Below are 144,179 nucleotides of genomic sequence, written 5' to 3'. Positions count from 1 at the left end.
ACTTTGACTTGTTCTCTACTGACAACCCAACACCGCCCGCCTCCTTTTATAGTGGCGGGTCAGCGTCTCGTGACATCTAGCGGTCAGTTCCGCATTACATACAGATGTCCGGATATTTTTGAACTGGGAAAGACTATTTTGGTTTACTGATCCCACGATATTCACGAAGGGCTTGTTTCTGTTTACTTTGTAATTTTAGTTCTCTTTGGAATTTGCTCAGCTGCCGTTTCAGTGATTTCGGGTGGCATCGGTATTCGTTGTAAATTGTAATGAGGTTCTCGCCTAATGCTGGTCATTACTTATGACACAAACACGGCTAGCCCATCAGGAAAGCGCTTGTCTCGTGGCGCGGATTTCAGTGTCTCGTTCAATTCATCGCTAAAAAATTTGGCGATGAGGTCACTATTTTGTTGCTTTGATATTGTCCTCGTAACATCTATAGTTGCGAGCTGTTCTTCAGTGTTCACTTTGTAATGTCGACAATTCTAGACAATTAGAGAGAGAGAGAGAGAGAGAGAGAGAGAGAGAGACAGAGAGAGAGAAAATAAGAAAGAGGCAAATATAGTAGTAACCAAAAATGGATAACTTCGCTTTACGGAAGTAAGAAAGGAACATTTTGGCTTAATAACTTTCGACAATGAGCTTCATTTCCTCTGTTTTACGATGCCATTCTTCGAAACTTTTGACCTATAGAGCTAATGTGAAAACGTGCCATTCTTCTTTCTATGTTAAGAATTAGTTTTCGGCGAACTCCCTTCTGAGGAAAATGCACTTTGTAAAAGTTATTGCAAGGAATAGATTCGTCTTTGACGCGCGATTTTGGAATGTTGTCAAAACAGATATCTATGGTTGCCACAATCCCTTCAGTGGGTTCAAAACACATTCCCGCCACAGATAGTTTTATTTGTGGCAAAGGGTGGCAGTTAGAGCTGAAATGGTGACTAGCGTGGCTGTTACTTTTTTTGTCTGCCCTACAATACTGCCTATTTCTTCACATTTCAAAAAATTAGAAGAGACACGCACATAGTTAAGGCTGATAACAGCGAAGCAGCTAGGTCATCATCGGTAATAAATTAGAAAGTTCAAAAATCGCTTCAAATCACGTATGCGAACGTAGCACTGAGGCGCGTAGCGCCAGAAGGAGCTATCTGACACACAGGGAAAAAGTGAGTTTATGGGGCGTTTGGACACCTCGTCCCTTGTGTTAATATGTATTAAAATCCCTGTTAAGTGATATAAGTATATACTACGTGCCATCTTCAGACATTTATATAAAACTACTCACTTTCAGTTGTTAAGACTTTTAATTCCAGATGGAGTTATCTCATATCTGAAGCTATTGTGTTGTAAACTTCGTATCCGCCAACATAACAACATTTAGAACTACTACTTATTTTCATTCTGCAAGATTTGAGTGTACTATCTTAAGCGCCGTAGCTAGAGATGAATTTTAGGTACGGCAGCGATGGTTCCAGGTAGCACGTAAGGAAAAATTTCACTTGACGTGATCTGGTCAATCGATTTTCGTTGTACTTGACTTACGAGTGTGAGTGAGTAAGGTAGTACTCGATTGTTGGAAGGGGGTGATTGATAGATAAGAGCAAAAACTTCATTTATTCAGGTTTATATTATTTCTCCAAACATATTATTTTCAATGTAATAATAAAAAATACTTCCTTGAAACAGCTGATTCTTCGATTATCCATATCATTAAAAATGCGAAGGACTTCATTCGGATCAACTGACTTCGTTCTTTCCTTTTAGAACGCCTGTAATACTGTGACTGAGATTCTTTCGTGATCCACTGACAGCCACTGAGGCCTATTGATTGCGGTCAAAGTTGAAAACGTAGATTCACACGCAGCAGTGCTACATCCTATGGCCGCTATAGATGCAAAACGTTCATATTTACCTTTAAACGTCTCATGCTGCTTGTACAAAACTCGCATTGTGTTTTCAATTTTGTATTCGCGACTACTCAGATAAGCCTTGACCAGAGTAGTCTCTTCCCTTGATAGAATTGTTAGACCTGAAAAATCAGTTTAAATTGTGAATCGGACATGATTAAATAGCATTAATATTTTACAAACAATAACATAGTTTTGTTTAATTTTCTGACACTTACCTAAATTTTTAAACAGTTCCATTTTGTCTACATCCAAGTCATGGAGAAGAGCTAATGAATTTAGTGTATCGTCGTTGTCCGAAAATCTTCTTTTTAATTCAGCAATTAGTATGTACAACGTTTTGCAATACTCAGATTTAAATGTCTGAGCATACTGGTCGTCTATATTTGGTCTCGCATACATCAGGCAATCCATCCGATTTGATTTATGACTTGCCTGTTTTGGGTCTGGGGCCTATTTTCGGAATCTCCGCTTGTCATAGACTTAGCTTTTTCCAAAATTTGCTGGTACAGATCATCTGACCTCAGTTCAGTCATTTCATTTTGGATCCATTTCATGACTGTTATAGCGTCTTTCAATCACGTGCTTCGGGCTTGTAAAGCTGCGTCTGCAGGCTGAAGCGTGGACAAGTACAGTTAGCCTTCTGCCGCTGAGCAGTGTGTCAGCAGTGCGCAAGTAGCAGCAAGTGGCTTATTTAGCATTCATATAAGTGTAGCAGTCAAGTTGAAAATTTGTTTGAGTGTTCTTAGCGCACTTGTTTAGTTAAATCCGTCAAATCATTGTGTAGTTTCGTATTTAGCAGGGGCAGATTTGCATTTAAATATCTGTGACGTGCGAAGTCGCTTAGTCGTCTGCCATTTGTTTATTTCTTTCAAATAGTCTTTGTACGTTACTGACAGTACAGTTAGCCTTCTGCCGCCGAGCGGTGTGTCAGCAGTGCGCAAGTAGCAGCATTACTGCATTTACTAGGCAGTCTTGTATTTTAATAACCATTTTAATTTTGTGTCGAATTGTTTGTGCTATCTGTAGATTAGTTCAGACGTTCTTTGCACAACAGTATTTAGCCCATAGGGACTGCGACTGCTGTGCTCGGATGCAGGCTGAATTGGCATCCTTTCGCTCCCAGCTTCAGGCAGTGTTGGCTTCGGTCACACAGCTCGAGGCTGTTGCCAATGGGCATCACTGTGTGGGTCCGGACGGGTGTTTGTCGGGGACGGCCAGTTCGTCCCACGCATCCCCCGATCGGACTACGGCTGTGGCTGCCTGGGATACTGCCCATATTGAGGCTGACCCCTCACCTGTGGTAGAGTGGGAGGTCGTCTCGATGTGCGGCAGGGGGCGAAAGACATTCCGGAGGGCTGAATGGAAGCCCCCTCCAGTTTGTCTGACGAACCGGTTTCAGGCTCTGTCTCTGGCTGATACTGATTTTCGGCCACACATGGCTGCTTGTCCTGTTCCAGAGGTTGCCCCTCAGTCTGCAAGATCCGGGCGGTCGCAGAGGGCGTGCTTTCTGGTAGTTGGGAGCTCCAACGTCAGGCGCGTAATGGGGCCCCTTAGGGATATGGCTGCAAGGGAGCGGAAGAAAACCAATGTGCACTCCATGTGCATACCGGGGGGAGTCATTCCAGACGTGGAAAGGGTCCTTCCGGATGCCATGAAGGCTACAGGGTGCACCCATCTCCAGGTGGTCGCTCATGTCGGCACCAATGATGTGTGTCACTATGGATCGGAGGAAATCCTCCTTGGCTTCCGGCGGCTATCTGATTTGGGGAAGACTGCCAGTCTCGCTAGCGGTATGAAAGCAAAGCTCACCATCTGCAGCATCGTCGATAGGACTGACTGCGGACCTTTGGTACAGAGCCGAGTGGAGGGTCTGAATCAGAGGCTGAGACGGTTCTGCGACCGTGTGGGCTGCAGATTCCTCGACTTGTGCCATAGGGTGATGGGGTTTCGGGTTCCGCTGGATAGGTCAGGAGTTCACTACACACAGCAGGCGGCTACACGGGTAGCAGGGGTTCTGTGGCGTGGACTGGACGGTTTTTTATGTTAGCTGGCTTCGTACAGAAATGGCAACAGCCTCAAAGGGTGCGGGGCAAAGTCAGGACATGCGGGGCCTAAGCACCAATCAGTATTGTAATTGTAAACTGTCGAAGCTACGTTGGTAAAGTACCGGAACTTAAAGCGCTGATAGAAAGCACCGAAGCTGAAATCGTTATAGGTACGGAAAGCTGGCTGAAGCCAGAGATAAATTCTGCCGAAATTTTTTCTAAGACACAGACGGTGTTTAGAAAGGATAGATTGCATGCGACTGGTGGTGGCGTGTTTGTCGCTGTTAGTAGTAGTTTATGCTGTAGTGAAATAGAATAGTTCCTGTGAATTATTATGGGTGGAGGTTATACTCAACAACCGAGCTAGGTTAATAATTGGCTCCTTTTACCGACCTCCCGACTTAGCAGCATTAGTGGCAGAACAACTGAGAGAGAATCTGGAATACATTTCACATAAATTTCGTCATGTTGTAGTCTTAGGTGGAGATATCCATTTACGAGATACAGACTGGAACACTCAGATGTTGAGGACGGGTTGTAGGGACAGAGCATCGAGTGACATTATACTGAGTGCACTATCCGAAAATTACCTCGAGCAATTAAACGGAGAATCGACTCGTGGAGACAACATCTTGGACCTACTGATGACAAACACACCCGAATTTTCGACTCTGTAAGCGCAGAACAGGGAATCCATAAGGCCGTTGCAGCATCCCTGAATATGGAAGTAAATAGGAATATTAAAAAAGGGAGGAGGGTTTATCTGTTTAGAAAGGGTAATAGGAGGCAGATTTCAGACTACCCAACAGATCAAAACGAAAGTTCAAGGCAATCGTAAAATGCATTTTAGACAGGTACTTGCCGAGTAAAACTGTGAGGGACGGGAAAAACCCATCGTGGTTCAACAACAAAGTCAGGAAACTAGTGTGAAAGCAAAGAGAGCTTCACTGCAAATTTAAACGCAGCCAAAACCTCTCAGACAAACAGAAGCTAAACGATGTCAAAGTTAGCGTAAGGAGGGCTATGCGCGAAGCGTTCAGTGAATTCGGAAGTAAAATTCTATGTACCGACTTGACAGAAAATTCTAGGAAGTTCTGGTCTTACGTTAAATCAGTAAGTGGATCGAAACAGCATATCCAGACACTCTGGGATGATAATGGCATTGAAATAGAGGATGACACTCGTAACGCTGAAATACTAAACACCTTTTTCCAAAGATGTTTCACAGAGGAAGACCGCATTGCAGTTCCTTCTCTAAATCCTCGCACGAACGAAAAAAATGGCTGACATCGAAATAAGTGTCCAAGGAATAGAAAAGCAACTGCCCACTGGACCTGGCGGGATACCAGTTCGATTCTACACAGAGTACGCGAAAGGACATGCCCCCTTCTAACAGCCGTGCGCCGCAAGTCTCTAGAGGAACGGAAGGTTCCAAACGATTGGAAAAGAGTACAGGTAGTTCCAGTTTCCAAGAAGGGTCATCGAGCAGATGCCTAAAAATATAGGCCTATATCTCTGACATCGATCTGTTGTAGAATTTTAGAACATGTGTTTTGCTCGCGTATCATGTCATTTCTGGAACCCAGAATCTACTTTGTAGGAATCAACAAGGATTCCAGAAACAGCGATCGTGTGAGACCCAACTCGCTTTATTTGTTCATAAGACCCAGAAAATATTGGATACAGGTTCCCAGATAGATGCCATTTTTCTTGTCTTCCGGAAGGCGTTCGATACAGTTCCGCACTGTCGCCTGATAAACAAAGTAAGAGCCTACGGAGTATCAGACCAGTTGTGTGGCTGGATTGAAGGGTTTTTAGCAAACAGAACACAGCATATTGTTCTCAATGGAGATACGTCTACAGATGTTAAAGTAACCTCTGGCGTGCCACAGGGGAGTGTTATGGGACCATTTCTTTTCACAATATATACAGGGTGTTACAAAAAGGTACGGGCAAACCTTCAGGAAACATTCCTCACACACAAAGAAAGAAAATATGTTATGTGGACATGTGTCCGGAAACGCTTACTTTCCATGTTAGAGCTCATTTTATTACTTCTCTTCAAATCACATTAATCATGGAATGGAAACACACAGCAACAAACAGAACGTACCAGCGTGACTTCAAACACTTTGTTACAGGAAATGTTCAAAATGTCCTCCGTTAGCAAGGATACATGCATCCACCCTCCGTCGCATGGAATCCCTGATGTGCTGATGCAGGCCTGGAGAATGGCGTATTGTATCACAGCCGTCCACAATACGAGCACGGGGGTTGCGTAGACAAGAGCTTTCAAATGCCCCCATATATGAAAGAGGGTTGGGGTCAGGAGACCGTGGAGGCCATGGAATTGGTCTGCCTCTACCAATCCATCGGTAACCGAATCTGTTGTTGAGAAGCGTACGAACACTTCGACTGAAATGTGCAGGAGCTCCATCGTGCATGAACCACATGTTGTGTCGTACTTGTAAAGGCACATGTTCTAGCAGCACAGGTAGAGTAACCCGTATGAAATCATGATGACGTGCTCCATTGAGCGTAGGCGGAATAACATGGGGCCCAATCAAGACATCACCAACAATGCCTGCCCAAACGTTCACAGAAAATTTGTGTTGACGTGATTGCACAATTGCGTGCGGATTCTCGTGAGCCCACACATGTTGATTGTGAAAATTTACAATTTGATCATCGGAATCGAGGTTGTACAGTACATACTGACGAAACTAAAATGAAAGTTTGGCCGTACCTTTTTGTAACATCCTGTATAAATGACCTAGTAGATAGTGTCGTAAGTTCCATGCGGCTTTTCACGGATGATGCTGTAGTATACAGAGAAGTTGCAGCATTAGAAAATTGCAGCGAAATGCAGAAAGGTCTGCAGGGAGTGGCAAGTGACAAATGTAATGTATTGCGAATACATAGAAAGAAGATCCTTTATTGTATGATTATATGATAGCAGAACAAACATTGGTAGCAGTTACTTCTGTAAAATATCTGGGATTAAGCGTACGGAACGATTTGAAGTGGAATGATCATATAAAATTTATTATTGGTAAGGCGGGTGCCAGGTTGAGATTCATTAGGAGAGTCCTTAGAAAACGTAGTCCATCAACGAAGAAGGTGCCTTACAAAACACTCGTTCGACCTATACTTGAGTATTGCTCATCAGTGTGGGATCCGTACCAGGTCGGGTTGACAGAGGAGATAGAGAAGATCCAAAGAAGAGCGGCGCGTTTCGTCACGGGGTTATTTGGTAAGCGTGCTGGCGTTACGGAGATGTTTAGCAAACTCAAGTGGCAGACTCTACAAGAGAGGCGCTCTGCATCGCGGTGTAGCTTGCTGTCCAGGTTTCGAGAGGGTGCATTTCTGGATGAGGTATCGGATATATTGCTTCCCCCTACTTATACCTCCCGAGGAGATCATGAATGTAAAATTAGAGAGATTCGAGCGCGCACGGCGGCTTTCCGGCAGTCGTTCTTCCCGCGAACCATACGGACTGGAACAGGAAAGGGAGGTAAAGACAGTGGCACGTAAAGTGCCCTCCGCCACACACCGTTGGGTGGTTTGCGGAGTATAAATGTAGATGTAGATGTAGACAAGATTTTTTTGGCCGCAACTATGACCATTCGAAATGTCAAATTGAGCACGACTTTTTTAATGCCAATACTCTTGGCAAAGTCGTCACCGTTGAATCTGTCATTTTTAATTTCGTGTAAAGTCTTCAAGATCGATGAATAATTATCGTTTACAACTTTTGTAACCGCAAAGTTTCCAGTCCTACGCTGTTCGAGGAGCCGACCAATTCTTTTTCCACCATTCAAGCCAGGTATTTTGTCATGGTGAAAGATTTCATGTAACGTGATCCACTGATAAAAAAATAAACGAATGAAAGTAATTTCCGAGATAGTACTGGTGAGTATCAAATGCATGTGATTGTTATAGCAGTGGACGTAAGAAATTTTTCGGCCACGTTTGTTTTGTATTCTGGTCACTTCTCTCGAAACTTTCCCGCTCATTAAACTTGCGCCATCACAGCATTTGCTTAGCATATCAGAGAGGTCATTGTTATTTTCCGTAAGATTATTTAATTTTAATTCCATAAAAATGGCTGCATCAAGATTTTCAGTAGTTGCAATAGTCAACACCGATACATTCAAGTTCCATCCTTAATGTGACAAGTTACTATTGCAATATTTTCGCGGTTATTTTTATCTCTCGTCCCATCTTCCAATAGAGTAATATCTTTTACAATGGAACCTCGTACTGCTTGAATTATTTGATCTTGTATTTCAAGCTAACGATTTCTTGTATTTTGTGTTATATGAGTGAGAGCCTCCTTCAAGTTCAGGTCGTTCAGGCACTTGTATTCAAAAAAATTCTGAAATAATCCTTGTTTTTTTTCTTCCTCCGAAATGTAATTTCCACGCAAAGCTACTTCGTTTACAACTAGAAATTGTATTACTTCAGTAATGAATTTCGCTTAATATCTATTTTTTTTCTAATGCTCTTTGTTATATCAGCGTTTCAACACTGTTAGTTGTAGATATTCTATGTAATTTGTACTCCCACATCGGTGTGGTTTATGTATGAGTAATGATTTTCGTGTTTTAAAAAACCAGTTTTTGAACTAGTGGTATTTTTCCTGTTTCTGAAAGTTATGGAAGTATACGAAGTCTGTTAGCTTGCATGAAATAAAAATTACTCACAAAGTTAGCAAAAAGCAGTATCTTTCTCGACAGTATACTGCAGTCATTTACATCGCCTGAACCACTCCGCTACAAAGACGCTGATACTTTTTATGGTAGATGTTTAAAATAATTTGCTTTATCGGTCCTCCGATTTCTGCAGTATCAGACGGAATGCCGTAGCTAACATCACCAACATGTTTCACGGAACACGTTTCTATAAGGACTAAAAGTAGCAATTGTATCTTGCGCTTCCATCAGTTTTGAGGAATAAGGTTTTTAGTGGTCAATTTCCTCTTAAACTCTTCGTTTTCTGCTGAAGAAAGCCCGTATATTCACCGCGGAATCGATCAGTCATCAGTTCACGGCAATAAATGAACTATTGTGTGGCTAACTGACCGAAACACTGTCCTACACTGCACCAACACCGCAGACAAATATCCTCTGATTTTCTTGTTTTAGTCTAAAAGGGGAATCCCTGCACCATACGTTTGCAATAAGGGCACAGCGCCCAAAAATATTTCAGATGTCATCTATGGGCAGAATAAAGAAATATTATATATGATACTGATAAACCGTAGTTAGTTCGAAATTGTTTAGATGTCGCAATGCTGGTAGTAAATTATTATTTTGTTCATTGTATCATTCTATGAATAAACAACTTACTTTGCATATTTTCGTAGCTGATGGTATTTTTTAAGGTAGAGCATTGCCCCACAATGTCTCTCTACCTCAGTCCGTGATTATCGTACGCTTTTCGATTTCAGTATTATTTTAGAGCCGTACAATGTAATCTCGTTGTTAATCAATAACAGAATATTGAGACGTTACAAAGAATGAATGTGATTATGAGGTGAATATGATTATAAGGTAAATGTTTCAACTACTGTGGGAAGAATAGAAATAATAAAGGGTAAATATGATGATATCGCTGGGCTACTATCGGTGTTTCCAGAAGACACTAACTGCTTCACAGAAATTATGATGATCTCCCATCCCATGAAATTACCATTAGTTTATTTTGGTTTCATGGTATCCAATGAAAGTGCTGAAGAAATTTAATACTCCATGTGTTATTTGTGTTTTCAAAACCTTTCAAATCCTTTAATGATTCTGGTTCGATATTCTTCATTCGTAGCCCTTATTTACTTTCTTAAAAATCAAATTTGTGTTAGAAACATTAGAACAGAAAAATGATTTTTTCAATGTCTTATATTTTACAGTTATATGCAATATACAGGGGACATATTGAACTCAAAAATTTAACAATATAACTTTTTTCTACTAAATATCTTGCTTTTCTCTGATTACTGCAATGTGCGGAATGTCTTTGCTTTACAAGTGGCAAGACCCTTATCGACTATACACGCGCTCTACGCGCCTCTTCCGTGTCTTTCTGTTGTGTGCACTGTTCGTCCACTCCGTGTTAATGCTCTTCTTAGCTGAGTCCTTCCAGATTTTATCTCGGCGCCTGAGTCTGGGTCTTCTTCTTCCTCTCATTTCATCTGTTGACCTGTAGAATGCTATTCTGTCTCGTTTTTTGTTTTGTTTGAGGCATCAGTCTCCTGACTGATTTGATGTGGCCTTTCATCAGTTCCTCTCCTGTGCCAACCTTTTCGTCTCAAAGTAGCACTTGCAGCTTACATCCTCAATTATTTGCTGGATGTATTTCAGTCTCTGCCTACTGTTGTGTCTAGACAAGACAGCCTAGACACAATGAGAGGAAGCCGAAAGGCACGCGCTTTAACTCACGCAGGCTGGCGTGAGGTCTGAAACAGGATACGTAATGAATGCTATAAAGAAAAGTACGTAGCTTCTGGAATACTTAACTTTAATCCACATTTGCAGAACATCGCTCTTGATGATATTTTAATAGAATCTCAATATCAATTGAATACGGCGCCTTGCTAGGTCGTAGCAAATGTAGCTGAAGGCTATGCTAACTATCGTCTCGGCAAATGAGAGCGTAGTTGCCAGTGAACCATTGCTATGAACGTCGGCTGTACGACTGGGGCGAGTGCTAGTACGTCTCTCTAGACCTGCCGTGTGGTGGCGCTCGGTCTGCTTCCACTGACAGTGGCGACACGCGGGTCCGGCGTATACTAATGGACCGCGGCCGATTTAAAGGCTACCACCTAGCAAGTGTGGTGTCTGGCGGTGACACCATATTCCTCCCCCGCAAATCGGCGTACGGTTGTGTTATAAGGCTTTCGCCCGCCGTGGGGAGGACCCCATGTTGACGTATGCGACGAGGTGGGGAGCCTAACAACAGGCGAGAATGTGCCACCCGCACCCGGCCATTCGGTCCGAGGGGAGCTAGGAAACGCCTCAAAACCTAGTCCAGGGTGCACGCCAACATGCGGTGTATGCGCCCGTAAAGAGACAGGAGGGGCCGAAGGGTCGACCTCCATCAGAACGGGGCACCCGACGGGCGAAGACGACATCTGGTCCGGAGCTGGCAATAGTTCCATGTCGGAGGACAGCTGGTCACGGGAAGCGATCGGCAGCGCGTGACCCAGGGAGGCGCCTGGCGGCTGCAGCGAAGCGTCCACTGCGGGCGGCGGCGGCGGGAGAACAGGTGGCGGCGGCGGCGGCGGCGGCGGCGGCGGCGCGGCGCCATGGGGCAAAATGGAAGGCAGCGTCGGTAACACCTGGGGGTGAGGCGAGCCAGTAGATGGGTCCCCAGGGCGCTGACCGGACGGCACTGTCGCTGAAAGCAGACGGGGAGCGGCAGAACCCGTGCGACGACAGAGGCGCAGCTGATTGAGATGCCGACGCACCTCACCAGAGGCCCCCAAAACCAGATACATAGCGCGGCCGAGGCAGCGAAGAATGCGCCCTGCGAGCCAACGCCGTGAATCGCGATAGTTGCGATAGTATACAACGTCGCCGGGAGCAAAAGCAGGCGTCTGCCGCAGCACAGGAACCTGATGCGGCGGATGCAGCAACGACATCAAGGTTCGATGAGGACGACCGTGGAGCAACTCAGCCGGCGAGCGACCATCTCGGGGCTGAGAGCGATACGATGACAAAAAGAGCAACAACGCGTCCTCCCGAGAATGCGACTCTTTCAACTTCAACATCTGTGACTTGAAAGTCCGGACCAAACGTTCAGCGGCACCGTTTGAGGGAGGCGAAAACGGCGCGGATGTCAGATGTTGAATACCATTGGCCTTGCAGACTGACTGAAATTCTGCGGACATGAATTGTGGGCCATCGTCGGAAACAATAGTCTGCGGAAGACCTTCAATGCAAAAGATAGCGGATAACGCTTGGATGGTGGCAGATGACGTCGTGGAAGACATCCGGACAACAAAAGGAAAATTACTGAAGGAATCAACAACAACCAACCATCGAGCATTCCAGAATGGACTAGCAAAATCGATGTGTAAGCGTTGCCAAGGGGAAGTGGCTTTCGGCCATGCAAAGAACTTCCGCGGTGGTATGGATTGTTGTTTGGCACACGCCATGCAAGAAGAGCACATATTCGTAATCGCAGCATCGATTCCGAACCAAGTACAGTGCTGACGAGCAAGTTGTTTCGTGCGCACTATACCCCAATGTCCTTGGTGGAGAAGCCGTAAAACAGAGGACTGTAACGAACGTGGGACCACGACCCGGGACTGATCACTATCAGAACGCAACAGCAAAACACCACGTCGTACAAAAAGTATCTTCTTGTGAGCAAAAAATCGGCGAAGCAACGGATCCTCGATCCGTGACTTTGACAACGGCCAATGCGTAACAACAAAACGCAAAACTGTAGCAAGGACAGGGTCAGCAGCTGTGGCTGTAGCTACACGACGAAAATCAATCGGAAACGATTCGACCACGTCATCGGTTTCCGAATCAATGAACATGCAAGCAAGTTCGGAAGAATCGAATGCTCTATCCTCAGCAACAGGCAAACGGGACAACGCATCGGCGTTTCCGTGCTTAGCAGTGGACCGATACAAGATATCGTAGCGGTACTGCACGAGGAAAATAGACCAGCGAATGAATTTCTGCGCTGTACGTGGAGGTACAGGCTTGGTCGGATGAAAAAGCGATGTCAAAGGTTTGTGGTCTGTGATGATGGTAAAGAGACGACCATACAAGAAATCATGAAACTGAGTAACACCAAATACGAGAGCCAAGGCTTCTTTCTCTATCTGTGAATAATTTCTTTGCGCAGACGAGAGCAATTTGGACGCAAAGGCAATAGGAAGATCATGCGATCCATCTTTGTGCGCAAGTACAGCACCGATCCCGAAATCCGATGCATCTACCATCAACAAAAGGGGTTTCTGGGGATCGAATGGCGTAAGGCAAGTATTTGAAAGCAACGCCGATTTCAACTGGCGAAAGACGCGTTCGCATTCCGTCGGCCAGATGAACGGAACACCTTTACGGCGTAAGCGATGAAGCGGAGCTGAAATGGAAGAGGCATGGGGAATATATTGGTTGTAATAGTTACTTTTGCCCAGCACACACTGTAGCTGCTTCAAATTCTGTGGCGAAGGCAAGTCTTGTATGGCACGGAGGTGCTCAGGACTGGGATGTATGCCTTGGGCATTGATTACATGTCCCAAATATGGTAAGTCACGAGTAAAAAACACACATTTGTCCTTCCGCAAGCGAAGACCATTTTGGCGCAAGACCTGAAATAATTTTCGGAGATTGGCTAAATGTTCTTCTTCCATCTTTCCGGAGATCACAATATCGTCCAGATAGTTTGCTGCAGTAGGGACCGACGCACAAACAGTTTGCAGATATTGCTGAAACAATGCAGGGGCGGATGCACACCCGAATGGCAGTCTTTTGAAGCGATACAAACCAAGATGCGTGTTAACCACCAAAACTCGCTGGGATTCTTCGTCCACCGGTATTTGCAAGTACGCATCTGCGAGGTCCAACGTCGAAAAATATTTACCCAGGCACAGTTTGTCAAAAAGATCTTCCGGGTGGGGTAAAGGAAAAGTGGCAATCACTAGTTGTGGATTCAATGTTGCCTTGAAGTCCACACAAAGTCTCAATTTTCCGGAAGGCTTTTGCAAAATTACTAAGGGTGATGCCCAGAGAGAAGCCTGCACACGTTCAATCACACCTTGTGATTCCAAATCGTGTAAGGTTCTTGCGACCTCATCACGCAATGCGTGGGGAACATTGGGCGCTCTGAAAAATTTCGGTTGCGCGTTGACTTTCAGTTCCAAATGGGTTTATAGTTCTTAGCGCAACCTAGGCCCGGTGCAAAAATGTCTGCAAATTCTTCACATAGACTAGAAACACAGGCTGAAGGCACAGTCTGGTTCACTGATAGGACCTGAGTTACTATAAACAAATTAAACAACTGAAATAAATCTAAACCAAACAAGTTCACTGCAGAAGAAGAATGAAGGACGTAAAATGACACAAGTTTTGTTTGTCCCTTGTATGTTGCAAGAAGGCTGCACTGTCCTAACACAGGGATATTCTGTCCGGAATAACTATTTAACTTAACATCTGTGGCACGCAACGGAGGTGTGCCCAGTTGTTTGTACGTGTCTTTATTGATCAGAGAAACTGCAGCTCCGGTATCGAGCTGGAATGGGATCACGTTGCCATTAATTTCCAAGTCTACAAAAAGTTTATTGTCCTGCTGACGACAAGAGCGACTGTCTCGTGCAATTTGAACAGACACTGGTACAGAATCACTTGCTAATTGACGTGATTTCCGGCGACGTCTACGCACACTATTTGTGGGACAAACACAGTCACTGTTAGAGAGAGTGGCACTGGGCGGAGTGGTATTAACTACATGAATGTCCATGGGCGAAGGTTCACGAGCCTGAGTATTCTTGATTCGATTCCGGCGCGAAGCAAAGGGCCTGCAGTGGTTGTGAATGTCCGATCTGAGCTTTTTCTGGCAAACACTCTGAACATGTCCTTCTTTATTACAGAGAAAGCAAATAGCTTGGCATGACGGGCAATTCTCACGCGAATGTCTAGTAGCACACCGCGGCCATGATTTCACTGCATTTGCTTGCTGCTGCGGGACACGTGGTTGAGATCGTGGCGGCAGCTGCGCGGACGAGCGCGAGGGCTGTTTACAGTTCCGTGCAGCTTGCCCGGCAGGCCGGTTAATGTGACACACGGCTGGCGAAGTTGCAAATGATTCCTGAGCAAAGTCAAGTGTGTCTTGCCTATCCAATACGTCCATCACTTGTTGAAGGGAGGGATTGACTAGTTTCAAAATTTTAATAGAATCTCAATATCAATTGAATACGGCGCCTTGCTAGGTCGTAGCAAATGTAGCTGAAGGCTATGCCAACTATCGTCTCGGCAAATGAGAGCGTAGTTGTCAGTGAACCATTGCTATGAACGTCGGCTGTACAACTGGGGCGAGTGCTAGTACGTCTCTCTAGACCTGCCGTGTGGTGGCGCTCGGTCTGCTTCCACTGACAGTGGCGACACGCGGGTCCGGCGTATACTAATGGACCGCGGCCGATTTAAAGGCTACCACCTAGCAAGTGTGGTGTCTGGCGGTGACACCACACCTACCTTACAGTTTTTCCCTCTACAGCTCTTTCTAGTAGCATAGAGGTAATACCAAGATGTCTTAACAGTTGCCCTACCATCCTGCCTTTCTTCTTCGCAGTGTTTTCCGTATATTCCTTTCTTTGCCGATTCTGTGGAGACCTTTCTCACTCATTATCTTATCAGTCCACCTAATTTTCAACATTCCCTTGCAGCACCACATGTCAAACGATTCGATTCTGCTCTGTTGTGATTTTCCAATTGCCCATGATTTACTACCATACAATTCTGTGTTCTAAAAGTACTTATCAGAAATTTGTTCCTTACATTAAGGCCTATGTTTCATACTAGTAGACTGCGTTAGGTCTTGAATACCCTCTTTGCCATTGCTAGTCTGCTTTCTATGTCCTCCTGGGTGCGTCCGTCATGGGTTATTTTGCTTCTAAGGCATCAAAATTCCTTAATTTCGTCTTCTTCGTGATCACTAGTTTCACGATAAGTTTCTTGCTACTCCCATTTCCGCTTAATCTCATTACTTTTGTCTTTTTGTGGTTTACTCTCGATTCATATTCTGTATTCATCAGACTGCTCATCCCATTCAATGGATCCTGCAAATCTTATTCACTTTCACTGAGCATAGCTATGTAAGCAGCGAATCTCATCATGATATCTTTTCACCCTGAATTTTAATCCCATCATTAAACTATTTTCTTATTGTCGCCATTGCTTCTTTGCTGCACAGATTGAAAAGTAGGGGCGAAAGACTGCATCCATGTCTGCGTTTTTAATCCGTGCAATTCGTTCTTGGCTTCCCAGCCTTCTTGTCTCTCTTTGTTTCTTCACATACTGCTTATTACCTGTCTTTCCCTATAACTTACTGCTATTTCTCTCAGAACTGCGAACATCTTGCACAGTTTTACGTCCCGCACGCTTTTTCTAAGTTAACACATAGCATGGACATGTCATGATTTTTCTTGAGTCTTGCTTCCATTATTAAAGAAGACGTTAGACCCACGTCTCGGGTGCACTTACGTTTCCTAAAGCCAAGGTGGTCGCTACCTGAAAGGTTCTCAACTGTCTTCTCCAGTTTTCTGTACATTATTCTTGTCAGCAGCTTGGATGAATGGATTATTAATCTGATTCTGCTACAGCTCTCGCACTTTTCGGCCCTTGCTGTCTTCGGAATTGTGTGGATAATATTTTTGGTTGGTGCTTGATTTGTGGAAGGGGAACAAACGGGAACGTGGTCGGTCTCATTGTATTAGGGAAGGGTGGGGAAGCAAGTCAGCCGTGCCTTTTCGAAGGAACCATCCCGACATTTGCCTGAAGCGATTTAGGGAAATCGTGAAAAACCTAAAGTGGGATTGCCGGATGCGGGTGATGATATTTTTGCGAAAGGCTGATGCTACGTCGCCGGTCTCATCGATTCTACAAACCAATAGTCAGTTGGTTGTCACTTCCACCAAAGATTTAAGGAATTCCGCGGAGTATTAACTATCCCTTCCGCTTTATTTGATCTCAAGTCTTCCAAAGCTCTTATAAATTCTGATTCCAATACTGGATCCGCTATGTTTTCTATACCGACTTTAGGGTTCAAATGGCTCTGAGCACTATGGGACTTAACATCTTAGGTCATCAGTCCCCTAGAACTTAGAACTACTTAAACCTAACTAACCTAAGGACATCACACAACACCCAGCCATCACGAGGCAGAGAAAATCCCTGACCCCGCCGGGAATCGAACCCGGGAACCCGGACGTGGGAAGCGAGAACGCTACCGCACGACCACGAGAGGCCCGACTTTAGGGGCCTAGTTTATTTTCGGTCATTATGAGTATGCGACAGGACCAATTTAGCTTTCTCTTGTTTAGCATTTAGGTGATATTATAGTGTTTGTTCAGCTCTCGTAGTTCTTCATTTTTTCTTATCCTTCATTCCATGTTATTTTCGTCAAATGCATGTCCAAAAAATTCCGCCAAGCATTTTCCTTTCGAGTTTTAACAGTATTTCTTTATCTTTCTAAATGTTAACGCTTCACATCTGTATAATGTTAACAGTATAATAGTTGTTTGATAAAACCGAATTTTGAAGATAGTACTGTGTGATATTTTCCTAACTGCAATTACACGGTTAGGAAGTGTTTTGTTTGCTGCTGCTCGATGGGTATCTATTTCTATATCCGATCTTCGTACGTACTTGAAGCGGTCAACTGTCTTGAAAGTGAATCCGTCCAGTCAAAGATTCATAACATCGTATTGTCATAATCACGATCGGATGTTCTGACATCATTCACACCTAATCATGCTTTCTCAGCTATTTTGTAATAATCTTGCACTATTCTGATTCTTTTTCTGTTTTGGAACTATTTATTAGTGCTACATCATCTTCTTAGGCAGTTCAGGTAATGTTCACCTCCTGCAGTTGGAGCCCTCAGTTGGAGCCCTTGTTGGTTAGTTTTAATAAATTCGCTACCTATCTTCTCAAAGGTGAGATGAAGTAAAATATATGAAATGGCATCTGTCTCAGACCAGTGTACTCATTAAAATTTTCAGTTTCTCCTCCAGGTATCCTTATATGACATAAATTTTCGTCTATACACATTTTAACTGTGCCAATGTGATTGACTTTGAGGGGGCTTCAAATTCCCTCATTACATTTAGGAGTGTTTCCAGGTGTATACCGTCACAGTTTTGAAATCTACGCGATCTAGCCACATTAAGATGACCACCGACTGTGTTCAACGTCAACGTGCAATAACCACCCTAAGACTACAGGTGGCAGCACTAGCAGTGGAGGGTATATAAAACGTGTCAGGGGGACGCCGACAGCAGTGTCATAGTGCACAAACGGAGCGGTTTATTTGATGCAGAAAAGGGCACGATCATTGGCTTTCGGGCCAAGGATGGAAGCATTTCCAAACTGTTCGCATGGCGGCGTGCTTAAAGCACGCCATGCACGGCAAAATGATGCTATCCAAAACCGGCGCCGAGGCAACTACGGTGCGCAACGTGTCATAGATGACAGGGTTGGATAAAGGCTGCAGAGATGCGTACGGGCGAATACACGTGCAACTGCTAAGCGATAGACCTCTTAGAGAAGCCGAGCGGCAAGCGTGAAACCTCATGTAATACAGAGGAATTGCGTTACTGGATGTCACTTATTGGTGCCGACTTACCATCAGGCTTTGGGAAAAATGTCATCCACACAGTTCCCAAGATAGCAAGGGCCAATAAGTGAGAGAAATATCACAGAATCACCTCATATATCCAAGATGCTGAAAAGAATAATATACGGAAGAATGGAAAAGAAAGTTGAGGATGACGTCAACATATTGCTATCTGACAACTATTCAGCCACCTTCAGGTGAGTCTAAAACTCACTTGTGACCGACTAACAGTTTTCCAATCTGCGAACATGGCTTCTATCTTTCAAATTGTTTCCATTGAAGACTGTAGCTCTAATTCCGGTTTTGACCCACCCTCTTATAATCCCTATGCACAAGGCGCCTGAATTATCTTATAGAGCGCAGCTATCAGTGGAAGCACTAGCAAGTCCGTAATGAATAGCACACCATATATTCCAGTCCTGGTACAGATGGAGGTAGCGCAGGAAGAGATTGCCCTCACACAGTGACGGCGTATTTACACTTCAGCACAGCTCGCGGGATTCGCCACGTAGCTCTCTGTCGTGGCGTGACCATACAGGTAGCGCCGTCTACAAGGATTTTGTCTCCATACATCTTCAGGAACTATCCGAACTGCTTTCAAACTAAGAAAATACTTTTCCCCGAATTTTTTTCCATTTTGATCCTCAGTGTTTTTTGAGTCATCAATTTTCTGACTGATTTGATGCGGTCCGCCACGAATTTCTCTCCTGTGCCATCCTTTTCATCCCGGAGCAGGACTTGCAATTTACGTCATCAGTTATTTTCTGGATGTATTCGAATCTCTGTCTTCCTCTACTTTTGTTACCCTCTACAGCTCCATGATAATTATTCTGTGATGTCTTTACAGACGTCCTACCGTCTTATCCCTTCTTCTTGTCGGTGTTTTTCATCTATTCCTCTCCTTGCAGATTCTCTGGAAAACCTTCTCGTTTCTTACTTTACCAGTCAAACAAATTTTCAACATTCTTCTGTAGTACCACATCTCAAATGCTTCGATTCTCTTCTTTTCCGGTTTTGCCACAGTCCATGTTTCACTACCATACAATGGTGTGAACCAAAAATACATTCTCAGAAATTTATTCCTTAAACTGTGTCCTATGTTTGATACTAGTAGACTTCTGTTGGCCAGGAATGCCCTCTTTGCCACTGCTAATCTGCTTTTTATATCGTACTTGCTTCTTCCGTCATGGGTTACCTTGCTGCCAAGGTGGCAGAATTCCTTATCTGCTTCGTGATCACCAGTCCCGAAGATAATTTCTCGCTGTTCTCATTCCTGCTAGTCCTCATTACTTGTCCTCGCTGAACGAGATGGGAAAGGTACTGGTATAAAGGCACCTGTGTCTTGTGCTTGACTGCGCCCTGGGAATAGAACAGCATTTCGACCTATATTGCGGGTCACAGCGGCAACGACGGGCCCAACAATCTAAGGACGGGGAATTGAATAACTAATCTAGAATGAGATTTTCACTCTGCAGCCGAGAGTCCATGCCGTTTCCACATTACTTTGATTAGATTTTTTATAGAAATTCTCGAATTTTAACACATTAACTGTATATTGTACATCACGGCAAATATTAGTAGCTCTGTGTTGATCCTTTGATGGAGTATATATTACTAACGTCAGAAGCACATACTTTTACAACAGATAATGTGTTTATGGAGGAAAAGAGAGGTTATGGTCAAAGACCATAGATCTAAGAAGTTCAAAAACATTACACACACATAAATATAACAGGTATTACAGATTATGAAAATGAAATTGTTGCACTATTATGGAACCACATTTTCATTTATAATATGTAAAATGGTTGCCGGCGAACTATATAATGTTGCAATCATTGTCAATGTTTTAACTAGTTGCGAAGGAGCAACAACTTTAGTTTTTAAAAATTTTGTTAAAGATGTACAGAAATGACTTGTTTGACAGCTCTACTTCTTCACTGAAAATGAGATGTGGTGATCGGAGCTGTGGGTGTAAATTCCAGGCTCTTTAAGAATATACTTTTCCGTTTCTTTGCCGAGAGAGTGTAGTATCTACAGGTTATATATAATGGTTGTGGCTGAGTGGTCATGTTCTTCCACGTGTGCTGATCTGCTGCAAAAAGTGGATTTATTAAAGTTATTTAGCCAGGAGACATCCACTTGTTCCCAGTACCTTATAGTGAAACTCCTTCCTGTCTGGCTTATGTAGAATAGGGGCATAACATGGAAGTACCAATATTTACCATGTATTTACCATGATGAGGAAAAGGCACATATGCTCCAGCTGTATGTAAATACTATAATACTTTAAAACACATGTCGCTTAACAACTTCCAGTTGTTTCAGTTGGGTCTATTTAAAGATCATCACATTATCTGTTTTTTTATTTAAACAGTAATGCCCAGTACTGAGCACTAAACATGTAATTGAATGTAAAACCACCAGAACATGGGTACAAACCCTTCTACATCCTATTGTTGATAACTTAGATTTCTCACCAATTCTCGACAGCGTTCAACAAATGAGGCACCTATTTAGTGCAACATTGTTCCATAGTTAATTTCTCATTCTTATATTCATCTTGTACCCTTTAATATGCCTATGAGACTAATTATTCCATTTTCCCCAATGACGAGTCGTACTACGATCTTTGGAGAAGCTTCCATTTGTGGTAGTTTTGGGACTCCCACCCCGTGGGTAACTCTAAAGAGTTCTTGTCTCAGTTGATGAGGATACTGACACACAGTTATGTGTTGGTGCACGTCTGGAGGATAGCAGATCCGAATATTGGTGGTGGAAGAAATTATCGCTAGCAGTATTTGACTGCAAAGGCGGAGAGATGACGGCATACAGTTCGCAATTACTATAATTTGAGCCAATTTCCTGCGTAAAATTACAAAATTATAAACAGCATATCATGGGATGAAGGCATGTGAAAATTTTTATGGTGACTTCGGTAGCCCCATTGGCACTACATAAGAGGTGTACGCTAAGTGTTTAAGTTTCATTGTCTGCCTACCCGGAGCTTCGTTCAACATACAAAGATCATAGTCATCTAGATTAAAAAGTCACATATAAGGGGTAAAACGCTTCAAAGAGGAAAGGTACCAATGGGCATAAAGTGCAAACAGAGAAAGCGTTTCTGATTTACCTGACTATACGTTTAGAGGATATCCCAGTCAATAGTACCACAGTTTTGGGGCAAACTGTGTTCTGAGCCACTCTGCATTGTTGCCAGATGCATCCAAGATGGCGGGGATGACGTCATCCAAGATGGCGGACTGTAGACTTGACAGCTGCACATGATGTGCTCCAAGATGGCGGCTGTGACGTCATTCAACATGGCGGATTTTGGTGGGAAGTTTCAATTTTGGCTGGAAAATAGGTCAATTGGGCTACCTCCACTACTCTAAACTCCCTGCCCACCCCTCCCCCAGAAAATGGCGTAAAGTTCAAATTCCATAATGATAGTGCAACACACCTCTACGAACCTAAGAAAACTGCAGGAAGATAGGTCAATCGGACTACCTCCACTAACCTAAGTCACCCGATTGCCACCTCGTCCTAAGAAACTGGGGCCAGGTTTGAATTTTGGTGGTAAAGAAAGGTCACTTGGGCTATCTCTACTAACCTAAGAAAATGGTTGGAAAGAAACGGTAATAGGGTCATCTACACTAACATAAATCACCGACCGCCACCTCTTCCTAGGGATAGGTGGGGAGAGGACCTGTGCTTAAGTCTTTATTACTCTGCATGCACTATTTTATTTAAACAATTAGAAGCACTATCACCATCCAGCGTGGTCGCCAAGGGGTCCAGAATCCAACTGAATTAGTACATAGTACAACTACCTGAGGTTGCTGTCATCCCTCCTGATGGTGAGGGGAAATGGTGGGAAACAGTGTGGTCGCCATGTGGGGTCTAGACTCCAATTACCCTAGTACACAGTACTACTGCCGGAGGGCGCTTTCATCTGTGATGTAATCCAAGATGGCTGCTATGATGTCAGCTGATGACACAAGTACTGTTACCCAAGATGGCAGGAAACAGTGCATTCACCACGAGGTCTGGGTCTAGCACGCAGTACCACCACCAGAGAGCACTGTCATCTGTTTTATGAAATAATCCAAGACGATGGTCTGGGGTGGGAGAAATGGTGGGAAAAGGACTCTAGCTGTGCTGGACGTAAGTCTTTATTCTGCAGGCAGTGTCTCCACCACGAGACCTAGAGTCCAACTGACATAGTACACAGTACTGCCACCTGAGGGTGCTGTCATCCCTTCTGTGACATAATCCAAGATGGTGGGGGCAAATGGCGGGTAATTGACTTAGCTTGTGCTGGGCTTCTGGAGAGAGTAAGGAAGGAGTCTATTTATTTTGGAACAGTTTATTTAGGGATGGAGTATATTTATTACACTGACACAAAACACTCACCCTGATGTGCTTGGGGTCACAATACACAGTCTGCAGACCTGTAATCTACTCGTAAATAATGCAACAGACACGCTTGCTAATTGTAGACTGTCGCAATAATGCATTCCACAGCCTACACACATGCAAACTACTACACCGAAATAATTTCAGGACAGAGCACACAGACCTGCAATCTGCTCCTAAATAATGCAGCACACTGATGTCTAGACACGCCCAGTACTCGTAAACTGTACAAATAACGCATAGTGCAGCCTACAGATCTGCTCCCAAAACAATGCAACAGACGCGCACGGGCACCGCCCGCCGCCCCTTGTCCACCGGACTGCACACGCTCCCAGAAGTCGACATGCGCCAGCACCGCCAGTGAAATGATGCACGGGCCCCGCAAGCATGTGGCGGTGACACCCTTTTCATACTCAACACCTGAGAAATTCCTCTCGAAATACGTGATCACCTAAGCACCGTTGCTGACGCGACCTTAAGTGAGCGAAGACCGATTTGTATAGTACAGACGCTCCAAGGACGCTCTCGCACCGACTCCATCTAGAAGACTCCCCAAACAAGCTTGCTAATCGTCAACTTTCGAAATCATGCACTGCACACCCATTCACAAAATAATTCAACAAACACAAAAACAACTGCTAAATCCTCAAACCATATTGCATGTCTAACGCTCTCAGTGCTTAAACAGCGCGGAAAAAATTCAATGCACAAACACTCAGGCATGTAGAAAACAATTCGAAACTATGATCAACCGCAGCTATCAGGGTCAGCCAGCGCGAGCCAGCACAGAAGTGTGTGTTGTACTGGGGTCACATGTCTGTCTGTTTAAATATGCACCAAGACATCCTCAGGACCGCGCATGTGTGTGAACTCTCTCTCTACCTGCGGTCCAGCGAAGACCTAACTGCCTAGCAACTCACCCTCGCAGACATTACAGAGAGCGTTACCAGGCTATCACAGCGTCCTTTGTTCCTCACGTTCCTAATGGAACATGTGAGCTGTGTCTAGCCGTGCCTGCGTACCCAGAGTGGCTCACGCTTCACGGTGGAATGTTCTTCCTGCTGTCAGTATACCTCTCAGAAACTTTAAACGTTCACACAGCTAAAAGCCTGTGCGCGTTTGCGAAAACACCCTTAATCATAAAAGCATTCTCCTTCCTTGGAAATAGATCACTGTCTAAGCACAGACGGGCGAGATTCAGAATTTGAAGCAATGTCATACAGAAGACAAGAAAATATAATGAATTTTAAGTATGCTATACCTACAGGTCTGGAGATGTCCTAATGCCACAATGGCGGATGAGTGACAGCGTTCCCACCAGAGATGGATAGTATGCTTCAACTTGTCTTTGAACAGTTGCTTTCTTAGAACTTTCTGTACATACTTTGCCTCCATCTTGTTCGAATCAGTTTGTAGACCAATTCCGCATTCGTACGTATGTGTACGTAAGCTATTCCTGTTATCGTCCTCACGGTCATTCTGCTACGAAGATCTCAGAATGTTCCGTGCAAAGATCATTCTGTGTGTAAATAATTTAATTATCAGATAAGACACTAAATCATTTTAGAAAAGACACTAAATCATGTTAGAAAACAAATACTCGTTAATATCAGATGCGCCAACATGCAAAATGTACGTTTGAGAACTAAAACAGTGTCGTATTGTTATTGTGACACGTACTATGTACCACCCCTTACACGAGGCGCACCTTCTGCGAGGAATAACCTGAAGACATCTTGTGGTAGTGCAGATCGTAAGTTTTTAAGCAGATGAAGGTAGGGCACAATTTAGATGGGAGTCTCTCACTTCCTGGTTGAATAGTAAGCACACGAGGAACTTAAGACAGATAGGTCGATCTGACTGCAGTCCCTTTCCGTCAGACGCTTTTGTTGCATTTGAGTAGAAAAGTCATCAGAGATTTTGCGAGATTACGTGTTATTCAGAGGGATTGCAGAAGAAGTAAAAAAAAAATCTGTTATCTTTTGATTAAATTGGAACAGAAGTCCAATTTAGTAATGCTCAATTTTGTTCATAACTTCTCAGACGGTCATTCTAAAAGTTTAAAAGTTACGATTAAATTTTAAATATACTCTAAAGCTCATTCAGAGCAAACAACATCTGGCAAATATACATTGCCTGGCAAAAAAGTGAAGCACCCAGATAGGGAGGAGACTACGAAATGAAACTCACCAGGTTGAGAGGGTATCTTATGTTACTTCAGTAACTAGAATGGTTTCACACGGACCATGTATTCTGTCCTGAAGCAAACGGCCCAGAACGGTTGAAAGTGGTCCTTGACATCCCAGATACTGGTATTAGGACGGAGTTGACGTCCGAACTGGTCCCACACATCAAAAGGTGTGCGTCTTTTCGTCCTCTATCATAATTTAAGATTTCATGGATTATTAAAAACATAAGTTTTTGTTGCCTCTGCTGTCTAGTTGTGGTTGTACCGACATTTGGTAAAAGGATACAGTGGATCGCTTCTATTTCATTTCTTTTAAGAAGAGCAACTCCTTTCATTAACCCTTACCATGCCCGGAATTTCTACGATATGGCTGTGTGGGTGAGTGCGGTATGTACCAGAAAAGTTCTCTTGATTCGGAATTTAGCAATATCAATCTTAAAATTTCCGTTCCACAGATTTTTCTCTAACACAGCATGCTGGGAATCCGGAGTATTTTCACTTTTTCGTGTCTACTTTGTTGACTAGTTGAATGGCGCCATACCCCTTCTTGCAAAGAATGAGGCCCCTTCATCAACAGACGCCTGCAGGCTGGTCGTTTGTCAGTCTTCCGCCCGTCGTTCTTGTGTGAGTATGCCTGTTCCTCTGGAACGTGACTTGGACTAAGTCAGGTTGCTTCGTGCAAGCTTAAGTGTCGATGTTGTTGTTGTTGTGGTCTTCAGTCCTGAGACTGGTTTGATGCAGCTCTCCATGCTACTTTATCCTGTGCAAGCTTCTTCATCTCCCAGTACCTACTGCAACCTACATCCTTCTGAATCTGCAATTTTTACCCTCCATGCTGCCCTCCAATACTAAATTGGTGATCCCTTTATGCCTCAGAACTGTCCTACCAACTGATCCCTTCTTCTAGTCAAGTTGTGCCACAAACTTCTCTTCTCCCCAATCCTATTCAATACCTCCTCATTAGTTATATGATCTATCCATCTAATCTTCAGCATTCTTCTGTAGCACCACTTTTCGAAAGCTTCTATTCTCTTCTTGTCCAAACTAGTTATCGTCCATGTTTCACTTCCATACATGGCTACACTCCATACAAATACTTTCAGAAACGACTTCCTGACACTTAAATCTATACTCGATGTTAACAAATTTCTCTTCTTCAGAAACGCTTTCCTTGCCATTGCCAGTCTACATTTTATATCCTCTCTACTTCGACCATCATCAGTTATTTTGCTCCCCAAATAGCAAAACTCCTTTACTACTTTAAGTGTCTCATTTCCTAATCTGATTCCCTCAGCATCACCCGACTTAATTCGACTACATTCCATTATCCTCGATTTGCTTTTGTTGATGTTCATCTTATACCCTCCTTTCAAGACACTGTCCATTCCGTTCAACTGCTCTTCCAAGTCCTTTGTCACTGACAGAATTACGATGTCATCGGCGAACCTCAAAGTTTTTATTTTTTCAGAAGTGTCGATAAACGTGAGTAAATCAACGCTTTCTTGTCGAGCTAGTAACAGGTAACGATTCAAGTGAGGCTTGCGCTTTCAGTGTAACTAAATGCTCTTATTACATTTGATCTTTCAGATACTCTGTGTCTTTAGTCCGTTGCCAACCACGTGGGCTTAGTATGTTTATTTATTTATTCGTGTCAGAAGCGTAAGCAAGTTACATACACTATGTGATCTAAAGTATCCAGACACCTGGATGAAAATAACTTAGAAGTTCGTGGCGCCATCTATCGCTAATGCAGGAATTCATCAGCTTCCACTCTCGCAGGCATATGTTCAATCAGGTGCTGGAAGGTTTCTTGGGGAATGGCAGCCCATTCTTCACGAAGTGCTGCACTGAGGAAAGGTATCGATGTCGGTCGATGAGGCCTGGCACGGAGTCGGCGTTTCAAAACATCCCAATGGTGCTCTATAGGATTCAGGTCAGGACTCTGTGCAGGCCAGTCCATTACAGGGATGTTACTGTCGTGTAACCATTCCGCCACAAGCCGTGCATTATGAACACGTGTTCGATCGTGTTGAAAGATGCAGTCGCCATCCCCGGATTGCTCTTCAACAGTGGCAAGCAAGAAGGTGCTTAAAACATTAATGTAGGCCAGAGCTGTGATAGTGCCACGCAAATCAACAAGGGGTGCAAGCCCCCTCCGTAAAAACACGACCACACCATGACGCCACCGCCATAGAATTTTACTGTTGGCACAACACACGCTGGCAGATGACGTTAACCGGGCATTCACCATACGCACACCTTGCCATCGGATCGCCACATTGTGTACCGTGATTCGTCACTACACACAACGTTTTTCCACTGTTCAGTCGTCCAATGTTTACGCTCCTTACACCAACCGAGCCGCCGTTTGGCATTTACCGGCGTGATGTGTGGCTTATGAGCAGCCGCTTTCACCTCCCGCCTAACTGTCATAGTACTTGTAGAGGATCCTGATGCAGTTTGGAATTCCTGTATGATGGTCTGGCTAGATGTCTGGCTATTGCGCATTACGGCTCTCTTCAACTGTCGGCGGTCTGTATCAGTTAACAGACGACGTCGGCCTGTACGCTTTTGTGCTGTACGTGTCCTTTCACGTTTCCACTTCACTATCACATCGGAAACAGTGGACCTAGGGATGTTTAGGAGTGGGGAATTCTCGCGTACAGACGTATGACACAAGAGACACCCAATCACCTGACCTGTCCGTGAGTTCCGCGGAGCGCCCCATTCTGTTCTCTTAACGATATGTAATGACAACTGAGGTCGTTGATGTGGAGTACCCGGCAGTAGGTGGCAGCACAATGCACCCAATACGAAAAACGTATGGTTTTGGGGGTGTCCGGATACTTTTGAGCACATAGTGTACTATAGTCTGTAGAACATTCACACATTATATATATATATATATATATATATATATATATATATATATATATATATACAAAGAACTACAACATAGATCTGCAGATATAAAAACATTTAACGATTACAGTAAATCAAATATAAAAATAGAAAATACATCTCGTGATTTTAAGTTCGAGCTATTATTCATTGCCCAGAAGCGGGCGATACCAGCTGCATTTGGCTCTGTTGCCATAAGATCCTGTACAGTGCAGTTGTCGAGGTACAGTGGACAGGTGTACATATGAAGCACCTTTTGTAGTATCCCACATTCGCAGAGGTTAGAGACTACGGGGTAGCCCCATTTATTAAGAGTACCTCTCGATTATGTGGTGCCCGTATGCAGTCTCTTTAGTGCCTTCTAGGCTCTTTCGTTGCATCTTGGTGCCAGTTCTTCTTCTGGCTCCATCCAGTGTTCATTTGAGATCCTCCTCTAAAGGTCCACATCGGGTTTAGATTCTTCATAATTTTCCGTCGGTTTCAGGAAACTTCGTCTTCATTTTTGTCGCTGGTGAGCTGGTTGGAGACCGTAGAGGAGGTGGCGTTTCGATCCTACTGATTCAAATCGTTCTTTAAGTTCTAATGCCGCTCTACAGATGGCTGGAGGGGCGATGTCACCAACAGAGAGACAGGCAAAATCGTCACCGGTTGTCTGAAGCCGCCGGCCGCTGTGGTCGAGCGGTTCTAGGCGCTCGGATGTGTGGGATGTCCTTAGTTTAGTTAGGTTTAGGTAGTTCAAAGTCAAGGGGACTGATGACCTCAGATGTTAAGTTCCATAGTGCTTAGAGCCATTTGAACCATTTTTGTCTGAAGCCCACACCTCTTGACAACATCTACCACCTAGCCGGCTTAATATGTTGCTAAGTTATAACGTTTCGTATTTTGGTAGGATCATTCAGTGTCAGTGTCTTTGCAGAGTGTTAAGTTGACGTGGCGTGCTTCGTGAATGAATTCGTTCCGATGTAGCGGAATTTTTTTGTGTGCATGGTTTACCCTGCTGTCTCCATGCAGTCCTAATTTCCACGTATTATTCTTTCATGTAAACGCCTTCAGTGATCTACCCTTGTTATATTTAAGCGCGGTCCTTTCGGTGTTTTGTTTCCGTATTATACGTCTGATAGTTTGTACCGAGCTTTGATGTGGTACTGTCCACCATGTGGTTTTGAATCGAAATTTTGCAATGAAAGATCCTTTCTACTAGAGAGCGCGTTAGTCTAGATACAATTCAAATAATAACTGAACAGATATCATTAGCAAATTACTTCATTTCCTTCATCGGCGCTCCTTGGCTGGCGGCGCTTTATAGTCCCGCTGTCGCAGCGCGCGCTGCCGACCGCCAGCTACTGTCTAACCGGCGGCTGCATCGAGCACACCGTGGCTCGTACCAGTGAAACACTTCTGAACACTTCCTCCAGTATCATCACATATAAAACTCCCCCGTCATGTAGGCCGTCAGGTCTCCGAACGGTAATGTTTATTCCTCCTCCAGTGGGCGCGTCTTTTTTCATAACAAGAACTGTCGCGCAGCGTACTTCGTACACATGTAAAATGCAGCTGTCTTTATTTTACCGCGGTAAGAATGTATCACAAAAATCACAATTTAGTCTTAGTTTAATTTGAAAATGATAAAACCTACATTATATCAGTTAAAACACTACTTAATCAAACGATAATGGAGCAGGCTTTCATTATATCGGTCTACTGGCACGTAGAAATGCTACCCCAGAGTAATGAGCCACTCGAAGCATTAAACAGCGCAGTTGCATCAGATCTCTGCCAACCGCTTATTCGATTACTAATTAACTTGTAGTCAAATGCCTCATTGTGCGATTGTGCTGCTAGCTCGTAATCTGGTTCATTTCCTTGCACAGATCATAATTCTTTTCACACGTAGCTCACTGTTCGTTTTGTATTACTGCTGATCATTCGGACCCATGGCGACACCACTTAGCACTGCCTTAGCTGAAGCAACAATGAAGGAATATGTATGGGCTCAAAATTGTGAAACGGAAATGGAACGGTACAAGACAATCTTATTTGTAGTTGGCGCACGTTATACACAGGTGCGCCAGCTCTATGGTTAAAATTATCCTAATCTAGCCACGTACATAGGAATTGAAACGAAGTCTTAACTGGCGCAATAAACGATCTGTTACAATGTTCCCATGCATTCCTACATGGGCCCACTGTCACATCCGAATGCCCAACAAACCTGGGTATTGTTCGCTTCGATAATCTGGCGAAACAGAGGCCTGCAAAGAAGCTCATCTGCCACACGAGTAAGCGACTTCCCCATACCTGAGTTATCAGTCAACGTCTGACACTTTTCACGCCTATTATATACGCTACCAGTCGTGGTAGCACCAAGAGGCACGAAAACACCAACGCGCTCTGTTGGTCAATCGATCTGTCACATAGAACTGCAAGTCCTAATCATTTGTACTGACTGATCGGAAATTCCCGTTACAAATTTCAAGGACGTGTAGAGTGAAGTGAGTACATAACCCATGTCCGGAAACGTACCTTTTCCGTTCAGATGTTTCACTCATGCACTTCTGCTTGAAGAATTAGACGTGACGCAGTAGAGTTATTAGGTAACAAATCGTTAGGGAACATATTGAAACATCTACGATTATTTATCACTTAAGTACATTTGTTTGTATTGATACTTAAGCGTTACATGTTTACATTATTCCAAAACAAAAAAGAACCCAGTATTCTATACGTACAGAACGTAATGTTTAAGTGTTAATACAAACAAATATCCTCAAGTGGTAAATAAATGTTTTGTTATGTTTCCTTTACTTATTGATTGTACTGGGTCACGCGTAACTCAATGCCTCAAGCAGAAGTGGATGAGTCAAACATCTGAATTGAACCCGTTGGGTTCGTAGTCAAAATATTACGTACTCACTCCGCTGTACAAGTCCTATAAGTTTGTAAACGGAATTTCCGAACACCCTTTATACCCGCCGATGTAGTGTACGTGACCGAAGTTTCACTGACATCCGATAGTGACTTCTGGACGATTCACTTTTTTGTCAGGAAGTGTATAAATCCTTCTTTTATTCAATTCATACTGTTACATCGTTTCCTCTGCATGTCGAGAGGGAGGAACAGCATATCGTTCCAATAACTGAAAAAATTATTAGTATTTCTAAATAAGCTGCAATCCTTTTAACTAAGTGGAAACTTCAAAATTAATTGAAAAAATACCCGAACAGGAAAACTGGAAAAAATAGTGATGACACCAAGTGATAATATGGCGTCCAACGCTAAATTACTGAATACAGGATTCATTAAACAGAAATCAATCCTGTGTTCAGTAATTAATTTAACACGATGCTTCTTTTTTTATCGTTAGCACTATGGCGTATTACATTTTCAAATCTTCTCATTGGTATTAGCTGCCCAATAGTTGCAAAATTAGCCCTCTTCTGGATTTTTATTTTGCATGTTTATTTCTATGTTTGATACAAAAGCTATACAGTTGTCCAGTCTTTCATCCTTTTCTTCAGGAATTTTTTCTTTGATTTTTTTTCTCTACATTACTACGCCTACCCCCATGAACCATGGACGTTGCCGTTGGTGGGGAGGCTTGCGTGCCTGAGCGATACAGATGGCCGTACCGTAGGTGCAACCACAGCGGAGGGGTATCTGTTGAGAGGCCAGACAAACATGTGGTTCCGGAAGAGGGGCAGCAGCCTTTTCAGTAGTTGCAGGGGCAACAGTCTGGATGATTGACTGATCTGGCCTAGCAACACTAACCAAAACGACCTTGCTGTGCTGGTACTGCGAACGGCTGAAAGCAAGGGGAAACTATACCCGTAATTTTTCCCGAGGGCATGCAGCTTTACTGTATGGTTACATGATGATGGCGTCCTCTTCGGTAAAATATACCGGAGGTAAAATAGTCCCCCATTCGGATCTCCTGGCGGGGACGTCGTTATCAGGAGAAAGAAAACTGGAGTTCTACGAATCGGAGCGTGGAATGTCAGATCCCTTAATCGGGCAGGTAGGTTAGAAAATTTAAAAAGGGCAATGGATTGGTTGAAGTTAGATATAGTGGGAATTAGTGAAGTTCGGTGGCAGGATGAACAAGACTTTTGGTCAGGTGAATACAGGGTGATAAATACAAATTAAATAGGGGTAATGCAGCAGTAGGTTTAATAATAAATAAAAAAATAGCGAGTGCGGGTAAGGTACTACCAGCAGCATAGTGAACGCAATGTTGCGGCCAAGATAGACACGAAGCCCATGCCTACTACAGTAGTACAAGTTTATATGCCAACTAGCTCTGCAGATGATGAAGAAATTGATGAAATGTATGATGAGATAAAAGAAATTATTCAGGTAGTGAAGGGAGACGAAAATTTAATATTCATTGGTGACTGGAATTCGAGAGTAGGAAAAGAGAGAGAAGGAAACATAGTGGGTGAATATGGATTGGGGCAGAGAAATGAAAGAGGAAGCAGTCTGTTAGAATTTTGCACAGAGCATAACTTAATCATAGCTGACACTTTGTTCAAGAATCATAAAAGAAGGTTGTATACATGGAAGAAACCTGGAGATACTAGAAGATATCAGATAGATTATATAATGGTAAGACAGAGATTTAGGAACCAGGTTTTCAATTGTAAGACATTTCCAGGGGCAGGTGTGGACTCTGACCACAATCTATTGGTTATGAACTGTAGATTAATACTGAAGAAACTGCAAAAAGGTTGGAATTTAAGGAGATGGGACCTGGATAAACTGACTAAACCAGAGGATGTACAGAGTTTCAAGGAGAGCATAAGGGAACAATTGACAGGAATGAGGGAAAGAAATACAGTAGAAGAAGAACGGATAGCTCTGAGGGATGAAGTAGTGAAGGCAGCAGAGGATCAAGTAGGTAACAAGACGAGGGCCAGTAGAAATCCTTGGGTAACAGAAGAAATATTGCATTTAATTGATGAAAGGAGAAAATACAAAAACACAGTAAATGATGCAGGCAAAAAGGAATACAAACGTCTCAAAAATCGACAGGAAGTGCAAAATGGCTAAACAGGGATGGCTAGAGGACAAATGTAAGGATGTAGAGGCTTATCTCACTAGGGGTAAGATAGATACTGCCTACAGGAAAATTAAAGAGACCTTTGGAGAAAAGAGAACCACTTGTATGAATGTCAAGAGCTCAGATGGAAACCCAGTTCTAAGCAAAGAAGGGAAAGCAAAAAGGTGGAAGGAGTATATAGAGGGTCTATACAAGGGATATGTACTTGAGGACAATATTATGGAAATGGAAGAGGATGTAGATGAAGATGAAATGGGAGATACGATACTGCGTGATGAGTTTGACAGAGCACTGAAAGACCTGAGTCGAAACAAGGCTCCGGGAGTAGACAACATTCCATTGGAACTACTGACTGCCTTGGGAGAGCCAGTCCTGACAAAACTCTACCATCTGGTGAGCAAGATGTATGAGACAGACGAAATACCCTCAGACTTCAAGAAGAATATAATAATACCAATCCCAAAGAATGCAGGTGTTGACAGACGTGAAAATTACCGAACTATCAGTTTAATAAGTCACAGCTGCAAAATACTAACGCGTATTCTTTACAGACGAATGGAAAAACTGGTAGAAGCCAACCTCGGCGAAGATCAGTTTGGATTCCGCAGAAATGTTGGAACACGTGAGGCAATACTGACCCTACGACTTATCTCAGAAAGTAGATTAAGGAAAGGCAAACCTACATTTCTAGCATTTGTAGACTTAGAGAAAGCTTTTGACAATGTTGACTGGAATACTCTCTTTCAAATTCTGAAGGTGGCAGGGGTAAAATACAGGGAGCGAAAGGCTATTTACAATTTGTACAGAAACCAGATGGCAGTTATAAGAGTTGAGGGGCATGAAAGGGAAGCAGTGGTTTGGAAGGGAGTGAGACAGGGTTGTAGCCTCTCCCCGATGTTATTCAATCTGTATATTGAGCAAGCAGTAAAGGAAACAAAAGAAAAATTCGGAGTAGGTATTAAAGTCCATGAAGAAGAAATAAAAACGTTGAGGTTCGCCGATGACATTGTAATTCTGTCAGAGACAGCAAAGGACTTGGAAGAGCAGTTGAACGGAATGGACAGTGTCTTGAAAGGAGGATATAAGATGAACATCAACAAAAGCAAAACGAGGATAATGGAATTTAGTCGAATTAGGTTGGATGATGCTGAGGGAATTAGATTAGGAAATGAGACACTTAAAGTAGTAAAGAAGTTTTGCTATTTGAGGAGGAAAATAACTGACGATGGCCGAAGTAGAGAGGATATAAAATGTAGACTGGCAATGGCAAGGAAAGCGTTTCTGGAGAAGAGAAATTTGTTTACATCGAGTATAGATTTCAGTGTCAGAAAGTAGTTTCTGAAAGTATTTGTATGGAGTGTGGCCATGTATGGAAGTGAAACATGGACGATAAATAGTTTGGACAAGAAGAGAACAGAAGCTTTCGAAATGTGGTGCTACAGAAGAATGCTAAAGATTAGATGGGTAGATCACATAACTAATGAGGAGGTATTGAATAGAATTGGGGAGAAGGGGAGTTTGTGGCACAACTTGACAAGAAGAAGGGACCGGTTGGTAGGACATGTTCTGAGGCATGAAGGGATCACAAATTTAGCATTGGAGAGCAGCGTGGAGGGTAAAAATCGTAGAGGGAGACCAAGAGGTGAATACACTAAGCAGATTCAGAAGGATGTAGGTTGCAGTAAGTACTGGGAGATGAAGAAGCTTGCACAGAATAGAGTAACAAGGAGAGCTGCATCAAGCCAGTCTCAGGTCTGAAGACAACAACAACAACATTACTACGAACCTTCCTCATTGCAATGGAAGGCTTCGGTAAGTCCCGTGCGTTTAGTTTCTCTACACAGAACAGTAATTTGCCTCAAAGGATTCCGGCCGCTGTGGCCGAGCGGTTCTAGGCGCTTCAGTCCGGAACCGCGTGACCGCAACGGTCGCAGGTTCGATGCCTGTCTCAGGCATGGATGTGTGTGATGTCCTTAGGTTAGTTGGGTTTAAGTAGTTCTAAGTTCTAGGGGACTGATGACCTCAGATGTTAAGTACCGTAGTGTTCAGAGTCATTTGAACCATTTGAGCCTCAATGGATGTTCTCGGCAATAATTACACCCAGCTGTCAAGTGTCAGTCACTCCAGTCGCTATCTACTCTTCTACGAAATAGCCTTGGGGAATCCGTTACCGAGATATCTCCCGAATTTTCAGACTTTGAACAGATCCAGTTAAGATCTGGATGAAAGCAGTTATCACCTTTCATATCCGAACGCTTGTGTTAACCAAAATCAAGGACACCAGATGTTACTCGGAAAATACAAATGCAAGCGATTATTCCGCACTGTTCTGCTCGAAGATTTCGATGAAACGTATTTCCGATTTTTTGTTAGAAAACCGTTGACTGATTGAACGATGAAAGGAAAGATATCGTACGAAACTGTCAAAAACGTTTCCACTGCTGCCGAACAATTATTTTGTCGAGGCTGCTTTATTCTCACTGGATACACAGGGTAAACCAGAACGCCACCAACAAACTTTCAGAAGTTGGTCAGGGATACCTTCTGCGTATTTTTGGTATAAGTGGTCTCCCCGCCGTTTGGTTTGATTTATTGCTCCATTTAGCATTTCATCTGAATTGCAGTGGAAGTAGTGCACAACAGTGCAAATGTCGATGGTATGCGCCGTATGTCTTGTTTCCATTCATTCACGACACTTGCTGCCGAGGACAGTAATGCCGTCTTCAACTAGTTGTCCTCAAGTTTGCATTCAGTACTGCTCGGCTCCGTGTAGTGTTTTGTTTACCGGCAGTGTATGCTGTGCGACAACAGTGGTAACAGAGCAGTATTATGGATAGGTTTATTGATGGAGATTTCGCCAAAATGCACGTTGTGTATGAGTTCACTGAATGCTGTGGAAGAAAGCACAACAACGCAAAGTCGATCTGTTCCCGCAGCGACACGAAGCACGTAAACTGTACGCAGTCGCCTACGACAAACCAAATCCTGTGGTTCTTGTTGTATGTTTTGGCAATTACGTACAGTATTACACGCTTTTTCACGTTGACAAAAGTCATTTCTCAGGGACAAAAGTAACTGGAGTAACAAACGGAATAAATCATAACATTCATATCCCTGAACAACATCTGAAAGTGTGTAGGTGCGCTTTTGATTCACCCCGTGTATTTCCATCCCGACAGTGTAGTTGTTTTCTAGGAGTATTTCTTATAAACATTTCTGCTGAGAATAGATCGCGTCTAAAATATCTCATTGGTCGAAGGTATCCAAGCATAGAAGGAAAGACGAACGTTTGGAACTTCCCGTAAATAATGACGTCATTAGAGACGAGGCGTTAGTTGAGTTACATGAAATTAAACAGAACCGGCATCACTGTAAGATCCGTCCACCATACGCCTGATGTGTTTCAGAGAAACAACGGAAAAAGCCGCGCGGGATTAGCCGCGCGGTCTAGGGCGCTGCAGTCATGGACTGTGCGGCTGGTCCCGGCGGAGGTTCAAGTCCTCCCTCGGGCATGGGTGTGTGTGTTTGTCCTTAGGATAATTTAGGTTAAGTAGTGTGTAAGCTTAGGGACTGATGACCTTAGCAGTTAAGTCCCATAGGATTTCACACACACACACAGTGGAAAGAATAACTCAGGATCTTTGATATTTGCAAGCAGTTTCAAATCACTGAGTCACTGCGATCTACGTACCTAAAATTATCTGGAAATTGAAAACAGTAAAAATTGAAGCCACTCTTTTCAAAGTTACCATAACCGCTATTGTCTCTAAGACGTGCCACAAGTCACTAAAGCACAGGTGGCAAAGCTTCGCTTGTGGTCGCCGCCTAAATTCGTAGTGTGAAGTTTCTACTGGCGAAACGCGACCAAATCGTGGGAAAAAGTTATGTTCATAATGGAAGAAGAAGTGGCGTACAACCAGTAGTCATCTGTGTAACTGAAAAAAGGCCCTGAGCCAATATGCGTTTAGTGAGCAATTAAAGTGTACATGAAGCTTAAAACTGGCGGAAGATGTCCTTCACAAGCCGGTTAGATGCAGACTGTATTCCAAGTTATGCACGGGATAGGTGCCAAAACTGTGTGCGAAGACCAAAAATTGCAACAGCCATCCTATACCCTGAGCTCTCTCTTTATGTTTTTACCTTAGTTCTAACATTTAAAAACTACCACCTGGAAACACTATTGCATAGGACAGGGACGTCTAAGGGTGGTAATAAATTGCAATTCGTTGCCCAGTTCTGAAGTGAAAAGTTGAAAGTTTGTGGCTGTACACTCTGTATTATTTTCTAAATAAACGCTACTATGAGATGTTATAATTACCTTTCCAAATACGTTTCGAAGAAGAACAGTTTTCTCTTCAGGGATGATTACCTGGTGCTTGGAGCTTTGATAGACTACAGAGTTATTTTCATGTTTTAGCAAAATATTACACCGCTTTTTTCCTTTAGTGCTACTCGCATGATCTGCTCTTTTTCCTTATTTTAATTTGGTATCTGATGCCTGTGACATGAATAAAAAGGTAGCACGGGAGGATATGTACTTTTGTAATACCTTTGTTTTTAAAGGAATGTCTGAGGAATAACACAGATATTCGCATTTCGTGAGATTTTTATGGTTTTTTGGTAATGCAGAAAAATTTCCAAGTTTTTCCGTGAATTAAGTTTTCATCTTTTTCGATATTATGTAGAATTTTAAGTCGTTTTTTTTTCATCAGTAAATTAACGCCGCTTCTCGTGTGCAGCTTATTACAGCTGAATATCAGTTCCTGCCATATACCTCTACCTGTTCATGTTATTTCCTCTAGAGTTACTTTCCACGTAGTGCACAGCACACTGAGAATACTTTTTTCTTTTCTTTTTTTTAAAAAAAAGAAACACATCGTAATGTACGAAGCTGACTACTATTTTCTGCGTATATTGTATTTCAGTTTCTGAACATGATAGTTTTCATCTTACTATGTGAGTAAGTTTGCTTCTTTTTGTCATATTTTTGCTAGATATCGTGTGGAAGCTTCTGTGTTGGAAAATTAGTCTGTATGCGGAACGTTTTGGGTGTTTTGGTTTAGTTCCCTTTTTATTTTATTATATTTTTCACATGTTTCCTATTACGCGTAGTAGTATTTTAACAATATCAAATTATTTCTTTTGTTCTAGGTCTGTCAGCGGAATGTTTTGTGTTCTATGCATCATAGCCTTATAACTGCTTGTCTGTGGAAATTTGGTTGACGTTGCGTTAATGAAATTGTCACATTTCTCGTTTAGTTTTGTAAAGCTGCGTCTCTGAAAAACACTATATTTTTCCTTTTTTCCTTGTCATTTACCCAAGTATGTCTTGATACCAGTGAGTCATCTTCTCTTACTCTCGCTTCTGTTTCTGAAACTGCGTTAATTTAAAGGTAGGGTAGCAGAGAGTAGCCTAGTGTTTTATATTTTAATCTAGGTCTATAGCATGTCATTTTTTCTCATACTGTCGATCCATAGCGTGTTTCAAGGAATGTGATTATACGCACTGTAAACCGGCAAATAAATTTCTTTTATACAGCTGGTTGCTTATTATTTCGTTACATACAACTACAGTCCCTGAGGATACATAAAATACCACACTGTTCTTCACATCCTTCGGGACTTCACTGTTCACTGGTATCACAAATTTTCATTAGCAGAGCGAACTGAAAAGGGATGCAAAAATTCGAAAAAAACATGATGTGCTGTTGAGTCACAAAGGGTTAAGAGCAGTCCACATTCTGCAAACCAAGCTTTAAATTAATGCTGCTTGAAAAATACATGTGTACATAAAAAAAAGAAAATCGTTGCGTTTTTGCAGAAGGTGACTTTCGATTCCCAAACTATAAGAAACAACAACTGGAGCTTATAATCACAGCAAGATTGTTAAATATGAGGCTGCAAGTTCACGAAACATTTTTAATTAAAGGCTGTCATTTCAGTTAATGTTGTTTAGATTTAATAACTTCATGGATTTATTTTTTGCATGCTGCAGCGTCAGTCCTCGTCTCTTATTTAGTTTGGCTGAGAGAGCAGTCGTAATACTTCTACTATGCATGATTAAAGAAACTCCCATCCACAGCCTCATTGTGTATCGATGTTGTGGTAAGTATATGGAAAAATAACTACGAATATTTCCTTATCATACATGAAGTTAATACAAACATACAGCGCTGCAAAATGTTTTGAGTGGGATAAATTTCTATTTTCCGGACAGGCATCGTAAAATGTGAGTTTCGGCAACAGTGTGGCAAGTTTCAGCCGAAAGTGATAGGTCATGACTTGTCAGGCCATCGTTCACGCGGTACACTCAAGATTTAAAAAAATCGATTGTATCTGTAGCCTGTTTAATAATGATAACGTAACAAGTGTCACTCCGACATTTATCTTACCTGCAGAGCTATGCGCGAGCTAACTGTTGATGTCCTCGACGCGATGAGAGGGTTATGTGGCTTCTACAAGGTCACCTTCTCGTGAAAAGGCCTCAGGTGGAAGAAAGAGGCTTCACTCTATCGACAAATGTTTATACTTCCGTCCCATTTTGGATCTGCTATGGCGTACTCTACTTGGAGAAATGTCACCCTTTTTAACGCGAGGAAGAAATAAATTATTTAATGCAGAACAAAGGATTTCTTCTACCAACTTTTTTCCACCCAGCTGTGTGCGAATTTTTGTTTATTTGATATAAATTTCAAAGCAACTTCGACTTCATCTTCGACTACCGCAATAGACGATGAGATATGCCACCGCAAGTATATCCGGTTGACGGACACAGCGTCCTGGGTGTGGAAACCGTAAGACCCAAGTCGTAGTTGCTTTCAAACTGATAGTGAATAAATAAAAAATAATAAACACAGCTATGTGGAGGAAGCTAGTAAAAATGGCTCTGAGCACTATGGGACTCAACTGCTGTGGTCATAAGTCCCCTAGAACTTACAACTACTTAAACCTAACTAACCTAAGGACATCACACACATCCTTGCCCGAGGCAGGATTCGAACCTGCGACCGTAGTGGGCGTGCGGTTGCAGACTGTAGCGCATTTAACCGCTCGGCCACTCTGGCCGGCGAGGAAGCTAGTAAGAGAATAGTTTTTGTTCTCCATAGTAATATATTATACAGCTGACTTCCCCATTTTCCAGCACTCTAAAAGCAACAAGTTAATAACAGCACCAACGTCTGCTTCCCTTGCCGCAGAAAGTTCTCTGAAATATGCTTGAACTGTCAGTACTTAGTTTCCTTTTATTGCCTCCCTAAAATTTAGTAACTTTGCTGTATGAAATGTAGATTCATTGGTTCAAATGGCTCTGAGCACTATGCGTCTTAACTGCTGAGGTCATCAGTCGCCTAGAACTTAGAACTAATTAAACCTAACTGACCTAAGGACATCACACACATCCATGCCCGAGACAGGATTCGAACCTGCGACCGTAGCGGTCGCTCGGCTCCAGACTGCAGCGCCTAGAACCGCACGGCCACCACGGCCGGCTGTAGATTCATTGTTTCATATTATATGCAGAGTGCGAAAATTGCAAGTTAAACAAAATTTCCATTTGGACAGCTGTGAGAAGATAACTTACAGTAGTTGACATACCTTGGAAAGCGTAAATTGGTTGTTATAGTATGAGAAATTTGAACTAACGAATTAAGAAAGGGATTTATTAGCCACCTGATGCACATACGTTGTCTGACTTCGAAAACATATACACTGGTTAGCCAGAACGTGGTGTCCACCTGCCTGATAGCCGGTATGTATACCTTTGGCACGGATAACAGCGGCGGCGCGTCGTGGCATCGAAGTAATGAGGCCTAGGTAGGTCGCTCGAGAGAGTTGGTACCAAATCTTCATACAGAAGTCTCTTAATTCCCATCAATTCCGGGGAGGAGGGCGATGAGCTCTGATGTCACTTTCTACATCTACATCTACATCCATACTCCGCAAGCCACCTCACGGCGTGTGGCACAGAGTTTCTTTGAGTACCTCTATCGGTTCTCCCTTCTATTCCAGTCACGTATTGTTCGTGGAAAGAAAGATTGTCGGTATGGCTCTGTGTGGACTCTAATCTCTCTGATTTTATCCTCGTGGTCTCTTCGTGAGATATACGTAGGAGGGAGCAATATACTGCTTGACTCGTCGGTGAAGGTATGTTCTCGAAACTTCAACAACAGCCCGTACCGAGCTACTGAGCGTCTCTCTTGCAGAGTCTTCCACTGGCGTTTATCTATCATCTCCGTAACGCTTTCGCGATTACTAAATGATCATGTAAGGAAGCGTGCTGCTCTCCGTTGGATCTTCTCTATCTCTTCTATCAACCATGTCTGAGTACATCCCACACCGCTGAGCAGTATTCAAGCAGTAGACCAACAAGTGTACTGTAACCTACTTCCTTTGTTTTCGGACTGCATTTCCTTAGGATTCTTCCAATGAATCTCAGATAATTTATGGAATAATAGGTAATTTATGGAATTAATTGCTTCCAGTTGCTGACCTGCTGTATTGTAGCTAAATGATAAAGGATCTTTCTTTCTATGTATTCGCAGCACATTACATTTGTCTACATTGAGATTCAATTGCCATTCGCTGCACCATGCGTCAATTCGTTGCAGATCACCCTGCAATTCGGTACAATTTTTCATTATTACAACCTCTCTATATACTACAGCATCATCCGCAAAAAACCTAAGTGAACTTCCGATGTTATCCACAAGGTCATTTATATATATTTTGAATAGCAACGCACCTACGACACTCCCCTGCGGCACACCTGAAATCACTCTTACTTCTGAAGACTTCTCTCTATTGAGAATGACATGCTGCTTTCTGTTATCTAGGAAGAATTTATAAGCGAGACGGAACAGTTCAAGTTCCTAGGCGTACGGATAGATAGTAAGCTGTTGTGGAAAGCCCATCTTCAGGATCTTGTTCAGAAACTAAATGCCGCTTTATTTACCATTAGAACAGTATCTGAAATAAGTGACACTTCAACACGAAAAGTAGTCTACTTCGCATATTTTCATACGCTTATGTCATATGGTATTATTTTTTGGGGTAATTCTTCTGATTCAGAAAGGGTATTTTTGGCTCAAAAACGGGCTGTTCGAGCTATGTGTGGTGTAAGTTCGAAAACCTCTTGTCGAACCCTATTCAATAGTCTGGGAATTTTGACATTGCCCTCACAGTATATATTTTCTTAAATGTCGTTTGTTGTTAGCAATATTAGCTTATTTCCAAGAGTTAGCAGCTTTCACTCCGTTAATACTACGCAGAAATCAAATCTGCATGTGGAATGCACTTCCTTGACTCTTGTGCAGAAAGGAGTGCAGTATGCTGCTGCATCCATTTTCAATAAGCTACCACAAGAACTCAAAAATCTTAGCAGTAGCCCAAACGCTTTTAAGTCTAAACTGAAGAGTTTCCTCATGGCTCACTCCTTCTATTCTGTCGAGGAGCTCCTGGAAGAGCTAAAAAATTAAGCAAATTCCAGTGTTACATTCTTGATTTTCTTTATTTAAACTAACGAGGTGTCGCCTGAATATGTTTCTTATATTTCATTTTATCTGTTTGTACAATCTGCAACTGAATATGTTTCTTATGTTTCATTTTATCTGTTACTACAATCGTGTTATAATTTCATGTATTGACTCGTTCCATGACCATGGAGACTTCTCCTTAATGTGGTCCCACGGAACAATAAATAAATAAATAAAAATAAAATAAACTCTTCATTCCAGTCACACAATTTGGTCTGACAGTCCATATGCTCTTACTTTGTTCATTAAACGACTGTGGGGAACTGTATCAAACACCTTGCGGAAGTCCAAAAATGTTGAAATGTGTGTGAAATCTTATGGGACTTAACTGCTAAGGTCATCAGTCCCTAAGCTTACACACTACTTAACTTAAATTATCCTAAGGACAAACACACACACCCATGCCGGACGGAGGACTCGAACCTCCGCCGGGACCAGCCGCACAGTCCATGACTGCAGAGCCCTAGACCGCTCGGCTAATCCCGCGAGGCCCTTGCGGAAGTCAAGAAACACGGCATATACCTGGGAACCCGTATCTATGGCCCTCTGAGTCTCGTGGACGACTTTCAGTCACATCCCAGATGTGTTCGATCGTGTTCAGATGTGGCGAGTTGGGGAGCCATTTGAACATCAATCGGAACTCACCATTGTGTTCCTCGAACCAGTCCACCACAGTCCTGGCCTTGTGGCATGATGCATTATCTCGTTGAAAAATGGCACTGCCGTCAAAGATGATAACCATGAAGGGATGTACGTGGTCTGCAACCAGTGTACGATGCTCCTTGGCCGTCGTGATGCCTTGCGCGAACTCCACTGCACGGAAAGAGGATCCCGTCCTGTAGTATAGGTGTCAAGTAGCTATTCTCCTGGAAGGCTACAGATTCGCGCCGTCCCATTGGCATGCTGAAGAAGGTATGAGGAGTCATCAGACCGTGCAACGTTATGCCACTGCCCCAATGTCCATTACTGATAGTCACGAGCCCATTTCAGTCATAGTTGCCGATGTCGTGGTGATGCATGGGTCAACGGCTGCGAAGGACCATCGTTAGTAGTGTTCGGTGCAGTGTATTTTCATACATAATTTTACTCTACCCAGTATTAAAGTCTTGTATTAGTTCGGCCTCATTTTGCCGTCTGTCCTGATTTGTCAGTCTGCCAAGCATACGACGCCCGACATCTTTAAATGAGGCATGGTCACCCAACCCCACGACATCTGGACGTGGTTTCATTTTGTTTTCGCCACGTGTTGAAGACACTCATCACAGCAGTCATTCAAGACCCGACAAGTCGTACAGTTTCCGAAATGCTAGTGCCGAGCCTCAGGGCCGTCACAATATGCCCTCGGTCAAACTCAGATCTCGCGCCTTCCCCTTTCTACACAGGGACAGCATGCTCATTGATACTGTATTCACCATGAGTGTGTCTGACTACCAATCACTCCTCGCCAGGTGACGCTGCCGATGCCTGGACGGGTTTATATTGATAGTAAGTCGGTGGTCATAATGTTCTGGCTGACCAGTTTGTATTGGGCGTGATATGTAAAAAATAAGGGATAACCCGTGGTCTAGGGGTAGCGTCTTTGATTCATAATCAAAAAGTCTTCGGTCCCGGGTTCGATCCCCGCCACTGCCTAAATTTTGATATATAATCGGCACTGGTGGCCGAAGACTTCCGCCATAAGAAGTCAGCCTCATTCTGCCAACGGCCTTGTCAAAGAGGGCGGAGGAGCGGATAGAGGTTCAGGGCACTCTCTTGTCCTAGCGGTGGGAAATTGCCCCTAAAGGCGGAAGAATCAGCAATTATCAACGACATGAGGATGCAGAAGGCAATGGAAACCACTGCATTAAAGACATGTAACGTGTATCCACAGGACATGTGGCCTGTATTTGAAGAAGTGTCATGATTATCTCTCCATTGGCAAAAGATTCCGGAATAGTCCCCCATTCGGATCTCCGGGAGGGGACTGCCAAGGGGGAGGTTACCATGAGTAAAAGATTGAATAATCAACGAAAGGATAACGTTCTACGAGTCGGGGCGTGGAATATCAGAAGCTTGAACGTGGTAGGGAAACTAGAAAATCTGAAAAGGGAAATGCAAAGGCTCAATCTAGATATATTAGGGGTCAGTGAAGTGAAGCGGAAGGAAGGCAAGGATTTCTGGTCAGATGAGTATCGGGTAATATCAACAGCAGCAGAAAATGGTATAACAGGCGTAGGATTCGTTATGAATAGGAAGGTAGGGCAGAGGGTGTGTTACTGTGAACAGTTCAGTGACCGAGTTGTTCTAATCAGAATCGACAGCAGACCAGCACCGACAACGATAGTTCAGGTATACATGGCGACGTCGCAAGCTGAAGATGAACTGATAGAGAAAGTGTATGAGGATATTGATAGGGTAATGCAGTATGTAAAGGGGGACGAAAATGTAATAGTCATGGGCGACTGGAATGCAGTTGTAGGGGAAGGAGTAGAAGAAAAGGTTACAGGAGAATATGGGCTTGGGACAAGGAATGAAAGAGGAGAAAGACTAATTGAGTTCTGTAACAAGTTTCAGCTAGTAATAGCGAATACCCTGTTCAAGAATCACCAGGGGAGGAGGTATACTTGGAAAAGGCCGGGAGATACGGGAAGATTTCAATTAGATTACATCATGGTCAGACAGAGATTCCGAAATCAGATACTGGACTCTAAGGCGTACCCAGGAGCAGATATAGACTCAGATCACAATATAGTAGTGATGAAGAGTAGGCTGAAGTTCAAGACACTAGTCAGGAAGAATCAATACGCAAAGAAGTGGGATACGGAAGTACTAAGGAATGACGAGATACGTTTGAAGTTCTCTAACGCTATAGATACAGCAATAAGGAATATCGCAGTAGGCAGTACAGTTGAAGAGGAATGGACATCTCTAAAAAGGGCCATCAGAGAAGTTGGGAAGGAAAACATAGGTACAAAGAAGGTAGCTGCGAAGAAACCATGGGTAACAGAAGAAATACTTCAGTTGATTGATGAAAGGAGGAAGTACAAACATGTTCCGGGAAAATCAGGAATACAAATGGCTCAAATAGCTCTGAGCACTATGGGACTTAACATCTGTGGTCATCAGTCCCCTAGAACTTAGAACTACTTAAACCTAACTAACCTAAGGACATCACACCCATCCATGCCCGATGCAGGATTCGAACCTGCGACCGTAGCAGTCGCGCGGTTCCAGACTGCGCGCCGAGAACCGCTAGACCACCGCGGCCGGCTCAGGAATACAGAAATACACGTCGCTGAGGAATGAAATAAATAGGAAGTGCAGGGAAGCTAAGATGAAATGGCTGCAGGAAAAATGAGAAGACATCGAAAAAGATATGATTGTCGGAAGGACAGACTCAGCATACAGGAAAGTCAAAACAACCTTTGGTGACATTAAAAGCAACGGTGGTAACATAAAGAGTGCAACGGGAATTCCACTGTTAAATGCAAAGGAGAGAGCAGATAGGTGGAAATAATACATTGAAAGCCTCTATGAGGGTGAAGATTTGTCTGATGTGATAGAAGAAGAAACAGGAGTCGATTTAGAAGAGATAGGGGATCCAGTATTAGAATCGGAATTTAAAAGAGCTTTGGAGGACTTACGGTCAAATAAGGCAGAAGGGATGGATAACATTCCATCAGAATTTCTAAAATCGTTGGGGGAAGTGGCAAAAAAAAGACTATTCATGTTGGTGTGTACAATATATGAGTATGGCGATATACCATCTGACTTTCGGAAAAGCATCATCCACACAATTCGAAGACGGCAAGAGTTGACAAGTGCGAGAATTATCGCACAATCAGCTTAACAGCTCATGCATCGAAGCTGCTTACAAGAATAATATACAGAAGAATGGAAAAGAAAATTGAGAATGCGCTAGGTGACGATCAGTTTGGCTTTAGGAAAAGTAAAGGGACGAGAGAGGCAATTCTGACGTTACGGCTAATAATGGAAGCAAGGCTAAAGAAAAATCAATACACTTTCATAGGATTTGTCGACCTGGAAAAAGCGTTCGACAATATAAAATGGTGCAAGCAGTTCGAGATTCTGAAAAAAGTAGGGGTAAGCTATAGGGAGAGACGGGTCATATACAATATGTACAACAACCAAGAGAGAATAATAAGAGTGGACGATCAAGAACGAAGTGCTCGTATTAAGAAGAGTGTAAGACAAGGCTGTAGCCTTTCGCCCCTGCTCTTTAATCTGTACATCGAGGAAGCAATGATGGAAATAAAAGAAAGGTTCAGGAGTGGAATTAAAATACAAGGTGAAAGGATATCAATGATACGATTCGCTGATGGCATTGCAATCCTGAGTGAAAGTGAAGAAGATGAAATGATCTGCTGAACGGAATGAACAGTCTAATGAGTACACAGTATGGTTTGAGAGTAAATCGGAGAAAGACGAAGGTAATGAGAAGTAGTAGAAATGAGAACAGCGAGAAACTTAACATCAGGAGTGATGGTCACGAAGTCAATGAAGTTAAGGAATTCTGCTACCTAGGCAGTAAAATAACCAATGACGGACGGAGCAAAGAGGACATCAAAAGCAGACTCGCTATGGCAAAAAGGCATTTCTGACCAAGGGAAGTCTACTAATATCAAATACCGGCCTTAATTTGAGGAAGAAATTTCTGAGGATGTACGTCTGGAGTACAGCATTGTATGGTAGTGAAACATGGACTGTGGGAAAACCGGAACAGAAGAGAATCGAAGCATTTGAGATTTGGTGCTATAGACGAATGTTGAAAATTAGGTGGACTGATAAGGTAAGGAATGAGGAGGTTCTACGCAGAATCGTAAAGGAAAGGAATATGTGGAAAACACTGATAAGGAGAAGGGACAGGATGATAGGGCATCTGCTAAGACATGAGGGAATGACTTCCATGGTACTAGAGGGAGCTGTAGAGGGAAAAAGCTGTAGAGGAAGACAGAGATTGGAATACGTCAAGCAAATAATTGAGGACGTAGGTTGCAAGTGCTACTCTGAGATGAAGAGGTTGGCACGGGAAAGGAATTCGTGGCGGGCCGCATCAAACCAGTCAGTTGACTGATGACCAAAAAAAAAAAAAAAAAAAAAAAAATGTAAAATATAGAAAAAATGGTTCAAATGGCTCTAAGCACTATGGGTCTTAACATCTGAGGTCATCAGTCCCCGCGACGTAGAAGTACTTAAACCTAACTAACCTAAGGACATCACACACATACATGCCCGATGCAGTATTCGAACCTGTGACTGTAGCAGCAGCGCGGTTCCGGACTGAAGCGCCTAGAACCGCTCGGCCACAGCGGCCGGCGTAAAATATATAATTGAAGGTTTATGGGAAATAGATATGGTAATATAATGTATATATGAATGTCACAGGACTAGACCACCATATGTTTATAACTTTGCAGAAACATATTCAATTATATAGTAAGCTCTTTCTGGAGATGATCCAGAATTAAACTCCAGGAAATATATACCAACTCAAAACTTGTGCACACTATGAGCAACCAGTGCCTCGGTGTACGGGATATCGCACACGGAAAAAATTTGAGCTTAATTTTTCTTTATCATAGGAAGACACAATCTGGAAGAATGAGAGATGGGCAGGCAGATTATTCCAAGATCAGACAGACATGGCGGTGAGAAGTACACTGCGGAAGGGAAGCGAAGTCCTATAAGAGCATTCAGTCCTCTGGACCAGAGAAACTGAAATATACAAACGAATACTGAACTAAAATAACTTTCTCCCTGCGACACTAAGTCGTCAAACAAGAATAGAATCGTGGAGTACGTGGTGTTGAACGCAATGTATACACAGACAGCCGGCCGTGGTGGTCTAGCGGTTCTAGGCGCTTCAGTCTGGAACCGCGCGACTGCTACGGTCGCAGATTCGAATCCTGCCTCGGGCGTGGATGTGTGTGATGTCCTTAGGTTAGTTAGGTTTAGGTAGTTCTAAGTTCTAGGGGACTGATGACCCCAGATGTTGAGTCCCATAGTGCTCAGAGCCATTTGAACCATTTTTTATACACAGACATATATACAGAGACAACTTCAAAGGATCACGCTTGTAAATACCAACTTACAACCGACCACCACATTTTACGCCAAGGAAAGGAAGGAATAGTACGGTTTTAGATGTCACTGACGACACGGTCATTTGATATGAAACATTAGCTCCGTTTGAGGAAGACCGTCTGCTCTTCTAAGAAAGCATCACGACGGCGACATTTGCCTTAAACGATTAAGGCAAACGGTGAAAGACATAAATCAAGCTGGCCGAATGGGTATTTGATTTGCTGTCTTCCCGAACGTGAGTTCACATCACCATCTCTCTACATTCCTGCGTCAGCTCGATGATGAGATGAAAGTAGCTGATGGAAACCCTGTTACTGGAATAAAGCTTCATCAGTAGAATTTGAGTGTGAAGATCAGGAGAGGTGATGACGTTCGCCACGCGGGATTAGCCGAGCGGTCTAGGGCACTGCAGCCATGGACTGTGCGGCTGGTCCTGGCGGAGGTTCGAGTCCTCCCTCTGGCGTGGGTGTGTGTGTTAGGATAATTTAGGTTAAGTAGCGTGTAGGCTTAGGGACTGATGACCTTAGCAGTTAAGTCCCATAAGGTTTCACACACATTTGAACATTTTTTTGTGATGATGTTCAGTTAAACTCAGCCGGAAGACTACTTTGATGCTGATCGACCCGCTAGTCTTCGCATTCGGGGGAGGACGACGGTTCAATCCCGCGTCCGGCTATCCTGATACAGGTTTTCCGTGATTTCCCTAAATCGCTTCAGGCAAATGCCGGGATGGTTCCTTTGAAAGGGCAGGGCCGACTTCCTTCGCCGTCCTTCCCTAATCCGATGAGACCGGTGACCTCGCTGTTTGGTCTCTTCCCCCAAACAACCCAACCCGACCCGCTAGTCGATCCTGTGCAAACGTCTTCATCGCTCCATGAATGTGAACGTACGAGGGGCGTTCAATAAGTAATGCTATGCATTTTTTCTGTCAGTTTCGGTTGAAAAATGCGGTATTTGTTGTGGGACATTTTGAAATACTCCCACTTTAGCCCCTACAGTTTCATGAGGTTTCAATAGGTTGCGGCGCCGCACGTAGCCATCATAATTGCATCTGTAACGGAGGTGCATCCCAAGAAGAAAGCTCTTACTTTCTTTTGCGGAAAAGCAGAGCATCGCAAACATTCATAGCCACTTGCAGAATCTGCACGGAGACCTGCCAGTGAACGAAAGCACCTTGATTCGTTGAGAGAAGCGTCTGTCATTGTCGCAACAGCGTCACGTAAACCTGTCCGATCTCTCGCGTGCCGGCCAGCCTCACACAGATGTGACTCCTGCAACAGTGGAACGTGCGGACACTCTTATTAGAGGTGATGGACAGGTCGCAATCAAACATCTCATTGTCCAAGTGGACTTCTCTGTTACTAGAGCTGACACACTCGTTCGCCAGTTGGGGACTCGACGATGTATGGCCGCTGGGTTTCTCACTGCCTAACAAAAGACCATTATAAGGAAGGACAATCTGCGTCGAATTGCTTGTGCGTTATGAGGAAGATCGTGATAATTTTTTGTCGAACATCGTCAAGGCGATGAAACATGGATTCACCACTTCGAAATGGAAACAAAACTGCAATCCATGATGTGGTGCCACACCAGCTCTCCTCTGATGAAAAAGTTCAAAGCCCCAGCCCAGTCATGGCGACCATCTTCTGGAAGTCTGAAGGGGCTATTGTGTTTGATGTACTCCTCCCTGATGGTGCAACGATCAACTCGTAAATGCATTGTGGAGCGCTCAGGATATTGAAGAAACGACTGCAGCGTTTTCGTCGCCACAAAAACGATAATGAATTTTCCTTCTCCACGACAAAGCCAAAGCCTCACACAAGTCTGCGCACCCGAGAAGAGTTCACAAAACTACATTGGACTGTTGTTCCTCATATACCCTACAACCCAGATCTCGCACTTCCCGACTTCCCTCTGTCTGGCCAATAGAGGCTGCATTCTGTGGGAAGCAGCACGTGAGGTACACCATTCTCCTGTTCAGATCGATCAGACAGCGAAGCACCAACTTGGGCCTTAAAAAACCGGTGAGACAGGAAAGACCATATGTAGATGATGAGGTGGCAATTTAAAGCCCCATTGATGCATTTGTGTGAGAATCCAGTGTCTCCAAGTAGTATCATATGCCTTACCTATAAAGTGATCGTTGCGTAGGAAAGACTGCTGAATAGCCACATCTAGAAGGGTCAGGTTGTCGACAGTGGACAAAAATCTTCAGAATCCGCACTGAAAGGAATTGTCTGGTCTCTAACAACCAGACCAGACGACGGTTAACCATTCGCTTCAGGCTCTCTCCTATGCAGCTCGTTAAGGCAATACTCCTGTAACTGATGGAAGACATATGGTCCTTCCGTGATTTCAGGAGAGGTATCAAACATGTTCCGGGAAAATCAGGAATACAAATGGCTCAAATGGCTCTGAGCACTATGGGACTTAACATCTGTGGTCATCAGTCCCCTAGAACTTAGAACTACTTAAAGCTAACTAACCTAAGGACATCACACACATCCATGCCCGAGGCAGGATTCGAACCTGCGACCGTAGTGGTCGCGCGGTTCCTGACTGATGCGCCTACAACCGCTCGGCCACTCCGGCCGGCGCTGGACAGTGCACAAGAGATGATCTATGGGGGGGGGGGCAGGAATTTCCACAATGTCAGCGACCATGGCTTTTCCGGAAGTTCTGGGGGAAGGGGCAAGCTGCAAAGGAACTGCAGCATCACAAGTGCAGTGACAAACACAGATGCTAGTACAGACAGTAGAAATCTCCGTTTGTGTAGCGACATTAGTTTTCAGAAGTGGTTGTTTCAGAATGGAAGAAAAGGAGGCAGCGAATGTGGGCGGCTGCATGGACTTGTATAACTTTTTGGCTTCACCATACAGGATGCACTTTGTCGTTTTGATCTCCTGGGTCTTCTTTCCCTCAAGGAAAACTCTACAGTCCCTGCTCCACACAGGGTGATCCCCTGAGGAGGTGACACCCTTTGGAGGAGAGGAGCAAGCAATTCTTTCACGGGCTGCTCTACCACATTTCCCACAAGTGGCTTCTTCTTTACAGCTAGGAGTAGTGTGCCCAAAGTGCTGGTATTTAAAACATCACATTGGATCTGGGTTATAAGGTCATACGCTTAGGAATCCTGTCTTCTCATGCTCTGGTAGTTTGGTGGAATAAAAGACAAAATTTTGAAAAACACAGCCCTCACTCGCGAACACAATTAATTTGTGACCTATGTTTCGGTGTCACAAATTAATTGTGTTCTCAACTGAGGGCTGTATTTTTCAAAATTTTGTATTATACAACAGTCGGTGATTGACAGCCATGTTAAAAACCTTAAGAATAAAAGAGTTTGATCTTGCAAGATCGCTTTCCACCTGTTTCATACATCGACAGTGCTTTCCCAGGACCATTTGGCTTACATTCTTCTCAGGCAATGTCAACTAGATCCCGGCAAGCCACAACACCTTTGCTGTAGTTCAAGTTATTGTGGAATTCAGTTTCTATCGCATACTCCCCGAGGCATTGAGCATTCTGAAGGTTCTTGACTTGTTGGTAGCTAGATGTTTCAATGAACAGGGTCCCATTGCACAAGCGCTTAACAGATTCTTAGGGTGCCAGAAATGTCTTCTAAGCCTTTCTGTACATAAAATGGCGAAACTTTCTCAAAACTACCCTCTCCTCTTTCAAGTTAAGAAACTCATTCTGCAAAACATGCATTCTATTACTAACGACCCCTCTTGTTAGACTTCCGGTGTTCCATCTTTCCGGTGGGAGGGGGAAAAGAAAATTTCGGAGGATCCATTTCGGTACCACAAGCGGCTGGGGAAATAGAGGTCCACTCAGACTGCTTGCCTGAGTAAGCCTTACACAACTGAGATGCGGCTGGTTCCAGAGAGATTGCCCACTAACGACTGTTCCATGTCAACAGCCATGCATCCCATCATACGAGCAGCACACCTTGAGATTGAGGTTTTTCTTTGTAGAGGTTTATTCCGTTCTCACGTTGAAGGTGGTCAAGCCATGACCCCGTCCTCTGAGACACACAACATTCCACCATCGCAACACACAGTGGTCGGTGAAGCATGCCCAGAGATTATGGTAAAAGGGACTGGCGGCGCTTACCTGTCCCCAGCTCAGGACCCTGGCGTCGCGAAGGTGTACCCAGCAAATGAATGCTGAGTCTCTCAGGGCTCCCCCCAACCAAAAATTTACGGGAAAAAGACCCATGTGACCGGCCTTTTGACGGAAAATCGATTGCAGTGTATGAAGTATTGTTTAAACAATTTAGAGAATGCATGGAATATTGTTTATTTAAACAATTTATGAATTGAAGTCGGCATTTTGAATATAGTTTAGTTATTTAGTTAAATAATATATCAGGAAATTGACTGCAGTGTATGGAACACTGTTTATTTAAACAATTTGTGGGTGACAAGGCAGTATCGAATATCTAAAAAAAAAAAAATTCGGCGCTTTTTGATTCTGACGCCCACAGAATGGCTGTGTGAGGTAAGTTTATATTCGTTTCTGGAATCACGAATGTTTAGGCTATTTTCCTAATTTTTTGATGCACACTGATGTCTAAGCACAGATGGGATAATCAGAATAATTACATATCAAAAAGTTCATGACATATTTCGAAACCCGCCGCCACTTTCTGCAGATGGACAAATTACTACAATATCAGCGGCAAACTATTTTGTACAGGTCGAGAAACAAAAAGCATTCGTACTTACGGTTAAACCCTGCAAAAGTGGTCTACAGATCATGAATGGAATGTAGGGCAGTGTAGTAGCCAGCGTTTGGAGTCTCCTGCGCGTGTCTAGGGCGCCGCCACGAAGATCAAAACCACACAATATCCTAGTTACAGATCATGTTACTAAATACCACCGACCACGGTGCGGATACGGGCCTCCTTTGATCACGCGGACCCCCAAGAAAGCATCAAGTGGCGGCATTCTATCGATCAGGAAATTTCAGACTCGCTATCTGGCTCTGCCTTTCTCAAGAGGCCACTTTCTTTTTGTCCGTGTGAACCAATGTCTCGAAACACGCAGACGAAGGTTTTCATCTCTCTCCAAAATATTGTGTTCCTATTGGCTATTGCTGCAGATGAAGGGAGAGCTGACGCAATTTCGATATCAAAAATAGAGTGAAATAATCCATTTGCACTACCATATCAAATTAATTGTTTACAATTTATAGGAGTCAAATAGATCGCTTAAAGCACTCACCTCCAAATTACGCTGATCTTACTTCACAATAAAACTTATTTTCAACGTCTGAGTATAACATGCAAACATAATCAAGTAATGAAATTTCCACCACAGATAGTTCATAGTGCTAAATATATCCGATGTCTTGCACGCACCGACGTTTGAGAGCACAAACACACTCCATCTCCAAACGTTTCCACTAGACATATCTGATGGGAAAAAAATCCTACGATAACACAAACTCGCGATCGTGAAGCGTGCGTCGACCGCAAACTGCAGGGCAGCCTCACCTGCCCATAAAGGCAATCCCTGCCTGTATCGAATGCATGCCTGCTCGGAATACAACCATCAGAAACTATAAATCCATCAGTCGGTAGTTTCACGTTGCGACTGGGTTTTTAAAGCACTGTAGAATTTCTAAATTGGTCCGATGCGCTACATTCGGATTGAGGAGGAAGGGTTTACCATGTGATAGGATAGTAACAACAGCAAATGCCTCTGCAAAAAATGGCTCTGAGCACTATGGGACTCAACATCTTAGGTCATGAGTCCCCTAGAACTTAGAACTACTTAAACCTAACAAACCTAAGGACATCACACACATCCATGCCCGAGGCAGAATTCGACCCTGCGACCGTAGCGGCCGCGCGGTTCCAGACTGTAGCGCGTAGAACCGCATGGCCACACCGGCCGGCCCGCCTCTGCAAGAGATAGTCCACTGCTATGTATTGAGAACCGTTAAACATGACACATTTAAACTGCGATCTAATCTGTAGTCTTGGCTAGATGTCAGAGGCCGCTATCAATCGGGTAAAAAGCGCTATAGAATTACTAAATTGGTTCTCTCCGCTATATTCGGAAGAAGAAAGGGCCGACTGCGTGACAGAATAGTGACAACAGCAAATACCACTGCAAGATAGAGTCCACTGCACTGTATTGAGAAACACTAAACACGACGTACTTAAACCACGATCCAGTCCATAGCAATAGTTGTCATACCTACACTCCTGGAAATGGAAAAAAGAACACATTGACACCGGTGTGTCAGACCCACCATACTTGCTCCGGACACTGCGAGAGGGCTGTACAAGCAATGATCACACACACGGCACAGCGGGCACACCAGGAACCGCGGTGTTGGCCGTCGAATGGCGCTAGCTGCGCAGCATTTGTGCACCGCCGCCGTCAGTGTCAGCCAGTTTGCCGTGGCATACGGAGCTCCATCGCAGTCTTTAACACTGGTAGCATGCCGCGACAGCGTGGACGTGAACCGTATGTGCAGTTGACGGACTTTGAGCGAGGGCGTATAGTGGGCATGCGGGAGGCCGGGTGGACGTACCGCCGAATTGCTCAACACGTGGGGCGTGAGGTCTCCACAGTACATCGATGTTGTCGCCAGTGGTCGGCGGAAGGTGCACGTGCCCGTCGACCTGGGACCGGACCGCAGCGACGCACGGATGCACGCCAAGACCGTAGGATCCTACGCAGTGCCGTAGGGGACCGCACCGCCACTTCCCAGCAAATTAGGGACACTGTTGCTCCTGGGGTATCGGCGAGGACCATTCGCAACCGTCTCCATGAACCTGGGCTACGGTCCCGCACACCGTTAGGCCGTCTTCAGCTCACGCCCCAACTTCGTGCAGCCCGCCTCCAGTGGTGTCGCGACAGGCGTGAATGGAGGGACGAATGGAGACGTGTCGTCTTCAGCGATGAGAGTCGCTTCTGCCTTGGTGCCAATGATGGTCGTATGCGTGTTTGGCGCCGTGCAGGTGAGCGCCACAATCAGGACTGCATACGACCGAGGCACACAGGGCCAACACCCGGCATCATGGTGTGGTGAGCGATCTCCTACACTGGCCGTACACCACTGGTGATCGTCGAGGGGACACTGAATAGTGCACGGTACATCCAAACCGTCATCGAACCCATCGTTCTATCATTCCTAGACCGGCAAGGGAACTTGCTGTTCCAACAGGACAATGCACGTCCGCATGTATCCCGTGCCACCCAACGTGCTCTAGAAGGTGTAAGTCAACTACCCTGGCCAGCAAGATCTCTGGATCTGTCCCCCATTGAGCATGTTTGGGACTAGATGAAGCGTCGTCTCACGCGGTCTGCACGTCCAGCACGAACGCTGGTCCAACTGAGACGCCAGGTGGAAATGGCATGGCAAGCCGTTCCACAGGACTGCATCCAGCATCTCTACGATCGTCTCCATGAGAGAATAGCAGCCTGCATTGCTGCGAAAGGTGGATATACACTGTACTAGTGCCGACATTGTGCATGCTCTGTTGCCTGTGTCTACGTGCCTGTGGTTCTGTCAGTGTGATCATGTGATGTATCTGACCCCAGGAATGTGTCACTAAAGTTTCCCCTTCCTGGGACAATGAATTCACGGTGTTCTTATTTCAATTTCCAGGAGTGTAGATGTCAGATTGCAGCAGTCGCACATCCCATGCGCTTATATCCTGATGTCCACATGCAGTGCGCGAACCGTCTCATATGTCGCCATGCCACCGATCAGAGGTCGGTGAAAACTACTGTCTAGAGCGCAGCCACAATGGTGAACGCATCTGCCACCAGGGGCATCCGGGGATGATTGGAATTCGGATGTTACCAATAGGTCCAGTGCAAACACCCGCCGTTTTGAATCTTTTCTCACGCAACATATACGTCCACTTCTATCCCTGCTCACCCAGCACACTGGTCACTTTCCTACTCCCCACTATTGTAGACAAGAGCAGACAGGTTCGTATATTCTTTCTATCTAACTGCCCATCACAGGCTGAGCTAATCCATTACATCCAGTAGCATACTACCCCTCACCGCCGTTGCAGCCAGCCATGGTGCATAGCCGAACAAATCACGGCGGCATGGATGTAGTCTGTAGATCTAACCAATTTCACCCCAACATAGACCTCTCTCCTCAGTTTAAAAAAATCAACTTTACACAATCCATGACAGCAATGTTGTTGGCCATACACCAAGTTATTTTCGAAGACCGAAGAAATCAGGTATCGTTACTTGATGTGAAAATCATGTGACAGTATGACATAGCCAACATTTCATCTTAGTATTTTCTCATCAAGTAGGAAAAGAATCTGTTTTAATCAGCTTAATTTACGCCATGTGTCACACGACTAGAATATTAAACTCATTTTTGGCTCTTGGTGGAGTGTAAAGGTGTATGTCCTCCTTTCGAACTCTCTCTTAAAGTAAGAAAATGCCTCACCACATATGAATTCTCTTAAGGTAACAGCACAGAGAAGTTGTAAGTATCAGGATTACTAAATTCCGTAATACAGCTGATTTTATTACGATGGTCGTTTCTCCCTGCATAAGTGGGAGACTGAAATTTCGTTAAAAGATATCGCCGCAACAAAAAGAAACGCCTGATTACCACTTCAAGTCAAGAATCATGTTTGTGGTACCCTAGCCATCGCTTCCAACTTAAAGGTGGCACGTCATTGATACCAGTTGATAAGCTAATTAACTTAGCATGGCGAGTAATTTTTTTTTCAGCAGTTGGGCTACACTCGCCATGCAGCTCAAATGGGAATCCCTGGTTGGAAGACAATGTTCTTTCCGAGATTTGATGCTGACCGCAGAAGGATTCTGCTCTCAGCAACATACATTTTGTGCAAGGTCTGTGCGATCAATAACATCATCACAATGACCATGTTCCGACACCCTGCGTAAAAAGTGGTCTTGGTTCTACGGGAACACATAAGAGTTGCTGATAGCATTACGCTTTCTGGCAGAAATGTGTCTGTTATTTGGAATCAAGTCTCTCCATTCAACCACATACTTGCGATGGATCCTATAGAGGTATCTTTTAATGACAGCCACAAGTGAATCATGTTCGTGGCACTCTCATATCTCAAAACAGGTCACTTTTCTTTTTTTTTCGATCATATCTGGTAACGATCCCGTACAGAAAAACTCCAATGTGGTTTCAGACACTCCCTCTGTATCTTGCAACTGTTCCTCTTGTAAACTGTTCCTCAGTCTCTGCTCTGCCTCCCTGCAGGTTTGTCCATGTTATTGTTCCAATTTAATTCAGAAGTGAGCAGAAATCAGACAGTGCTATGCCTACCACCTTCATCGTCCCATGGAGAAACAGGATAAGCTGAGTTAATGCATCAAGACAATATTTCGACCACTCAGTGGAAATGGGAACATGCTGTCATACTTCCATCTACAGTCTGTAAGGCCAGTGCCAAACGAAGCTTTCTCCTGCAACACAAGATAGCAGATAAAAGACAGTAAGAACAGTTATGGTGGTTCTTCTTATCAGCAAAATTAGGAAGACTCTACATCATAAGGGAACTGAAAGAAGGACAAGGATTTTGCTACTGCATTATGGTGGGTCTCCAAACTACCTGCAGATAATGCAGTCTGAAGGAGATCTATGTCTCTCAGGGTGCATTCACATCCGTCACCCAAAAGATTCTCTCTATCCTCGTTATTTTGTACCATCAAACAGAGAAACACAATAAAAACTCCACTAATGTCACCTAGTAGAGAACTCAATAAGATATTACCATGTCCATCTCTTCCGATATATCAGGAAACAAATATCTCCTGCATGCTACATTGAGCAAATGTCGCCATCTCATTAAATATACAGGTATATACAGGTATACTGGAGCTGGTGGCCAGTGACTGAAGTCGCTTGAACAAACCAGTGTAAAGTTTCATAGCCTGTACTGTAGGAGGGCCATATCCCACAGACTATCAGTCGCAAGAGAGGGTCCATGCAATGTTCTTTCATAGGCGGTTTGATGCATTGCTTTTTTTTCTGCTGTAACACATTCAAGCAATGTATGACTACAGCTTTGTACAACGCCATACATTTTGTTTTTCCATTATGACTTCGAGGTCTGTGTCAGGCGCTAAACCAACATTAACACGTTTCGATCAACTGGCTCTCACAGAAAGCTGGACATTGCGGTGTAAACTATGCTGCTGCTCCCACAACGTACAGTATGATTGAAATAAAAGACAGGGGCGATGTTTCTTATTGACAAAACTGCAGATGACATCAAAACATATGGGAAGTGGAAGAGTCTGCAACATAGTGTAGCATTTCCAGATACCCAAATGTAATTGATTTAAACTCATCCTCCACAGTGACATGGTAGCAGATGTCTAGATATTCCATTTCGATTGATTCCTTATATTGCAGTCATGTATGTGATCACTGTTTCGGTGCAGGCCATACCCAGAAGGTGCTACTCCCACCAAGACTCTCTCTCCATCTCAAACAAGTGATGTCAGCCAGTCATTATGTGGTAATCAACAGCATATAAGTGTATGGATGGGATGGAAAAGACACTGTCGACATGGAACGATGTACTGTGATAAGCACCACAGTTGATAGTGCGATGAATTTTAGCAATTTCACCAATTTTTCCTTAATTTCAATGCCGACCAATGATGCTACACCAAGCTTCCTAATTTCTGTATAATTGATAAAGCACCCTTGCCCTACTTTTGGAGCAACTTATAATGGATTGCGAATGTAGATAGATGACTGTGCAGTTCATGGTTAATTCTGAAACACATACACCATAGTATACCAGACAGCGTCCTTTAGCGATCTACATATTTGCAGCACTTCGATCATACTGAATAATTTACGATTATGCTTTCCCATCTTTCCTTACGCAGATGGGAGTCACAGAGCATTGTCGCATTATTATGAAAGTTGAAGACTGAAAGGTCGCCTTCACTGTCTACCCAAGTGCACTAGATCCATCCAGATCCATATGTCGAGTTGGTTAGCACCGGGTATCGGTGTATAGTAGGAATGAGCGTGTTGTCGTGATATAACAGGCGCTTATGAAGAAGAAACGCGCAGTTTATGCATGATTGAGCTCCAGACGTACATAGTTTGAAACGTCTTACGTAAATCAGCTGTGCTATCAATTCTGAAGTATTGTTGTAGGACATTATCTTTACGCCAGTGACTGTTATAGGTTTTTTATTACACTATTGCAATTTTGGCCTTAGGCCATTATCAAGTGCTGATATTATGGCTTTAAGCCATGTCAGCGAAATGTAAGCTGACACATTTTTATGTCGTTGTCAATCCTGTTAAATACATTCGTGTCGTTGTTCCATAGTACTAGACGTATTCAGACATCGTAAAATAAGATAATCTATAAATGCACATTTTCGTTACCACGTCACTAATTACACACACACACAGAGAGAGAGAGAGAGAGAGAGAGAGAGAGAGAGAGAGAGAGAGATGAAGATGGTCAATGATCTCCTCAGTGAGGATGCAAATCAGGCTCGCACTCTAGATCGAGTGTTGAGGATACCAAGATACCAGGCAAGGGTTGTGTGTGGTTGAGACTTGGGATGTGACGGAGTGTGTGGTAGGGTAGTCTGTGCAGTTGCGATGACCACTGTGTCCTCATGGCTTACTCGATGTCGGCACGATAGCTCAGTGTGTTTGTCAGAGGGCTGGCTGCCTTCTGCAATAATAATAAAAAAAAAGAACTGTGAGAAATATTCAGCGGTCAAGTATAACAGCTTTCATATGACGTCCGTCCCGGCCAACTGCAAAGAACAAAAAAAGAAAAAAAGAGTGGTCTGAGAAACTTCCTAGTAAGCAGGAGATCCAGATTCGAATCCAGGTCTGGCACAGATTTCGACTTTCCCTACTGATTTACATGAATGGCCAGTCGCAGCCAATGCCTGTAAATCTTTTGTGAATTAAATTTACATTAGATGTTACAAAAATTCCCCTTTTTCGTAAATATGTTCTTCTTAAAGACAGTTTGTATTTTATACCCTCTCTGCTCTAGCCCTTATGAGTTATTTTTCTCCCAAACAGCAGAACTCGTAAAATACTTTTGATGTCTAATTTGCTAATTTCCTCATCATTTATTGACATTATTCGACTCCATTTGATTATTTTTGTTTTGTTCATGTGTGTTTTATAATCACCTTTTAAGTCATTATCCATTGCGTTCAGCTGCTCTTCCATGTCCTATACGCTCTCTGCCGAGATTAAAACGTTATCGGAAAACTTGAAAGTTTTTTTTTGTCCTTGAAATTTAATTCCATTCTCCCAATTCCTTCTTACTTTCCATTTCTGCTTAGTCATTGTACTGACTGAATAACATTGGTGATGTCTCGTTCCCTTCAACGACAGCTTTTTCTTGATGTCCTTCGGCGCTTATTACTGTAAACTGGTTTCTGTACAAGTGCCAGTATCATCAAGGCGACACTGCACTACTGCAGACCTCGATGTCACCTCGTGTTGAGACAACAGAATGCTGCTGACCTTCTGTGACCTTCGTACAGCATTGCCCCTCGGTGATACTTTAGGGTAGAAGACTTGTAATGTAATGTGAGCCTCACTGCCATTTTTTAAAACTAATTTGTGCCTGATTTTATTCTGAGAAGCGCAGTAATGTATGTAAATACCGTAATTGCAAATGTGATTAAAAAAGTACTTGAAGTGAAGTGGAGCGCAGCTGGACAGCAAGAAACTCTTTAGCTCGCAATCCCTGAAACAACAGTAATTGTGAATCTTTGAGTATGGACTCTAAAAAAAAAAAGACAATTGATTTATTAAAAAAAGTGCACTTTTAATGTGTATCTTGTGGAAAGAGGGCATGTTGCTAGGCCGTCGCTCAGAACGTATTGTTGCATGTAATGAAAATTGATATTTTAGTAATAAAACCGAGTAAAGTATGTGTAAGAGTTGCCAAACATTTATGTATACAAATTTTCTGGAAGTGAATGGCTCTGAGCACTATGGGACTCAAATGCTGTGGTCATCAGTCCCCTAGAACTTAGAACTACTTAAACCTAACTAACCTAAGGACATCACACACATCCATGCCCGAGGCAGGATTAAAACCTGCGACCGTAGCAGTCGCACGGTTCCGGACTGCGCGCCTAGAACCGCGAGACCACCGCGGCCGGCTCTGGAAGTGAAGAATAGAAATATCTTGTTTTTGGAAAAGGAGGTGAACTTCATTGTCGTTGCCGTCTATCAACTGACAAATTGTAAGTGTACAAAGTTCACTAAAATACAGGAAAAGAAATGCTTTCTCTATAGTTTTCATTCAATAAGTAACAACCTTTCATAATTTCTTAATTACAGTAATTGGATTATGTTCTTGTACAATAGTATGGTGCTGAACTCCACTGACCAATTTTGATGTAGCAGAACGTGTAATTTGAAGGAAGTTTGTGTGTCAAGCAATTTCCTTTTCTCACGAAAAGCAGATTGCTGTTTGATCTTATTTACTTACAACAGTGGTCCCTTAGGTATGAAAAGCTACGAAAACTTGGACTCAAAGCTATCCGCTACACGGCCAAGTAACTAACAGAGTCGTATTTTAAACCTTAAAGAACAATAACTTCCTCCAAATTATAATACGTCACCAACTGGTACAGAAGCTGATCATTCAAGGAGGCAGCAACCAAAATTCAGGTACCAATAACGACTTAAAGTAAAAATTTCAATCAAAAATCAGTCTCTCTCTCTCTCTCCAAACACATATATACATGTTCATTTATTAAGATAAAAGTCATTTTATAGACTATGTGGCGACAGTAGGGTGAACAGTGTCCCTTCTTTATTATCCTCATCAACAGCACAGACAGTACAACGAGAACAACATGTACGATTAAATTGAGCAAAATCCTCAAAACACCACGGCATGTTGTACCTGGCTGTGCATTGTAATCAGTGTCACCAACATTTCGAGATAATATCTTCCAACTGGTTTCTGGCCTGTTCTGTGATGCAAGAGCCTTTTGTCATTTAGTAACCTTGATTTCATAAAGATAGTGGATGTGTGGAATCGGAGTGCTGGACGTGAGCCATTGTGCGCGCCACCTGCGATGTCAGACGTGACAGATCACGTGACCGCACTTGAGATGATAACGGCACCGACTGGAGTGCCGGTACGAGCCACCTATCTGTAGAGCCACTCGACCCAGCTCTCGACAGCGACTGCCTCGTCACATTTCCAGCTGGCGAGATACCATCACTATCTGGTATGTAGATATTGTGACACTATATTTCTGGCCGTTCCTGCAGCATTTCGCCACAGCTATTTGGCAGCCACCGCTGAAGCTCTGTTCTCCAAATCGAAAGCAAGAATGACATTCTCGACAGAGGACAAAATTGTACGTGGGCCTGAGGGCAGCGTACCGCTTCCAGACGGGCTGGCACGCTACATTTTGGGCAAGATGCTGCAGCATGGCGACAAGGTCGCACAGGTGGGTCGCTTCTGGCAGCGTACGGAATTATTACTGATGACAGCTGCTGTGTTCCATTTTTGATGAACACTCGTCTGTGAGAATTCTGTTGAATTTGCATGTTTGAAAATTGAAGAGTGTGGGTCTGATCAGAATAATCGGATGATTACTGATTTGATTGGTTTGACGACTAAATCTCCCTCTTTCTATTTTGTTTAAATTTTTCCATCTGTCTGTTATAATGCACCTGAAATCCTTTGTAACATTATTTACAGGGTGGCGCACGAAATGTGTTACTATTTTGTTTTTGAATATAAACTTTATTGTCAATACAATCTGAAAGGAACATTTACTGCAATGAAGAGCCGTCCATGGAGATTTGTTCTAACTCAGCACATGCCCAATATGTCCACCACTTCGTTTCCTAACTTCCTTCAAACGAACACTGAAATTAGTGATTACCCTACGACACATGTCTTCCGTAATTTCACTGCAAGCTTGAAGAATAAGTCTTCTCAGCTGCATTAAATCACGTGGACGTTTCGGGAAAATTTTTTCCTTTAGGTACTCCCAAAGAAAAAAGTCACATGGTTTGAGGTCTTGACTATTGGGGGGCCAATTTTGTCTGTCATTGAAGCGACCTGGAAACCTGAGTGAAATGATCCGCATGTCGAAATGCTCGTGTAAAAACTCCAACACAGTGTTTGCAGTATGTGGCCTTGCTCCATCTTGCATGAACCACTGTGTGTTGAAGGGCAAGGCAGTAGCAAGAAGCTGTGGAATGAAGCTATTGCGAAGCATGCTCAAATAAAGCTCGCTGTTCACAGTTTCTTCAAAGAAAAAGGGTCCAGTAAGCCCGTGACTGGAAATTGCTGCCCACGTTGTAATCCTCGGAGCATAATGTTGTCGTTCATGAAGCACTTATGGGTTTTCAGTGGCCCAAAAGCGTACAGTTTGTTTGTTAACCACACCGTTTAAATGAAAATGCGCCTCGTCTGAAAACCAAACGTTGTTGAGAGTTTCTTCCCTACCCTCCGCCCACTGAGCAAACAGTAGTCTCTGCTGCTTGTTTCTTCAGTGAGCTTCTGCGCACAGGTCACCTTGTATGGGCACATATGGAGGTCACTTTTAAGAATGCGTTGAACGGAACGTCTGGATATTCCCAGCCGCACTGCTGCCTTTCTAGACGATTTCCCGGTACTTCTCTGTACAGCAACTAGTACCGCTTCAATATTCTCCGGCGAACAAACAGGCTTAGGCCGAGGTCGCTTCGCTTCCAATACTGTTCCTTCCTGTACAAATTTATCGTACAACCTGTGGATGGTCTTCTTGAAAGGGACCCATTGTGTGTTATACTGTTGTCGAAAACGCCTGAGTCACAACAAGGCTTTTGTTTCATGAAAAAGTAACACAATTGCCGATCGTTGCTGTGTCGTCAGTCTTCCATTGTCAACCATTGCTGCTTACTAGTCTCCTAGCGGCAGTATCGTGAATTACACGTCGTTTCATAACTCATTTGTATTTCCAAGCTCTGCTGGTACTGCTGTAGAGATCCCAGCGGGATATCTGATGTGCGTCGTAAATTGTGAAAGAAACAATTGATAACACATTTCGTGCGCCACCCTGTATTATTTATTGTGTGTCCATCTCCACACATGTTAGTCTCTACTCCTCCTCCCATGACCTTCTGTGATGGGAACACTCTAGCCCTCATGTCAGCATAGTAGGCGCTGCCCGTAACTCGTTTATACAGACTGCAGAAGGCCCGACCTAGCATCTGCAGCCTGGACAAGTCCACCTTACACCGGATACCGGTACGTAGCTCTGGCGACCACAGTGGACTAGGATGCAGCTCTGTGATGTGGCCAGGAAGTGTTACGTCTTGGTTTCGGAAGGAGTTTCCAGAGAGTGAGTTAAAGCCTGATGTTCTGGACCCCTTGACCCGCAGGAAGTCTCTCGCCTGAAAATCGTCATTGGATTCTTGAAATCGCTGAGTCCTCAGTCTTTCAGCCGTTTTGTTGTAACTAAGAAAGGCGGCTGTTTCCTGGGCATTCTCATTTGTAAACGAAACGCAATCAGAATGCAATAAGTAGGTACCGAAATCACAAAGCAAACACGATAAATTCAAATATAAATAAAACCTAACGACAAAAATGTCGTTAATCCGCAATACGCAAAGCGAAATCAGTAAAAATATTTGCATATTAGCCACATAAATTCAGTATACTTCATTCTGCTACTAACATGAACTTCCAAAAATACCTTTATTACAGGTTTTTTTTTTTTTTTTTAAAAAGCTTATAGCGCCATCTGTTGGTTCCTTGGTCAACTTCGTAACTAACAGCTTCATCTGTTGGTTCTTTGGTCCAGAAACTGTGATGACTGTGTCAGTGATGTAAACATGTGGACTACTAAGATGAATGGACTCCGCTGACCGGTGTGGCCGAGCGGTTCTAGGCGCTTCAGTCTGGAACAGCGCGACTGCTACGGTCGCAGTTTCGAATCCTGCCTCGGGCATGGATGTGTGTGATGTCCTTAGGTTAGTCAGGTTTAAGTAGTTCTAAGTTTTACGGGACTGATGACCTCAGATGTTAAGTCCCACAGTTCCAGAGCCATTTGAATAATTTGAAAGGTCTCCCAAGACTTTTTTCTTTGTGCTGCCCCAAGCTATGCTCAAATTACTATGACGTGAAAACCTCATGAAAATTCATCTAGTAGTTTTGGAGACTAGCGTGTTCAAAGACACAAACAGAAAGACAAACAGGCAGACGAAAGATTTAAAAATACAAGGCCTGACCAATAAAGTGAGACTATTTCCTGTTGCTTTCATGATAGTTTGCCATCTGTTCCATGAATATCTGTAAAGAGCATATTTGTATGCACAGTATAATTTTCGTAGGTTATTTCCTGTAGCTGTTATGATAGCTTGCCATCTGTTCCATGAATATCTGAAAAGAGGACATTTGTATGCACAGCATAATTTTCGTAGGCGGAAGAATTCACGTACGGGCTTTGCCATTCGCGTATCAAACAATGGAGGTGACCTTAAAGGAGCAGCACCGCGCAATAAAAATTTTTGTTCGCTTAAGTCATACAGCCACTGAAACTTACGGAAAGCCGCAGCAGGTTTACAGCGAAGACACACTAACTACCTCGTGCAACAGTGTTTTGGTCTTTCAGGGACTTCGAATAAGGCCGACTCGTCTTGTGTTAAGCAAGGTGGGGCTAGTGTTCGGCTTTTGGTGTGACTGAAGTCAACATCAACACAACTGCTGTGATTGTTCGTATCGGCGGATAACGTAACGTAATTTCAGTGAAATGTTGCGAATTTATTATGGCTGTGTCTTTACAATTATACATTTCCATATTATTCGTGTTTGTGGCCATTGGGTGCCACGTTTGTTGACTCCCAAACACAAGCCTGTGCGAATGGAGACAGGCTGCGAGGTGTTGCGTCTCTTTGTTGATAGAGGGGAATCGATTATCACCGAAGATGACCCATGGATGCATCTTTACGATCCTGAAGGAAAACGAGCCAGGACAATGTGGAAATCGCCAGGTTCTCCAACACCAAAAAATGCGAAAGTTGTTCGTTGTGCAGGGGCAGTGATAGTGATCACATGTTTTGACTGTCATGGAATGATTTACCAACATGCAGTTCCCCCTCACACTGCTGTTGCAGCAGTATACTATACGTCAGTATCGGCCGAACTGAGGAAGCAGAATGCAAGGAAACCACTAGAACTTTGTCGGATCAGATTGAGATTTCATCATGACAATGCGTGGCTTCACGTCGCAAATCGAGTCACGCAATTTCGGGCTCAGTTCAGCTACCATCTAGTACACTGCGACTTTTTTTTAAAAAATTCGCATCACTAAAGGCATAGTTTCAAGGCACTGGGTTTGGAAACTCTTGAGCAGTGCTGAGAAAAAGTGAGGCGATGCTGACAAAGAATGACCTGCACCATGGTGGTGGTAAGTTTCTATGGGACCAAACTGCTGAGGTCATCGGTCCCCGAGCATCATGTGTTCCAGAACTGGCAAAGATGATTCAAAATGTGCCTTCAAATAGGAGCGAAAAACTCTGAAAAAACGTTATTTAAACATTGAAATGGAGTAATAAACAACTGTGAAAGAAAGAACAGTCTCAGTATTTGTTTATCAGCCCTCGTGAATTTTTAACTAGTTTTATCGTATTCTGTTGCTCTACCTACGTCACTCGCAGTCAGTTTTTGGCAAATATTTTCAGTGAAAAAACACGACAGATTTTCTATTTTCTCTTTACTATAGGTGAAGATGTACACTTCGAGGGTATAGGGCAGTAAGCACAATTAAAAGTACTTACTGAGGTGATAAGTTGAGAAGATTTGAGCACTCCATGGGCACTCTACTTGTAAGCTGACACTGCTAAGACGTAAGGACGCTTTCGCTGCGCAGGTGTACCCGGAGCTCGGCGGGCTGCAGCTGACTTACGACCAGCTGCGGCGGCGGTCAGCCGCGGCGGCGGCGCAGCTGCGGCGACTGGGGCTGCGGCCCGGGGAGGTGCTGGCCGTGGGCACTGCCGGGGGCCCGCACTTCACGCCGCTCTTTGTGGGCTCTCTGATCGCAGGCGTCGTCGTTGCACCCTTCAACCCAGACTTCGATCAAGGTGAGCAGTCTGGCAAGCAGTCCGCGACACTTCAGCTACACTACTGGCCATTAAAATTGCTACACCAAGAAGAAATGCAGATGATAAACCGGTATTCATTGGACAAATATAGTATACTAGAACTGACATGTGATTGCATTTTCAGGCAATTTAGGTGCATAGATCCTGAGAAATTACAGCCACCAAACGTAGCTTACTGTCCCTCACTGTCAACCGCTTCCTCCTCCCATAGTTGCGATCTCTGACGCAATAGTGGAGCGGCAGCGTGCAGGGGAGTCGTACATTGTGTCGCTGCGTATCCCTTGCAGGTCCTTGACGGGTAGGAGTGCTTGTACACCTCCCCAAATTCCCACAGGCCCGTTACCAGCAGAATGATGCTTGCTTCCCCTGCTGTACAGTGACACATCACTTATACCACGGTCTAAGGCCTGTAAAGCACAAATCACCAGTAATGTTTTCATTTAATTATTATTATTTACCTACAGAGGTATGGTGACCTGGGTGTCATCTTCTATGAGTGTCGCTACACATTTTATGACCTGACAGAGTGTTAGATATTTTGATTTCTGTGCATCCTTCATATCTTTAGTGCAATGTAATTATTATATACACTGTGTTTCACACCTTTTACTGCTTCACTATTACTTTGTTCGAGGACTATTCGGAATGTAGGAATCGATAGGTCGCGAAATGGAAAGAAGGCAGGCGTCAGTGCTTTCCGCCAATTCTCTACGCTGGCCTACAGCTCGTTGACTGTGTCAATATGTTGTCCTCATAGCCAGCAGTTCATGTTAGCAGAGATGAAACTCAGAGGGAAACGATTGCGGGCTGTATTGTGGGTAATCAAACATTTCCAACTGAAAACGATGCAGGAGCATCTTCATTGCCCCTTCAGAATGCTGCTGAGAATTGTCTTGAAGAAGAAAACGCACGACAGTTATGTAACGCTGTCTGCATAGCTTCAGGAGAAATTTCTCACCAGGCCCTCCTACTTGGCTGCAGACGCTATTGTTCTAGGTATATCTATGTGGTCCCTGTGTGATCAGAAGTAAAACGAACGACGTAATGTGCATACCTTTATTTATTTATTGCCAAATTATAGACCTGTTACCTGATGTTTGAAACGGGTCATACATCTTACAATTTATATTTTTCATCTTTTTACAGTTTTCTTTCCTTTTTTCTTTATCTACAACATTTACAAAGAATGGTACTTTTTAAAATAACAATAATGTAGGGTTGAAATATAAATAAAATTTTGTTGTTTTTTAAGAAGATAGGATAGATGAGAGATTTGTTAGTACCATCACCGAATGTGACTGACGGTCAATACCTCGGAATGGTTTCTTCGAGCCGTTGACCGAGTCACACACACACACACACACACACACACACACACTTTCTCTCTCTCTCTCTCTCTCTCTCTCTCTCTCTCTCTCTCACACACACACACACACACAAATGGGTATTAGTAGAGAAACTTCATCGGATTTTCACTGTGGTTTCCATTTCGCGACCGATCGTTCCTTACTTTCCGAATAACCATAGTAAACTTTTTTTTTTGTCATCAGTCTACTGACTCGTTTGATGCGGCCCGCCACGAATTCCTTTCCTGTGCTAACCTCTTCATCTCAGAGTAGCACTTGCAACCTACGTCCTCAATTATTTGCTTGACATATTCCAATCTCTGTCTTCCTCTACAGTTTTTGCCCTCTACAGCTCCCTCTAGTGCCATGGAAGTCATTCCCTCGTGTCTTAGCAGATGTCCTATCATCCTGTCCCTTCTCCTTATCAGTGTTTTCCACATATTCCTTTCCTCTCCGATTCTGCGTAGAACCTCCTCATTCCTTACCTTATCAGTCCACCTAATTTTCAACATTCGTCTATAGCACCACATCTCAAATGCCTCGATTCTCTTCTGTTCCGGTTTTCCCACAGTCCATGTTTCACTACCATACAATGCTGTACTCCAGACGTACATCCTTAGAAATTTCTTCCTCAAATTAAGGCCGGTATTTGATATTAGTAGACTTCTCTTGGGCAGAAATGCCTTTTTTGTCATAGCGAGTCTGTTTTTGATGTCCTCCTTGCTCCGTCCGTCATTGGTTATTTTACTGCCTAGGTAGCAGAATTCCTTAACTTCATTGACTTCGTGACCATCAATTCTGATGTTAAGTTTCTCGCTGTTCTCATTTCTACTACTTCTCATTACCTTCGTCTTTCTCCGATTTACTCTCAGACCATACTGTGTACTCATTAGACTGTTCATTCCGTTCAGCAGATCATTTAATTCTTCTTCACTTTCACTCAGGATAGCAATATCATCAGCGAATCGTATCATTGATATTCTTTCACCTTGTATTTTAATTCCACTCCTGAACCTTCCTTTTATTTCCATCATTGCTTCCTCGATGTACAGATTGAAGAGTAGGGGCGAAAGGCTACAGCCTTGCCTTACACCCTTCTTAATACGAGCGTTCTTGATCGTCCACTCTTATTATTCCCTCTTGGATGTTGTACATATTGTATATGACCCGTCTCTCCCTATAGCTTACCCCTACTTTTTTCAGAATCTCGAACAGCTTGCACCATTTTATATTGTCGAACGCTTTTTTCAGGTCGACAAAGCCTATGAAAGTGTCTTGATTTTTCTTTAGCCTTGCTTCCATTATTAGCCGTAACGTCAGAATTGCCTCTCTCGTCCCTTTACTTTTCCTAAAGCCAAACTGATCGTCACCTAGCGCATTCTCAATTTTCTTTTCCATTCTTCTGTATATTATTCTTCAGCTTCGATGCATGAGCTGTTAAGCTGATTGTGCGATAATTCTCGCAGTTGTCAGCCCTTGTCGTCTTCGGAATTGTGTGGATGATGCTTTTCCGAAAGTCAGATGGTACATCGCCAGACTCATATATTCTACATACCAACGTGAATAGTCGTTTTGTTGCCACTTCCCCCAATGATTTTAGAAATTCTGATGGAATGTTATCTATCCCTTCTGCCTTATTTGACCGTAAGTCCTCCAAAGCTCTTTTAAATTCCGATTCTAATACTGGATCCCCTATCTCTTCTAAATCGACTCCTGTTTCTTCTTGTATCACATCAGACAAATCTTCACCCTCATAGAGGCTTTCAATATATTCTTCCCACCTATCTGCTCTCTCCTCTACATTTAACAGTGGAATTCCCGTTGCATTCTTAATGTTACCACCGTTGCTTTTAATGTCACCAAAGGTTGTTTTGACTTTCCTGTATGCTGAATCTGTCTTTCCGACAAACAAATCTTTTTCGATGTCTTCACATTTTTCCTGCAGTCATTTCATCTTAGCTTCCCTGCACTTCCTATTTATTTCATTCCTCAGCGACGTGTATTTCTGTATTCCTGATTTTCCCGGAACGTGTTTGTACTTCCTCCTTTCATCGATCAACTGAAGTATTTCTTCTGTTACCCATGGTTTCTTCGCAGCTACCTTCTTTGTACCTATGTTTTCCTTCCCAACCTCTGTGATGGCCCTTTTTAGAGATGTCCATTCCTCTTCAACTGTACTGCCTACTGCGCTATTCCTAATTGCTGTATCTATAGCGTTAGAGAACTTCAAACGCATCTCGTCATTCCTTAGTACTTCCGTATCCAACTTCTTTGCGTATTGATTCTTCCTGACTAATGTCTTGAACTTCAGCCTACTCTTCATCACTACTATATTGTGATCTGAGTCTATATCTGCTCCTGGGTACGCCTTACAATCCAGTATCTGATTTCGGAATCTCTGTCTGACCATGATGAAATCTAATTGAAATCTTCCCGTATCTTCCGGCCTTTTCCAAGTATACCTCCTCCTCTTGTGATTCTTGAACATGGTATTCGCTGTTACTAGCTGAAACTTGTTACAGAACTCAATTAGTCTTTCTCCTCTTTCATTCCTTGTCCGAAGCCCATATTCTCCTGTAACCTTTTCTTCTACTCCTTCCCCTACAACTGCATTCCAGTCACACATCACTATTAGATTTTCGCCCCCATTTAGATACTGCATTACCCTTTCAATATCCTCATACACTTTCTCTATCTGTCCGTCTTCAGCTTGCGACGTCGGCATGTATACCTGAACTATCGTTGTCGGTGTTGGTCTGCTGTCGATTCTGATTAGAACAACCCGGTCACTGAACTGTTCACAGTAACACACCCTCTGCCCTACCTACCTATTCATAACGAATCCTACACCTGTTATACCATTTTCTGCTGCTGTTGATATTACCCGATACTCATCTGACCAGAAATCCTTGTCTTCCTTCCACTTCACTTCACTGACCCCCATTATATCTAGGTTGAGCCTTTGCATTTCCCTTTTCAGATTTTCTAGTTTCCCTACCACGTTCAAGCTTCTGACATTCCACGCCCCGACTCGTAGAACGTTATCCTTTCGTAGATTATTCAATCTTTTTCTGATGGTAACCTCCCCCTTGGCAGTCCCCTCCCGGAGATCCGAATGGGAGACTATTCCGGAATCTTTTGCCAATGGAGAGATCATCATGACACTTCTTCAAATACAGGCCACACGTCCTGTGGATACACGTTACGTGTCTTTAATGCAGTGGTTTCCATTGCCTTCTGCATTCTCATGTCGTTGATCATTGCTGATTCTTCCGCCTTTAGGGGCAATTTCCACCCCTAGCACAGGAAAGTGCCCTGAACCTCTATCCGCTCCTCCACCCTCTTTGACAAGGCCGTTGGCAGAATGAGGCTGACTTCTTATGCCGGAAGTCTACGGCCGCCATTGCTGATTATTTATCAAAATTTAGGCAGTGGCGGGGATCTAACCGGGGACCGAAGATATTTTGATTATGAATCAAAGAAGCTACACCTAGACCACGGGTAAACTACAGGCCATTTAAATCGCTACACCATGAAGAAGACGATGCTGTGATATGAAAATGATTGACTTTTCAGAGTATTCACACAAGGTTGGCACCGGTGGCGACACCTACAACATACTGACATGAGGACAGTTTCCAACCGATTTCTCATACACAAACAGCAGTTGACCGGGGTTGCCTGGTGAAACGTTGTTGTGATGCGTCGTGTAAGGAGGAGAAATGCGTACCATCACGTTTCCGACTTTGATATAGGTCGGATTGTAGCCTATCGCGATTACGGTTTATCGTATCGCGACATTGGTGTTCGCGTTGGTCGAGATCAAATGACTGTTAGCAGAATATGGAATCGGTGGGTTCACGAGGGTAATACGGAACGCGGTGCTGGATCCCAACGACCTCGTATCATTAGCAGTCGAGATGACAGGCATCTCATCCGCATAGCTGTAACGGATCTTGCAGCCACGTCTTGATCTCTGAGTCAACAGATGGGGACGTTTGAAAGGCAACAACCATCTGCACGAACAGTTCGACGACGTTTGCAGCAGCATGGACTATCAGCTCGGAGACCATGATTGCGGTTCCCGTTGACGCTGCATCACAGACAGGAGCGCCTGCGGTGGTGTACTCAACGACGAACCTGGGTGTACGAATGTCAAAACGTCATTTTTTCGGATGAATCCAGGTTCTGTTTACAACATCATGATGGTCGCATGCGTGTTTGGCGACATCGGGGTGAACGTAGATTGGAAGTGTTTATTCGTCATCGCCATACTGGCGTATCACCCGGCGTGATGGTATGGGGTGCCATTGGTTACACGTCTCGATCACCTGTTGTGGGCATTGACGATACTTTGAACAGTGGACGTTACATTTCAGATGTGTTACGACCCGTGGCTGTACCCTTCATTCGATCCCTGCCAAACCCTACATTTCAGCAGGATAATTCACGACCGCATGTTGCAGGTCCTGTACGGGCCTTTCTGGATACAGAAAATGTTCGACTGCTGACCTGGCCAACACATTCCCCAGACCTCTCACCAACTGAATACGTCTGGTCAATGGTGGCCGAGCAACTGGCTCGTCACAATACGCCAGTCACTACCATTGATGAACTGTGGTATAGAAGTTCTGTTTGACTCAATGCCCAGGCGTATCAACGCCGTTATTACGGCCTGAGGTGGTTGTTCTGTGTACTGATGTTTCAGGATCTATGCACGCAAATTACGTGAAAATGTAATCATATGTCAGTTCTAGTATAATATATTTGTCGAATGAATACCCGTTTATCATCTGCATTTCTTCTTGGTGTAGCAATTTTAATGGTCAGTAGTGTATAATGAGATTTCGTTAACAAGACGAATATATAAAGGCTTACGGCGCCGCACTCATCCAGAGACGTTACGATATAGTGTGACAGTGTAACTGTTCCTAAATTCACTTTCGTTAAGAAAATCACTGCTTTGCGTCAACAGACGAGATGCGCCACGTACTGGCCATCCTCCGTCCACGGGTGTTGGTAGCCGATAAGCCGAACGCCCTGTACGAGCAGTCGGCAACCACTGTGCTCAGCTGGGCGGACGTCTTCAAGTGGTTCGAGGGGGAGGCGAGCGACGCCGCCGAGCCCCAGGCAGAGGCGGAGGTGGAGGTGGAGGTGGAGGAGCGGCCGCTGGACTCTCCAGCCGTGGTGCTCTGCTCGTCCGGCACCACTGGCTACCCCAAAGGCGTTGAGGCCTCGCACCGTGGGCTGCTGCAGCTGCTCGCCATCGGCACGTGAGTGTTGTCTCCACATCTCTCCCTCTGTAACTGCGCCCAAGTCAACTGAGGCACTAATACGACCGAGTGTTCTCTTCACCACACTACCGAAATAGTGATAAAATTCTCTCTAGCCTACAGCAATGTCAAGCGTTTTAAAACAGACAAGCTTTCGGCAGAGTACTCCTGGCCCTTGTAGAGTGGTGACTATCCGTGTGGGTACTGTTGCCTCAAAATTGGCGAGGAAACTGGCAGATTTCACGATACTTTCGCACCATTTCAATACTTAACTGTGAAAATATTTGGTATTATCTACACTACTGGCCATTAAAATTGCTACACCAAGAAGAAACGCAGATGGTAAACGGGTATTCATTGGACAAATATATTATACTACAACTGACATGTGATTACATTTTCACGCAATTTGGGTGCATAGATCCTGAGAAATCGGTACCCAGAACAACCACCTCTGGCCATAATAACGGCCTTGATACGCCAGGGCATTGAGTCAAACAGAGCTTGGATGGAGTGTACAGGTACAGCTGCCCATGCAGCTTCAACACGATACCACAGTCCATCAAGAGTAGTGGCTGGTGTATTTTGATGAGCCAGTTGCTCGGCTACCATTGACCAGACGTTTTCAATTGGTGAGAGATCTGGGGAATGTGCTGTCAAGGGCAGCAGTCGAACATTTTCTGTAACCAGAAAGGCCCATACAGGACCTGCAACATGCGGTCGTGCATTATCCTGCTGAAATGTAGGGTTCCGCAGGGGTCGAATGAAGGGTAGAGCCACGGGTCGTAACACATCTGAAGAGTAACGTCCACTGTTCAAAGTGCGGTCAATGCGAAGAAGAGGTGACCGAGACGTGTAACCAATGGCACCCCATACCATCACGGTGGGTGATACGCCAGTATGGCGATGACGAATACACCCTTCCAATGTGCGTTCATCGCGATGTCGCCAAACACGGATGCAACCATCATGATTCTGTAAACAGAACCTGGATTCATCCGAAAAATGACGTTTTGCCATTCGTGCACCCAGGTTCGTCGTTGAGTACACCATCGCAGGCGCTCCTGTCCGTGATGCAGCGTCAAGGGTAACCGCAGCGATGGTCTCCGAGCTGATAGTCCATGCTGCTCCAAACGTCGTCGAACTGTTCGTGCAGATGGTTGTTATCTTGCAGATGGGGATCTGTTGACTCAGGGATCAAAACGTGGCTGCACGATCCGTTACAGCCATGCGGATAAGATGCCTGTCATCTCGACTGCTACTGATATGAGGCCGTTGGGATCCAGCACAGCGTTTCGTATTACACTCCTGAACCCACCGATTCCATATTCTGCTAACAGTCACTGGATCTCAACCAACGCGAGAAGCAATGTCGCGATACGATAAACCGCAATCGCGATAGGTTACAATCCGACCTTTATCAAAGTCGGAAATTTGATGGTACGCATTTCTGCTCCTTACACGAGGCATCACGACAGCGTTTCACCAGGCAACTGCTGTTTGTGTATAAGAAATCGGTTGGAAACTTTCCGCACGTCAGCACGTTGAAGGTGTCGCCACCGGCGCCAACCTTGTGTGAATGCTCTGAAAAGCTAATCATTTGCGTATCTGAGCATCCTCTTCCTGTCGGTTAAATTTCGTGTCTGTAGCACGTCATCTTCGTGGTGTAGCAATTTTAATTGTCAGTAGTGTAGTTGTAGCTAGGATTACTATATTGTTTTACCTATTTTCTGTGCGTAGTTTCATACAAAATTGGAGATATGCTGTAAATGGCGTGAATAAAAAGCTACATGGTAGATTACAACTGTTTACACACCTGGATTCTAACCTGGTGTCTCTGCTTTTCGTTGTTAAGTACTCTACAGACCGGCTATCCAACCACAACTCACGATCTCAGAAACAGTACTTCCGCTAGTACCTCATCTCCTACCTTCCGAACACCACAGAAGTTGTCGGGCACACGTAGGAAGAGTAACGCTTCCTTCTTCCAGCAGTGTTAGTCCCGCAACCAATGGAGGAGAACTGTGAAGTTTGTAAAGTAGGAGTTGAGGTACTAGTGGGAATTAAACAGTGTGGAAGGGTGATGAGACGTGCTTAGACAAGTCAAGTAGCAGAGCGCGTCCCCGCGAAAGGCAAAGGTCCCAGGTTCGAGTGGAAGTAAACCAGTTTCTTTAGCGATTTTTTCACAAAACCGTGACATCTGCCTCGAAGTCTTCGCTATAGTATTGTGCATATTTCTATCTACTAGAAATATGTTTTATATTCCTTTTAAACTTCAACTTCAAGAGACAGGTAATGGCCCACCTTTTATCACAATAGCCATTTCTCCCATATACTAGTATGCAGCTCACTCTCATCAATTCCCCCTCCCCAACAATACCCCCTCCCCCCATGTCGGCCGACTACTTTTTTAAAATTCCGTTTTTTCCTCTAAATAACAGAAATAAAAACCTTCATGGCAGATTAGAGCTGTGTGCAGACCTGGACTCCAACCTACCCTTGTCAATGTCATATCATTCTTTTCCTCCTTCTTTATCGCTTCCGGTTCTGATAATACTAACCATAACTTCTGTAACGTTGTTTAAAAATTCCACTTTAGATTACGTTGAATGAAAGTGTAACGTTCTTTAAATATTTATTGAATGAATGCGTGACTGAGGAACGGATAGAAAACTGGCGTTATCGGTTAGAGTGTTGTAACTGCAAGTGGTGTACTTACTCTGTGTTATTGTTAGCAAAAACTTCATACGAGCTGATTGGGCAATGCAACTCCCAATACCAATAAAGAAATGCAGTCACTGCAGAATACATTCAGCCCCTTAGGCACTGAATCCTCTGACCCTGTTCAAAAGTGATAGCTTTGGTCCCTGTGCACATAACAAATAAATAAAATTGTCTTATCTCTAAAGCAGCAACGGTGGAACGCGATATGTTCTCGTCTCTCATGAAGAAGAATGAAATATACTAGCTACAGGCTCAGCGGTGTGCAATGCTGGCCCTAATACATTGAAATGTACATGAAATTCTTTTGGCTGATAAATGAAAACATTTAAGAAAAATTCAACGTCTTTGAAAAACATGTGACCTGGGCTGGGAGGCGCTACTGATTTGGGTGAATTACTAACACTGTATTCGAAGTTAGGTTTGGATTTCCAAAACATCTGACAATTGAAATTACGTTACTCAGAATAACTACATCCTTTTTAGTAATTGAGTCACAACAATGAGATGAACACAGCAAGAATTATCTAACCTCACAAAAAAGCATAAATACAAATCATTGAATTACATATACCTGTGTTAACAAGTCTTAGAAACATTACAAAAGGGAAATATCTAACTAGTCTTTACATCAAATCTGTTTACGTACATTCTGGAGTTACTCAACAATTTCCAATTACAGCCAACTCTTCTACACTAACGCGGTGACAAAACAAGATTCATAAATATTTCACCTCTTTACCCTGCTTGCAAGAAGACTTCTTCTTCCACATTCATACCTCCAACAATACATGTACTCCTAATTCCTACATTACATTCTAAGCTTCACAGAGCACACCATAAATATCGCCTGCGCCATCCTGTTTCGCTCAAAGACAGCTACCTGCTACTGTGCGCCAAGCGATCTCTTACACTACAATCTCAGACCGGAAGCAGTATCTTTTGTATTGCGGTCGTGCATAGTCATCGATCTGCTTTATAAAGCCTGTCAGACACATACATCGTTTATAACATAGTAGTTTCATTTTAGTTTACATTGGTATTATTATCATATTCGGGTGCCCCAGTAGACTCCTTTCTGTTTAAATGAGCTAAAATAATCAATGTCATTCTTAATGTCCTCTATTATAGTTATTTGTGTCAATCATTATTATTACTAATATTATTTTTCTTCTGAATATGTTTGGTTTGTGTTGGTCCTGATCAGATGTAAAAGAGAGCCTTAAGCAGTCATCCGATCAGCCAAAATAAGCAATAAATAAATACATTTCATTCGGTATGTCAACAAATACTAGTTGATGTCTGGGTAAATAAGACTGAAATCACTGCTTTAAACTGATCCTCGATTGCTTAATTGAAACAGCTGATACTTGTCAACTACGGGGTGGGCAAATTAAAACTGGCCCAGAAAAAAATTTCATACACCTTAAGATAGCAACCGAATTTACATCATCCGTCCCGGATGTGTAGAATGTGTTGTCTGTCGCATGGTGCAGTGACTATTTTGTCGGGAATTGTACAATAACAGTCATGAATATTCTTCTTTTGGCAGAACCATCTCGAGTTTTACAGGTGACAATCGGATTAAGAGTAAGCAAAGTACTATTTGATTTGTTGTTACTGGAGGCAGCACTGTCCAGTCCATGAAATACTCCTGTTAGTGGTAATCCAGTGGTATGTGTTTATGATTGAATGCAAATAACAATATTTTCATTAAATTAATTAGATCTCGTACGAGTTACTTTTCTCTGTGCTAGTTGCCTATATGAGTGGTTTTCAGAGAAAAATTTTCCAGTATTTAACGAATATGTGAAATCTGCTTATTTTTCCTCAGCCTCTGTGGCCATATCTTGACAGTTCAATATTTCGAATGCTCTTTGTTTCCTACTGATAGAGAGAAGAAGCTGATGATGATGGGTGATGGATCATTCTTGGTGCTGTCGCCTGCCTTCTGGATATCCGCAGTGGCACTTCTACTGCTGTCCATCAACGCCGGCAGCAGGATAGTCGCCATGCCTCAGTTCAAGGAATCACTTTTCTTGAAGACTCTGCGCGAGCACAAGGTCAGTTGCTGTATTCTTGCACGTTCCGTATCTCCTAGTGACCAATTACTCGCACTTATTGGATAACACCATTGTTGTTCCTTCATTGCCACTTATTTATTTTACTTCGAAGTACCGGAAGTACTCCAGGCGTCCATTTACAAGTGCCTCAACTGCAGAAGTAAAAATGTAAGTCACATAATGTGAATGACATTACTGTGCTAAGACATACAAGTAAACGCTATTATACGTCACCTCTGATACATCCACTTTGAGATACTGGGAATACAATATACACTAATACACGTACTGTACACCACTGACGTGGGGAAAATAAAACAGACATGGTAAAAATTTCATGCAGCTTTAGATCACCTCCACCATGTAAGTTGGGCTGCATATCTTAAGGTGCATGAAATATTTTCTGCACTACATTTATTTTGCCAACCTTAGATAAACACGGACGACTACATTCGCTGTGTACATGGGCTGTTCGCAGGTAATCTCTGTTTTCATGCAGCTTTAGAAAGTAGGGAGTCGAACGGAATCGCAATACACTGAACACACAAATGTTAAACTGATGCGTAATACGGTTTTAGAGGGGAGAAAATCTCAATACTGTAGAGCTTCATTGGAAAATTTGTGCCTTACACGTTCTGTCAATTGATAAATTAAGGTACTGAGGGTTACTAGCTTCATTTATTTAACTAGTGTACCTTAAATTCTTTTCTCGTTCGATTCCGAAATTGTCAGGCAGCAGAATTTCATGCACAGGAAAATTGTTAACTCTTTAATACGAGTAGATTTGCTAACTTAACACGAAGAGAAAGCAGCACAATGGTGTAGTTTAAGGATTTTCATGACAAAATTTCTTCAAATATGACAGCATTTTACACCCATCAAAAAAAGTTTTACATCACCCCGGTTCCCAGAACTCCTGAAGATAAACGAATGTGGATATTGTATTACAGACACAGTCACTTTGACTGTTGAGAGATGCCTCTAAACCCGCCCAAAGATGTAAACAAACATGCATGAGTAGCGCCTATTAGACTGAGGGGGTCCGACAGCCAATCAGTTCCAGTCATTCCACCAAGAAGGAGGTACACGGCTCATGTTGTCTGTAGTTCAACAATGCCTAGACGGTCAATAGCGAGGTTCGATCGCGTCCGCGTTGTTACTTTGTGCCAGAAATGGCTCTCAACAAGGGAAGTGTCCAGGCGTCTCGGAGTGAACCAAAACGATGTTGTTCGGACATGGAGGAGATACAGAGAGACAGGAACTGTCGATGACATGCCTCGCTCAGCCCGCCCGAGGGCTACTACTTCAGTGGATGACCGCTACCTACCGATTATGGCTCGGAGGAACCCTGGCAACAACGCCACCTTGTTGAATAATGCTTTTAGTGCAGCCACAGAACGTTGTGTTACGACTCAAACTGTGCGAAGTAGCTTGAATGCTGCGCAAGTTCACTTCCGACGTTCATGGCGAGTTCCATCTTTGCAACCACGGCACCATGCAGCGCGGTACAGAAAGGCCCAACAGCATGCCGAATGGACCGCTCAGGATTGGCATCACGTCCTCTTCACCGATGAGTGTTGCATAGAATGGACCGCTCAGGATTGGCATCACGTCCTCTTCACCGATGAGTGTTGCATATGCCTTCGACCAGACAATCGTCGGAGACGTGTTTGGAGGCAACCCGGTCAGGCTGAAAGCCTTAAACACACTGTCGAGTGCAGCAAGATGGAGGTTCCCTGCTGTTTTGGGGTGGCATTATGCGGGACCGACGTGCACCGTTTGGGATCATGGAAGGCTGTACTATACGTGAATGCCATCTTCCGACCGACAGTGCAACCATATCGGCAGCATATTGGCGAGGCATTCGTCTTCAGGAAGACAATTCGCGCCCCAATCGTGCACATCTTGTGAATGACTTCCTTCAGGATAATGGCATCGCTGGACTAGAGTGGCCAGCACGCTCTCCAGACATGAACCCGATCTAACACGCCTGGGATGGATTGAAAAGGGCTATTTATGGGTGATGTGACCCACCAACCGCTCTACGCCGAATCACCGTTGAGGAGTTGTACAATCTGGACGAACAGTGCCTTGATGAACTTGTGGATAGTATGTCACCATGAATACAGGCATGCATCAATGCAAGAGGACGTGCTACTGGGTATTAGAGGTATCGTTGTGTACAGCAATCTGGACCACCACCTCTGAAGGTCTCGCTATATGATGGCACAGCATGCAATGTGTGGTTTTCATGAGAAATAAAAAGGACAGAAATGATGTTTATGTTGATCTCTATTCCAATTTTCTGTACAGGTTCCGGAACTCTCGGAACCGATGTGATGCAAATCTTTTTTGATTTGTGTAGTTACGGCAGGTAATGCTAGCAATTCGGGAGTCGATAAAAAATTACTAGTCCTTCTTATGAACTAAAACTGTCTCTCGAGCAAGTCTTCTGGAGAAGGAGCGAGTTACTGCGCAGTAACATTTGTAGCAAGCCACCTCTCCGCTGGGCTGCATAACAAGTACACTGTAAACATGTGACATAACAAGCATGTCATAATTTCTGCGAAATTATTGTACCAGTGTACAAGGGTGACATAACTCGTCACGAAGGCACCGTCGTGACGTATATACACTCCTGGAAATTGAAATAAGAACACCGTGAATTCATTGTCCCAGGAAGGGGAAACTTTATTGACACACTCCTGGGGTCAGATACATCACATGATCACACTGACAGAACCACAGGCACATAGACACAGGCAACAGAGCATGCACAATGTCGGCACTAGTACAGTGTATATCCACCTTTCGCAGCAATGCAGGCTGCTATTCTCCCATGGAGACGATCGTAGAGATGCTGGATGTAGTCCTGTGGAACGGCTTGCCATGCCATTTCCACCTCAGTTGGACCAGCGTTCGTGCTGGACGTGCAGACCGCGTGAGACGACGCTTCATCCAGTCCCAAACATGCTCAATGGGGGACAGATCCGGAGATCTTGCTGGCCAGGGTAGTTGACTTACACCTTCTAGAGCACGTTGGGTGGCACGGGATACATGCGGACGTGCATTGTCCTGTTGGAACAGCAAGTTCCCTTGCCGGTCTAGGAATGGTAGAACGATGGGTTCGATGACGGTTTGGATGTACCGTGCACTATTCAGTGTCCCCTCGACGATCACCAGTGGTGTACGGCCAGTGTAGGAGATCGCTCCCCACACCATGATGCCAGGTGTTGGCCCTGTGTGTCTCGGTCGTATGCAGTCCTGATTGTGGCGCTCACCTGCACGGCGCCAAACACGCATACGACCATCATTGGCACCAAGGCAGAAGCGACTCTCATCGCTGAAGACGACACGTCTCCATTCGTCCCTCCACTCACGCCTGTCGCGACACCACTGGAGGCGGGCTGCACGATGTTGGGGCGTGAGCGGAAGACGGCCTAACGGTGTGCGGGACCATAGCCCAGCTTCATGGAGACGGTTGCGAATGGTCCTCGCCGATACCCCAGGAGCAACAGTGTCCCTAATTTGCTGGGAAGTGGCGGTGCGGTCCCCTACGGCACTGCGTAGGATCCTACGGTCTTGGCGTGCATCCGTGCATCGCTGCGGTCCGGTCCCAGGTCGACGGGCACGTGCACCTTCCGCCGACCACTGGCGACAACATCGATGTACTGTGGAGACCTCACGCCCCACGTGTTGAGCAATTCGGCGGTACGTCCACCCGGCCTCCCACATGCCCACTATACGCCCTCGCTCAAAGTCCGTCAACTGCACATACGGTTCACGTCCACGCTGTCGCGGCATGCTACCAGTGTTAAAGACTGCGATGGAGCTCCGTATGCCACGGCAAACTGGCTGACACTGACGGCGGCGGTGCACAAATGCTGCGCAGCTAGCGCCATTCGACGGCCAACACCGCGGTTCCTGGTGTGTCCGCTGTGCCGTGCGTGTGATCATTGCTTGTACAGCCCTCTCGCAGTGTCCGGAGCAAGTATGGTGGGTCTGACACACCGGTGTCAATGTGTTCTTTTTTCCATTTCCAGGAGTGTATGGCTCACAAATGAGAGGAACGGTTATAAGTCCGAGAAGGTTGTAAATGTACTACCTTCGTGTGAAACACTCCAAATGCATTGCGCAACACAATTAAAGGACTGCTTTTTGCAAACTTTGTAATTTTTCCCACTGCGAGGTGTATGAAATTGGGCTCAGAGGTGCCTAGAACCTTCCCCTGTAAAGGTACAGATGCATGGCGCCTTGTGACATCATCGGTCGGGCTAGGCGACGATGCAAACAGCAATATGTGGGCATATGCGAAAAATAAAGGCCAGAGCTGGGAAGTTCATGTGAGCTTTGACGTGAGTTAATGGTGTCACTTTTTTTTTTCTTTTTTTTTTTTTTTTTGTTTGGTCATCAGTCTACTGACTGGTTTGACGCGGCCCGCCACGAATTCCTTTCCTGTGCTAACCTCTTCATCTCAGAGAAGCACTTGCAACCTACGTCCTCAATTATTTGCTTGACGTATTCCAATCTCTGTCTTCCTCTACAGTTTTTGCCCTCTACAGTGTCACATAGGCACCCAATTTTTCCACAGTTCTGCCCAGTACCACAGTGGACGTGTAACATAATGGGAAGGTCGTCTTTACCTCTCTTCCCCACATTTGCCCATTCTCTGGATGTCTCGCCGATGGAGGTCAAAGCCGAATGCCCAGAAATTTTTTATGAGGTCCGAGGAAAACATTTCCGATACACCGTCACTCAGAATCTTAACGAAAGGAGGGATAAAGAGCGCCAATGAAGCCAGAGCTTCCCTTGAGGCGCTGATTCCCACACGTTTTGCGGTCGAAAACTACAAGTCCACGGTGTGAGGAGCAACAGAACGACGTTCTTGACAACCTTTGACAGTGCTGATATCCTACAGATGGTTCAAATGGCTCTAAGCACTATGGGACTAAACATCTATGTCATCAGTCCCCTAGACTTGGAACTACTTAAACCTAACCAATCTAAGGACATCACACACATCCATGCCCGATGCAGGATTCGCACACGCGACCGTAACAGCAGCGCGGTTCCGGACTGGAGCACCTAGACCCGCTCGGCCACAGCGGCCAGCATTCTACAGATGCTTCAGTTCTTCTCTAAGGACATCGTGGGGTAGTCTATTGAAGGTGATGGTTCAAATGGCTCTGAGCACTATGGGACTCAACTGCTGTGGTCATAAGTCCCCTAGAACTTAGAACTACTTAAACCTAACTAACCTAAGGACAGCACACAACACCCAGCCATCACGAGGCAGAGAAAATCCCTGACCCCCGCCGGGAATCGAACCCGGGAACCCGGGCGTGGGAAGCGAGAACGCTACCGCACGACCACGAGATGCGGGCTATTGAAGGTGATCGCCCTCCTTTGAAGTGCAGTGCGACCACAATTTTTACCGTGTTGTACACTGTGTAACTAAAGGGACCGTTGAAAACCACTCAACCCTCCCACTTTGCGGCCTATTGTGGCGTTTCCACGGAAGTGTGCAACATCGATACATGCTTAAACAAGTAGTCCCCCTAAGGACTCCCCGATCGGCACTACTGTCTGTGCCATCTGCCCACATTTGTTGGGCATTTTAAAAACGCATGTGTACAAAAAAAAATCCGTGTGAGAGTACGCATGCTGGAATGGAGATGTGTCAAGTGGTTGCCTACCTTGCAGGCGCAACAGGTTTTCTCCATACAAGTACATTTTTAAAGCCCTCAAGAAACGTGGACAAGTGCATCTGACTGTGTTGCCGAATTGGGGATTCTTGGAAAGCCACTTTGCTATTTTATTCACACATGTATCAGTGCCACACCACTCTGTGATCACGCTAAAGGATGGCTGAAAAAGCATAAGCAGTCTTTGCTGCTTCGTATCGCGTTCAAATTTCGTCGAATGGTTTTGAGTGGTCCCTTGTGGTTTAGTAGTCTACACAACAGCAAAAATTTCGGACTCAATGCACTCCTTAGGGAACAGCTATAGCGTCCGTGGGGTGTTATCTGTGTCAAAAATCGCCAAGAACGTCGTACTGTTGCTCATCGCTCTGTGAACTGTCGGTTTCGACCACAAAATGTGTGGGAATCAACGACTCAATGGAAGGGTTCTATTGACGCCACCTATGCCACACCCTGATAGCTTTTCGTGTCGATTCTGACCGGTGGTGTGTTGAAACGCTATCCTCGGCTACATGTCAGAAAACAGCATGATTTCAACGCTGAGCTTTGCGGTTCCGATCTCAGTCGCAGAGGCGGTAAAAAAGGGTAAAATGTAAGAGAGGATGTGTCGACCTATCCATCCTGTGACATGTCCGCCGTGCCGTTGGGCAGAATTTTGGTGGAATTCGGTGCCAATGTGACATCATGAATCGACGTTAAAGCTCACATGAACTTCTGAGCTATGATCTATTTTCAGCATGTGGCCACATCTTACAGTTTGAAGCGTCGTGTAGACGAGAGTGATGTCGGAGGGGGCCACACTTTTGCACCGCTGCAGAGGAATTTTTAGGCACCTTTGAGCCAAGTTTCACACTTGCATGTGGCCGTGGGATATAATTACGGGTTTTCAAAAGGAAAAGTAACACTTTAATTCTGTTTTTCAGTGTATTTAACAACAGAACTGTTCTAAGTGCTGCTCTGAGAGATCTGTCATCTGTGGATGTCTAAGACTGCATCTTGGCTTAGAAGAATTGCTGTAGGTATATCCAAATAATTTCCTTCTTTAGTTGGTCTGTTCACCGCTTAAGACAAAAAATATGTAATTCTCAGCTGTGTCACAGGCAAGAGCGATAATGTGTAATCTCACAGTGACATAGTTTTCAGGGGCACATGGAAAGTCTTCGATTATGTGTTTGTCAAACCAAGAAAACTGTGAACGCGACTGTCCTTGTGATTTTATGTCAAATGTATACTCATATGTGGAATTAAGGCAAAACGTAGTCACCTAGAATGTTGAAATAAACATCCTGATTCGTGTTCAAGGTAACGTGAATGAGTCGGTTCAAATCATCGGGCCGAAACTTCACAGAACTTCTTCTGGTATGAACAACACAGTCCATACACTATGGATTGAACGATTATTGGACCGCACTTGAATCTACGACTTGCATCGTTCGAAAAGAAACAAACTGGCGATTCGTCGGACCACACAACGAGCCACCAGTCAGTCACTGCCCAATGTCTATATACACTCCTGGAAATGGAAAAAAGAACACATTGACACCGGTGTGTCAGACCCACCATACTTGCTCCGGACACTGCGAGAGGGCAGTACAAGCAATGATCACACGCACGGCACAGCGGACACACCAGGAACCGCGGTGTTGGCCGTCGAATGGCGCTAGCTGCGCAGCATTTGTGCACCGCCGCCGTCAGTGTAAGCCAGTTTGCCGTGGCATACGGAGCTCCATCGCAGTCTTTAACACTGGTAGCATGCCGCGACAGTGTGGACGTGAACCGTATGTGCAGTTGACGGACTTTGAGCGAGGGCGTATAGTGGGCATGCGGGAGGCCGGGTGGACGTACCGCCGAATTGCTCAACACGTGGGGCGTGAGGTCTCCACAGTACATCGATGTTGTCGCCAGTGGTCGGCGGAAGGTGCACGTGCCCGTCGACCTGGGACCGGACCGCAGCGACGCACGGATGCACGCCAAGACCGTAGGATCCTACGCAGTGCCGTAGGGGACCGCACCGCCACTTCCCAGCAAATTAGGGACACTGTTGCTCCTGGGGTATTGGCGAGGACCATTCGCAACCGTCTCCATGAAGCTGGGCTACGGTCCCGCACACCGTTAGGTCGTCTTCCGCTCACGCCCCAACATCGTGCAGCCCGCCTCCAGTGGTGTCGCGACAGGCGTGAATGGAGGGACGAATGGAGACGTGTCGTCTTCAGCGATGAGAGTCGCTTCTGCCTTGGTGCCAATGATGGTCGTATGCGTGTTTGGCGCCGTGCAGGTGAGCGCCACAATCAGGACTGCATACGACCGAGGCACACAGGGCCAACACCCGGCATCATGGTGTGGGGAGCGATCTCCTACACTGGCCGTACACCACTGGTGATCGTCGAGGGGACACTGAATAGTGCACGGTACATCCAAACCGTCATCGAACCCATCGTTCTACCATTTCTAGACCGGCAAGGGAACTTGCTGTTCCAACAGGACAATGCACGTCCGCATGTATCCCGTGCACCTAGAAGGTGTATCTCAACTACCCTGGCCAGCAAGATCTCCGGATCTGTCCCCCATTGAGCATGTTTGGGACTGGATGAAGCGTCGTCTCACGCGGTCTGCACGTCCAGCACGAACGCTGGTCCAACTGAGGCGCCAGGTGGAAATGGCATGGCAAGCCGTTCCACAGGACTACATCCAGCATCTCTACGATCGTCTCCATGGGAGAATAGCAGCCTGCATTGTTGCGAAAGGTGGATATACACTGTACTAGTGCCGACATTGTGCATGCTCTGTTGCCTGTGTCTATGTGCCTGTGGTTCTGTCAGTGTGATCATGTGATGTATCTGACCCCAGGAATGTGTCAATAAAGTTTCCCCTTCCTGGGACAATGAATTCACGGTGTTCTTATGTCAATTTCCAGGAGTGTAGTTTGGCCCACTGAAGGCGTCCATCTGTAGGATGCACTGCAAGTAATGGGCTTTCGCGAGGTACCCGACGCCAAATGTTCATAGCAAGCAATGCCCCACGTAATGTTTTTTCGGAACCTGGTTGAGGTGGACTTGCATTCTCCTACAGCAGCAATTCCTGTCGATTTTGAAATCGGTTGTAGTAGATAAAACGTGACACCTCGTCACCAGTTCCTGTCGGTTAGGCGCTTTGTACGACCACTGTTCATATGCGGTGGGACTGCGAGTAGCCGGCCGTGTGGCCGTGCGGCCTAGGCGCTTCAGTCTGGAGCCGCTCGACCGCTCCGGTCGCAGGTTCGAATCCTGCCACGCGCATGGATGTGTGTGATGTCCTTAGGTTAGTTACGTTTAAGTGGTTCTAAGTTCTAGGGGACTGATGCCCACAGATGTTAAGTCCCATAGTGCTCAGAGCCATTTGAACCATTTGAATTTGGACTGCGAGTGGTATAGCATTACTTGTACAAACACTGGACAGTCCGCATTGATAAATCAGTGGTCATTGTGCGATGCTCCCTCCCTAAAATGTTCTACTTAATCAAATCAATGACTCAAGCTAGCTTTTATAACTTTTATTATTTTGGGTCACCAGCCTCACTATGAAAAGTTCGCCCCGTGAGACAAGAGAAATTGTTCTAAACCGCAATGAGTGACCTCTCTGACGGTCCCCAAGACTCAGCGTCCGTTGAACCATAAGGAAACTAATGGATAAATATAGACACTACACACAAGCCTAGCCTATCATCACACAAAGATTACAATGGACGCTGAAAAAGGAATGACGGCACATTTATCACTTACATGCGGAGAGACTAACTGTTCAAGGGACATAGCAATATAATAAAAAGTTGAAAGGGTATCTGTTGACATCCTTTATATCCATTCCCATCCTTTTACACTTTGACAAGTAAGATCTCCTTTAGTTTCTGCATTTATATGGTCTAATAGACGCCCTTTCTTTATACTATTACAAGCAAAGTTTAAATTGTCTTCTTTTATACCTTTAGATACTATCAGTCCTCCTGACAATTAGTAACACCCACAAAATACCAGCCCTGTAGCCTTCGACCGATCAGAATTATTTGCTACCACCAATAATTGAAACTACAGGAAGTTTACTATGGCGCTTTACCTTTGACTGTGAGCAATACGCCTCTCCATTCTCCACCGGTCCTTGCTAAACTGCCGTCTCGTCCTCCGGGCTGCTTCCAACTCCTCACGCCTCCTCCTTCACAACTGAGGCGTTCCATGGAAAACGACTGAGGTCCATTAAGTCGTTTCTCCGTTTCCTACACTTATTTCATCTGTGGGAACCAGTCTTTGTGCACACAAATTATTATTACTCTCCGACAGACGAAATGCCCTCTATAAACATTTGACGACCGTGCTGCTCCAAGTCGTCTTTCTACCTACCGCCGTAGCCAGTAGACTACTTCCACGCCGCTCGTACCAGTCGAGACATATTTGTCGTTGACAGGATGTCCGTAGGGTGGAATTTACGTTTGGTAACATCGCATAGGAAGTACATAGTGAGTACAAACAAAATATGAGAAGTGATTGTGGTAGTATATCCAATACGGAGAGTGATTATGAGAACCACCTATTGGAAGAAACGTACAATTCAGAAAGAGAAGTGGAAGAAAGAGGTCGCGAAGAAGAAGAGAAATTCAGCATAGTCTTATATTTCGCCTAAAACCGGCAAGAAAATCAAAGAATTTGCAGTCGGTGAGAAATGTAGCACAAACGAATGCTATCTTAAAAAATGGTTAAATGGCTCTGAGCACTATGGGACTCAACTGCTTTGGTCATAAGTCCCCTAGAACTTAGAACTACTTAAACCTAACTAACCTAAGGACAGCACACAACACCCAGCCATCACGAGGCAGAGAAAATCCCTGACCCCGCCGGGAATCGAACCCGGGATGCTATCTTAAAGTATGCCCAACAGACCAAGAACAGATGCATGAATGATTCTGAGATTTAGGTGAAAAGAACGCACAAGATAGATTGATATTAAGTTTAATTGAAAAGAAAACACCATGTAGAACATCTAATACACCTAAGTCTGGTCGGAATCGTTGCTCCAGCTATACATCCCATATAAAACGCAGCAATTGTATGACATTAGTTTGTAAATCCCTGCCGGCCGGAGTGGCCGAGTGGCTGTAGGCGCTACAATCTGGAACCGCGCGAGCGCTACGGTCGCAGGTTCGAATCCTGCCTCGGGCATGGATGTGTGTGACGTTCTTAGGTTAGTTAGGTTTAAATAGTTCTAGGGGACTGATGACCTCAGAAGTTAAGTCCCATAGTGCTCAGAGCCATCTGAACCATTTTGTAAATCCCTATTCCGAAGTGTCTTGCAAGTTACCGATAGTCGTTTGAAAACAGTTTTAAAGGCGTTGAAAGCTACAGTTCTTATAATTGAAGAGGGAAACACAGCAACAGACCGCATAAAACTGCAGTGGAAATCTAGGACGCTGTCCTCTTTCACTGGGACCAGTTTCTTTCCAAACGATCGCATTATTGTCCAGCCAAGTCCAAGAGGAAATATTTTGACAACTTTGATCTCAGTGTTGCAAAATTATTCACTTCGTACAGAGATCATTTTCTCCATGAAATGAACACGGCACTCCAGATAAAGACTTATCATAAGTTCTTTAGGGAAAATAGTCCGTATTCGTTTCGAAAACCAAGAACTGATAACTGTAATTTCACCCGGGAGTGTGAAGTTATATTGAGTGTCAGTCCAAATGAACTTCACAAAAAGCTATATGAAGAACCCAAACTTAAGGTTGCGGAGTACAGTAAACTCAAGTACAAGTATCTGAAGTCGGCAAAACTTGACAACATAGATACCTTAGCGCTCGAGATTATGCACAGAACCTGACTCTTCCTAAACTGAGAATTGCTGCTGCTGTGGCTCTATGTATTTAATGTTCACTGCCACAATGACCAATCAAGTACATTTTATTGGTTTCTCGAAGGTACACCAAAAAAGCTTCAAATTTTCTTTGTTTCTCTTTATACGACGTCATAAGTAAGAAACTCCAGCAGCCAAAAAGTATTAAGACTGTTATACTTCTATCGGATTCGTGTGGAGGAGAAAACAAAAATACGGTCGTGGTACGATTTTGTGCTTCGCTTTCAGAATCAAAGAAAGTAATCGTACAACACGTATTTCCAATTCGGAGATACTCATACAGTCAATGCGGATCGCAACTTTGGTCTATATGGAAAAATGCTAAGGATTATTGAAAACATTGAGAATGTGCGCCAATATACTTCTGTGCTTCAGAGCAGCAGAAAGAATCCAGCACCCTTTGAGGTGGTGGAAAGAGTGGATATTATTAAGAACTCGGCATCTGCTTTGTCATTATGCTACGTCACAAAACCCGAAGGAAAGACACTATTTGGAATACAAAAATATATGTCATTTTGTATTATTCATTGTCCGTCTCGTCTACTTATCCAGGAACATTCAGCCCTTACCAAGTAAAGGAACGAGGATGTATATAGCCAATGCGGAAGACGGACATGATGATGACGGTCTCGTTTTGGAATTACGGATGCATAGAAGAAAGAAATATTCGCACTACTCAAGTTACTTCGAGCTGACAATGCAGAAATGCTGAAGAATACTGTTGACAGACAATGACAGCTTAGGATGCGAAAGAGAAATATGATCAGTAGTAACCACGTATAGACTGTTGCAGGTCATTGTTGATCATAGTTGCATCCTAAGTATGTTTGTAATTGAATAAATGCATTTCTTTCATTTAATGGATGATTACGTTACTACTAGATTTTTATAGAGGATTACTGCAGAGTGACAAATATTGAACTATATGTAAAAAAACGTAAATTAGTTACGAAGTACGACATGCACTCACTTTCACACTTTATTCAACATGTAAACGTTACTACAGATATTCGGATTACGTTATGACATGTCCGATACGCCTGCCATCATTGGCGATGATGTGGCGCAGATGAATAGCGAAATTCTGCATGACTCGCTGAAGTGTCGGAACATCGATGCAGTCGATGACCTCCTGAATGGCTGTTTTCAGCTCAGCAATGGCTTTGGAGTAATTGGTGTACACCTTGTCTTTAATACAGCCCCACGAAAAGGAGTCACATGCGTTCACATCGGTAGAATATGGAGGTCAACCGAGGCCCGCGCCAGTGGCCTCTGGCTACCCCAGAGCCAGAATTCGGTGCCCAGAGTGCTCCTCCAGGACTTCAGACACTCTCCTGCTTCGATGGCGTCGAGCTCCATCTTGCATGAACCGCATCTTACCGAAATCAGGGTCACTTTTGATAATTTGGATGAAATCAGATTCCGAAACCTTCTCGTACCGTTCCGTAGTCACCTTGCCATCAAGGAATATCGCACCGATTATTCCGTGACTGGACACTGCACGCCAAACAGTATCCCGTTGAGGGGAAGAGACTTCTCGATTGCGAAATGCGGGTTCTCAGTGCCCCAAAATGCGCCAATTTTGCTTTCTGACGAACGCATCTAAATGAAAGTGGGCTTCGTTGGTAAACCAAACCATATATACCGTACTAATTCCCATCATGTCCCGCAGTCAACTACGCAATTTCAACGTCCCAACGCAACGGTTCAAAAGTTATGACAATTTCATTTTATATACACTCCTGGAAATGGAAAAAAGAACACATTGACACCGGTGTGTCAGACCCACCATACTTGCTCCGGACACTGCGAGAGGGCTGTACAAGCAATGATCACACGCACGGCACAGCGGACACACCAGGAACCGCGGTGTTGGCCGTCGAATGGCGCTAGCTGCGCAGCGTTTGTGCACCGCCGCCGTCAGTGTCAGCCAGTTTGCCGTGGCATACGGAGCTCCATCGCAGTCTTTAACACTGGTAGCATGCCGCGACAGCATGGACGTGAACCGTATGTGCAGTTGACGGACTTTGAGTGAGGGCGTATAGTGGGCATGCGGGAGGCCGGGTGGACGTACCGCCGAATTGCTCAACTCAGGGGCGTGAGGTCTCCACAGTACATCGATGTTGTCGCCAGTGGTCGGCGGAAGGTGCACGTGCCCGTCGACCTGGGACCGGACGCAGCGACGCACCGTTAGGCCGTCTTCCGCTCACGCCCCAACATCGTGCAGCCCGCCTCCAGTGGTGTCGCGACAGGCGTGAATGGAGGGACGAATGGAGACGTGTCGTCTTCAGCGATGAGAGTCGCTTCTGCCTTGGTGCCAATGATGGTCGTATGCGTGTTTGGCGCCGTGCAGGTGAGCGCTACAATCAGGACTGCATACGACCGAGGCACACAGGGCCAACACCCGGCATCATGGTGTGGGGAGCGATCTCCTACACTGGCCGTACACCACTGGTGATCGTCGAGGGGACACTGAATAGTGCACGGTACATCCAAACCGTCATCGAACCCATCGTTCTACCATTCCTAGACCGGCAAGGGAACTTGCTGTTCCAACAGGACAATGCACGTTCGCATGTATCCCGTGCACCTAGAAGGTGTATCTCAACTACCCTGGCCAGCAAGATCTCCGGATCTGTCCCCCATTGAGCATGTTTGAGACTGGATGAAGCGTCGTCTCACGCGGTCTGCACGTCCAGCACGAACGCTGGTCCAACTGAGGCGCCAGGTGGAAATGGCACGGCAAGCCGTTCCACAGGACTACATCCAGCATCTCTACGATCGTCTCCATGGGAGAATAGCAGCCTGCATTGCTGCGAAAGGTGGATATACACTGTACTAGTGCCGACATTGTGCATGCTCTGTTGCCTGTGTCTATGTGCCTGTGGTTCTGTCAGTGTGATCATGTGATGTATCTGACCCCAGGAATGTGTCAATAAAGTTTCCCCTTCCTGGGACATTGAATTCACAGTGTTCTTATTTCAATTTCCAGGAGTGTATTTCAGTAATAGTCACCCTGCATGTTCGTTGGTGTATATCATGGCTTCAGGAACACCTTTACAGTGTAGTGTTGCTTTGAAAAGTAAATATGTTTGTCGAATAAAAATATATTTTGTTACTTTACAGTCTGAGCACGCTACTTTTAGATTTACTGACTGTTTAATAGTTAAATATGGAAAATGTTGGTTTCTTGTTCGTGTTATACAGTGATCTGTGGGAAAACACGTGTGGTACTGTATTATCAGCTCAAATCAGTATATAAGTCGTACATAGTACACTATAGCGTCATTTATTCTGAACCAACCATACGTCGTTCCTGTTTGACTGAAATTTCGTCCATGTATGAGGGAATACAATGAATGAAACGACGACGTCAAATATTTAATGCTCTGTATCTTGATTACCATGTATTGCAATTAAATCCTTGTTTGAGACAACGTCTCAGTTGCGCTACCGGCTCGGACTCCGGACCAACACTCATTGCCTTTAGTACTCTTTTCACTCTTGTGTTTCTCTACAGCACCCTTGGCCTCTGCCATCTTATGATTGGCTGTCTCATAAGCAGCCTTGAAGGGCTGTCATTGGTCATTCTGTTCCCCACTAAGCCCACTGCCTATCTTACTATTTCCAGATGCATTTTCAGGTATAACAGTGGCCAGGGAACCACAGCTTTTACTGTCCACGGGAAAGCAACATTCGGCAGCCGACTAGCCACATCCATCCAGGGTTGGCAAAACAGCCTCAGAGTTCGCAGACTCGTCATGGTTCCACAGTGACTCTTCTGGGAACGGCCCAACCTGGCCGCGTTCGATTTTTAGATGCTCCCGAGACACCTCCGTCCTATTTCTGCAAAACAGGGTCTGTGTTCCCATAGCCGCAATGTACCATAGCGACTCCAGGGGTTGCAAGGCGTCTTGACAAACATTTCCGAGGATGGGACAAATTCTCCGTGTCGAGCCTTCCCAGGGCTCTCGTCACCTTCTCCAACGCAGGAAACCACTATCCAGCCAGCCACTCACCTCGCGTCCGAAGCAGCAAGCTTCCTACCCGTTACCTTTGATTAAGGCATGACCGATATCAGGGATGAGTTTATTTCCAACCCGTAGTCCCACTAAATGCGCCGTCACAACTGCAATGTTCAAACACGGTAGTTCCTTTCTGTCATTCTGCCACGTCTCCTCAGTGACAGAGCACTGATTTGATAAACGAACGCACCCATTTCTTCACTTCACTGCCATGACTCACTTCAGCGATGGTACCAGTTCTTTACTATCTGTTGTTCTCCTGGCCTTTCAACCGTGAATTTACTTTCAAAAACTTTTCTTAAAAATTTTCTTTATTTACTAGCGATTCATCAAGAACATTAACACATTTAATCGTACTATGTGAGAGTGGAAGTAGTTGCCAGTGGGTAACTGATGAAAACAAATTAAATTTCTTTCAACAAATGGAAATTTTATTCCTAAAAGCCCCCCCCCCTTTTTTTTTGAAACGGATTTAAAATTATACTCAGAAAGCACCCTCAAAATATCAAGTTACAAATTTATTTAGAGGCAGAAAGAACAAATATTGACAGTATAAGCTTTCGGGCTGAGAAGCTTGCCGCTGCCTTTTGACACGGCCGTAGTCACGACCGCTCACAACAACCTCTGAAAGACTACACTGGTGCAAATCTGCAACACACCAGATTACTTTAAACTAAAAATTTCAACAACTCACACAAGCACATAAACTATGCACCCCGTAGGAGGGATGGAAATGGTACAAAACACTAACATTAAAAAAAAATTAACTTGCCACCGAAGGTGCAACTTGATTATTAAAAAAAAGCTCTTACGGAGGAAGGGTGGCAACTTAATACACTAAAATGACCATTAAAATAAAAAACCCATGAAATTCAGTCTTACATAAAATATACAAACATGCTCTGCATTACACATATACCGCCTCTCAAGATGATAGGCAAGATAAAAACATATTTCAGGAATTCGGTCGTTACACTTCAAGCAATAAATTCGTTAAAACCGAATCCGAAAAACATGACAGAGGCAGCTATTAACGTACGGCAGACCGACAGACAGACAGACAGACAGACACTAACTGCCTAACAAATGCGGACGAGAGACAAACGAGCAAGCTGGGACGAGGGACTGACCGAGAAAACAAGTAGAATTTAACAAGTAAATGATACGAAGGCTATCCACAAAGTACATTACGTTTTGGAATTAAAAATAAATAAAGTATTGGAATTTTTTTTATTATATACAGATGAAAGCCACACTTAAATACTACTTTTCTACATAGTTGCCATTTGAATTAAGGCACTTATCATAGCGATGGACGAGCTTGGAAATTGCTTCGTCGTAAAATTCGGCCGCCTGCGCCTTCAGCCACGTGGTTACCTCTTCTTGAAGCTGTGCGTCGTCATCAAAACGCTGCATAGCCAACCACTTCTTCATTGCTGGGAATAAGTGGAAGTCGCTCGATGCTAGATCGGGACTGTACGGCGGATGAGCAAACAACTCCCACTTAAAAGATTCGAGAATTTCACAAGTGGCATTTGCCGTGTGGCCCCGGGCGTTGTCGTGAATCAGCAAGATCTTTGTGCCCAACTTTCCCCTGCGCTTGTTTTGTATTACTCTTCTGAGGTTGTGCAGAGTTTGGCAATACCTTTGAGAGTTTATTGTAGTGCCTCTTTCCAGGAAATCCACAAAAATCACACCTTTTCTGTCCCAAAAGACAGTCGCCATCACCTTCCTTGCCGGCATTGTCTGCATGCATTTCTTGGGTTTTTGGGGGGAAATTGTGTGCCCCCACTGCATTGACTGCAATTTTGTCTCGCAGTTCACATACTTAACCCATGTTTCGTCACCAGTAACGATGCGATCGAGTATTGAGTCGCCATCTTTGTCGTAAGCGTCCAAAAACGTTAACGCTGCAGCCATTCGCTGATTTTTGTGAATCTCTGTCAAGATTTTTGGTATCCATCTTGCACAAAACTTGTGGTGACCAAGCTTTTCGGTAATGATTTCGTGCAACAAACTTCGTGAAATTTGTGGAAAACTCATAGAGAGTTCCGTTATTGTGAAATTACGGTTTTCACGGACCGTGGCATCGACTTCTTCGACAAGTTCGGCAGTCACTATGCTGGGTCTTCCACTTCGCTCTTCGTCGTGAACGTTAGTTCGGCCATTTTTAAATTTGATGACCCATTGACGCACTCCACCTTCGGCGATTATGTTGTCCCTATACACTTCACAAAGCTACCGACAAATTTCTATCGGTGTACAGTTTTTTACAGTCAGAAACCTTATTACAGCACGCACTTTACACTTCGCGATATTTTCAATCAACGTTGACATTTCAAACTGTCACAGTAACTCATCGGAGTACAGCACGAACCTCTCACTAGCACGGCAGGATGCCGACTGAGCGGCGGAATGCCATGACACCAAGATGGCTGCACTAGCCCCGCCCCTAACGGACACAAACGAAAACGTAATGTACTTTGTGGATAGCCCTCGTACAACACATCACGAATCACTTAACTTGTAATAAGTGCGATTTCTGGCGAAGACCTGGCGCAACACTCCCAAAACGTTCTCCCGAACCGTCCGCTGCCAGCCGCTTCAACGGACGCAGGAAGGCGCGCCGATCTCCGGTCCCGCGGCGTCGCAAATCGCACCAGCCAGCCCGATGTCCTGGTTTGACTCCTGTTGCTCTCGTGTCGGCCGCGAAGCCACTCCCCTCGCTATACGGCGCGGCCCACTGGACTGACGTGGCGACCTCATATGCGCCGACGCTCAAGACTGACAAGTCATCTTGTGTCCCAGTGCGCGACCGACCAACCGATCGATCCAACCGCCAATGACCGTTGCCTGAACGAACTCGAGCAGACTGGCGGGCTAACACATACTAGCACTCCGGACGACCGACAGACACTGACTGCCCCACACTGACCCGGCTGACCAACTGACCAGACTCGCCACTAGCGAGCTCATAGCGCCCCTTAAATGCACGTGAACAGGTTATCTTTCCCCTTTCCCACCAGAGGGAGACACCAAAGCTGCGCCACCGCCAGAAACGGAAGGCGACTGCTTCACATTACGCGTTGCGGCGCGCTCTTCGAAACTGCAATTTTACCACGGCTCAGCCTTCAGTACGAAGATCTGGTAGAGATCTCCCCGTTAATCTATTGTGAAAGTCTCTTCAACTGTGCGTCGCAACTGCAGTTTACCTCCATTTGAAATTATTTACTCATTCCGTCTATACAATTCTATCCGCCGCAAGTCCCTCCACTACCAAATTCATAATTCCTTGATGCCTCAATGTGTGTCCTTTGAACTGATCTTTTCCTTGGGTTGTCCCATAAATTTCTTTTTTCACAATTCGATTCAGTGGTTTCTCGTTACACCAACTAGAGGACTCCAAAGCGACCAGTAAGTTGTTTAGGGGGAGTGACCGATATTTTGTCTGGTGAGATAAAGTGATTATTACTTTTAAGACCGACGCGATAGTTACGTCGTATTTCACGGAACATTGGGGGCAGGTGGTGGGCACCCTGATGGCGCCCTTCCTGGGCGTGAAGCTGCTGAGGATGAGCCCGCAGCCGGACCTGACGCCGCTGCGCCTCATCGTCTTCGGCGGCTCGGCGCTGGACCGCGTCACCCAGGCCCAGCTGCAGGCCAGATTCAAGCTGGCGGCCACCCAGATGTACGGCATGACGGAGCTGCTCATGACCCTCTCCTCCGAAAGCACCAATCCCGCACCTTTCGGCTCCGTCGGCCTCCCGCAACCCAACGTCGAGGTCAAGGTAAGAAAGAAATGATCGAACTGTGCGCTATCTTAGATTTGTCAGTCTGTAGCAAGCGTGCTAATATGCATATGGCAGGCAGTTAATAAGTTTCAATGACCACCTTGAACGTATCAAGCTGTGACCGCGAAGTTGATGACACTGATAACTCTTTTCTTCATACGAACTTTCCACTGAGACTTGCCTGTATTACTAAACGACAAAAACGGTCTCCACACCATCTGGTCCCACCTACAGGTCTCTCATCTCGCGGCTTCCAAGAACAACGGAAACCTGTACTGAGTAATTAAATAAATTTAAAATTATCTCACGTTAAAGTTTTAACAGAATAAATCGAGCATTAAAGTTAGAAACAGTGTATATAACGCGAGGAATCGTAAATCCCGACACGCAAATTGTGGTGTCACCGCCAGACACCACACTTGCTAGGTGGTAGCCTTTAAATCGGCCGCGGTCCGTTAGTATACGTCGGACCCGCGTGTCGCCACTATCAGTGGTTGCAGACCGAGCGCCGCCACACGGCAGGTCTAGTCTAGAGAGACTCCCTAGCACTCGCCCCAGTTGTACAGCCGACTTTGCTAGCGATGGTTCACTGACCACTTACGCTCTCATTTGCAGAGACGACAGTTTAGCATAGCCTTCAGCTACGTCATTTGCTACGACCTAGCAAGGCGTCATATTCAGTTACTCTAATTACTTCAAGAATGTCTTCTGAACAGATAATATTGTGAATCATGTACCGTCAAGAGCGACGTTCAACATTAACGGATTAAAGATAAGTTGTTGTTGTTGTTGTTTGGGGAAGGAGACCATACAGCGAGGTCATCGGTCTCATCGGATTAGGGAAGAATGGGAAAGAAGTTGGCCGTGCCCTTTCGAAGGAACCATCCTGGCATTTGCCGGGAGCGATTTAGGGAAATCACGGAAAACCTAAATCAGGATGGCCGGACGCGGTGTTGAACCGTCGTCCTCCCGAATGCGAGTCCAGTTCCAAAAAACTTTACACATAATTTGGAACCTTTTCGAAACCTTTTCTCATGTTATCCTCCATCAAATAATGGAAGGAAATAAGTTATTCTTTATTATATTTCTGCTGTCCATGCAGTATAACTTCAGCTTCACGCATGACCTTTTAATTTATTATTTCTTTACTACTAACTGTGTTCGCAACACATTTTACATACATTGTCCACCAATACGGTTAAGTGAATCTGCAAAATTATATCACGCTTAAAGAAAAACAGATTGGTGGCAGGGGAATGAATACGTTTATTGACACGTTTCGCCCTTCTGGGATGTCATCATAAAATTTTAATATGCTGCAATTTTCAATATACTGAAAATTTTCTGATGATGTCCCATAAGTGTTAAGCACGCCAATGAACGTATTGTTTCCCTGCACCCAACACTGTTCTTCTTCCGGAATACTGTCCACGGTCGCTGCACCAGGTACGTCATGGAGTGGGAAGAATTGTGGATTATATCATTGTACGACTCATGGATCAAGATATATGACGTCATAAATGTTGAGATGAGTGAAAATTAACTTTTCTTACAATGGTGCTGTTTAATAAAAGGGTGTGTCAAAGCGTATGGGGCTTAAGTGCTAAGGTCGTCAGTCCCTAAGCTTACACACTACTTAATCTAAATTATCCTAAGGACAAACACACACACCCGTGCCAAAGGGAGGACTCGAAGCTCCGCCGGCACCAGCCGCACAGTCCATGACTGCACCGCCCTAGACCGCTCGGCTAATACCACGCGGCGCTGTTTTATACATGGGTGTTGGATTCTTCAAAGTATTGCGATTCGGGGTGTGTTTACTGATTTTTCCTAACGTTGGATGAAGTGCTGGAAACCTTGGTTGTAGAAGACTGTATTTTGGCCGTTCGGGAAATCCTCCTCCAAAGAAACAGCATGTGTGACAGTGTACTGTCCAGAATGAAGTGGGGAGTTTTTGTGGAGAGAAACCACACCTTTCGTCAGCTTTCTGCAGCGCTTCTTCTTGACACCCTTCCGTAACCTCGTCAGATGATTTCGGTAGTTTGATCCTGTGACGGTTTTCCCGTTACGAGAGTAGTCTATCAGCAGCATGTCACGACATATACTTTTCCCGACATACACTCCTGGAAATGGAAAAAAGAACACATTGACACCGGTGTGTCAGACCCACCATACTTGCTCCGGACACTGCGAGAGGGCTGTACAAGCAATGATCACACGCACGGCACAGCGGATACACCAGGAACCGCGGTGTTGGCCGTCGAATGGCGCTAGCTGCGCAGCATTTGTGCACCGCCGCCGTCAGTGTCAGCCAGTTTGCCGTGGCATACGGAGCTCCATCGCAGTCTTTAACACTGGTAGCACGCCGCGACAGCGTGGACGTGAACCATATGTGCAGTTGACGGACTTTGAGCGAGGGCTTATAGTGGGCATGCGGGAGGCCGGGTGGACGTACCGCCGAATTGCTCAACACGTGGGGCGTGAGGTCTCCACAGTACATCGATGTTGTCGCCAGTGGTCGGTGGAAGGTGCACGTGCCCGTCGACCTGGGACCGGACCGCAGCGACGCACGGATGCACGCCAAGACCGTAGGATCCTACGCAGTGCCGTAGGGGACCGCACCGCCACTTCCCAGCAAATTAGGGACACTGTTGCTCCTGGGGTATCGGCGAGGACCATTCGCAACCGTCTCCATGAAGCTGGGCTACGGTCCCGCACACCGTTAGGCCGTCTTCCGCTCACGCCCCAACATCGTGCAGCCCGCCTCCAGTGGTGTCGCGACAGGCGTGAATGGAGGGACGAATGGAGACGTGTCGTCTTCAGCGATGAGAGTCGCTTCTGCCTTGGTGCCAATGATGGTCGTATGCGTGTTTGGCGCCGTGCAGGTGAGCGCCACAATCAGGACTGCATACGACCTAGGCACACAGGGCCAACACCCGGCATCATGGTGTGGGGAGCGATCTCCTACACTGGCCGTACACCACTGGTGATCGTCGAGGGGACACTGAATAGTGCACGGTACATCCAAACCGTCATCGAACCCATCGTTCTACCATTCCTATACCGGCAAGGGAACTTGCTGTTCCAACAGGACAATGCACGTCCGCATGTATCCCGTGCCACCCAACGTGCTCTAGAAGGTGTAAGTCAACTACCCTGGCCAGCAAGATCTCCGGATATGTCCCCCATTGAGCATGTTTGGGACTGGATGAAGCGTCGTCTCACGCGGTCTGCACGTCCAGCACGAACGCTGGTCCAACTGAGGCGCCAGGTGGAAATGGCATGGCAAGCCGTTCCACAGGACTGCATCCAGCATCTCTACGATCGTCTCCATGGGAGAATAGCAGCCTGCATTGCTGCGAAAGGTGGATATACACTGTACTAGTGCCGACATTGTGCATGCTCTGTTGCCTGTGTCTATGTGCCTGTGGTTCTGTCAGTGTGATCATGTGATGTATCTGACCCCAGGAATGTGTCAATAAAGTTTCCCCTTCCTGGGACAATGAATTCACGGTGTTCTTATTTCAATTTCCAGGAGTGTAGATTGGGTCTTCGCCTTTCCCGTGTTCGTGAATTCCAATGTTACCAGCGACTGCTTTGTTCCTTTATCTCGGGGCCATATTGATACACCCAGCTGTCGACCAAGGCGTTTAGCCCCCCAAGGACGCGTGCAGCGACGCTCCACACCTGCTGTGTCGGCAGGCTGTGAGTGTTTGCGGAAGCCATCCTGGGTGAAAACCTTTGTCATGTACACGATGTCTCCGAAGACACTGAAAACTGATCCTCCGAGTTGGTGTCATTTGTGCAACATAATCTGACGGCTGGAAGGCACATGCTGATATTATGACACATTTAGAGCCAGTTATTAGTCTTTCATCGAGGTTGATTTCTTCTTAATATCTGCCTTGCCATACGTGCACATTTATCTTCTTAATTATTTGTGAGTAATGCGTTCTCGCCAAGTCGTAAATGTTAACACGACTGAAAATTCCTCCCTGTGACACACGAGACGTTGCCCTTGATAGCAGAGCTCATAAATTGTGCGTACCCTTTGCAGGTGGTGGACACAGAGTCTGGCGACGCCCTGGGTCCGAATCAGGACGGAGAACTCTGCTTCAGGGCCCCAACGGTTACGCGCGGCTACTACAACGACCCCGTCGCAACGGCTGCAGCAATCGACGCCGACGGCTGGTTCCACACGGGCGATGTCGGCTACTACGACGACGCGGGCTACTTCTACATCACAGACCGCATCAAGGACTTCGTCAAGTACAAGGGGCACCACGTGAGTATTTTATTTTTTATTTACACGTCAAGTTCCATAGTATCAAATTGAGGAGCAAATCTCCAAGCTCATGGAACCTGTCAGTCCATGTAATTACAACATAAAAGTAATAACAGATAAAAATAAATGTTCATGAACCTGAAAAAAGTCAGTCCATAAGTTTAAATAAACGCTATCAGCAATACAATAAGAAAGAGCTTAATTTTTCAAGGAACTCATCGACAGAATAGAAGAAGTGACCCATGAGGAAACTCTTCAGTTTCGATTTGAAAGCGCGTGGATTACTGCTAAGATTTTTGAATTCGAGTGGCAGCTTATTGAAAATAGATGCAGCAGTATGCTGCACACCTTTTTGCACAAGAGTTAAGGAAGTCAGATCCAAATGCAGGTTTGATTTCTGCCGAGTATTAACCGAGTGAAAGCTGCTTATTCTTTGGAATAAGCTAATATTGTTAACAAGAAAAGACAGTAATATATATATATATATATATATATATATATATATATATATATATATATATATATATATATATATATATATATTGAGATGCCAATGTCAAAATACCCAGACTCGTGAACAGAGGTTGACAAGAGGTTCGGGAACTCACACGACTTATTGCCCGAACCGCCCGTTTCTGAGCCAAAAGTATCTTTGTAGAATGGGAAGAGTTACCGCAAAATATAATACCATACGACATAAGCGAATGAAAATAAGCAAAGTAGACTAATATTCGTGTCGAAGTATCACTCACTTCTGATACCATTCGAATAGTAAAAATGGCAGTATTAAGTCTTTGAACAAAATGCTGAACGTGGGCTTTCCACGACAGTTTACTATCCATCTGAACACCTAGAAATTTGAACTGTTCAGTTTCACTAAACATGTGCCCGTTCTGTGAAATTAAAATGTCAGGTTTTATTGAATTGTGTGTTAGAAACTGTAAAAACTGAGTCTTACTGTGATTTAACGTTAGTTTATTTTGTAGAAGGCATGAACTGAGGTCATGTACTGCACTATTTGAAACCGAGCCAATGTTGCACACAACATCCTTTACTACCAAGCTAGTGTCGTCAGCAAACAGAAATATTTTAGAGTTATGCGTAATAGTAGAGGGCATATCATTTATATAAATAAGGAACAGGAGTGGCCCCAACACTGATCCCTGGGGCACCTCCCCACTTGACAGTACCCCACTCAGATCCCACATCACACCCATTATCAACATTGTGAATAATGACCTTTCGCTGCGTGTTGCTAAAGTAAGAGGTGATCCAACTGTGAGCTACTCCCCGTATTCCGTAATGTTCCTACTTCTGGAGCAATATCTTGTGATCAACACAATCAAATGCCTTAGTTAAATCAAAAAATACGCCAAGCGTTCGAAACTTTTTGTTTAGCCCATCCAGTACCTCACAGAGAAAAGAGAATATAGCATTTTCAGTTGTTAAACGACTTCTAAAGCCAAACGGTACATTTGATAGCAAATCATATGATATAAAAGATCAATTATCCTTACATACACAGCCTCTTCAATAACTTTTGCAAACACTGATGGCATAGAAATAGGTCTGAAATTATCTACTTTATCCGTTTCTCCCTTTTTATAAAGCGGCTTTACTACTGAGTACTTTAATCGTTCAGGAAACTGACCATTCCTAAAGGAAAAATTACAAATATGGCTAAATACAGGGCTAACATGTGCAGCACAGTACTTTAATATTCTGCTAGACACTCCATCATAACCATGAGAGTCCTTAGTCTTCATTGATTTAATTATTGACTCAATCTCTCTCTTGTCTGTATCACATTTGCTACAGGAAATGGTAGAGAAGACTAGGGCCAATTGGCGTAGATTTTCGTTTCTGATTTTTCTATTGCTTCGTGCAGTTCTAGGGGAGATTCTGTTGTATGTGGCTAAAAATTCACATTGGACACATTGAGTAAATACGTGTCTAGGTAACCCAAAAAATACTTTACGTACAAGTTTGCATCTATGCCAACTAACCCTAGGTGCTGTATTAGCTGTCATACCTCAAGGAACTATGTGCCGATTGGCGTACTGAAGCAACATGTAAAATATCCATATTAATTGCGTCCTTAGATAGAGTGACAATAAATGAAAGGAAAGCATTTAACACTCCCGTTATGACATTGTGGGAGCCTTAGGAACAATAACGTAGATACATACGTCAAAAAGGCAGGTGGCGCTTACGCCATAAGTTACATGCAGTGGCATATACAGCCAGAATATAAAAGTTATATTATCATATTGTATTTATCAGTAATACTGTTGAGTTTCTGGAAATGAAGAAGTATTTATTTCATATTTTATTTTTCGCATTTTTGTGCCAAATTCTAATTCATTTTGAATGCTTGAAATTGGGAATAACAAATATAAAAGTTATCCTTCTTATCAAAATATATGATGCTATATTTGTTAATTATCATTTATATGTCTTAATTAATATAGAATATTATCAATATTTTGTTAATTAATATTGGATGATTAATGCGTAAGTAAAAGTAAAAAAAAATTGCTCATACCAAAAACTGAACAAGCGATTTTGCAAAATGAGTCACACATTGTGCTTGTGGCGCTTCTACTACTGCACTGAACGACTGAGTTTAACAGAGGGAATTCATCCTTCATTTCCCGAGTGTATCGTAAAAATTTAAAAGTTTTTCTTTCGAGCGAACCAGCTCCTTTAGGAGTCTTGCATAAAAATCCCGTGAAAATGTTAATGCTGCGGCACAATATTGACGCCTGGGGCTCTGAATTTAATATCTGACAGCGTATGAAAAGTTTAACTCGCTACGAAAAGCAAGTTCCGCAGCTCCATGTGTGAGTCAAGAAAATCATTTAATAGTCCGAACCCAAATCAGAATAAAGACTGGCCCTAGCCTGATGGAGCAATCACCAATAAAAAGAAACTTCACACACTGTAGCGTTTTTGTTTTGTATTCTGGTATTTCGGTTGTTACTGGTTTATTTACTGATTGCCATTTTATTTGAAGTTAACTGTTGTCATTTGGATTAAAACGTTGTCGTTTTGCCATTTGGAGATAGTGGAGCTATAGATGTTAGAAAATGGCGTTCCAAGTGGAGAAATCGGAATATTTACGACGTATTCTTTTGTTTGATTTTAATAAAGGAGTGACAGTAGCGGAGGCAGCAAGAAACATTTCTGCCGTGTATGAGGATAGTGCCACTGGATGGTAAGAAAATTGGTTTCTCGTTTTGAGGAGTATCATTTTGACATAGGTGACCCTTCAAGTTCAGGAGGACCTTGGGGGTTTGATGAAAATCGTTTAAGCGAGTTAATCCACAGTAAACAACGTCAGTGTATTCTATAACTGGAAAATGATCATTCCATCGTCGTGCGACGTTTACATCCAATGTGGAAGGTTCAAAAATCGGGTGTATAGGTACCAAATGCTCTAAGTCGAAATCACATGAATCAGCGGGTAGCTGTATGTGTATCTCTGCTTGCCCGTGATTTTATTGGCTCGTGAACAACACCGACCATTCCTATTCCGTATCGTTACTGGTGACGAGAAATGGTGTCTTTATGTCAACATAAGGAAAAGAAAGCAACGGCTGAGCCCAAACAAAGAAGCAACTCCACGCACAGAGACATGCGCGCATCCACGAAAGATAGTGTTATCCACCTGATGGAACAGCCATGGTGTGGTGTACTACTAAGTGCTTTGGTTGTCCGAGATATAACCATCATTGCTGACATTTATTGTCAACAACTGAGACGTCCTGCAGACGCAGTCCAGGAACAACGACCAGTAAGACTGCACGAAGTGATGCTACTCCAGCCGGCCGGTGTGGCCGAGCGGTTCTAGGCACTTCAGTTTGGAACCGCGCGACCGCTACGGTCGCAGATTCGAATCCTGCCTCGGGCGTGGATGTGTGTGATGTCCTGATCTTGTGGCCTCAAATTTTCACCTTCTCCACTCACTATCGAACAACCTTCAAGGAGCTTTGTTCCGCATCAAAATGCGCTCCGAACATTGGCTCGACTATATCTTCACCTCAAAAGCACGCGATTTCTGCAGTTGCAGAATCGAAAAGTTTCTCCAGCGTTAGCAGTATGTTGTAAACAGTGAAGGAGAGTATATGTATTATTGATAGCTAAAGTCGCTGTTATGTGTGTCTGTGGTGTTTATTAAAGTTATGGAAAAAGGCCATGAACTTATGCACCGACTCTATAAAAAGGCGTCAGTCAGAAATGAACACAAATAAAAAAACAGGCAGATTTGTTAGTTACAATCTACAAGCTTTTTTTCCCGTCAGCAGCGAATTATGGTGTCTGTGTTGCTGTCCGTAGTTCTGTGCCTCCCCCTTCCTCGCAGCCGTCATCCAGGTTGTTCTTTCCCCAGTGCGTGAAGATCTTAGGCGACGAATACAAGGGCTGCAACTTAAAAGTGGTTCAAACGGATCTGAGCACCATGGGACTTAACTTCTGAGGTCATCAGTCCCCTAGAACTTAGAACTACTTAAACCTGACTAACCTAAGGACATCACACACATCCATGCCCGAGGCAGGATTCGAACCAGCGACCGTAGCGGTTGCGCTGTTCCAGATTATAGCACCTAGAACTGCTCGGCTACTCCAGCTGCTCAACTTAATAGTGGCAACTATTTATTTACAGCTCGTACAAAATAGATACGTGTATCTAAGTTTTACTGACCTTCTGAGTAGTCACCAACATTGTGTATAACCCGTTGCCAGCGATGTGGAAGTCGTAGGATACTCTTAGCAGTGAAAGTTGTGTTGACACTTCGAGCGGCGTGGTCTATTTTCCGACAAATTTGTAACAGTTCTGAAGCGAATGTTGTGAAGTGTTTCCTTCAGTTTAGAAATCGAGTTGAACTAACGAGGGCTTAAGTCAGGGGAGTGCAGTAGGTGGTATACCACTCAGCAGCCCCATCAGTCAAACAAATCAGTAACAGCTTGCACTGTACGTGCTTGAGCATTGCCCTGCAAACTGATTGTCAGGTCCTGCAGGAAGTGTCATAACTTCTATCTCTAAGCTGGACGTAGGCTGTGTTCGAAAAATGAACACTTTCTGCAGGACCTGACAATCATTTTGCAAGACAATGCTCAAGCACGTACAGTGCAAGCTATTACTGATTTGTTTGACTAATGGGGCTAAAAAGTGCTATACAACCTACTGCACTCCCCTGACTTAAGCGCTCGTAAGTTCAACTCGATTTCTAAACTGAAGGAAACACTTCACAGCATTCGTTTCAGAACTGTTACAAATTCGTCTGGCAGTAGACCGCGCCGCTCGAACTGTCGACACAACTGGCACTGCTAAGAGTATCCTACGATTTCCACATCGCTGGCAACGGTTTATACACTACGCTGGTGGCTACTTTTGAAGGTCAGTAAAACTTTGAAACACGTATTTATTTTGTACGAGCTGTAAATAAATAGTTGCCACTATTAAAGTTCCAATCCTCGTACCCACATTCGCTTCTTCCCTCTAATTAACTGCAATTACTTATTACAATCATATTTGCATCTAGATCTACATATATTCTTCGTAAACCACTGTATGATGTATGGCAGTGAGTTCCAGGTACCACCAGCCATTTCCTTCAACTATTACACTCGCAGAGAGGAAAGAAACAACTGTCTGTATGCCTCAGTACGAACCCTAATTTCTGTTCTCTAATCTTCGCTGTCTTATAGCGAAACGTACGTTTGCGGCAGTAGCATTGTTCTGCAGCCAGCTGCAAGTGCCTGTTCTCACACTGGACAGCTGTGCAATGTGGAGCCCCGATTAAACAATTAGCTTAGCAAATCTTATTACGAGTACTGACCGCCAGTGGTTGTGTACGTGTTCTTCCAGGTTTCGTCGGTGCTTCTGGAGGGTCTGCTGTACAAGCACCCGGCCGTACTGGAGGCTGCGGTGGTCGGCGTGCCGGACCCTCTGGCTGCAGAGCTGCCCAGGGCCTACGTCGCCCTGAAGTCAGGGGAACAGGTCTCTGCGGAGGAACTGGCAAACTTTGTCAACGGTGGGTAGGCTCACAGTCGCTATAACGTTGTTGCGTCCTCTTTGTTGTCCATCACGCTTGAGTTATAGAATTATGGGTGGCGAGTGCTTTCCATCTTCATCTAAATCTGACATTGTTTCTGTATAGGCACTATCTTTTGGATATCTTGACTATTTGCGTGTCGTAATCTTTCTCTCACTGTTAGCAGAAAGTAGAGGCCGAATAGGTGGAAAGAGTGCATTGGAGACCTCTACTAGAGTGAGGAGTGGCCTGATATCGTGTTTAAAGAAGAACGGGAAGGCGATACGGAACACATACGGGTTCCAGCATTAGAGTCAGAGTTTAATATAGCTTTTGAAAACTTGCAAATAAGGCAGAAGGGAAAGATAGCATTTCTTCACAGTTTTGATATCGTTGGGGAAAGTGACAACCTATTCACGCTGATCTTTCGAATCTCTGAAAAGAAAAGAATGTAGATTAGAATGTAGCTTCCTTCCGGCTGTAGGGACATAAGGGATGGGGCACAAGTTCGGATTAGAGAAGGATTGCGAAGGAAACCGGCTATGCGTTTCAAAGGAACCATCGTATCTATGAGCCTGGGGATATGCCATTAGACTTTCGGAAAACTATAGTCACCGAAATACCGAAGCGCTTGGACCAAAAAGGGTGTAAGACACGGATGTAATCTTTCGCCCGTACTGTTCAGTCTATACATCGAAGAAGCAATGACGGAAATAAAGGAAAAAAAAGAGTGGCATTAAAATTCAGGGTGAAAGGATATAAAGGATAAGATTCGCTAATGACACTGCTGTCTTCAGTGAAAGTGAAGAAAACTACGGGACGTGTTGAATGAAATCTACAGTCTAATGAATACAGAATATGGATTGAGAGGAAACCGAAGAAGCGCGAATGTAATGAGCAGTAGCACAAATGAGGTTAGCGATAAACCTAACATCAACAGTGACGACCACGAAGCACACGAAGTTAAGAGATTCGTGTATTTTGGAAGCAAAATAACACATCGCTACGAAGCAAAGAGGACATAAAAAACAGATTAGCACAGACAAAGACGACATCAGTAGCCAAAATAAATCTACTAATGTGAAACATTGGCCTTAATTTGAGGAAGAAATTTCTGAGAATGTCGGCTTAGAGCACAGCAGGTAGTGGATCAATGACTGTGGAAAAATCAGAAAAGAAAAGAACTGAAGAGTTTGAGTTGTGGTGCTTTAGAAGGATTTTGAAAATTAGATTTAAGGGTAAGATAATTAATGAGGAGGTTTGTGCAGTGACATAAACTCAGCTACACGTAAGTCGTTACAAATACACTCTGTGTTACTACCTCAGCAATTGAAACTTATTTATCTTAGCAGTTAAGAGTCTTTCGAATAATGCAAACATCTGTATGGGAAAGTGTTAAACAGTGACGTGTTTGTCACTGTGCTTTGTGTGCCAGACACCTATACTTCCAATAAAAATGTGAGTAAATACACTAATGAAATGATTTTTAAACACGTAAGTCACTTCATGTACACACTAAAATACCTGTTTCTTTCTGTACAGAATTATATACCTACATAATGTCACTCGCATACACAGCGGGTACACGCAATCATGCTTCAGATTAATGTAATGTATATGTGACTGGAATGAATCTGATGATTTCGACATACTGTCGAAACGCGTCATGCTAATTAAATGTTAGTAAATGAGTGACTGAAGCAGTAGAAATAATTTCATAAATTTACAAAACAGTCGATCTCCTCAGAACATTCCTTATAAGATGCATAAACTGAAATTCCATGTTAATACGTTTATCTAGTAGAGCTCTTTTGTTGCGTCATCTACTCCTGTTGTAATCTACTCTTTACCTCTATCTGACTGTATTGCTTCACCGAATTGAGTGGCCTGCCTCTGCCTTCCTTAATAGCATAGTTCCGTCAGTTTTGCTAAATGTTATTCAATTTTATCCCTTGACTCATAACTATTTATCGTTTCTATGTATCTTCTTTGCTTCTTGTTTCACTCTGTCTCATCTGTAAACCAAATTTTGTGCCGAGATACCTATAGGTTTCGTTCAGAAGTGTTTTAAAACTTCAGTCTTCATTATCTTTCGTTAGAAGAAGTATGTAATTTTCTAACTTTAGCGTCATATATAACCCTAGCAATTTTATTTCTGGCCTGAAATGGAACTGGTTTCATTTGACAGTTTTAGTAGTAGCTCTGGTCTGTCATGAATGCTGCAGTTTTTCTTTCTCCTCTCTATGTAACTGCCGTTCGACAACATCTGTTTCTCAAAACTATTCGTCAGACCATGCTTTCTAGTCCTTTCTCCATTTGCGTGCTAATGTTCCTTGGCAGAGGTGAGATTTTTCGAGATGGTTCTTTGTCGTGGGTGTTCATTGTACGTGGTGGTAGCCAAACTAGGTAGATGAAGTTGCTTATTGACTTCTGACTAACTTGTATAGGATTAAGACAACTTTCGCCTTGTAGTTTCTCTTTGACTTTCTGTACTCGTGGTTAACGAGGATGATCTTGGGATCATTGTCTTCCACGACCGCTTTTTACATCCTTGGTGCGATGCGTTTTCTGGGAGTTGGGCCATGCTCTAGTGCATATTTTAGTGTCTAACGTTCCGTCTTCATTTGCGGGAGACATCATCCAGAGTCTATGAAGAGCTGATCCGCAGTAGGATTTGGCAAGGATGGGTGACGTCACGGTGGCAGATAAATAGTCTAGCAGCTTCAATTTGCTTGAACAGTCAAATAACTACATCTCCATGGCCTCGGAGGTTATCTCCCAAAGTAAGAGAAGAGTCATTAGGCATTAAATTATGCTTTAGAGTAGGGGTTAATTTCTGGAGGCCAATGTCACCAGTAATGATGTGTTTTTTGTAACTGTTATCATTCACACTGATACTTATTTGCAAAGTTGTGTGTACGTTCTCTCGAGGGACTCAAACGGACACAGAAACATCCGAATGAAAATACTGTGTTCCAGAAGACAGGTGTTCCTCTTATTTAGAAAGTCTATACCAGCAACACCTCTGTGCGTATGTCAGTGTCTTGCTTTTTGTCTGTTTCATCTAGTTGTGACATTAGCCTCAGAAATCACGAAATGTTTTTCGCTTGCTGCAGCTGAAGTTTCCGACCACAAGAAACTGCGCGGCGGTGTCGTCTTTCTGGAGAAACTCCCAAGGACCTCGACAGGAAAAGTGTGCAAGAGGATCTTGAGGGAACTGGCCAAGAAGGAAGAGAGCGGAAATTAGAAACACTGCATGTCTATGCAGTGTACTTTGGTGTGTCTCTACTGCACATGTATCTGAGATCTGACACTCGTGGTTGAACCACTAACAGCCCTGACTGTCTACTGGAACTCATAATCGAGCATATGAAACGGTACTGTGGTGGGCCACAGACCGTATCCGTGGCAGCCACTATTACTGTATGAAAAATGTCATAATACTCTTTGAAGTTAGAAGTGGGCCATACTAGCGCAGGAGACTCATTTTGTTTGTAGTTGGGCACCATTCTTTGATAGTATCGGGCGTTTTGTCATTTTTTATTTATTCGAATTTTATTCGAATATAATTGTTGTTGTTCAACTATAATGTCTTTCCAATATTTTTAGATGCTTCGTTTAGATTTGTATTAATGAGAGCTGAAAGCAGGTTAACTTAACTAAAAGCAACAGAACTCATCTAAAAGTAGAACATTTCATTTAATATAATTTTTCTTTTACGTCTTCAATGATATGAATGAGAAAAAGTCACCTTTCCTTGTAGACGTATGTTTCATTTACTTTGTAACCAAAGAATAGCAGTAAAATATATGAGAAACTTCTTATTTGGAAGAAAACGGTAGACGTTCTCACAAAAGTGAATAAGCTCAGGTTAATTGCGAAAAAAATCTTGCATTTCCTACGAAATTTGTAGTGTACGTGATAATCATCAACATATTGTTACAAATGAGTAGTAATCACTCATTATTGTTAGTAGGTATATTGTACAACGAATTATTTTGTAAGCGTGGTAGTCATTTACGAATAAAAATATTATTGATAGTCACTTAATGATTTTTTCTTTCCTTTTTGGTACCATTCTTGCAGTTGCCTTTCTGTTGGTCTGATTCTTTTTCTTCGTTTCAGTAAATTTTCAATTCCGTACACAACGCACACAGCAAGATAATCTGTATCACGTGTTACAAAATTCGTCCATCTCTACAAGTATTTCTGTGTCTCACGTTTTACGAAATATATCCATCTCTACCAGTATTTCTGTCCACTGCACATTTCAGTACCAATATGACTACTCTGCTATTGCTGGATGGCCTTAAATACACATTATCTGATGAAAAGTATTCGTACATCTCTTTATAGTGTTTCATTGACCACTAGATGTCACAAAAGGCTAGCCCGCTAGTACAAAAGGAGTTGGGGAGTATTGTATTGACAACAGAGAAGCAGTAATAGCACAATGTGTCAGGCGGGAGAGCTTTGTGACTTCGAACATAAAAGAGTCACTGGGTATCAACTGAGTAACAGATACATCACAGACATTTCAATCCTTTTAAAGCTGTCGAAGTCGACTGTGAAGTGGAAAAGTTAAGGAACAACCACAGCCGAATCAAGACCAGCCAGACCTTAGTGTACTGATGGATATCGACCGTCGAGCATAACGGAGGTTGGTGGTAAAAAATGACGTGGAATTAGCGGAAGGAATTAATCCTGAGGTCCAAAGTACTACGATCAGTCCAGCTAGCACTATGACTGTCCATGTGGAGTTCAGAAGACTGGGGTGCAGTGGTCCAGCAACATCTCGTAAGCCAGAAATTCCTATAGTCAGGGCTAAACGACTATTTGAGGTGATGTAAAGAGCAACGCCACAGGACAGTGGATGACTGGTAAGGAGTGGTTTTCAGTGATGAATCACGCTGTATCTCATTGATTGGCGACTCCATGGAGTGTTCTGTGCACCACGACCAGATAATGGATATACTTGGAAGGAGAAACAGCATTGGTCGTATTTTTTGTTTTATTATCCGCAAAATCAATTTTCGGTCACTTGGTGACCATCCTTAGTGCTGTATTATACAATTTAAATTGGTAGGCACTGGTGTCAACAAGCTTAGAGCGACCACATAAACTGATCGCTCTAGGCTTGTTGACACCAGTGCCTACCAATTTAAATTGTATATTACAGCACTAAGGATGGTCACTAAATGACCGAAAATTGATTTTGCGGATAATAAAACAAAAAAATACGACCAATGCTGTTTCTCCTTCCAGGTATACACGCTGTATCTTGTGCTAATCCGATGGACAACGTTACCTGTAATCATGTATAGCGCCAACAGTGTAGTACGGAGAAGGTGGTCTTGTTATGGTATGGGGGCGTTAGTGTGGTTCTCTTATTGCCCTACGAAAACACTAAATGCTGAAGGATACGAAGACATTTTACAGTATTGTATACTGTGTACAGTTGAGGAACAGTTCGGAGACGACGATTGTACACTACTGGCCAATAAAATTGCTACACCACGAAGATGACGAGCTACAGATGCGAAATTTAACCGACAGGAAGAAGATGCTGTGATATGCAAATGATTAGCTTTTCAGAGCATTCACACAGGCTGGCGCCGTTGGCGACACCTACAACGTGCTGACATGAGGAAAATTTCCAACCGATTTCTCATACACAAACAGCAGTTGACCGGCGTTGCCTGATGAAACGTTGTTGTGATGCGTCGTGTAAGGAGGAGAAATGCGTATCATCACGTTTCCGACTTTGATAAAGGTCGGATTGTAGCCTATCGTGACAGCCGTTTATCGTATCGCGACATTGCTGCTCGCATTGGTCGAGATCCAATGACTGTTAGCAGAATATGGAATCGGTGGGTTCAGGAGGGTAATACGGAACGCCTTGCTGGATCCCAACGGCCTCGTATCACTAGCAGTCGGAATGACAGGCATCTTATCCGCATGGCTGTAACGGATCGTGCAGCCACGTCTCAATCCCTGAGTCAACAGACTGGGACGTTTGCAAGACGACAACCATCTCCACGAACAGTTCGACGACGTTTGCAGCAGCATGGACTATCAGCTCGGAGACCATGGCTGCGGTTACCATTGACGCTGCATCACAGACAAGAGCGCCTGCGATGGTGTCCTCAACGACGAACCTGGGTGCACGAATGGCAAAACGTCATTTTTTCGGATGAATCCAGGTTCTGTTTACAACATCATAATGGTCGCATCCGTGTTTGGCGACATCGCAGTGAACGCTCATTGGAAGCGTGTATTCGTCATCGCCATACTGACGTATCACCCGGCGTGATGGTATAGGGTGTCATTGGTTACACGTCTCGGTCACCTCTTGTTCGCATTGACAGCACTTTGAACAATGGAAGTTACATTTCAGATGTGCTACGACCCGTGGCACTACCCTTTATTCGATCTCTACGGAACCCTGCATTTCAGCAGGATAACGCACGACCGCATGTTGCAGGTCCTGTACGGGCCTTTCTGGATACAGAAAATGTTCGACTGCTGCCCTGGCCAGCACATTCTTCAGATCTCTCGCCAATTGAAAACATCTGGTCAATGTTGGCCGAGCAACGGGCTCGTCACAATACACCAGTCATTACTCTTGATGAACTGTGGTATCGTGTTGACGCTGCATGGGCAGCTGTACCTGTACACGCCATGCAAGTGACTCAATGCCCAGGCGTATCAAGGCCGTTATTAAAGCCAGAGTTGGTTGTTCTGGGTACTGATTTCTCAGGATCTATGCACCCAAATTGCGTGAAAATGTAATCACATGTCAGTATTACTATAATATATTTGTTCAATGAATACCCGTTTATCATTTGCAAATCTTCTTGGTGTAGGAATTTTAATGGCCAGTAGTGTATTAGCGTGACAATCCTTCCCGTTATAAAGCAGTATACGCAAGTCAATGGTTTGTGACCAGTAATATTCCTGCAATGGATTGGACAGTTCAGAGTAACGGGATGAATTAGAAAGTCGACTTAGCTCCAGATACCATGATATTGAGGTAGAATACGCTGACATCCCTCCACAGACATTCAGACACCTGACTGAAAGTGCTCCCAAGAGAGTTCAAGCCATCATAAAGGCGGAGGGTAGCCACAACCCATAGTAATGTCCACTGTCATGTATCGCATATTTTTGTGTGGATAGTGTATATCACTAACATATCCGTTCCTGGGTGAGTGTTTGCTCTCCTCATTTTATGCATTTCGTACATACACATAAAATTGCACATCTTGCTTCTGCTTCATATTTCAGATGCTTCCAGATGACACTGCCCGATGACATTTTAGCATCGTGCAAATACACACCGTTTACCACTTACTTAGGCACTCCTTATAGATCATCAACTTGTGTTTCATATTATCGAGGACTGAGAATCACTGTAAATAATAAAATATTTGTATGTCCTTTCAACGGCGTGTTGTAGAACACCCATCTTCTGACTAACAGATAACTGAGCGGTCTTTCAAAGAGCTGAAAACGCATTATAAATTTATCTGTTAGTTAATCACTGTCAGCAATACCTAAAGTAGAAATCTCGGTTCCTAAGTCCCGAGTAGAATGCAACACTCCCTCCTCCCCTCTCACCGCACCTCACATCTCTCTTGTGCTATAGAGTCTCGACCGAGAAAGCTCTGTAATGAGATATCTGTTTACATACTAGTTGGTGTAGACGCCTTGAGCAATGCTAAATTAAATAGAGACAGTTACTTATGGCTGAAAAATAGTACAAAAATGAAAGAATTCGTAAAAAAATATTTATACTTTGTCGTCCTTTTTCGTAGATCTTGAGCCTGCAACAAGAGTTCACAATCGGTGGCTGCAGCTTGATTTCTTGTCAGTTTGCTTCCTAAACACTTCAGTCCAAATAGAACTCATCACCTGCCTCTGGATGTAAATTCTTTATTACAAAGTGGGACTGGCTGGGTTGACTACAATACCACTTCTAAGACCCTGTGAAAATATTATTTTCATGCTTACTTGGAAATGGAGTATCAGTCCGTGTCGGCCGACAGAAAGTTTTCACGATCAGAAGAAGATAACGACTTCTTTTAGCACTTTTGTTACGATTAGTAAACCAAATGTTAATAAATTGTTTAGACACTAAAAAAATCATTGTTTGACCATGCAAGTGCTTAGTATGTAAGCTTCCATTGCCAGTCTTCTTCAAATAGCGAAAAGGATTCATTAAAGACAAATGGAATTTATTTAATTTAGGGAGAGTGGGAGAACACACACACAGATAAACAAGGAAGTTAAGAACAGTGGATGTGTGTCCGTTTTAGTACAATTTGATTATTGTCCATTGCAGTTTAACAGATTGTATGTACTATGCATATGGTTTATGTTTATTGAGTAATAAGAAACAAAGTACGTAAATACAGTCAGCGTTTATTTGACAAGCATTTCAACCCTAACAATTTCACAGTGCTATTTTTCATTCTGGTTAGTGTCATTCTAGACTAAGGATTAGACGAAACGTCGTACAGGACAATAAATGTATCTTCTCATTCGCACACCACTGATAACCGTGGCCTTCAGCCATTTCAAACAAAATATTCGAAACAACACTATTCCTCAGTTTTCTCCCTCCACTAGCGACACGGCAGACAGGTTTACGCTGACCACTAGCGAATGCATGCCCCCTCGAATGGCAAAGCTCATACTGTCAGCACTATAATACTCACGGGATACCTATCTTCCACGTAACTTGGCCCATGGTGTACATGGTGCACTTGCAAGTACGGGGGAAATACATAGCGACAACCGTTTACGCCAAAGAGTCCCATTCCTCGTTTTCACAGTACCAAACTATATTGAGACGATGGTTCCTGAGCACTCCAGGAGCTCTAGATATTTCACGGAACGGCGTCATCAACGATATGAGGGAAGAAACACTGAGCCACTTAGTGCTACAGTGGCCTCTGCCAAAAATTCTAGTCAATCGGGTTAACTTTGTAGCACTTCTTACCATTTTTTGAAAGTAATGGACGCAAAATAAATTACACATACCAACAGACAGTGTAACATTTTATATTCATAGTTATTGAGTGTTGGGAAAAGTGAAAATGTATACTAACTTAGTTTTAATGCTGGTACAAAGCTACATTGTCATTCAGGATAACTTTAAAAACAAACAGTGTTAATTCAGTACTGCAGGTTTGCTTCGAAATATAAAGATATTTGTATCAAACTGGCATTGTTAAACTTAAATCACTGTCGGCAGAAGCTCTCTTCTCAGCTATCACAAGGATAGACAGCGAATTGGTCGACAGGAAATTTCGTGATTTATTCTGTTATTCATTCTAGTCCAGTCACATACCAACTAAAGATACTGAATGAAACTTTTATGAACAAGAACTAAAAAAAAAAAATGTTGTACGAAACACATGTAGAATAGTTTCTTGGGTTATTGGAAAACATTGTTAATTTATTGAAAACTTGTTCTTTAAATTTTTATCATATCAATAGCTTGTAAAATTAGTAAGTAATTAAATAACAAAAGAATAATAACGATAATGGTACTATAGGTAATAATAAATGCAAACAGTGTGTCCCTCCTAAGAATCGCCAGGCGCATGTTCTCTGGTGTTTCGACAAATACAGTATTTTCTTTTCTGCAGTTTTTTGCTGGAATCCACCCAGATAAACACTGCTCATCATGTCCTTCATGCAACGCCCAGTGTCGATGAAAAACATCGATTGTTTCCCTTTACAAACAACATGGTTTTTAAAGTGGAATTTTTTACAGCCACCCTCTTCCACCTCCATCGTGAAACGAATATTCGGTTAGATTGAATTCAAATGTTCCAAAAATTCGTTCAAATTCTTATTGTCACGAGGACAAACAACGAAAGTATTGTCTACATAAAACCGCCAACACCAAGGCACATTCCTGGAAGTATTCCATGAACAAAATTGGCTATAATCAGTGACAACGGGCCTCCTATTGCAACTCCACCTGTCTGCTCATAGTACTGGCCATTGAACAAAAAGGAAGTGGAAGCCAACACATGTCAAAATAGGGTTTGTTAAATCAGCACCAAGCCTAACCTCAATCAATCATAACAAATCAGAGAGAGGAACACAAATAAAAAGAGAGACCACATCAGAACTTCATAGAATATCAAACTCATTCAACTGAACTCTAATAGCTGTAAGAATTCCACTGAGTTGTTAATGTGGTGGTCACAGCAACTTACTATAGGGCTCAACTGTCTACCAACATGTTTTGCTACATGACATGTTAGAACATGCTACTTACTCACAATTGGATGAAAATGAGCCCCTTTCTTGTTGACATTAGGGAGACTATATAAGCTAAGGGTGAAACGTCCCCTTTGAGCAATTATACACGACTGTGCTTAAACTGACATACAATATTTTTTTAGCGCAACGCAATCTTACTTTCAAAAATCCCTACAAAAAAAATGGCCCTAACTAACATTAACCTATGCGTTTCACAAATCACTTACATCACAAAAATCTTCGTTACTCGAACTACTGCAATACAGCGAGCGCCACTACTGCCAGCTAAATAAAAGATTCAAACTATGGAAGGCACTAACTACTGATAGGGATAGTTAGCAAATGAAAGATATTAATAGAGAACAAACAATGTATTTACCTTAATATCATCATATATATATATATATATATATATATATATATATATATATATATATATATATATATATATAGCAGTTCATGACAAATTTCAAAACTCCGCCATCTCTCTCCCCACATCGACCACTACTGGCGGCTCACCTCCAACTGTGCAACGCTACGCGCTGTTCACAGCCAGCTGCCTAACACTACAATGGCAGACAACAATGCAAACTAGCCACAGACTGCACACAGCACAGCCAGTGATTTTTATACAAAGGTGGCGTTACCAATAAAAAAAACCTAAACAGCCTACTTACATAGCCCCCATGCTCCCCACAAAAAATTTTACAAATTGTTTTGGGCAGTGGCCAATAATGATTTGATAATTTTTTTTTATAATTACAATAACAAAGATATCAATTGCACACACTTATTGATACAATGTTGGTCAAAAGCTAAACTTTCTCACAGTCCATAAAGACAGTCCTGATCATTCATCACAGTAAAACTGCCGTTTCTTTTCTCAAAGACTGAGCAGTAAAAGAAAATGCACACGGAAGTAGTGGATTTCCATGCAGTCTTGAAGGAGTAGTGTTGTCCTTCCAACGGAACGACAGTGCTGACTCTTGACATGCAGACAGGTAATGGGCCACAACAGAGCAAACCCACAGCAGCGTCATTCGAAGTTTTGAAGACTATTGGTAGGTAGGTCATCACAGAGCAGATCCACTATAGTCTTGGCAGAGAGTATGGTATAGGTGGGCCACCAAAGGTGCAGATCCACTACATTCCTTGTAGTAATAATGGTACTGATGAATCATCAAAGGTGTAGACCAACTGTAGTCCTTGTAGAAATAATGGTATTGGTGGATCACCAAAGGTGTAGACCCACTGTAGTCCTTGAAGAGATGGCCAGCAGCCATCTGTTGTGACTGTGCAGGTACACAATCACCATTGAAGAGTCTTGCAGATAATATAGCAAGTCCATAACCACCACTTGTGCACTCACAAAGTGTTTGGAATTGTCCTTAGAAGCAGCAATGCTGTTATCCAGTCCCTTGCTGAATTATTAACACACGTGCAAACACTAACAGTCCCTACTTCTCACATATTGTCCATATACTATGACCAACAGAAACGTGTGCAGTGAAATGTAACTTAATTTGAGGAACTGGTGTCTATACAATTATAAATTTACAACATGAAAATACAATTACAGAGGTACAAAATACATCATTAAAGAACATAATAGTACAGATAACATTTGTAGTAACACAGGCTTTACAAAAGAATCGAAATAACATATACATCAGTGTAACAGGAATTATGACATAGGTACATACATAAAAGGTCTGAATAACTTTCGAAACATCAACTTCACACATGAGCATTAAAACAAAACAGAATAAATAATGTCTAAACATCTTTACAAAGAAAATAACATATTATTAATGCAAATTATATTTGAGGATAACAGTATTCCTCATCTTAGTTCATGTAGCTGAGTATGAGAAAAATTCTACAACATAAGTCTTATGAGGTAAACATATAAAGACAGGAAGAACATAAATATACAAGAGTACAGAAACACAGCGGAATAACAGAAAGGGAAAGGACAGGGTTTGTTTTACTGCAGTATCTTGCAAACAAAACTTTCTTTACTTCTTGGAGATCTCCCTTCATTCTTCATTATTTCAAAAAGCGCTATCTATACCTGCTTTCTGTATTCTATTCATATTTCTTTCAAAATAACTATTTCTCAGTGTACAATACTCATTTTGGCCCCAATCTTTTTCATATAACTTCTCAATGCATTTTTTCCCTATTGGCCATAGTCAGTTACTTATATAGTCTACCCCCTCTTAAGCTAACTTAAATCTACTGAGCTCAGATGCTAAACTAAGGGACACGGCAATGCAGCAGCATAAAACAATTAATATAAAAATCAATCACAAAAAATTCAAATTGGCAAAGCAATTGCAATATTACAACTAATAGAAGGCACTGTGCAGCAAACAAGAAAAATAAATCAGTAGTAAAACTGGCTTAACAGCGTAATACAAAGTCAAATTCCGTAACATTATGGCTGGCAATCAGCAGCAGCAAATGATATAACTAGTACCTAAACATGACAAAGCTCAAGCAGAGAAAATAGTACACTAAAGACAACAATGCAGATAAGGGAAATGTATATTCACATCTTAATGTCTATGTAATTAAAGTGGTGCACCACAAGAAGTTATTCTACCAAGAAAGTTACCAAGTACTTGAAAAGAAAATTATGAATGCAGTTCCTGTGAAGGTAAATGTCTTTTTGTGCTTCCTCATTTTTTTTTAAATTATTATTTACTCAATCTGTAGACAGAAAATATTTATATTAGTACATCTATAAAATTTTATTTTAACCAATGCTGCAGTGCCGCTAGAAACTAGATATTAAACAAAATGAGCAATCTCTCAACTAGAAAGGCAATGGATGTAAAATGTTTCTCATCATTTCATTAGGCATTTTAGTAAATATCATAAATTAAGAGCTCCACAGTGTAATCATATGTTTTCAAGTTCGAGCGTGTCGTATTTGCGATGCTTTCTACAAAGGAATGTCAATAGCGAGGATAATGGCCTCTTTTTTTTTGCACCTAATGGCTTTCTTTTGTCAGACGTCTACCTCTCAGCTGGGCGCCCAAAACGCATTACGCCAAGGTCACTTACCTTTCTTGCTGAAATATTTACGACGGCAGTTTCCGCCACAGTGACAGTCTCATATAAAAATATTTCACAGGTCGAAAATTCGCGTTACAAATGTGTAGAAACAAAACCCTGTAAATATAACAGAGTCCAAAAAATTTTCAGTGGCATTGTAATACATTCACGCATGTACACACATCTCATAATTCTTAAAAGTATGAGTCTTGGTTTCCAACATCCTTTTTCACAAGTCAGAGTCCCTGACCACTATTCATTACTCCTTACCTTATTACACATATATATATATTCGTCGACACGTCAATCTGGCGACGACACTTCAATATTTCATCATAATAAATACATAGCATAATGAAATTCCTCGTATAGCATCAGCTTATTGATCATAAACATACCTCAACAGCATAATACACATCGTCATCGTAAAAATATCATAACACCTCAGTCAAATCTCAAAAACGTCGTAGCTTTTTACAATAATTTCAAAATCTAAAGAAAATTCTCTGCTCATTTCAATAGTGTCATCTACCTCAAATGTACTTTAAAAATCAGGATCTCATACCAAATACATCATTCAAAGCTCTCATAGTATCACAATGGTTCCGAAAAATATGAGCATTTCACAAAGTACAGACAAAATACAGTTTCATAAGTGTGATGTTATCCAACGGTGCAATTACGTAAACATTTATCACTGATGTAGTAAAAAAAATGTTTGTCTCTCAGTTAAATGATCAGATAGCTGTGTAATTTATGTGTTAGAGAAATATGGTACCGATGTGTAAAGTAGTATAAGCAAATACCATATTAGCTAGGGCTCCTTGTGCTTGCCAAACACATGATACACAAAGTAAGCGTGTACCCCCCTGAGGATTAATGTAATTATACCCTCAGGTGTTACAGATTATTGCAATGGAATAAAATGTATCACGGAAAACTTTCTATGTAATTCAAAAACCTTTAAAAATAAATGTTTTAAGTATAAAATTAATCACTCAAATACATGTACTGTAGCGCTAAACTGTGCGTCTTGTTGTAAGATAATCTCTGTGTAAGTGTCGTAGTTGTCGTCCTCTGCAAGCAAAGTTCTGCAGAAGTCAATGTACTTACCTCATCATAAACGAAAGTGAAAATCTTTGCGTATAGATATCGTAGTTATTACGTACCTGACCGTAATAAAGAAAGTACTATAATGCAACGTATTGTTGTGCTATGGAAAAGGCTGTCTCATTGTAGCTATACCACAAAAGTTACTACTAAACATGTTTTACTTTCCAGAATAAAACAGAAAAACTTTGCAGATGTAAAACAGATACACCGCAAAAGCAACATTGTAAATTGTCACTCATTAGTAGCGTCGTGATAAAACCGTGTAGTTGTCACATAAACTGACCACTGTGTCGTCTGGTATCTCACAGAAAGTGCTTTAAATCCAGAATGTATTTTCAAGTAAACCAAAATGTTGCATAAAAATCTCATTAACAGTACTGGTAAATGTTCTAAGTATGTGAGCCTTATAGTCGTTACATAATCGTGCAACTAACAAGCAAGAATGTACACACACAATAACACTGTGACGTCTATTCACTATAACAATGCATTCGTAATTTCTGTTTAAATAAGTTCTCTTGGTTCTTGATTGGATATTTAACTTCAAACATTGTTGTATGTTAACAGATTCTAAGTCTGACAAAGCATACTAGCAACGTAAAGTGAAAAGTTACATGGCAAAGACAAAGTTAAAAAGCAGATTATCTTTCAATAAACGGTTTTATATGTGAAATGTGGTGTAAACCTTTACTCTTCCTAGTACGCAGAGTTTCAACTTCAACGCAATTATCATGCGGTATACGTCGGTAAAGAATACTGGAATTTTTCTCAAGGTTAGCGTCTATGTTATTTTTCTCTGAACCAGCCGGCGCATGCGGCTGCCTGCGGTGCGAGTCATTGTCTGTCCCTTTGTTGGCGCGCGTCGTTATTGGGATTAGGAGACCTAACTTCTACAAATTCACCTTGACGAGAAGGCCCTGCCCTGTTTAAATCCCGCCAGTTCTGATGCAATTCAGGTCTGTCGTTACGAATATATCGTCTGTCGTCATGTCGGTAGGTTCCGTAGTTTCTTCCTTGTCCGTCACGTGGTGGAGAATTTCTCCCTGAATCGTAACTGCGTGCTGAACTGTTGCGTCTGAAATTATTCTGTCTCCCGTGATAATAATAGTTCTGGTTGCCATATTGTCTGTTTCTATGATTGTCTCTGTCATATTCATTACTACGGAAATGTGATCTTCCTTTGTAACTATTATTACTCTGCCAGTGGTTGTCATATGGGTTGTGTCTGATTTGGTCACGATTTGCGTTGTAAGAATAGCCTTGTCGTGTCCAGTTATTGTTTCTGTCATCGCGGAATTGTGACGTATGTGACCTGTAGTGATTGTTTTCCGCCGGCCGCGGTGGTCTAGCGGTTCTAGGCGCGCAGTCCGGAACCGCGCGACTGCTACGGTCGCAGGTTCGAATCCTGCCTCGGGCATGGATGTGTGTGATGTCCTTAGGTTAGTTAGGTTTAAGTAGTTCTAAGTTCTAGGGGACTGATGACCACAGTAGTTAAGTCCCATAGTGCTCAGAGCCATTTGAACCATTTTTGATTGTTTTCCTGTTTTCGCGTCCGGCGACTGCCTGTGTCAATTTCTAATTCTTGTAAGAGTCCCTGAAAAGCTTCAATGTCGTCTTTGCAACGTCCTGCCAAAATAATATGTCGTAAATGTTCAGGCAATTTGATTAAGCAAATGCGGATGAGTTCTGAGGGGCTGTATAGGTTTGACAAGTACTAATTCTTGTGCAACATGTCCTCAAAATATTTCACAAGACTGGAGAATTCAGATTGTTCGAAATGTTTCATCATTATGATGCTATGTTTTACTCGGTCTTGTGTAGCTTGAGACCAATACGCTGAGAGGAAGGCATGATAAAATTCTCCTTCACTGTGACAATCGTGAATGACCGATCGCTTTCTTACGGCTGATTCATTCTCTAAGTAGCCACAAATAAATTCTAATCTGTGTTCTAACGACCAGTTGGGAGGAAAACAATGAGAGAATTGATGGAGCCATGCTTGTGGATGAATGTCGTTGCCAGAATTCTTAAATGTTTTGAATTTACGTGTAGTAATGAACAGCTTATAGTCAAAATCATCATGTCGGCGAGTCGCATATCGGTCATTGTTAGGTCGTGTCGGCCGTTCCATCTCAAAATTCGGTGCACATTGCCAATTTCTTTCATAACTTCCGAAATGGCCTGTGTTATTATTTTGCGGCTTTTCCGTATTTCTAAGTCCCTCTTCCCGTGTTGGAGCGCGAGTGTCCTCTGAAATACGTAATTCTTGTATGACCTGTGTCAGCTGGCCTTGTACTTCCCGGATTTCTCTTTGGTGTTGCGTATTAATTTGATTCAGATTTTGTTTCAGTTTCCTAATTTGTTCGCTCTCTTCTGTGTCATTAAAGACTACCGGTTTTGTGTCATTCACATTATCATCTACCTTCGTAGATAAATTATTTAGCTGATCCGAAAGTTCAAATACTTTCTCTGATAATGAACTCCATGTGTCTTTCTGAACCAATTTTCAGAGTATCTACTGTGTCCTTTAAGTTTTCTTGAGTTTTTGCAAGTTGCATAACCGAATCGGTAGATGCAACTGAGTCAATTTTAGCTTGCAGGGTCTCATGATTTTGATGAACAATAGTTTGCAGTTCTTTTATGGCTGCTTCGTGATTCTGTAATGCATTTTCATGCCGCGAAAAAATAGGTTGAAAATGCTCACAAATTTGTGTTTTTACGTCATTACAGACTCTTTGACATTTCGATTCAATGTTATGTAACTCAGTAGTTAAATCTTCACGTGTTTGTTCAAGTGTGGTGTCTACCTTTTGAAGATTTTGTTCCATTGTGTCTAACTTTTTAAGATTTTGTTTCACTGTGTCTAACTTTTTGAGATTTTGTTCCACTGTGTCTAAGTTTTTGAGATTTTGCTCCACTGTGTCTAACTGTTGCTGTGTTTGTCTCTGGTGTTGTTCCATTGTGTCTAACTTTTGAAGCTTTTGTCCCATTTGTTGCATTAATTATAACAACAATGCACTGGTGTCTGAAACATGTTCCTCAGTGCTTTTCGGCAGTGAAGTTGCACCGGCAACATTCACATTTTGACAAGCAGAAAATGTGTCTTGACTCATTTGAGAAAAGGGTGAGAACCCAAAACCTGAGTCTACAGTATTTGCAATATTGTGCTCTGTCATTCCCGATTCCTGAGGCGAGCTGTTGCCGACCGATCGATCGATAATGCTTCCCTGTTCACTAACTGTTTCACTGTCTACACCATTATTTGACGCCCGCTCGATTTCCCTATGCACAGTTATCAAATTACTACTTTGAATGTCTGTTTATTCATTACACAGCGGTGCTGGTAAGCTACACTCGTCGTCACTATTATTTCTCAGTTTACTTTGAAGCCTAGTGTTACGTTTTTCACACGCCATTACTGTCACAATATTTCACACGATAACACAGAAAAGCACAATTCGAAGAGCAAAAATAAGAGAACACATTAGCATAGCACTGAAAATAATATCTAGTTAATTGCAAGCGCAGCTGCGAAATACTTGGTGCAAATCTACCTGCATGCCACAACTGTTTTACTGTACAACAATGAAAGGCTGCAACTATAAAGGAGATTCCCTCTACAATTACGCGCTAGCAATAAACAATAGCTACACTAATTACACAAACTACGAGAAAAGACTCAGAAGATTCCAGTGAGGTATCCTCGGCTAAGGGTCGACATATGAAACGTCCCCTACTGACATACAATATTTCTTTAGCGCAACGAAATCTGACTTTCTAAAAGCCCTACAAAAAAAATGGCCCTGACTAACATTAACCTATGCGTTTCACAAATCACTTACATCACAAAAATCTTCGTTACTCGAACTACTGCAATACAGCGAGCGCCACTACTGCCAGCTAAATAAAAGATTCAAACTATGAAAGGCACTAACTACTGATAGGGATAGTTAGCAAATGAAAGATATTAATAGAGAACAAACAATGTATTTACCTTAATATCATATATATATATAGCAGTTCATGACAAATTTCAAAACTCCGCCATCTCTCTCCCCACATCCACCACTGCTGGCGGCTCACCTCCAACTGCGCAACGCTACGCACTGTTCACAGCCAGCTGCCTAACACTACAATGGCAGACAACAATGCAAACTAGCCACAGACTGCACACAGCACAGCCAGTGATTTTTATACAAAGGTGGCGTTACCAATAAAGAAAACCTAAACAGCCTACTTACAAGGGGAACAGTGCAACAAAAACTGAGGCTATTGATGGTCTCCTGTGATAAGGAAATTTCTCTCAACACTTTTTGGGGGTCAGCATAGATTCTGTGATACATTCACTGTGACAGTAAACACTGCATCTTCTGAACATAATCTCACTTCTTTAAAATTATGGAAGCACTGCCCCTGTCTACAAGTAGATGGATATTGCTGGTTCTGCCCCAGGCAGCCACATCATTCCCTAATCTAATTTATTCAGTGTATTTAACCAACTCTAATGCCTGAAAAGAAAATACCAGAAGAATTATGTATTTTAACTGATTATAAAAACATCACACATGAAACAAATTTCAGTTCAAAAATAAGAGGATAAAAATTATATTCTCCCAAATCTCATCTTTTCCTTTCCAAAAAAATTGTTATTAAAAATAAAAATTCTAGTGTTTTTCCTTATAAATGAGTACACAATTAAATCCTTTGATGACCTTTGAAAATATTTTAAAAGAAACTTCTCCATGGTTGACCTTCCAAAGTATTGTAAATTAATTTATTTAAAAGAATGTTGTCCTTTAAATTAAGATAATTTGATTATATTAATAATTACATATTAAATTAGAAACAAAATAAAGGAATGTTGTCCATTAAATTAAGATAATTTGATTATATTAATAATTACATACTAAATTAGAAACAAAATAAAGGAAAGGAGGAATTAGAAACGATAACCTTATTATAAAGTAGAAACTAGTGGTGATGTTTCGAAGAATAATAGAGATCAACCATAAAAAGAAATATTCCCTTTTTCTACCAATGTGCTTGGTAAAAAAAAAGATGATAACCCATTTAAAAAAAGTTTCCATTTTCTGCCAGTGTGTTTGTTAAAGAAAAAAATAGGAAAACAGTTAAGCAATTTTAGTTGATGTAGCATTTAAAATAATTGCAGACCATAAATTTCGAAAATTATATAGGGTTACTCGATCCTAATCCTTTCTTAAATGTGATGAAACTGAAAATTATGAAAGCAATTAAAGAAAATCTTAAATTATTAAGCAGTTTGAAAATAAATTTTAATTTATTTTGTGAATATGAAATGCAGACAAATAATAAAATTACGAATACGGACATCAGACTCAGAGTTATAGAAGCCTTACAGAATGCAATGGTAGAAAAGGTATTTTAATAAAAATCTCTAATTTTCAAACTGGAGAATCATGATGGAAATTTTTGCAGTAAGTTTGTAAGGGACGAAACTGTTGAGGTCATCAGTCCCTAGGCTTACGCACTACTTAATCTAACTTAAACTAACTTATAGTAAGGACAGCATACACACACATGCCCCATGGAGGACTCGAACCTCTGATGGGGGGAACCACACGAACTGTGGAAAGGTGCCCCAGACTGCACAGGTACCTTGTGTGGCAAGACTCATGATGGACATTAAATAGAATTATTGGATTACAATTAGCAGTTAATATATATGTTCAATTAAGAGGTTTGTCTTATATCAAATTACCAGAAAAATTAAAGGAAAAAACCTTGTGTTAATATAGTAGGAAATGATCAAAAATGCTTCCTAAGGAGAGCAGGTTCCGCATTAAAACCAGCAGATAGACATAAATGTAAAAATCTTGGCTGAGTGAGTAATTGTAATGATTCCGTTAAAGATCCTGAAGAATAATTACAGGATATTTTGTTACCCATTGAAATTAATGATATCCCAGAAATCAAGACTAAAATTATTTAATCTGTTAATGTCTATTTCTTCGAAGAAAAAATTTCCAGATATGTATCACATTATGTGTAAATGTGTTTAAAATAACAAAATCTAATAAAGAAAAAACATTAATTTTTATTGTTTTAAAAAGAAAATAATTCAACTACTGTTAGATAAAAGATTTATCTCGACATGTTTCCAGTTAAACTGATAAAAATGCACACCAAAAATTTATTTGTGATTTGTGTTTATTACATTTTAATAAAGAAGAAAAATTAGATGATTATTCAAAAAATTCTTTAATTAACAAACCAGTAAAAGTAAAAAAATGTAAATACATACCATTCAAAAATCAGGAGTTTACACAAATAGTTCGTTTTGCTATTTGTTCAGCTTCTGAGACTTTATTGTCAAAAATGGCTACCTGTCAGCTCGATCTAGAAAATTCTTTCACTATAAAATATCGACAGCATCAGCGAAGGAGGTTTTGTTATTATATCAAACATATAAATTGATATTACAAACATAATGTTGTTTATAGAGGACCAAATTGTCGAAAAAAATTCATCAAAGGTATTAAAAAAGAAGTTGAGAAAATTTATTCTCAAACTGAAGAAATGAAAGCCTCACCTTCTTAAGAACAATCAGTACATAATAAATCTAAAATACATTCTTTAGATAGAAAAAATATACAAAAAAATAATAAAAAATTCGTCAACACACTCATTGACCCGAAAAATTTATAAAACTGTTGTGTAATAATTGTAATTTACACTTGAAACAACCCAATTATATATGAATTTACTTACATTTATCAGGAGACAATTCTCATTTATCTGTAAAAGAGCTTCTTAAGATGAACAAGAAATAGATTAGCACCAAATAATGAAAATAGATATGTTAGTTTTGGTAAAAAATTGGAGAAGTTGCAAATGAGATTTATTGATACATTTAAATTTATAGCTACATGCCATGATAAACTATCTTCAGTTTTAAGCAAGAATCAAATGAAAAATATTAACATACTTTTCCAGAAGAACTAAGACATTTAATAACTAAAAATAAAGTTTATCCTTATAGTTTTATAATTGGGAAAAATGTGAACGAACAAAACTTGCACTAAATGAAGAATTTTGTAATAGATTAAATGAATGTGATATCAATTAAGACGCTAAACTAACTTGGTAAAAGTTTAATATAAAAATTTGGGAGAATAACATCCATTATATTTAAAAAGTGACATATTATTACTACCAGATACTTTTAAAAATTCTGGAATAACATGTATAAAAGCATATGATTTAGATCCCTCTTGGTATTATATAGTACCTAGTTCATCTTTTGATGCAATGTTGAAAATGACTGATCAACCAATTAAATCAATACATGATTATGATATGATTTTAATGATTGAAGAAACAATAAGAGGTGGAATATCACAATGTAATAAAAGGTATTTTAAAGCAAATAATAAGCATTTGAAAATTTTTGTAAAAAAAGGTACCAAATTATTTAGCATATTTAGATGAAAAGTATGGTAGGTAAGGGTATGAGTCAACATTAACTATACAGAGGATTAATCAAAAAATTTTGATTCTAAAACAAATAAATGAAATTTTTGACACTTCTAGAATTTTCTGTATTGTAGAAGTAGATTTAGAATATTCAGAAAGTTTACATGATTTCAATAAAGAATTATCATTAGCCCTCAAAATAAATTTGTTCCTGGAACTAAAGAAAAAAACTATAACTACTAAGATAAGAAGTATAATGATATTTTTGATTACAGAAGTCTTAAATTATATTTATCTCTAGGAATGAAAGTAAAAAAAATTACATAAACTTTTAACATTTAAACAATCTGATTGGTTAAAAAAGTATATTGATTTAAGTATAGAAATGAAGACAAAAGCACAAAATGATTCAGAAAATTATTTCTACAAACTGATGAATTTTTCAGTATTTGCAAAATCAACAGAAAATAAACGAAACAGAGTCAATATAAAATTAGTCTCGGTTCCAATTAAATGTAATAAATATTAGTAGCTATATCAAATTGTAAAAATAGAACCATATTTAATGAAAGCTTAGTTGCTATTCATAAGAATAAAACAAAAATACCTATTTACTTGTATATTGATATGAATATACTCGATTTATGGCAAGAAACAAAGAATGATTTTCACTATAATGTTATGAAACCAAAATATGGGGAAAATATTAAAATTTGTTATCAAGAGCGTGATACAACTAAAATAAAAAATATATATTTTTTGAAGATACATTTTGAATGATTAATTATTTTGATACAAGTGATTATCCATAAAATAATATTTATAACATACCTCCAGTAAAAAAAGTATTAGGAAAAATGAGAGATGAATGTAAAGGAAAAATAATGGAAGAAATTTGTAGTTTAAGACCGAAAATGTATGCTTATATAATTGATGATAAGGAAGAGAAAAAAATGAAATGAAGAAATGTGTCATAAAGAATAAAATATGTCTTCATGACTACAAAGATTGTGTGTTCAACAACACTGAAAAATACAGAACATGAGCATGATTCAAATCAGAGAACATGAATTGTATATAGTTAAAGTCTATAAGAAAGCACAGAGACCATGTAACAGCAAGGGATATATCTTGGAAAATAAAATAGATACACTGCCAAATGTATATTATAAAATAAATAATTAGGTTTAAAGTTCACATTTAATGTATTTACATTTCCGTTCATAAAATATCACAGTCATGACTGCGTGTTAAATTCTGAAACAAATTTTTGGCATTTATTTACATATTTATCCTTGTACATATTTTATGTTAACAGGGACATAGAAACGACGGAGAGGCTCCATCCTCGCTGCAGTGGTCCACAAACCCATAATGACTACCGCAGTCTACTTCACTCCTCCACTGCCCCACAACGGGGCACTGTTCCAGGGTTATTGTGCAGTTCAGCCCCCAGTGGACCCACCTCCAGGGTACATCTCACACCAGATGAGTGTAACCCCTATGTTTGCTTGGTAGAGTAATGGTGGTGTACGTGTACGTGGAGAACTGGTTTGCGCAGCAATTGTCGACATAGTGTAGCTGAAGCAGAATAAGGGGAAACAGCCTGCATTCACTGAGGCAGATGGAATATCGCCTAAACACCGTCCACAGATGGGCCAGCCCACCAGACCTCAACACAAGTCCGCCTGGAGGATTTGTGTCAGGGACCAGGCGCACCTTTCCAATCTAGCAAGCTATGCATTACACAGCATGGCTAACTGGGTGGGCATATTTATCCTTACAAGTAAGATTCTCATAAAAACCAATTTAATTATTTAATTTCTTGATAATTTGCATACTTTAGGATCACTCAAAGCACACTCTTGATTACCATTTTAATGGTTCTCATAAATAATAATATTGTTGTGTGTCATTCACTCGGAATTCGTTTTAATACTGTTTGTAATAATATTATAAATACTTTTTCCACAAACACAAAAATTTGATTTCTATTGCATACTTTTATGTTTATTTGAGCAAGGTCCCTAAATAGTTCCATAACAATCCATTGTAAGTTTCTGTGAATCTTGATTTCTCAACCCCACAATTTTTTCAAATTTTGGATTGGAAGCCCTCCATTTAGTTAGAAAAAGATTTGTTAGAGAAATAAAAAATAAAGATTAATTTTAGAAATATTTTTATATTATAACATTATTTTTTATGTGCAGCAGTTATGAGAATTATTAAAACCACACCACATAACAAAAAATTTATCATTTTTCTTTTTTTATAATTCATTCTACAAAATATATATCTGGAAATTTCGTTTTTTTAGTTATTGTTCATAAAAATTTCCTTCAACATCTTTTAATTTGCGTGTGATTGGATTAGAACGAATCACAGAATCAGTGTTGAGATTTTCTGTCGACCAATTCGCTATCTATAATAAGCACAGAAGCTGAAGAAATGAATTAAAATTCATATCACAACTAGGATTTGAACCCAGATCTTCTGGCTTAATAGGGAGGAAAAGTAGCCATTACACCACCACAGAACTATAGCTAACATGGCAGCATGGACTAGCCAAGGCCAATTCACTAACAACAGAAACTTCAATTCAAATCTTCAGCTTATTTTCCCCTTTTTAGATCGTTCTATTGCTGAGCCTCTCTAGCACTGGAATAGCACCCCTGCATTGGACATAATGGAGAAATCTCGAACCTGTACCTGATCTATAGATCTTAAACCAATTTTCCTTGAGATGTTTGCCTCATCTTTGTGTATGATAATGATGGAAGCAGAAGTGAATTAGAATTTGTGGCATGGTGAGGACTTGAAGCCAGGTCTCCTTCCTTGCTATGCAGGAATACTAGCCAGTACACCACTCTAGCACTATAGCTATGTAGATAATATATATTCAAACATTGGAGAGCCTCAGCAGTAGTGGCAATCTAGAAAGAGGAAAATAAGCTGCAGATGTGAATTGATGTTTGTGTTGGGGCAGACATTGGACATGGGTAGTCAGTGCAGCAATATTAATTGTAGTGTTGTGGTGCAACCGTTAGCATTCCTGCCTAGTAAGCAATGAGACCTGGTTTTAAGACCTGGTTATGGCATAAATTATAATTCATTTCTTCAGCTTCTGTCTTTATTGTAGATTAGGTGCAGTGGCTGCTTGCTTATAATATTTGTCATTACCTTCCATTGGTTTCATTTTTATTGTCTGCACTTTGCCTTATTGTATTCATTGCCTAATTTTGAGACTATATCCAGCCATTTAACAGTTCCTTGAAGTGCAAATCACTTCCATATTTTTTATTTTCATGTTCTATTAAAGCTTTCTACAACAGATGCTTTCAGTTCTGTGCAAGTAGAGTACTGATTACTGTTATATTTTTTCATTTGTTCTTGAAAATCATTACTGAAAATTTTCCATTATTTGTTTATAAAGTTTGTTGAGTTCTTTCTCTAAATATATTTCCAATGCATCAGCTACTTTTTTATCTGTTTTGCCTTTAACTGGAATATCCAAAGCAATTTTTGAGATGGCATTGATGACAGTTAATAAATATTTATATCATTCTATTTATTTTTGAAATTACTTTGAAATTTCCAGAATCCATTCCTACTAGCTCTGCTTATGGAAAGAAACAACTTTTCTTCTTTTAAAATTTTTTCTAATTGGTTTATGTCATTCATTACTAATACTTCACAAATATTCACTCTATTACCTACAAATCTTTTTTAAAAAAGTCACCCATTTCAGGTGTGCGAAGACATTCAATCCTCTGCCTTCTATTTTCAGTGATGACTCTTTGTGGGTGATGAGTCACAGAAAATTTTCTTATCTCCAAGCACCAGATATGTTCATCCGTTTATATCGATAAAATTAGTTAGTTTATTAATTGATTAATTAATTTTATCACCTTCATTTGATTCCAAAAACCATTAGCCATATAAAATAATTTTTGCATCTACTGGTTTGTTTATCATGGATTTTATAGCACTTAATTGATTTAATATGTGAAACTAAATTGTTCAGCTGTAGATAGTCTGTTATTGCATTTTCTGTTCCTTTATTGTAAAGTGGTTATTTACTCACAGACTAAAATGCTGATTGAAGTCACTGATACCTCATGCAAAGTCTGTTTTATGTGACTCTAATTCTTGTTTGGCAACATAATTATTGAATTATGTGAGAGTACTTATTTATTCAGCCTTTGTGATAAGATCTTTTGTTTTTCTAATTATTGTTTAGCAACAGTATCATAAGCACTTAATGACTATTCTTCCTTTAAAAGTAATATAACTCTTTTGTAAATTGTTTCATCATATGTAGTTTTTAGGACAAATGTTCCTGTTATTGGATCTAATGATTCTACAGCAGATTTTATTTTTTATAATTCGCACATATTTATTTGGCAGCCTTTAGGCTTTGCCATATTTCCCAAAATGTAAATTTATTATGTTCAATTTGTCATTAAATGTATAATTATCTGACAAGAGCTTTAGCACAAGTATGCAAAAATGACTCCATATGATTTCATTAAAATTTTTTATTTGATGCACATTATAAAACACCTCACTTGAGCCCAGATATTTAATCAAATCTTAGGAAAAATTTCTTCTAACTGAAAAAAAATTTATAATTATTCTTATAACATACTCAGTGACTGCTTACATTATCAGAAATACCTAAATTTACTACTACAGATTCAAAATGTTTTGGTTTATTAGGTAATTCATCACTTACAAAGACACAATAAAAGTTTTAGATTTTTAGTGGTTTAGCAAGATTTCCTGTATCAAAATTTGATATATGTTTATTACATTTCTGACCACTTTTCGGAATTTTTTTTTGTTCTAGTGCCTTTCTTCTCTATTACTAAATTATTGGCATTTTTTTTCTCTTCCACTTCTTTACACATACAAATGATTTACTTTATTCCAGTTTAACCTTCCTTCAGCTAAAATATAATTATCAATCATTAATGTTGTTTTTCCTCACCCGCTTGGTCCTTTTATTGTACATTTAATACAATTTGATAAAAGCTGGCCATGCTTATCCTTTTGTTTCTTCTATGGAATAATTTTTTGATCCAATCAGTTTTATTCATTTAATTATATAATTTTTATTAATATCAACTGGTTGTCTGTTTCAATTGAGTGGTAACTCTCCTGTTCTAAAAAAAAAAAAGATTTACAGTACCTATAAGAGACCGCTACAGTACTGTTTCACTTGTCGGTTTTTATACAACATTTGTAATGTCAACTGTCACAGCTAAAAAATTTAGTTGATTGCACACCTGTACGCAAATTTTTTTCTATGTCATTCTGTCCTTTATATAATAGTAATATCTGTAAAGACTAACAGATGGCACTGTTATTATTATACAAATTTGGCCGTAACAGACCGTGAAAACAGTTATTTCTTGCGCTTCTGGGAAGTCTTCTTTCTCTCAGTCCACACTTCTTTCATTCTTGCGCTGAAGGCGGCTTTTTCTCTCCAGACCATTTAGTTCCACAAGTCTTCTTAATTTTCACACCGAAACCCATGAATGAATTCAGTTTTTTTCTAAAAGGTTTCTGTTAAATATTGTTTCCTGATCTATGTCCATTTCTTTTAGATCTCTTTCTGTGTTGATAAACCATAAATTTTTATTTTTTAGATTTGCGATGTACGAAAATATTTGTTTTGTAAGCCTATTCGGGTTCATCCTCATGATGTGAGCATAAAAGGAGCATCTTCTTTTTCTAATTTCGTCTGTAATTTTGCTGCACTTCGTATACACTTCTTTGTTGCTTTTTAGTCTGTATACAGGCTTGCCTTGATCATCTGTTATTTTCCTGTGTCCAAGAACTGTCCTCACAATTCTTCTTTCACGATTTTCTATCTGTTCTGCGTATGTAAAATTTGCCAGTGTTTCTGATGCATATAGTATCTGCAGTCTAATGACAGTCTGGTAGTGTCTGAGTTTAATGTTTTTGGATATACATTTTTTTGAATACATTTGTCTGCAGTAGTGAGTTGCTGTCTCTAGTTTTTGTTTTCTAGCCCTGCAGGCTGGATGACCTTTTGCCACAGGCTGAATTAGTTCACCAAGATATTTAAAATGTTTGGATACCTGTATTTTCGCGTATTTCGTAGTTATTTTCTTTGGTGGATTTTTGATATTTGTAATGATTTCTGTCTTTTCAAATGAAATTTGCAAGCCTGCTTTTTCAGCAGTTTCTTTAAGTAATTCTATTTGTTTTATTGTGTCTTTTTGTGTGTAAGCTAAACAGGCGAGATTGTCAGTGAAGGCAAAACAGTTGGTTTCAATGGATTTGTAGCACTTCCCTTCAATTTGGACTTTCTCAACTCCTGTTTTTGCATGAGTTTTCTCCATTCTGCTATGACTTTATCCAGAACACAGTTGAAGAGTACCGGGGACAGCGCATCTCCTTGTCTGACGCCGGTTTTGACCTCGAAATGCCGTGAAATTTCTCCATGGAATTTTACTTTTGATGTTGTATTTGTTAATGTTTCTTTGATTTGGTGATTGTTGTTTCATCTATTTCATATTCTCGAAGTGTTTTGATGAGTGTGTCCCTATCGATTGAATCATAAGCTTTTTTGAAATCAATGAATGTTATGAAATATTTCTTGCTCCTTGTAGATAAATAGTTCATTGTTGTTTTGAGGTTAAAAATTTGTTCGGCGCAGGATCTTCCTTGTCTGAAGCCAGCTTGATATTCTCCAAGTTTTCCCTCTATAATTGGTGATACAAGATTGAGCAGGGCTTTTGATAGAATTTTGTATGGGACTGGGAGAAGCGATATTCCACAATAGTTGTTAACATCCCTTTTGTCACCTTTTTTAAACAAAGGGTGAATTAGGGCAGTTTTCCAGTGACTTGGGATTTTCTTGGTTTCCCATACTTGTTCAAGTTCTTCGTGCTTCTACTGATGTTTCTCCCCCAAGCTTGAGCATTCCTGCTGTAATTGTGTCTTCTCCACATGTTTTCCTGTTTTTGAGATTTTTGATTATGTTTGTGATTTTCTCTCGTGTCGGAGGTGTTGAATGTGTTGGTAATGTTTCTGGTTGCGTAAAACTAAGAGTCTGGATGGGTGTTTGGCAGTTTAGGAGTGTCTCAAAATATTCAGCCAGGATTTCACAGTTTTCAGTATTGTTGGTGGCGAGAGTCTTATTATTTCTCATAAGGTTTAGGCAAGGGGACTGGTATCCTCGGAGTTTCTGGTTGAATGTTTTGTACCAAGCTGCCGTGTTGCATTTCTTGAAATTCTCTTCGATTGAGTCCAGTTGTTTTTTTTCATATTGTCTCTTGGTATTGCGGGTAGTTTTCGAGGCATTCTTTCTGGCTTGCTTAAATTCATCAAAGTTGTTTTCAGTTTTATGTGAGTTCCACTTTTTCCAGGCTTGAAGTCTTTCATGCAGAACTTCATTACAGTTGCTGTCCCACCACGGGTGTCTCGGTTTGCTCTTTTTTGGAAAGGTTGTTTCTGTTGCCTCAATCAAGTTGTTCTGAAATTCTTGGAGGTTTTGTGAAGTGGAGAATGTCTTTAGTTTTTTCTGAAAATCCTTGAGGTTAGAGTTGGACTTAAGGTTGTAATTTCTCAGGGTTGTAAGATCAAAATTTATTTTATTTCTGTTTTTATATTCACCGTTTCTGCTTTTCTGTTTGTTTTGTGGGATCAGTTTAGTTTTTATTTCGTGAGATAGTGATCGGAGTCGAGGTTTAGAGATTTTCGGACACATATGTTCAATATCTCTTTTTCACATTTGGAGGAGATGGCAACGTGATCTATTTGAAATTCTCCGATACTCTTTATCGGAGATACCCAGGTTTTTTGTTTTCTGGGAAGATGTTTAAAACGTGTTGACATTAGCTTGAGTTTAAACTGCTTACAGAGCATAATTAACCTTTCTCCATTTTTGTTGGTTCGTTTGTGTGCGGAAAAGTTGCCGACAATATCGCGGAATTTCTTTTCTTTTCCAATCTGAGTGTTAAAATCTCCTAGAAGTATTTTTGCATTGTTTTCTGGGATTTCTGATATATGATCCTTAAGGTTTTCCCAGAATTCATCTGTTTCTTCCCTATTTTTAGCATTATTTTTGTCATTTGTGGGAGTGTGAACTCTGATTAATGTGTATTTTTTATTTGCACATCGAAAAGTGAGGAAAGATGTTCTCGATGATGTTGACCAAAATTGTTCGACAGAGTTCAGAATTTTTGTGTTTACAGCAAAAGCTGTGCCAAGCTGAGGGCATTTCTTCATTACAATTTTTGCAGGTTTTCCTTTCAATATTCTTAATTTGTTTGATTCAAATGTGTTTTCATCAGTGAAGCGAGTTTCTTGTAGCGCCACAATTTGTGTGTCTTCCGTGTGTAACTGGTCTGTAAGGTGCTTACGTTTTCCCACTTTGAGAAGGGAGTTTATGTTGCGAGTTGCTATGTTGAAGATTTTTCTGGGTTTAATCTTGTTGGATTTGCATGGTGTTGCAGACTCCCCAGAATCCATAGGTATGCTTACGTCGTTGCCGACAGTGGATTGGCCACCTGGGGTAGTTTCGTTATTGAAAGACATTTCCATCATGCGTTAAGATTGTAACTGTTGGGGAGATTACTTGCGTAACCTACCACGAATACGACTAACGTTGTTAGCGTTAGAAGGTTTTCTTGAAACAGCCGCCTCTAACATGAGGAATAGACGCTGCCCACAAGCCGCCCAATCTTGGTACAGACGCTTGCAGTTATAGATTTTTGGTTCCTCCGCTCTCTCAGCTGTTGGGAGTTAAAAATTCCTCATCCGCCTATGAGACAGTTGACCGGTTTTCACCCGTAACCCTAGGCAGGGGCCCTCACAGGGTGCTACCATCCGGAGCCAGATGGACCCAGGTTTTTTTACGAGGTTGTTATTCCTCCCCCTCCTCCTTCCTCATCACTTGTAAGATGAGGATCTGGGCTTGGGACCGGCAATGGCGGAGTTACAGATGGCACTATTATACTTAATCTGATTGACTACTGTGCAATTTCAAAAAACGATGATGGTCTCTTGATACTATGTTTTTAAAAATTAGCTGACGTTTTTTTAATTATTTTTGCTATAATTTTTCTAATGGGCACATGTTACTGTCTTCAACTGATAGGTGGTGCAACTCGTATTGTACCTAACATTTATGTGCAACCAGTTGGCTGTTTAATCTTATATTGAAATTAATATATGGTTGCTCAATAACAGCCATGTTCAGATCACTGACATCTAAAAATAATAAATTATTTGTGATGGAGAAATGATAGAAGTTCCTGTTGGACAACATAGCTGAAAAATTTAGGAAAAAGGTATTCACACAAATAGCCTAACATACACATTAAACCCAAGGAAAGTTTAAGTAGTCTTATTATTGAGATTGGTGTTAAATTATATATGGAGAGAAAAAGTAGCATTGGAAGTGTTTTAGGATTTAATAACGAAATTATTGAAGGCAATAGAAAAACTATTGCCAGTGATGGCCATAAAATTATTCCATTGAATTAATAAATATAAATTTTTATTTGGCTAATGGAATGTATGTAATGCATGGTGATCACTTTCAGAGAGAAACTAATATTATTGCTTTACTGAAATCCAGAGTAGAATTTGTTGTACCAACAATTCATGAGCCATATTAACCAATATATATTCCGATTTTTAATTCTGTGCAGGATTTAGAAATAAGTGTAACTGAAGAAGATGATAATTTGATTAACTTCAGTAATGCTTATGTGACAATTGTTTTAGAAATGTCTTAATTAGTTTTATGCCTATTAAATCAATAAGACTGAGAGCTAACAGCGAATGATAAAACTAAACATAATTTATATTTTCCTAACATGCAGACAATGAGTAATTTTCATGTTGTTGATGATTGGATTCATTCTAATGTATACACAATTGTATATCAGGTTCAGTATTATTGGAGCTGATGGTACAGATCATTCGATATACAATGGAAAATCCAATAAATAATTGATTGACAACTATGTGGAAAAGCTGTTTGATGTTAACACCATAAACAGGGGGAACAATATTTTTTAATAATTGAATACCCTTTGCTATCTTGATGTGTCCTTATGTGATTGATCCCATCTCAAGCCAATGAGTTAAACATGAAAGATCATATCCTCAATAATGGGAGGATAGAAAGTAAGAAAATTTTAGGACTTTTTCCACTAGATTTGCTTGGTGAGTTCTTTAAGGAGTGAAAGAAAGTTGTGGGATGCAGATTTAATTGTAATTTTTACCTAGAGTTCTAGTGCAATCAATGCCATTCTTTGATGGTCAGAACATAATCAAGCTATAGCTAAACTAAAAGATATGCTTCCTTAGTAAGGGGAAATTCTTGTGGAATCAATGGAAATTTGTGTTCCTTTGGTTAGATATGAGCCAGAGTACTCACACAAGCTGGATGAAGAAAGCTTAAAAAATCCAATAATTCCAATATCTTTTCTTGAATAACAAATGTCTGAGATTGCCAGATGAAGTGGGAAAAGAAATTTTGAATTAGATGTCACCACTTACCATAATTCTCCATAGTTTGATAGGCCTTATTTTATTTTTGTTGGAATCAGATGATTAATTCTTGTTTATTTGATCATGCTGAAAAAGAAACTGGTACACCTGCATGATGTCGTGTAGGGTCCCCACAAACATGCAGAAATGCCGCAATGTGGTTTGACTCAACTAATGTCTGAGATAGTGCTGGAAAGGATGGATACCATGAATCCTGCAAGGCTGCCCATAAATCCATAAGAGAACGAGGGGATGGACATGTCTTCTGAATAGCACATTGTAAGGCATACCAGATATGCTCAATAATGTTCTTATCTGTGGCCAGAGGAAGTGTTTAATCTCAAAATAGTGTTCCTGGAGCCACCTTGAATCATCTCTGGACATGTGGGTGTCACATTGCCTTGCTGGAATTGCCCAAGTACATCGGAATGCACGATGGACATAAATGGATGCAGGTGATCAGACAGGATGCTTACGTGCATGTCACCTGTAAGAGCGGAATCTAGATGTATCAAAGGTCCCATATCACTCCAACTGCACATGTCTGACACCATTACTGAGCCTCCACCAGGTCGAACAGCTCCCAGCTGACATGCAGGGTTCATGGATCGTTTCCATACCTGTACATATCCATCCAAACGTAAAATTTTAAATGAGATTTGCCCAACCAGGCAACATGTTTCCGCTCATCAACAGTCCCATGTCGGTGTTGACAAGCCCAGGCGAGGTTAACACTTTGTGTTGTGCAGTCATCAAGGGTACATGAGTGAGCCTTCGGCTTCGAAAGCCCATATCGATGATGTTCCATTGAATGGTCCACACGCTGACACTTGCTGATAACCCACCATTGAAATCTGCTGCAACTAATGGAAGGGTTGCACTTCAGTCACATTGAACGAATCTTCAGTTGTTGGTACCATTCTTGCAGGATCTTTTCCTGGGCTCATTGATGTCGTAGGATTGGTGATTTCTCAGAATCCTGATATTCACGGTACACTAGTGAAATGGTCATATGTGAAAGTCCTCATTTCATTGATACCTCAGAGATGTTGTGTCCCATTGCTCGTGTGCCGACTATAACACCACGTCCAAGCTCGCTTAGATCTTGATAACCTGCTATTGGAGAAGCAGTAACTGATCTAACAAATGCGCCAGACACTTGTTTTGTTCTATAGGGGCTGTCGATCGCAGCACCATATTCTTCTTGTTTACATATATCTATATTTGAGTATGCATGACTGTAATGATTTCTTTGGTGCTTCAGAATGGTGGAAATGAAGTTTTACCTCAAGACATGTGGAATCTGGATCCATCAAATAACTTTTGGCCAGTTTATGAGTATTTTCAAGATTTTAAGCAGTTCACACAACCGAATGGCGATGTCATACGAAATCCATTCAATGTTATTTTAAATTATCGTGTTTTTGTCATAAATTTGTCTATAAGAATTAGTGTGCTAGCCTCGTTAAAAGCTACTATGAAATTATGTGCAACATTCCATCATAACATTTCAAATGATACAGTTGTTTATACAATAATGTGCAGAAAGAAAAATTTAACGTTTCATACTCGACACAGAATATTAACTGAAAATTTAAAAAAAATTTTTTTAATTTTTATATTTTTCTGTCACAATCATAATTGTAATCATTATCACTATCAACAATCTCACCAAGTTGAAAAAAATAATAAAAACTGCCTGGCACTCCATATCAATTCATTATTAAAATTACTTTTTAAAATTTTCAGATAAATTTTATTTTGTTAGATATTTCACACCAGTTTACATTATCTTTCAAATCTCTCATAAAATGTTTTGTTCTTTTTTGTCACATGGAAGTATAAGTCCAATTTAATTTATTTTTGAATTGTCTGATAACTTTTTAGATAATTTTGGTTCATAGAAATAAAAGACCAGTCTAGTTTATCTTTAAATTCTTTAATAACATTTTCTGATAGTTTTTGGTCTTCAGAAACACAGTGCCAATATACTTTATCTTTAAATTTTCTGATAATTTTTGGACTTGAAAAATACAACACCAATCTTTAAATCCTCTGAAAAAATTTTCTGATAATTTTTGGGCTTCAGAAATACAATACCAACATTATTTGTATTTAAATTCTCTGATAAAACTTTCTGCCAGTTTTTGCTAAAAGAAATCAAACACCAATCCACTTTATCTTTAAAATCTCTAGTGGAAACCTATGTTAATTTATAGGGGAAACAAATATCACTCCACTTGCATTCATATTCCAATGTTTTTTTCCTTTTAATTAAATGACAACAGAAATTCTATGTCTCATTTGATAATGTAAATTATATAAGTCTTTAAATTCTAAATTTTTTCTTAAATTTTCATATCTACGCAGAAGAAGATGATTAAAATAATAAAGTATTATTGTTATGATTAATAATATTTCATTCTCTGATTTTTTTTTTTCTTTTTTTGACTGACTGGTTGGATGCGGCCCGCCATGATATCCTTTCCTGTGCTAACCTCTTCATCTCAGAGTAGCACTTGCAACCTACGTCCTCAATTATTTGCTTGACGTATTCAAATCTCTGTCTTCCTCTACAGTTTTTGCCCTCTACAGCTCCCTCTAGTACCATGGAAGTCATTCCCTCATGTCTTAGCAGATGTCCTATCATCCTGTCCCTTCTCCTTATCAGTGTTTTCCACATATTCCTTTCCTCTCCGATTCTGCGTAGAACCTCCTCATTCCTTACCTTATCAGTCCACCTAATTTTCAGCATTCGTCTATAGCACCACATCTCAAATGCTTCGATTCTCTTCTGTTCCAGTTTTCCCACAGTCCATGTTTCACTACCATACAATGCTGTACTCCAGACGTACATCCTCAGAAATTTCGTCCTCAAATTAAGGCCGGTATTTGATATTAGTAGACTTCTCTCGACCAGAAATGCCTTTTTTGCCATAGTGAGTCTGCTTTTGATGTCCTCCTTGCTCCCTCCGTCATTGGTTATTTTACTGCCTAGGTAGCAGAATTCCTTAACTTCAT

At 42.3% G+C, this 144,179-nt stretch overlaps 1 protein-coding gene across 1 annotated transcript; it reads left to right on the top strand.

Annotated features, from left to right (window-relative positions):
- The first annotated feature begins 62,824 nt into the window (after positions 1-62,824).
- LOC124622811 (luciferin 4-monooxygenase-like) lies at positions 62,825-111,957 on the top strand. Its single transcript, XM_047148602.1, has 8 exons — positions 62,825-62,944; positions 67,436-67,571; positions 73,914-74,211; positions 78,767-78,995; positions 98,079-98,387; positions 102,448-102,675; positions 108,545-108,710; positions 111,827-111,957. Exons 1-8 carry the CDS (start codon positions 62,825-62,827, stop codon positions 111,955-111,957), a joined length of 1,617 nt encoding a protein of 538 aa, XP_047004558.1.
- The last annotated feature ends 32,222 nt before the right edge of the window (positions 111,958-144,179 follow it).

The sequence above is a fragment of the Schistocerca americana genome, chromosome 7 (assembly GCF_021461395.2).
Source record: "Schistocerca americana isolate TAMUIC-IGC-003095 chromosome 7, iqSchAmer2.1, whole genome shotgun sequence".
Lineage (NCBI taxonomy): Eukaryota > Metazoa > Arthropoda > Insecta > Orthoptera > Acrididae > Schistocerca > Schistocerca americana.
The sequence above is the reverse complement of the archived record's forward strand: the minus strand, read 5'-3'. Positions and strand labels throughout refer to the sequence as shown.

Coding starts and splice junctions, on each gene's coding strand:
- LOC124622811 (XM_047148602.1), top strand. CDS start 62,825: ATGACATTCTCGACAGAGGACAAAATTGTACGTGGGCCTGAGGGCAGC. Junction 62,945..67,435: donor ATGGCGACAAGGTCGCACAG/GTGGGTCGCTTC, acceptor GCGGCGGCGCAG/CTGCGGCGACTGGGGCTGCG. Junction 67,572..73,913: donor CAACCCAGACTTCGATCAAG/GTGAGCAGTCTG, acceptor TTGCGTCAACAG/ACGAGATGCGCCACGTACTG.